At 46.8% G+C, this 122,230-nt stretch overlaps 3 protein-coding genes and 1 pseudogene across 3 annotated transcripts; 2 read left to right on the forward strand and 2 right to left on the reverse strand.

Annotated features, from left to right (window-relative positions):
• Positions 1-23,233: 23,233 nt before the first annotated feature.
• On the forward strand, positions 23,234-58,638 carry LOC124023344 (nocturnin-like). Its single transcript, XM_046337856.1, has 5 exons — positions 23,234-23,587; positions 56,960-57,262; positions 57,413-57,744; positions 58,017-58,163; positions 58,195-58,638. The coding sequence occupies exons 1-5, from the start codon at positions 23,254-23,256 to the stop codon at positions 58,543-58,545; spliced, it is 1,467 nt and encodes a 488-aa protein (XP_046193812.1). The 5' UTR covers positions 23,234-23,253; the 3' UTR covers positions 58,546-58,638.
• A 6,394-nt stretch (positions 58,639-65,032) lies between these two features.
• On the forward strand, positions 65,033-67,140 carry LOC124023342. Its single transcript, XM_046337855.1, has 2 exons — positions 65,033-66,900; positions 67,036-67,140. The coding sequence occupies exons 1-2, from the start codon at positions 66,133-66,135 to the stop codon at positions 67,054-67,056; spliced, it is 789 nt and encodes a 262-aa protein (XP_046193811.1). The 5' UTR covers positions 65,033-66,132; the 3' UTR covers positions 67,057-67,140.
• A 685-nt stretch (positions 67,141-67,825) lies between these two features.
• On the reverse strand, positions 67,826-104,730 carry LOC124023341 (annotated as a pseudogene).
• Positions 104,731-107,044: 2,314 nt separating this feature from the next.
• LOC124023345 (fibrous sheath CABYR-binding protein-like) lies at positions 107,045-121,569 on the reverse strand. The gene is made up of 5 exons (XM_046337857.1): positions 121,173-121,569; positions 112,985-113,577; positions 112,287-112,850; positions 111,943-112,135; positions 107,045-107,805 (listed from the first exon to the last, which is right to left on the reverse strand). Exons 2-5 carry the CDS (start codon positions 113,546-113,548, stop codon positions 107,762-107,764), a joined length of 1,365 nt encoding a protein of 454 aa, XP_046193813.1. The 5' UTR covers positions 113,549-113,577; positions 121,173-121,569; the 3' UTR covers positions 107,045-107,761.
• Positions 121,570-122,230: the final 661 nt, after the last annotated feature.

Here is a 122,230-nt window from a genome sequence, read left to right on the forward strand (position 1 = left end):
CAAAACCCGATAAAGGCTCGTTCGTCCTCCAATAAGGAGCGTCAACTAAGAGTGACGACCCGCCACATCTCCCAAGACAACAAGAGCTCTGCTCTTGAAACACCTTCCCACTAACGAGATGGCAACCAGCACAGGTGAAACACCTTCCCACTAACGAGATGGCAACCAGCACAGGTGAAACACCTTCCCACTAACGAGGTGACACGAATCAGTGCGCCCTACGTGCTAACGAGCTCGACGTGGGGAAAGTCCAAACCGAAGGCTGGAACATCCAGGGTCTTAACAGCATCATTACTGACCCCAGTGGACTAATGCTCTCCTCTGATGACCACTGGCATGCTGGACGAGACCGCTCTTCAGGCGGGTACTGGGGGGCCATAGAGATAGTCAGCTGCTCAAAAGACCAGGCGGGTACTGGGGGGCCATAGAGATACCGTCAGCATGCATTGTGCATTTCATCGACGGCACTTTGAATGAGACGCCATGAGAACATCCTGAGGCCCGTTGTCGCGCCGTTCATCACTTTACCTTTAATTCACCAGCAGTTCACAACAAATTCCTATTTACAATGACGGCTTAGGAACAGAGGGTTAACTGCCTTGTTCAGGGGCAGAACGACAGATGTTTACCTTGTCAACTCAGGGATTCGATCTAGCAACAGGGACACACACACACACAGAGAGACACACAAACACACACAGAGACACAGACACACACACACACACACACACAGAGAGACACACACACACACACAGAGAGACACACAAACACACACAGAGACACACACAAACACACACAGAGACACAGACACACACACACACACACACAGAGACACACAAACACACATAGAGACACAGACACACACACACACAGAGAGACACACAAACACACACAGAGACACAGACACACACACACACACAGAGAGAGACACACAAACACACATAGAGACACAGACACAGACACACACACACAGAGAGACACACAAACACACATAGAGACACAGACACACACACACACACACACAGAGAGAGACACAGACACACACACAGAGACACACAAACACACATAGAGACACAGACACACACACAGAGAGACACACAAACACACATAGAGACACAGACACAGACACACACACACAGAGAGACACACAAACACACATAGAGACACAGACACACACACACACAGAGAGACACACAAACACACATAGAGACACAGACACAGACACACACACAGAGACACACACACTGGATAACACACAGACACACACACACACACACACACACAGACACACACCCACACACACACAGACACAGACACAGACACGGACAGACACACACACATAGGCAGCATGCAGACGCACACACACATACACAGTGTGAAGGCCCTCTTCACCTTGAGAAATCAGATTACAATGAAACTGGTTGTATGAGCTGCACAGAGGCTCAGAGGGAGAGACAGCAACACACAGACACGAATCCAGACACACATATGTCACACACACTGGATAACACACAGACAACAGCAAGATTGACCACCAACGCACTTTCCTGCCAGCATGAATTTACCAACTGTTGCGGGTTCAGAACCTCCCTCTCTCTCTCTCTCTCTCCACCCTCCTCTCTCTCTCTCCCTCTCTCTCTCTCTCTCTTTCTCTCTCTCTCCACCCTCCCACTCTCTCTCTCTCTACCCTCCCCTCTCTCTCTCTCTCTCTCTCTCTCTCTCTCTCTCTCTCTCTCTCTCTCTCTCTCTCTCTCTCTCTCTCTCTCTCTCTCTCTCTCTCTCTCTCTCTCTCTCTCTCTCTCTCCCCATCCCCCTCTCTCTCCCTCTCTACCCTCCCCTCGCTCTCTCTTTCTCTCCACCCCCTCTCTCGTTCCCTCTCCACCCTCCCTCTCTCTCTCTCTCCTCCTTCTCCCTCCATCCCCCTTTCCCTTTAAAACAAACAGGTAAAGAGTGCCCCTATGTGGCCAACTAAGGAACTAGCACTATTCTCATCTTAGCCCTAGCTGCCTCTTGTTTGGGGGGGGGATACCTAGTCAGGTGTACAACTGAATGCCTTCAACTGAAATGTGTCTTCCGTATTTAACCCAACCCCCCTCTGAATCAGAGAGGTACGGGGGGCTGCCTTAATCAACATCCACGTCTTCAGTGCCCAGGGGAAGAGTGGGTTAACTGCCTTGTTCAGGGGAACAGTGGGTTAACTGCCTTGTTCAGGGGAACAGTGGGTTAACTGCCTTGTTCAGGGGAACAGTGGGTTAACTGCCTTGTTCAGGGGAACAGTGGGTTAACTGCCTTGTTCAGGGGAACAGTGGGTTAACTGCCTTGTTCAGGGGAAGAGTGGGTTAACTGCCTTGTTCAGGGGAAGAGTGGGTTAACTGCCTTGTTCAGGGGAACAGTGGGTTAACTGCCTTGTTCAGGGGAACAGTGGGTTAACTGCCTTGTTCAGGGGAACAGTGGGTTAACTGCCTTGTTCAGGGGAACAGTGGGTTAACTGCCTTGTTCAGGTGTGGAATGACAGATTTGTACCTTGTCAGCTGAGGGCTTTTGATCCAGAAACCTTTCGGTCACTTGCACAACGCTCTCACCACTAGTCTTACCTGTCTCACTAACCACTAGGCTACCTGTCTCACTAACCACTAGTCTTACCTGTCTCTCTAACCACAAGACTACCTGTCTCTCTAACCACTAGTCTTACCTGTCTCTCTAACCACTAGGCTACCTGCCTCTCTAACCACTAGTCTTACCTGTCTCTCTAACCACAAGACTACCTGTCTCTCTAACCACTAGGTTACCTACCTCTCTAACCACTAGGCTACCTGCCTCTCTAACCACCAGGCTACCTGCCTCTCTAACCACTAGTCTTACCTGCCTCTCTAACCACTAGTCTTACCTGCCTCTCTAACCACTAGTCTTACCTGCCTCTCTAACCACTAGGTTACCTGCCCCTCTAACCACTAGGCTACCTGCCCCTCTAACCACTAGGCTACCTGCCCCTCTAACCACTAGGCTACCTGCCTCTCTAACCACTAGGCTGCCTGCCTCTCTAACCACTAGGCTACCTGCCTCTCTAACCACTAGGCTACCTGCCTCTCTAACCACTAGGCTACCTGCCTCTCTAACCACTAGAATACCTGCCTCTCTAACCACCAGGCTACCTGTCTCTCTAACCACCAGGCTACCTGTCTCTCTAACCACTAGGCTTACCTGTCTCTCTAACCACTAGGCTACCTGTCTCTCTAACCACTAGGCTACCTGCCTCTCTAACCACTAGGCTACCTGTCTCTCTAACCACTGGCCTACCTGCCTCTCTAACCACTAGGCTACCTGCCTCATTAACCACTAGGCTACCTGTCTCTCTAACCACTAGGCTACCTGCCTCTCTAACCACTAGGCTACCTGTCTCTCTAACCACTAGGCTACCTGTCTCTCTAATCACTAGGCTACCTGTCTCTCTAACCACTAGGCTACCTGTCTCTCTAATCACTAGGCTACCTGCCTCTCTAATCACTAGGCTACCTGTCTCTCTAACCACTAGGCTACCTGTCTCTCTAACCACTAGGCTACCTGTCTCTCTAATCACTAGGCTACCTGTCTCTCTAACCACTAGGCTACCTGTCTCTCTAATCACTAGGCTACCTGCCTCTCTAACCACTAGGCTACCTGCCTCTCTAACCACTAGGCTACCTGTCTCTCTAACCACTAGGCTACCTGTCTCTCTAACCACTAGGCTACCTGCCTCTCTAACCACTAGGCTACCTGCCTCTCTAACCACTAGGCTACCTGCCTCTCTAACCACTAGGCTACCTGCCTCTCTAACCACTAGGCTACCTGTCTCTCTAACCACTAGACTACCTGTCTCTCTAACCACTAGGCTACCTGTCTCTTTAACCACTAGGCTACCTGCCTCTCTAACCACTAGGCTACCTGCCTCTCTAACCACTAGGCTACCTGTCTCTCTAACCACTAGGCTACCTGTCTCTTTAACCACTAGGCTACCTGTCTCTCTAACCACTAGGCTACCTGTCTCTCTAACCACTAGGCTACCTGTCTCTCTAACCACTAGGCTACCTGTCTCTCTAACCACTAGGTTACCTGCCTCTCTAACCACTAGGCTACCTGTCTCTCTAACCACTAGGCTACCTGCCTCTCTAACCACTAGGCTACCTGTCTCTCTAACCACTAGGCTACCTGTCTCTCTAACCACTAGGCTACCTGCCTCTCTAACCACTAGGCTACCTGCCTCTCTAACCACTAGGCTACCTGCCTCTCTAACCACTAGAATACCTGCCTCTCTAACCACTAGGCTACCTGCCATTCTAACCACTAGGCTACCTGCCTCTCTAACCACTAGGCTACCTGCCTCTCTAACCACTAGGCTACCTGCCTCTCTAACCACTAGGCTACCTGCCATTCTAACCACTAGGCTACCTGCCTCTCTAACCACTAGGCTACCTGCCTCTCTAACCACTAGGTTACCTGCCCCTCTAACCACTAGGCTACCTGCCCCTCTAACCACTAGTCTTACCTGCCCCTCTAACCACTAGGTTACCTGCCCCTCTAACCACTAGGCTACCTGCCCCTCTAACCACTAGGCTACCTGCCCTAGGCTTACCTGTCTCTCTAACCACTAGGCTACCTGTCTCTCTAACCACCAGGCTACCTGTCTCTCTAACCACCAGGCTTACCTGTCTCTCTAACCACTAGGCTTACCTGTCTCTCTAACCACTAGGCTACCTGTCTCTCTAACCACTAGGCTACCTGCCTCTCTAACCACTAGGCTACCTGTCTCTCTAACCACTGGGCTACCTGCCTCTCTAACCACTAGGCTACCTGCCTCTCTAACCACTAGGCTACCTGCCTCATTAACCACTAGGCTACCTGTCTCTCTAACCACTAGGCTGCCTGCCTCTCTAACCACTAGGCTACCTGCCTCTCTAACCACTAGGCTACCTGCCTCTCTAACCACTAGGCTACCTGCCTCTCTAACCACTAGAATACCTGCCTCTCTAACCACTAGAATACCTGCCTCTCTAACCACCAGGCTACCTGTCTCTCTAACCACCAGGCTACCTGTCTCTCTAACCACTAGGCTTACCTGTCTCTCTAACCACTAGGCTACCTGTCTCTCTAACCACTAGGCTACCTGCCTCTCTAACCACTAGGCTACCTGTCTCTCTAACCACTAGGCTACCTGCCTCTCTAACCACTAGGCTACCTGCCTCACTAACCACTAGGCTACCTGCCTCCTCTCTAACCACTAGGCTACCTGTCTCTCTAACCACTAGGCTACCTGTCTCTAACCACTAGGCTACCTGTCTCTCTAACCACTAGGCTACCTGTCTCTCTAACCACTAGGCTACCTGCCTCTCTAACCACTAGGCTACCTGTCTCTCTAACCACTAGGCTACCTGTCTCTCTAACCACTAGGCTACCTGTCTCTCTAATCACTAGGCTACCTGTCTCTCTAACCACTAGGCTACCTGTCTCTCTAATCACTAGGCTACCTGTCTCTCTAACCACCAGGCTTACCTGTCTCTCTAACCACTAGGCTACCTGCCCCTCTAACCACTAGGCTACCTGCCCTAGGCTTACCTGTCTCTCTAACCACTAGGCTACCTGTCTCTCTAACCACCAGGCTACCTGTCTCTCTAACCACTAGGCTTACCTGTCTCTCTAACCACTAGGCTACCTGTCTCTCTAACCACTAGGCTACCTGCCTCTCTAACCACTAGGCTACCTGTCTCTCTAACCACTGGGCTACCTGCCTCTCTAACCACTAGGCTACCTGCCTCTCTAACCACTAGGCTACCTGCCTCATCTAACCACTAGGCTACCTGTCTCTCTAACCACTAGGCTACCTGCCTCTCTAACCACTAGGCTACCTGCCTCTCTAACCACTAGGCTACCTGCCTCTCTAACCACTAGGCTACCTGCTACCTGCCTCTCTAACCACTAGACCCTGCCTCTCTAACCACCAGGCTACCTGCTAACCACCAGGCTACCTGTCTCTCTAACCACTAGGCTACCTGTCTCTCTAACCACTAGGCTACCTGTCTCTAACCACTCTACCTGCTAACCACTAGGCTACCTGTCTCTCTAACCACTAGGCTACCTGCCTCTCTAACCACTAGGCTACCTGCCTCTCTAACCACTAGGCTACCTGTCTCTCTAACCACTAGGCTACCTGCCTCTCTAACCACTAGGCTACCTGTCTCTCTAACCACTAGGCTACCTGTCTCTCTAACCACTAGGCTACCTGTCTCTCTAACCACTAGGCTACCTGTCTCTCTAATCACTAGGCTACCTGCCTCTCTAACCACTAGGCTACCTGTCTCTCTAACCACTAGGCTACCTGTCTCTCTAACCACTAGGCTACCTGTCTCTCTAACCACTAGGCTACCTGTCTCTCTAACCACTAGGCTACCTGTCTCTCTAACCACTAGGCTACCTGCCTCTCTAACCACTAGGCTACCTGCCTCTCTAACCACTAGGCTACCTGTCTCTCTAACCACTAGGCTACCTGTCTCTCTAACCACTAGGCTACCTGCCTCTCTAACCACTAGGCTACCTGCCTCTCTAACCACTAACCTGCCACTAACCACTAGGCTACCTGCCTCTCTAACCACTAGGCTACCTGTCTCTCTAACCACTAGGCTACCTGTCTCTCTAACCACTAGGCTACCTGTCTCTCTAACCACTAGGCTACCTGCCTCTCTAACCACTAGGCTACCTGCTAACCACTAGGCTACCTGTCTCTCTAACCACTAGGCTACCTGTCTCTCTAACCACTAGGCTACCTGTCTCTCTAACCACTAGGCTACCTGCCTCTAACCACTAACCACTAGGCTACCTGTCTCTCTAACCACTAGGCTACCTGCCTCTCTAACCACTAGGCTACCTGCTCTCTAACCACTAGGCTACCTGCCTCTCTAACCACTAGGCTACCTGCCTCTCTAACCACTAGGCTACCTGTCTCTCTAACCACTAGGCTACCTGCCTCTCTAACCACTAGGCTACCTGCCTCTCTAACCACTAGGCTACCTGCCTCTAACCACTAGGCTACCACTGGCTACCTGCCATCTAACCACTAGGCTACCTGCCTCTCTAACCACTAGGCTACCTGCCTCTCTAGGCTAACCACTAGGCTACCTGCCTCTCTAACCACTAGGCTACCTGCCTCTCTAACCACTAGGCTACCTGCCTCTCTAACCACTAGGTTACCTGCCCCTCTAACCACTAGGCTACCTGCCCCTCTAACCACTAGTCTTACCTGCCCCTCTAACCACTAGGTTACCTGCCCCTCTAACCACTAGGCTACCTGCCCCTCTAACCACTAGGCTACCTGCCCTAGGCTTACCTGTCTCTCTAACCACTAGGCTACCTGTCTCTCTAACCACTAGGCTACCTGTCTCTCTAACCACCAGGTCTCTCTAACCACTAGGCTTACCTGTCTCTCTAACCACTAGGCTACCTGTCTCTCTAACCACTAGGCTACCTGCCTCTCTAACCACTAGGCTACCTGTCTCTCTAACCACTAGGCTACCTGCCTCTCTAACCACTAGGCTACCTGCCTCTCTAACCACTAGGCTACCTGCCTCTCTAACCACTAGGCTACCTGCCTCTCTAACCACTAGGCTACCTGCCTCTCTAACCACTAGGCTACCTGTCTCTCTAACCACTAGGCTACCTGTCTCTCTAACCACTAGGCTACCTGTCTCTCTAACCACTAGGCTACCTGTCTCTAACCACTAGGCTACTAGGCTACCTAACCACTAGGCTACCTGTCCTCTCTAACCACTAGGCTACCTGCCTCTCTAACCACTAGGCTACCTGCCTCTCTAACCACTAGGCTACCTGCCTCTCTAACCACTAGGCTACCTGCCTCTCTAACCACTAGGCTACCTGCCTCTCTAACCACTAGGCTACCTGCCTCTCTAACCACTAGGCTACCTGCCTCTCTAACCACTAGGCTACCTGTCTCTCTAACCACTAGACTACCTGTCTCTCTAACCACTAGGCTACCTGTCTCTCTAACCACTAGGCTACCTGCTCTCTAACCACTAGGCTACCTGCCTCTCTAACTAACCACTAGGCTACCTGTCTCTCTAACCACTAGGCTACCTGTCTCTCTAACCACTAGGCTACCTGTCTCTCTAACCACTAGGCTACCTGTCTCTCTAACCACTAGGCTACCTGCCTCTCTAACCACTAGGCTACCTGCCTCTCTAACCACTAGGCTACCTGCCTCTCTAACCACTAGGCTACCTGTCTCTCTAACCACTAGGCTACCTGTCTCTCTAACCACTAGGCTACCTGTCTCTCTAACCACTAGGCTACCTGTCTCTCTAACCACTAAAACCACTAGGCTAACCACTGTGTCTCTGACCACTAGGCTACCTGCTAACCACTAGGCTACCTGTCTCTCTAACCACTAGAGCCTGTCTCTCTAACCACTAGGCTACCTGTCTCTCTAACCACTAGGCTACCTGCTCTCTAACCACTAGGCTACCTGCCTCTCTAACCACTAGGCTACCTGTCTCTCTAACCACTAGACCTGTCTCTCTAACCACTAGATCTCTAACCACTAGGCTACCTGCCTCTCTAACCACTAGGCTACCTGCCTCTCTAACCACTAGGCTACCTGTCTCTCTAACCACTAGGCTACCTGCTCTCTAACCACTAGACTACCTGTCTCTCTAACCACTAGGCTACCTGTCTCTCTAACCACTAGAATGCCTCTCTAACCACTAGGCTACCTGCCTCTCTAACCACTAGGCTACCTGTCTCTCTAACCACTAGGCTACCTGTCTCTCTAACCACTACCTGTCTCTCTAACCACTAGATACCTGTCTCTCTAACCACTAGACTACCTGTCTCTCTAACCACTAGACTACCTGTCTAACCACTGGCTACCTGTCTCTCTAACCACTAGGCTACCTGCCTCTCTAACCACTAGGCTACCTGCTGCTCTAACCACTAGGCTACCTGTCTCTCTAACCACTAGACTACCTGTCTCTCTAACCACTAGGCTACCTGTCTCTCTAACCACTAGACTACCTGTCTCTCTAACCACTAGACTACCTGTCTCTCTAACCACTAGACTACCTGTCTCTCTAACCACTAGACTACCTGTCTCTCTAACCACTAGACTACCTGTCTCTCTAACCACTAGACTACCTGCTCTAACCACTAGACTACCTGCCTCTCTAACCACTAGGCTACCTGTCTCTCTAACCACTAGGCTACCTGTCTCTCTAACCACTAGGCTACCTGTCTCTCTAACCACTGCGGCTACCTGTCTCTCTAACCACTAGGCTACCTGCCTCTCTAGGCTACCTGTCTCTCTAACCACTAGGCTACCTGTCTCTCTAACCACTAGGCTACCTGTCCTCTCTAACCACTAGGCTACCTGTCTCTCTAACCACTAGACTACCTGTCTCTCTAACCACTAGACTACCTGTCTCTCTAACCACTAGGCTACCTGTCTCTCTAACCACTAGGCTACCTGCTGCTCTAACCACTAGGCTACCTGTCTCTCTAACCACTAGGCTACCTGTCTCTCTAACCACTAGGCTACCTGTCTCTCTAACCACTAGGCTACCTGTCTCTCTAACCACTAGGCTACCTGTCTCTCTAACCACTAGGCTACCTGTCTCTCTAACCACTAGACTACCTCTCTAACCACTAGACTACCTGTCTCTCTAACCACTAGGCTACCTGTCTCTAACCACTAGACTACCTGTCTCTCTAACCACTAGACTACCTGTCTCTCTAACCACTAGACTACCTGTCTCTCTAACCACTAGCACCTGTCTCTCTAACCACTAGGCTACCTGTCTCTCTAACCACTAGACTACCTGTCTCTAGACTACTGTACCTGCTCTCTAACCACTAGACTACCTGTCTCTCTAACCACTAGACTACCTGTCTCTCTAACCACTAGACTGTCTCTCTAACCTAGTACTCTCTAACCACTAGGCTACCTGTCTCTCTAACCACTAGACTACCTGCTCTCTAACCACTAACCACTGGCTACCTGTCTCTCTAACCACTAGACTACCTGTCTCTCTAACCACTAGGCTACCTGTCTCTCTAACCACTAGAGCTACCTGTCTCTCTAACCACTAGGCTACCTGTCTCTCTAACCACTAGACTACCTGCCTCTCTAACCTGCCTGTCTCTAACCACTAGTCTACCTGTCTCTCTAACCACTAGGCTACCTGTCTCTCTAACCACTAGGCTACCTGTCTCTCTAACCACTAGGCTACCTGCCTCTCTAACCACTAGGCTACCTGTCTCTCTAACCACTAGGCTACCTGTCTCTCTAACCACTAGGCTACCTGTCTCTCTAACCACTAGGCTACCTGTCTCTCTAACCACTAGACTACCTACCTCTCTAACCACTAGGCTACCTGCCTCTCTAACCACTAGACTACCTGTCTCTCTAACCACTAGGCTACCTGCCTCTCTAACCACTAGACTACCTGTCTCTCTAACCACTAGGTTACATGCCGCTTCAAGCTATTTCATCAAAACGGCTGGATTTTTTTTTTACATAAAACCGATACAATTCCATTGTTATTCTGACACCGTTAATAAAGCATCTCAGAGCTGATCTGGCATCAGGTCCCAACTGTCCATATAGTCTCATTCTGATCCTAGATCAACACTCCTACTCGGAGCCATCTCATGGTCTATCCACACATTAATAATGTGGAATGAGAATGAGATAGAGGGATATCCTGGTGTGTAAAAATGCAGTCTAGACAGCCGGCTATAAGATATTTCATTACTGAACGGGTAGAGCCTTTAAAGCTGTAGTATGTCCCTTTATGAGGCAACCCGACCAAACCCACGTAGAAATGTGAGTTATAGATCTGTCCGTCTCATTGAAAAACAAGTATAAGAAGTGGTAGATATGTTCTATGCGCGCTATTTCTATGCTTTCCTTCTTGCGCGTTTTCCTTTGGGTTTTGTACACCAGCTTCAAACAGCTGAAAATACAATATTTTGGGGGTTATTGAAATGATATCTCACGGTGGTTTAGCTGGTACGATGATCTCCACACTCTGGCTGCTTGTTTGATCAGATGTGAAATTTTGACGAACTGTTAGAATTTCAGCATCCAGGGAATGAGGGAATAATTTCTGCATATTGCACCTTTAACTCTCACTGGACGGTCAGCACCTTTAATGAGCAATAAGGTGAGAGACAGCAGAAGATATTATTGAAATGTTCTGGAGACTATGGAGATTAGTTCTTCTAGTTATATTAATCTGCTTCCTCTTTCTCCCTCTACCTCACCTGTTCTCCCTCTCTCCCTCACCTGTTCTCCCTCACCTGTTCTCCCTCTCTCTCCTCACCTCACCTGTTCTCCCTCTCTCTACCTCACCTGTTCTCCCTCTCTCTACCTCACCTGTTCTCCCTCTCTCTACCTCACCTGTTCTCCCTCTCTCTCTACTCTACCTTTTCTCTCTCTCTACCTCACCTGTTCTCCTTCTCTCTACCTCACCTGTTCTCCCTCTCTCTCCTCACCTCACCTGTTCTCCTCTCTCTCTACCTCACCTGTTCTCCTTCTCTCTACCTCACCTGTTCTCCTCTCTCTACCTCACCTGTTCTCCCTCTCTCTACCTCACATTTTCTCACCTGTTCTCCTCTCTCTACCTCACCTTTTCTCCCTCTCTCTCCTCACCTTTTTCTCCCTTCTCTCTACCTCACCTTTTCTCCTTCTCTCTACCTCACCTTTCTCCTCTACCTCTGTTCTCCATCTCCTCCACCTCACCTTTCTCCCTCTCTCTACCTCACCTTTCTCTCTCTCTACTCTCTCCCTCTCTCTCTACCTCACCTTTTCTCCCTCTCTCTACCTCACCTTTTCTCCCTCTCTCTACCTCACCTGTTCTCCCTCTCTCTACCTCACCTTTTCTCCCTCTCTCTACCTCACCTGTTCTCCCTCTCTCTACCTCACCTTTTCTCCCTCTCTCTACCCCACCTTTTCTCCTCACTCTCTCTACCTCACCTTTTCTGTTCTCCCACCTTTTCTCCCCTCACCTGTTCTCCATCTCTCTCCACCTCACCTGTTCTCCCTCTCTCTCCACCTCACCCTTTTCTCCCCTTTCTCCCTTTTCTCTCTACCTCACCTTTTCTCCCTCTCTCTCTCTACCTTTTTCTCCCTCTATCTACCTCACCTTTTCTCCCTCTCTCTACCTCACCTTTTCTCCCTCTCTCTACCTCACCTTTTCTCCCTCTTCTCCTCCTCCTCTCTCTACCTACCTTTTCTCCCTCACTACCTTTTCTCCCTCGCTACCTTTTCTCCCTCGCTACCTTTTCTCCCTCGCTACCTTTTCTCCCTTGCTCTACCCCACCTGTTCTCCCTCGCTCTACCCCACCTTTTCTCCCTCACTCTACCCCACCTTTTCTCCCTCACTCTACCCCACCTTTTCTCCCTCTCTCTACCTCACCTGTTCTCCCTCGCTCTACCCCACCTTTTCTCCCCTGCTCTACCCCACCTTTTCTCCCTCACTCTACCCCACCTTTTCTTCCTCTCTCTACCCCACCTTTTCTCCCTCTCTCTACCCCACCTTTTCTCCCTCTCTCTACCTCACCTTTTCTCCCTTACTCTACCCCACATTTTCTCCCTTGCTCTACCCCACCTTTTCTCCCTCTCTCTACCCCACCTTTTCTCCCTCAACGTTTCTCCCTTTCTCTACCTCACATTTTCTCCCTCTCTCTACCTCACCTTTTCTCCCTCAATACCCCACCTTTTCTCCCCTCTCTCTCTCTCTCCCTCCCTCTCTTTCCATCTCTCTCTCTCTCTCCCTATCCCCTTCTCTCCCCCTCCCTCTCCCTTTCTCCCTTTCCCTCTCTCTCCTTCTCTCCCGATCTCTTCTCTCTCCCTTTCCCTCTCTCTCCTTCTCTCTCTCTCTCTCCCTCCCTCCCTCTCTCTCGCCTTCTCTCCCGATCTCTTCTCTCTCTCTCTCTCTCTCTCTCTCTCTCTCTCTCTCTCTCTCTCTCAATCTCTTCTCTCACTCTCTCCCTCTTCTCTCACTCTCTCCCCCTCTTCTCTCACAATCTCTTTCTTCTCTCTCTCTCTCGATCTCTTCTCTCTCCTTCTCTCCCGATCTCTTCTCTTTCTCTTCCTCCCCCTCTCTCTCCCTCCCTCCCTCCTTCTCCCTTCTCTCTCTCTCCTTCTCTCCAAATCTCTTCTCCCTCCCTCTATCTTTCTCTCCCTCTCTCTTCTCTCTCTCTCTCCCCCTCTCCCTCTCTCTCCTTCTCTCCCAATCTCTTCTCTCCCTCCCTCTCCCTCCCTCTCTCTCCCAATCACTTCTCCCTCTCTCTCTCCCCTCTCTCTCTCTCCTTCTCTCCCCCTCTCCTTCTCTCCCCCTCTCCTTCTCTCTCCTCTCTCTCTCCTGATCTCTTCTCTCCCTCTCTCTCCCGATCTCTTCTCTCTGTCTCCATGCATTTCTTTGACTTTTAGATTTGTTTGTTTTTGGTTCAAACAGACAAATGATGGAGGTAAAGTTAGAAAACCCAACTAGATAAAAGAGTTGCCGGTAGACCAGATGACAAGAAGTTCCTTGAGAGGGAGAAAGGGGGGGGAGGGAGGGGGAGGGAGGAGGGAGGGAGGGAGGGAGGGAGGGAGGAGGAGGAGGGAGGAGGGAGGGAGGGAGGGAGGGAGGGAGGGAGGGAGGGAGGGAGGGAGAAAGTGAACATGGGTTGGAGAGATGGGGAGGTGAGACAGACAAATGTGAGAGTGTTTTGGAAAGTGGGAAAGGACAAAGAGAACAAGGAATGAGATTTGGTGGCAGTGATGGCAGAGGAGAGAAAGAGCTGTTGACTAGAAAACACTGGCTGACTGGCTGACTGACTGGCTGACTGGCTGACTGGCTTATTGACTGACTGACTGATTGACTGACTGACTGACTGACTGACTGACTGACTGACTGGCTGACTGACTGGCTGACTGGCTGATTGACTGGCTGATTGACTGACTGGCTGACTGGCTGACTGGCTGATTGACTGGCTTATTGACTGATTGACTGACTGACTGACTGACTGGCTGACTGGCTGATTGACTGGCTGATTGACTGACTGGCTGACTGGCTTATTGACTGACTGATTGACTGACTGACTGACTGACTGGCTGACTGGCTGATTGACTGGCTGATTGACTGACTGGCTGACTGGCTGATTGACTGGCTGACTGGCTGATTGACTGGCTGATTGACTGGCTGATTGACTGGCTGACTGGCTGACTGGCTGATTGACTGGCTGACTGGCTGACTGGCTGACTGATTGACTGGCTGACTGGCTGACTGGCTGACTGGCTGACTGACTGGCTGACTGGCTGATTGACTGGCTGACTGGTGATTGACTGGCTGACTGGCTGATTGACTGGCTGACTGATTGACTGGCTGACTGGCTGATTGACTGGCTGATTGACTGGCTGATTGACTGGCTGACTGGCTGATTGACTGGCTGACTGGCTGACTGACTGGCTGATTGACTGGCTGACTGGCTGATTGACTGGCTGACTGGCTGATTGACTGGCTGGTTGATTGACTGGCTGACTGGCTGATTGACTGGCTGACTGGTTGATTGACTGGCTGACTGGTTGATTGACTGGCTGACTGACTGGTTGATTGACTGGCTGACTGACTGGCTGACTGGCTGACTGACTGGCTGATGACTGGCTGACTGGCTGGCTGACTGACTGGCTGACTGACTGACTGGCTGACTGGGCTGACTGGTTGATTGACTGACTGGCTGACTGGCTTGATTGACTGACTGACTGGTTGATTGACTGGCTGACTGGCTGATTGACTGGCTGACTGACTGACTGGTTGATTGACTGGCTGACTGGCTGACTGGCTGACTGACTGGCTGACTGGCTGGCTGACTGACTGGCTGACTGGCTGATTGACTGGCTGACTGGCTGACTGACTGGCTGATTGACTGGCTGACTGGCTGACTGGCTGACTGATTGACTGGCTGACTGACTGGCTGACTGGCTGACTGGCTGGCTGACTGGCTGACTGACTGACTGGCTGATTGACTGGCTGACTGGTTGATTGACTGGCTGACTGGCTGATTGACTGGCTGGTTGATTGACTGGCTGACTGGCTGATTGACTGGCTGACTGGCTGATTGACTGGCTGATTGACTGGCTGACTGGCTGACTGGCTGACTGGCTGACTGGCTGATTGACTGGCTGACTGGTTGATTGACTGGCTGACTGGTTGATTGACTGGCTGACTGGCTGATTGACTGGCTGACTGGCTGACTGGCTGACTGACTGACTGGCTGATTGACTGGCTGACTGGTTGATTGACTGGCTGACTGGTTGATTGACTGGCTGACTGGTTGATTGACTGGCTGACTGGCTGATTGACTGGCTGACTGACTGATTGACTGGCTGACTGGCTGGCTGACTGGCTGACTGACTGGCTGACTGACTGGCTGACTGGCTGACTGGTTGATTGACTGGCTGACTGGTTGATTGACTGGCCAACTGGTTGATTGACTGGCTGACTGGCTGACTGGCTGATTGACTGGCTGACTGGCTGACTGGCTGACTGACTGGCTGACTGACTGGCTGACTGGCTGGCTGACTGGCTGACTGGCTGACTGACTGGCTGACTGGCTGACTGGCTGGCTGACTGACTGGCTGGCTGGCTGACTGACTGGCTGACTGACTGACTGGCTGACTGACTGGCTGACTGGCTGACTGGTTGATTGACTGGCTGACTGGTTGATTGACTGGCCAACTGGTTGATTGACTGGCTGACTGGCTGATTGACTGGCTGACTGGCTGACTGACTGGCTGACTGACTGGCTGACTGGCTGGCTGACTGACTGACTGGCTGACTGGCTGACTGACTGGCTGACTGGCTGGCTGACTGGCTGGCTGGCTGACTGACTGACTGGCTGACTGACTGGCTGACTGGCTGACTGACTGGCTGACTGGCTGATTGACTGGCTGACTGGCTGATTGACTGGCTGACTGGTTGATTGACTGGCCAACTGGTTGATTTACTGGCTGACTGGCTGATTGACTGGCTGACTGGCTGATTGACTGGCTGACTGGCTGATTGACTGGCTGACTGGCTGATTGACTGGCTGACTGGACTGGCTGACTGGCTGACTGACTTGTAACTGGCTGATTGACTGGCTTAGAAAAAACTGGCTGAATGTTATCTGGTCTGATTGACTGGCTGACTGGTTGATTGACTGGCTGACTGGCTGATTGACTGGCTGACTGGTTGATTGATCCTGACTGGCTGATTGACTGGCAGACTGGTTGATTGACTGGCATTCAACTGGTTGATTTACTGGCTGACTGGTTGATTGACTGGCTGACTGGCTGATTGACTGGCTGACTGGTTGATTGACTGGCTGACTGGTTGATTGACTGGCTGACTGGACGGATGGTGTGTCATGGTAGAAGTAGTTGTGAATACAGCTCACATTCTAGTTTCTAGAAAGGATAGGGTCAAAATGCAGTATCTGTCTCCCAGGATACAGGTCACACTATTCTGTCTAGAGGATACAGGTCAACATGCAGTGTGTCTGTCAGAGGATACAGGTTATTGCATAGTCTGTCTAGAGTGCAGTGATACATGCAGTAGTCTGTCTAGAGGATTCATTCATTCATTTACTATTTTCTACATTGTCAGAATGATAGTCTGAAGACATCAAAACTATGAAATAACTGGATACAGGTCAACATGCAGTAGTCTGTCTAGAGGATACAGGTCAACATGCAGTAGTCTGTCTAGAGGATACAGGTCAACATGCAGTAGTCTGTCTAGAGGATACAGGTCAACATGCAGTAGTCTGTCTAGAGGATACAGGTCAACATGCAGTAGTCTGTCTGGAGTAACCAAAAACAAAATATATTTTATATATTTCAAAGTAGCCACCCTTTTCCTTGATGATAGCTTTTCACACTCTTGGCATTCTCTCAGAATCATGAGAAATGCTTTTTCAATCTGTTTTGAAGGAGTTCCCACATATGCTGAGCGCTTGTTGGCTGCTTTCCTTCACTCTGCGGTCCAACTCATCCAAAACCATCTCAATTGGGTTAAGTTGGGTGATTGTGGAGGTCAGGTCATCTGATGCAGCACTCCATCACTCTCCTTCTTGGTCAAATAGCCCTTACGCAGCCTGGAGGTGTGTTGGGTCATTGTCCTGATGATGATAGTCCCACTAAGCACAAACCAGATGGGATGGCGTATCATTGCACAACGCTGTGGTAGCCATACTGGTTAAGTGTCCATTAAAATCTAAATAAATCACCCCCACAAAATCACACCTCCTCCTCCATGCTTCACGTTGGGAACCACACATGCGGAGATCATCCGTTCACCTACTCTGTGTCTCACAAAGACACGTCGGTTGGAACCCAAAATCTCAAATTTGGACTCATCAGACCAAAGGACAGATTTTTTACCAGTCTAATGTCCATTGTTCATATTTCTTGGCCCAAGCAAAACTCTTCTTATTGGTGTCTTTTAGTAGTGGTTTCTTGGGCATCCTCTTTTCCTCCTCCGCTTACGCTCTTCCTCCTCTGCCTCCTCTCTTCCTCCTCCTCCTCCTCCACTTCCTCTCCTTATCTCTGCCCCCTCTCTTCCTCTCCTCTCGACCTCTGCCTCCTCCTCTCCTCTCCTCTCCTCCTCTCTTCCTCCTCCACCTCCCCTTCCTCTCCTCCACCTCCTCTGCCTCCTCTCGGCCACCTCTGCCTCCTCTCTTCCTCCTCCTCCACTTCCTCTCCTCCGTCTCCTCTCTTCCTCCTCCACCTCCCCTTCCTCTCTGCCTCCACCTCCTCTGCCTCCTCTCCTCTCCACCTCTGCCGCTTTCTCTCTTCCTCCTCCTCCACTCTTCCTCTCCTCCTCTCCTCTCTTCCTCCTCCGCTTCCTCTCCTCTTCCTCTCTCCTCTCTGCCTCCTCTCTTCCTCTCCTCCTCCACCGCTTTCTCTCTTCCTCTCTGCCTCCTCTCTTCCTCTGCCTCCTCTCCTCTGCCTCCACCTCCGCCCCCTCTATTCCTCCTCCACTTCTTCTCCTCCTCACAGTAAACAAACACACAGTAGCTTGATAGAGAACCCTGGGTCAAGCCCTGTCAGAGGCTGGGTCAGGGAGAATGAGGACCCTGGGTCAAGCCCAGTCAGAGCCTTGGTCAGGGAGAATGAGGACCCTGGGTCAAGCCCAGTCAGAGGCTGGGTCAGGGAGAATGAGGACCCTGGGTCAAGCCCAGTCAGAGGCTGGATCAGGGAGATGGGGAGGACCCTGGGTCAAGCCCAGTCAGAGGCTGGGTCAGGGAGATGGAGGACCATGGGCCAAGCCAAGTCAGAGGCTGGATCAGGGAGATGGGGAGGACCATGGGTCAAGCCCAGTCAGAGGCTGGGTCAGGGAGATGGAGGACCATGGGCCAAGCCCAGTCAGAGGCTGGGTCAGGGAGATGGGGAGGACCCTGGGTTAAGCCCAGTCAGAGGCTGGATCAGGGAGATGGGGAGGCCCCTGGGTCAAGCCCGGTCAGAAGCTGGGTCAGGGAGATGGAGGACCATGGGCCAAGCCCAGTCAGAGGCTAGGTCAGGGAGATGGGGAGGACCCTGGGTCAAACCCAGTCAGAGGCTGGGTCAGGGAGATGGGGAGGACCCTGGGTCAAGCCCAGTCAAAGGCTGGGTCAGGGAGATGGGGAGGACCTGGGTCAAGCCCAGTCAGAGGCTGGATCAGGGAGATGGGGAGGACCCTGGGTCAAACCCAGTCAGAGGCTGGGTCAGGGAGATGGAGGACCATGGGCCAAGCCCAGTCAGAGGCTGGATCAGGGAGATGGACACTGGGTCAAGCCCAGTCAGAGGCTGGATCAGGGAGATGGAGGACCCTGGGTCAAACCCAGTCAGAGGCTGGATCAGGGAGATGGAGGACCCTGGGTCAAACCCAGTCAGAGGCTGGGTCAGGGAGATGGGGAGGATCCTGGGTTAAGCCCAGTCAGAGGCTGGATCAGGGAGATGGGGAGGACCCTGGGTCAAGCCCAGTCAGAGGCTGGATCAGGGAGATGGAGGACCCTGGGGCAAGCCCAGTCAGAGGCTGGGTCAAGCAGATGGAGGACCCTGGGGCAAGCCCAGTCAGAGGCTGGGTCAGGGAGATGGAGGACCCTGGGTCAGGGAGATGGAGGACCCTGGATCAGGGAGATGGAGGACCCTGGATCAGGGAGATGGAGGACCCTGGGTCAAGCCCAGTCAGAGGCTGGGTCAGGGAGATGGAGGACCCTGGGTCAAGCCCAGTCAGAGGCTGGATCAGGGAGATGGAGGACCCTGGGTCAAACCCAGTCAGAGGCTGGATCAGGGAGATGGAGGACCCTGGGTCAAACCCAGTCAGAGGCTGGGTCAGGGAGATGGGGAGGATCCTGGGTTAAGCCCAGTCAGAGGCTGGATCAGGGAGATGGGGAGGACCCTGGGTCAAGCCCAGTCAGAGGCTGGATCAGGGAGATGGAGGACCCTGGGGCAAGCCCAGTCAGAGGCTGGGTCAAGCAGATGGAGGACCCTGGGGCAAGCCCAGTCAGAGGCTGGGTCAGGGAGATGGAGGACCCTGGGTCAGGGAGATGGAGGACCCTGGATCAGGGAGATGGAGGACCCTGGATCAGGGAGATGGAGGACCCTGGGTCAAGCCCAGTCAGAGGCTGGGTCAGGGAGATGGAGGACCCTGGGTCAAGCCCAGTCAGAGGCTGGGTCAGGGAGATGGAGGACCCTGGGGCAAGCCCAGTCAGAGGCTGGGTCAGGGAGATGAAGGACCCTGGGTCAAGCCCAGTCAGAGGCTGGGTCAAGGAGATGGAGGACCCTGGGGATACCAGGTCAGATGCAGTAGTCTGTCTAGAGGATCTAGGTCTACATGCAGTTGTCTGTCTGGAGGATATCCTCTAGACTCTAGAGGATACAGGTCAACATGCAGTAGTCTGTCTAGAGGATACAGGTCAACATGCAGTAGTCTGTCTAGAGGATACAGGTCAACATGCAGTAGTCTGTCTAGAGGATACAGGTCAACATGCAGTAGTCTGTCTAGAGGATACAGGTCAACATGCAGTTGTCTGTCTGGAGGATACAGGTCAACATGCAGTAGTCTGTCTAGAGGACACAGGTCAACATGCAGTAGTCTGTCTAGAGGATACACAGGTCAACATGCAGTAGTCTGTCTAGAGGACACAAGTCAACATGCAGTAGTCTGTCTAGAGGACACAGGTCAACATGCAGTAGTCTGTCTGGAGGAAAGTGGAAAAGAACAGAATGTTCTGAGCTCTAATGTTATCCCCTTCTGCCCCTCCTCTTGCCTCTCTTCCTCCTTCACTTCCACTCTCCTCTTCCTCCTTCTCCTCTTTTCCTCCTCTGCTTCTGCTCTTCCTCCTCTAACTCCTCGCAGTAAACAAACACACAGCAGCTTGACTGTCGGTCCTGGCTGATTGTCCTTGGGTCACGGTTTAATACTGGATCCTGGCCTGTCAGTCCTGGCTGATTGTCCTTGGGTCATGGTTTAATACTGGATCCTGGCCTCAGTTCTGGCTGATTGTCCTTGGGTCATGGTTTAATACTGGATCCTGGCCTGTCAGTCCTGGCTGATTGTCCTTGGGTCATGGTTTAATACTGGATCCTGACCTGTCAGTCCTGGCTGATTACACTTGGGTCATGGTTTAATACTGGATCCTGGCCTGTCAGTCCTGGCTGATTGTCCTTGGGTCATGGTTTAATACTGGATCCTGACCTGTCAGTCCTGGCTGATTACACTTGGGTCATGGTTTAATACTGGATCCTGGCCTGTCAGTCCTGGCTGATTGTCCTTGGGTCATGGTTTAATACTGGATCCTGGCCTGTCAGTCCTGGCTGATTGTCCTTGGGTCATGGTTTAATACTGGATCCTGGCCTGTCAGTCCTGGCTGATTGTCCTTGGGTCATGGTTTAATACTGGATCCTGGCCTGTCAGTCCTGGCTGATTGTCCTTGGGTCATGGTTTAATACTGGATCCTGGCCTGTCAGTCCTGGCTGATTGTCCTTGGGTCATGGTTTAATACTGGATCCTGGCCTGTCAGTCCTGGCTGATTGTCCTTGGGTCATGGTTTAATACTGGATCCTGGCCTGTCAGTCCTGGCTGATTGTCCTTGGGTCATGGTTTAATACTGGATCCTGGCCTGTCAGTCCTGGCTGATTACACTTGGGTCATGGTTTAATACTGGATCCTGGCCTGTCAGTCCTGGCTGATTGTCCTTGGGTCATGGTTTAATACTGGATCCTGGCCTGTCAGTCCTGGCTGATTGTCCTTGGGTCATGGTTTAATACTGGATCCTGGCCTGTCAGTCCTGGCTGATTGTCCTTGGGTCATGGTTTAATACTGGATCCTGGCCTGTCAGTCCTGGCTGATTGTCCTTGGGTCATGGCTTAATACTGGATCCTGGCCCGGGAAAACTGTTCTGTGTGTTTACTTGTGGATCATAGGAGGTCCCAAATGGCACCCTATTGCCTAATACTCTGGTCAGAAGTAAAGTACTATATCAGTGGAGGCTGCTGAGGGGAGGACGGCTCATAATAGTGTCTGGGAGAGAATGGAATGGCATCACACACATAGAAACCATGTGTTTTATAGCATTACCACGAGCCTGTCTTCCCACAACTAAGATGCCACCAACCTCCTGTGCTATAAAGGGAACATGGTGCCATTTGAGATGCTAGGTGCTTTATGAAACACAAGGGTGATGAAACATACAGCTAGAGGTAGTAAACTAGGGAGAGGAGGCTGTGTTGGAGCACAAGGGTGATTTAACACACAGCTAGAGGTAGTAAACTAGGGAAAGGAGGCTGTGTTGGAGCACAAGGGTGATGAAACACACAGGTAGAGGAAGTAAACTAGGAAGAGGAGGCTGTGTTGGAGCACAAGGGTGATGAAACACACAGCTAGAGGTAGTTAACCAGGGGAGAGGAGGCTGTGTTGGAGCACAAGGGTGATGAAACACCCAGGTAGAGGTAGTAAACTAGGGAGAGGAGGCTGTGTTGGAGCACAAGGGTGATTAAACACACAGGTAGAGGTGGTAAACCAGAGGGAGAGGAGGCTGTGTTGGAGCACAAGGGTGATGAAACATACAGCTAGAGGTAGTAAACTAGGGAAAGGAGGCTGTGTTGGAGCACAAGGGTGATGAAACACACAGCTAGAGGTAGTTAAACTAGAGGGAGAGGAGGCTGTGTTGGAGCACAAGGTTGATTAAACACACAGCTAGAGGTAGTAAACTAGGGGAAGGAGGCTGTGTTGGATCACAAGGGTGATGAAACACACAGCTAGAGGTAGTAAACTAGGGAAAGGAGGCTGTGTTGGAGCACAAGGGTGATGAAACACACAGCTAGAGGTAGTAAACTAGGGAGAGGAGGCTGTGTTGGAGCACAAGGGTGATGAAACACACAGCTAGAGGTAGTAAACTAGGGAGAGGAGGCTGTGTACCCAATAGAGTAGGGTTTCCCCACTGGGTGCACGTTTAGTTTTTTTCCCAGCACTACACAGCTTATTCAAATCATTAAAGCTTGATGTGAGTTGGTTATTTGAATCAGTTGTGTATTGCTGGGGAAAACCCCCAAAACGAGCACCAAGGAGGGGACCCAAGGACCGAGTTCAGAAACCCTGTGATAGAGGACTAATGCCTTGATCACACTGAGCGCATATTAGTACGAAGCATCATCTGGATATGTGTGCAACAAAAGTTCAACATTCACCTTCTGCTACCATTTCTGTCAAGCCGTCAACGCCTACGTCACCGTGCGCGCAACAAAGAACGCACTGCAAGGCAAACGCAACGTTCCATTGGACACGAGGGTACTTACAGTGTACTAAAACATGCCTAACACTGTCGGTGTGATCAAGGCGGAAGCAAATTCAACTAAAACCCATGCAGTATTTATTTTTAGGGATTTTAAAATGTAATTGTATTCCTTGACTTTTCACAAGTACCACGATAAGCGTTTTATATGGTTGCCAGTGTAAAGAGAGTAATGTTACTTTCAGAATCAGAAGTGGTTACAGAACCTCTGTACTAAGTGACACCCAAACCTGCTTGGCAGCTCTTTCTGTTATTATGAAAGGAGAAGCGGAGTCCCTAGTTACGAAAGAGTCCTTTTTCTGAAGCTGGAGACATTAGGTGTCGCCTTTTGCCCAATCTCATACGGCTCAAGACTACCAAAGAGAAATTAACATCGTTTTTGAATATCTTTTAACTGGTAATTTGATTTGCGACATGTACGTACACAGGGAGATGAACAGTGATTACCCCACAGGTGGGCAAAGCCCCGGTGAAAAAGAGACGGAACCACCACCTGCAAACGCTGCAATCGCCATGTATCATCAAAGTCCTGCGGCGTCACGACTGTCAAGTAGTTTACTGACGCTGCCTAAAGAGTTACCGGCTTTCTGTGCGTCCAACCACGGCATGCTCGTGATGAACCCGGAGTTGCTGAATTCACGTGCCGGTTCTCCTTATTATTCGGAGACACACATCGATAATCTTAACAATAAACGGAAGAAACCTGCGATCAAAACAAGGCAGGAACGCTTCGCAGGTTCCGGAACCGGTGAGTTGGTTTTGTAACAATGTTACAGCACAATCACTCAACGAGTCAGAAAAATGGTGTCTCTACTTTTATCGATCCAAGACTTAAGGCTAAAGTTTGAAATGTTCTCTTACTGATTTAAAGATGGGCATCTTGTAAAGATGTAACTTAGATATCGTAGCAAATTCGGGGGTGGCCCCGATTGGGACTCGAAATCTGGTCAAATCAAACGTAACGTAAACGTTACGTAAAGAGGTCCAAACCTCTTGACGAGGTCGTTAAGTGTTGGGTTCATGTCACTACAATGTAGTTAATTGCGCTGTTGAGAGAAGCGAAGCTGGTAACATTTCTTTGGTCTGACACTACTCTAAAAGCATCATTAGAAAATGCAACAAAGTTATGATTCATGTCCAGTGGTATTGTATCAGGGGTAATCTCGTTTAAACTATAAGAGTATTATATATACATAAATGCCTCCATGTATGCAAGCATGTTTGTTCCACAAATTCCAAACGTCATTCCAATCATTTAACCCCCAAAGCGCTTGCATCACTTCAAAGGCTCTCCTCCGCCTTTCACACGGCAACTGCAGGCTTTTGCTCCAGCCCTACTCTAACACCAGGAGCTGGGTTCATAAATATGGGTCAGGTATGTTAGAGAAGGAGAAACAGCAGACATCCATCCAGCACAGCCTCTGATTTGAAAAGGCTACTCCTGGTTCTCTATCTCACCTTTGCGTGTGGAGGCTTTTGCTCTGGCCCTGCGCCAACATTCCTGAACGGTCATTTACAGAGCTGCTGTTTCTCCCGTTCACCACTAGGTGGCAGTAGAACCCATGTTTTCACACTGACTCATTCCAATGACCTTGTAGTGCAGCTGTTGAAAAGCACAGCGCTACCACGCTTCTCCACACGGTTACACACACATACTGGACACACACAGCACGGTAGGAGTAAGAAACGCACACACAGTGAATCTGCTGAGGATACGATCGCTCCAGTCTGGTAAGTTAACGTTTTCAGCAGTAGCCTGTCTACCAGGATTCTAACCATGTTTTAAAGAACGTTTTCAACAGTAGCCTGTCTACCAGGATTCTAACCATGTTTTAAAGAACGTTTCAACAGTTTCTCAGGACTAACCATGTTTTAAAGAACCAACAGTAGCCTCTACCAGGATTCTAACCATGTTTTAAAGAACGTTTCAACAGTAGCCTGTCTACCAGGATTCTAACCATGTTTTAAAGAACGTTTTCAACAGTAGCCTGTCTACCAGGATTCTAACCATGTTTTAAAAAACGTTTTCAACAGTAGCCTGTCTACCAGGATTCTAACCATGTTTTAAAGTTGAACCTCTTCTACTGTTGGTCCGTTGCTCAACTCTTTCATTTCTCAATCTTTTTCATGGCTCTGGAACAGTTATGTAATAACACCCTACACTCAAGCAAACTGTTTTATTCTCTCTCTCTCTCTCTGGGGATTGTGGGTAAGATTGTTGTATGTTGTTTGATGTACAGTGGTTTGTCAAAGTATTCACCCCCCTTGACATTTTTAATATTTTGTTGCCTTATAACCTGGAATTAAAATAGGTTTTGGGGGAGGGTTGTAAAATCACACAACATGCCTACCACTTTGAAGATGCAAAATATTTTTTTGTGAAAGAAATAAGACAAAAACTGAACTGGAGCGTGCCTCCCCCAAAGTCAATACTCTGTTTAGCCTCCTTTTCCAGCTGACAGTCTCTTAGGGTTTGTCTCTATAAGCTTGGCACATCGAGCCACTGGGGTTTCTGTCCATTCTTCAAGGAAAAACTGCTCCAGCTCCTTCAAGTTGGATGGGTTCCGCTCGTGTACAACAATCTTTAAGTCATACCACAGATTCTCAATTGGATTAACCTCTCTGAACCATCCATCCCGGATCAGGGATCATTGTCATCAGCAACGCTGAATAGCATAGCGCCACAGTCAAATAATATTACTAGAAAATATTCATGAAATCACAAGTGCAATATTGCAAAACACAGCTTAGCCTTTTGTTAATCCACCTGTCGTCTCAGATTTTGAAGTGATGCTTTACAGCGAAAGCAATACAAGCGTTTGTGTAAGTTTATCGATCGCTCAACAAAACAATAAGTACACTTAGCATCAGGTAACTTGGTCACAAATCAGAAAAGCAGAAATTAAATTAATCGTTTTCCTTTGATGCTCTTCGGATGTTTTCACTCACGAGACTCCCAGTTAGAAAACAAATGTTTTGTTCCATAAAGATATTTTTTATATCCAAATACCTCTGTTAGTTTGGTGCGTTATCCCAGGAATCCACCGGAAAGAGCGGTCACGACAACGCAGACGAATTCCAAATTATATCCATAATGTCCTCAAACATGTCAAACTTTTTTATAATCAATCCTCAGGGTGTTTTTCAAATATCTATTCGATAATATATCAACCGGGACAGTTGGCTTTTCACTAGGACCGGGAGTAACAATGGCCGCCTTTCTCTTTTGCGCACAACTCACTCTGAGAGCCCCCACCTATCCACTAACGCAATGTGGTCGTTCACTCTCATTCTTCAAAATAAAAGCCTGAAACTATGTCTACAGGCTGTTGACACCTTAGGGAAGCCATAGAATCTGGTTGATATCCCTTTAAATTGGCAATAGGGATGCATAACAACAGAGGTTTCAAAAACAGGGGCTCTTCCTGGTTTGATTTTCCTCAGGTTTTAGCCTGCAATATCAGTTCTGTTTAACTCACAGACAAAATTTTGACAGTTTTGGAAACTTTAGAGTGTTTTCTATCCTAATCTGTCAATTATATGCATATTCTAACATCTGGTCCTGAGAAATAGGCCGTTTACTTTGGGAACGTTATTTTTCCAAACATTTGCCCCCTAGCCAAACTGCACTGGGCCTTTGACAAACTGCACTGGGCCTTTAACAAACTGCACTGGGCCTTTAAAAATAGTGCCCCAAACTGCACTGGGGCAAACTGCACTGGGGCCTTTAACAAACTGCACTGGGGCCTTCGACAAACTGCACTGGGGCCTTCGACAAACTGCACTGGGGCCTTTGACAAACTGCACTGGGGCCTTTGACAAACTGCACTGGGGCCTTTGACAAACTGCACTGGGGCCTTTGACAAACTGCACTGGGGCCTTTGACAAACTGCACAAACTGCACTGGGGCCTTTGACAAACTGCACTGGGGCCTTTGACAAACTGCACTGGGGCCTTTGACAAACTGCACTGGGGCCTTTGACAAACTGCACTGCCTTTGACAAACTGCACTGGGGCCTTTGACAAACTGCACTGGGGCCTTTGACAAACTGCACTGGGGCCTTTGACAAACTGCACTGGGGCCTTTGACAAACTGCACTGGGGCCTTTGACAAACTGCACTGGGGCCTTTGACAAACTGCACTGGGGCCTTTGACAAACTGCACTGGGGCCTTCGACAAACCGCACTGGGGCCTTTGACAAACTGCACTGGGGCCTTTGACAAACTTGTTGCCCTACACCTTCCTTCAACATGCTCCTACACTTTCCTAAGAAGTGTAGGCCTGCGTGTTGCTACCAGACTCCTGCGTGTTGCTACCAGACTCCTGCGTGTTGCTACCAGACTCCTGCGTGTTGCTACCAGACTCCTGCGTGTTGCTACCAGACTCCTGCGTGTTGCTACCAGACTCCTGCGTGTTGCTACCAGACTCCTGCGTGTTGCTACCAGACTGTTTGCTACCAGACTCCTGCGTGTTGCTACCAGACTCCTGCGTGTTGCTACCAGACTCCTGCTCCTGTGTTGCTACCAGACTCCTGCGTGTTGCTACCAGACTCCTGCGTGTTGCTACCAGACTCCTGCGTGTTGCTACCAGACTCCTGCGTGTTGCTACCAGACTCCTGCGTGTTGCTACCAGACTCCTGCGTGTTGCTACCAGACTCCTGCGTGTTGCTACCAGACTCCTGCGTGTTGCTACCAGACTCCTGCGTGTTGCTACCAGACTCCTGCGTGTTGCTACCAGACTCCTGCGTGTTGCTACCAGACTCTTTCAGACCTGTGTCTGTTCATGGCAGAACTGACATACCCCTTGGGGGTGGTTTCCTGGATAGTGATTAGGCGTTGGATTAAAAAGCAAGCTCATTAGAGAATCCCAATTGAAAGTGCTTTTTAGTCCAGGACTAGGCTTTATCAGTGTCCTGGAAACCGCCACATTTAATTTAGTTTTCTAGAGATGGATAGATGGAACCCATTAGTGGCAACACTGTTGTAGGCTCTGCCCCTTTATGGTGCGGCCGACCTAACTAACTTACTTCATCATTTTAGCCACGAGATTGTAGAATGGTGGTGTGTGTTTGATTTCAGAAGACATTCCCAGCGGGGTTCTATTCTGGAGTTCTACAGACGGAGCCGGAATGTTTTGTAGACAATGGATGGAACAGCTTAGACGTCCTTCTTAAAATGGCATCCCGTTCTCTGTAGGGATGAGACCTGGTGTGAGATGGATGGACCTGCTACGACCTCGAGGTTGTATGATTGTAGAGTGGCTTTGGGAACTGTTGAGTATCTCACATCACGTGTCATTACAAAAAACATTGAGTTCTGTGTGGGCAGTCAAGCAGTATCAGTGTTAACCATCATTTATATAGCCAGCCAATGTGGTCCTAAGGGTCTAGTCTAGCTATATCTAGGGCCTAGTGGAATAGATGGGTCTAGTCTAGCTGTATCTAGGGTCTAGTGGTATAGATGGGTCTAGTCTAGTTATATCTAGGGCCTAGTGGAATAGATGGGTCTAGTCTAGCTGTATCTAGGGTCTAGTGGTATAGATGGGTCTAGTCTAGTTATATCTAGGGCCTAGTGGAATAGATGGGTCTAGTCTAGCTGTATCTAGGGCCTAGTGGAATATATGGGTCTAGTCTAGTGGTATAGATGGGTCTAGTCTAGTGGTATAGATGGGTCTAGTCTAGTGGTATAGATGGGTCTAGTGGTGTAGTCTAGCTATATCTAGGGTCTAGTGGAATAGATGGGTCTAGTCTAGCTATATCTAGGGCCTAGTGGAATAGATGGGTCTAGTCTAGCTGTATCTAGGGCCTAGTGGAATAGATGGGTCTAGTCTAGCTATATCTAGGGTCTAGTGGAATAGATGGGTCTAGTCTAGCTGTATCTAGGGTCTAGTGGTATAGATGGGTCTAGTCTAGCTATATCTAGGGTCTAGTGGAATAGATGGGTCTAGTCTAGCTGTATCTAGGGTCTAGTGGTATAGATGGGTCTAGTCTAGTTATATCTAGGGCCTAGTGGAATAGATGGGTCTAGTCTAGCTGTATCTAGGGCCTAGTGGAATAGATGGGTCTAGTCTAGCTGTATCTAGGGCCTAGTGGAATAGATGGGTCTAGTCTAGCTGTATCTAGGGTCTAGTGGTATAGATGGGTCTAGTCTAGCTATATCTAGGGTCTAGTGGTATAGATGGGTCTAGTCTAGTGGTATAGATGGGTCTAGTCTAGTTATATCTAGGGCCTAGTGGAATAGATGGGTCTAGTCTAGTGGTATAGATGGGTCTAGTCTAGTGGTATAGATGGGTCTAGTCTAGTGGTATAGATGGGTCTAGTGGTGTAGTCTAGCTATATCTAGGGTCTAGTGGAATAGATGGGTCTAGTCTAGCTATATCTAGGGCCTAGTGGAATAGATGGGTCTAGTCTAGTGGTATAGATGGGTCTAGTCTAGTGGTATAGATGGGTCTAGTGGTGTAGTCTAGCTATATCTAGGGTCTAGTGGAATAGATGGGTCTAGTCTAGTGGTATAGATGGGTCTAGTCTAGTGGTATAGATGGGTCTAGTGGTGTAGTCTAGCTATATCTAGGGTCTAGTGGAATAGATGGGTCTAGTCTAGCTATATCTAGGGTCTAGTGGTATAGATGGGTCTAGTCTAGTGGTATAGATGGGTCTAGTGGTGTAGTCTAGCTATATCTAGGGCCTAGTGGAATAGATGGGTCTAGTCTAGCTATATCTAGGGTCTAGTGGTATAGATGGGTCTAGTCTAGTGGTATAGATGGGTCTAGTGGTGTAGTCTAGTTATATCTAGGGCCTAGTGGTATAGATGGGTCTAGTCTAGTGGTATAGATGGGTCTAGTGGTGTAGTCTAGCTATATCTAGGGCCTAGTGGAATAGATGGGTCTAGTCTAGCTATATCTAGGGTCTAGTGGTATAGATGGGTCTAGTCTAGTGGTATAGATGGGTCTAGTGGTGTAGTCTAGTTATATCTAGGGCCTAGTGGTATAGATGGGTCTAGTCTAGTGGTATAGATGGGTCTAGTGGTGTAGTCTAGTTATATCTAGGGCCTAGTGGTATAGATGGGTCTAGTCTAGCTATATCTAGGGTCTAGTGGTATAGATGGGTCTAGTCTAGCTATATCTAGGGTCTAGTGGTATAGATGAGTCTAGTCTAGCTATATCTAGGGTCTAGTGGTATAGATGGGTCTAGTCTAGTGGTATAGATGGGTCTAGTGATGTAGTCTAGCTATATCTAGGTCCTAGTGGTATAGATGGGTCTAGTCTAGTGGTATAGATGGGTCTAGTCTAGTGGTATAGATGGGTCTAGTCTAGTGGTATAGATGGGTCTAGTCTAGTGGTATAGATGGGTCTAGTCTAGTGGTATAGATGGGTCTAGTGATGTAGTCTAGCTATATCTAGGTCCTAGTGGTATAGATGGGTCTAGTCTAGCTATATCTAGGTCTAGTGGTATAGATGGGTCTAGTCTAGCTATATCTAGGGTCTAGTGGTATAGATGAGTCTAGTCTAGCTATATCTAGGGTCTAGTGGTATAGATGGGTCTAGTCTAGCTATATCTAGGGTCTAGTGGTATAGATGGGTCTAGTCTAGCTATATCTAGGGTCTAGTGGTATAGATGGGTGTAGTCTAGCTATATCTAGGTCCTAGTGGCATAGATGGGTCTAGTCTAGTGGTATAGATGGGTCTAGTCTAGCTATATCTAGGTCCTAGTGGTATAGATGGGTCTAGTCTAGCTATATCTAGGTCCTAGTGGTATAGATGGGTCTAGTCTAGCTATATCTAGGTCCTAGTGGCATAGATGGGTCTAGTCTAGCTATATCTAGGGTCTAGTGGTATAGATGGGTCTAGTCTAGTGGTATAGATGGGTCTAGTCTAGTGGTATAGATGGGTGTAGTCTAGTTATATCTAGGTCCTAGTGGTATAGATGGGTGTAGTCTAGCTATATCTAGGGCCTAGTGGTATAGATGGGTCTAGTCTAGCTATATCTAGGGCCTAGTGGTATAGATGGGTGTAGTCTAGTTATATCTAGGGCCTAGTGGTATAGATGGGTGTAGTCTAGTTATATCTAGGGTCTAGTGGTATAGATGGGTGTAGTCTAGTTATATCTAGGGTCTAGTGGTATAGATGGGTGTAGTCTAGTGGTATAGATGGGTCTAGTGGTATAGATGGGTGTAGTCTAGCTGTATCTAGGGCCTAGTGGTATAGATGGGTCTAGTGGTATAGATGGGTGTAGTCTAGTGGTATAGATGGGTCTAGTGGTATAGATGGGTGTAGTCTAGTGGTATAGATGGGTGTAGTCTAGTGGTATAGATGGGTCTAGTGGTATAGATGGGTGTAGTCTAGCTGTATCTAGGGCCTAGTGGTATAGATGGGTGTAGTCTAGTTATATCTAGGGCCTAGTGGTATAGATGGGTGTAGTCTAGTTATATCTAGGGCCTAGTGGTATAGATGGGTGTAGTCTAGTTATATCTAGGGCCTAGTGGTATAGATGGGTGTAGTCTAGTTATATCTAGGGCATAGTGGTATAGATGGGTGTAGTCTAGTTATATCTAGGGCCTAGTGGTATAGATGGGTGTAGTCTAGTTGTATAGCTGGGTGTAGTCTAGTGGTATAGATCGGTGTAGTCTAGTTAGATGGGTCTAGTTATATCTAGAGGAAAAGGGGGGATTCTTGCAAGCTGAAGAAAACCATCCCAACAGTGAAGCACGGGGTGGCAGCATCATGTTGTGGGGGTGGCAGCATCATGTTGTGGGGGTGGCAGCATCATGTTGTGGGGGTGGCAGCATCATGTTGTGGGGGTGGCAGCATCATGTTGTGGGGGTGGCAGCATCATGTTGTGGGGGTGGCAGCATCATGTTGTGGGGGTGGCCAGCATCATGTTGTGGGGGTGGCCAGCATCATGTTGTGGGGGTGGCAGCATCATGTTGTGGGGGTGGCAGCATCATGTTGTGGGGTGGCAGCATCATGTTGCGGGGGTGGCAGCATCATGTTGCGGGGGTGGCAGCATCATGTTGCGGGGGTGCTGCTGCAGGAGGGACTGGTGCACCTCACAAAATAGTTGGCATCAAGAGGTAGGAAAATTATGTGGATATATTGAAGCAACATCTCAAGACATCAGTCAGGAAGTTAAAGCTGGGTCGCAAATGGGTCTCCAAATGGACAATGACCCCAAGCATACTTCCAAAGTTGTGGCAAAATGGCTTAAGGACAACAAAGTCAAGGTATTGGAGTGGCCATCACAAAGTCCTGACCTCAATCCTATAGAAAATATGTGGGCAGAATGGAAAAAGCGTGTGCGAGAAAGGAGGCCTACAAACCTGACTCAGTTACACCAGCTCTGTCAGAAGGGATGGGCCAAAATTCACCCAACTTATTGTGGGAAGCTTGTGGAAGGCTACCCGAAACGTTTGACCCAAGTTAAACAATTTAAAGGCAATGCTACCAAATACTAATTGAGGGTATGTAAACTTCTGACCCACTGGGAATGTGATGAAAGAAATACAAGCTGAAATAAATAATTCTCTCATACTATTATTCTGACATTTCACATTCTTAAAATAAGGTGGTGATCCTAACTGACCTAAAACAGGGAATGTTTACTGGGATTAAATATCAGGAATTGTGAAAAACGTATTTGGCTAAGGTGTATGTAAACCTCCGACTTCAACTGGTTGTGTGTGTGTTATATATATATATGAGTTAATCGGTCTATTAATTTCTACAATTTGGCCCAGTGGTATAGAAATGACATGAGCAGGTAAGCCAGTGGAAAGTTGTCTGGCATTTAAGTGAAGGACACACTGGTATGTACTCTCTCTCACACACACACAGTACACACATAGTACACACACACACACAGTACACACATAGTACACACACACACAGTACACACACACACCGTCTCAGAGAGATGTTCACTCAGACAGTGTCACTTTATCCGTGCGTGACACATTGACATTTCCACCCTGGCAGTGTACTGTGTTCCATCCCCTCTGCTTCTCTGATCTGCCCTTCTCTCTGTCTGTCTACTGCTCTGATCTATCCTTCTCTCTCTCTGTCTGTCTACTGCTCTGATCTATCCTTCTCTCTCTCTGTCTGTCTACTGCTCTGATCTATCCTTCTCTCTCTCTGTCTACTGCTCTGATCTATCCTTCTCTCTCTCTGTCTACTGCTCTGATCTATCCTTCTCTCTGTCTGTCTACTGCTCTGATCTATCCTTCTCTCTCTCTGTCTACTGCTCTGATCTATCCTTCTCTCTGTCTGTCTACTGCTCTGATCTATCCTTCTCTCTGTCTGTCTACTGCTCTGATCTATCCTTCTCTCTCTGTCTGTCTACTGCTCTGATCTATCCTTCTCTCTCTCTGTCTGTCTACTGCTCTGATCTATCCTTCTCTCTCTCTGTCTGTCTACTGCTCTGATCTATCCTTCTCTCTCTCTCTGTCTGTCTACTGCTCTGATCTATCCTTCTCTCTCTCTCTCTCTGTCTACTGCTCTGATCTATCCTTCTCTCTCTCTCTCTCTGTCTACTGCTCTGATCTATCCTTCTCTCTCTCTCTCTGTCTACTGCTCTGATCTATCCTTCTCTCTCTCTCTCTCTGTCTACTGCTCTGATCTATCCTTCTCTCTCTCTGTCTACTGCTCTGATCTATCCTTCTCTCTCTCTCTGTCTCTCTCTCTCTGTCTACTGCTCTGATCTATCCTTCTCTCTGTCTGTCTACTGCTCTGATCTATCCTTCTCTCTCTCTGTCTACTGCTCTGATCTATCCTTCTCTCTCTCTCTGTCTCTCTCTCTCTGTCTACTGCTCTGATCTATCCTTCTCTCTCTCTCTGTCTACTGCTCTGATCTATCCTTCTCTCTGTCTGTCTACTGCTCTGATCTATCCTTCTCTCTCTCTGTCTACTGCTCTGATCTATCCTTCTCTCTCTCTCTGTCTCTCTCTCTCTGTCTACTGCTCTGATCTATCCTTCTCTCTCTCTCTGTCTCTCTCTCTCTGTCTACTGCTCTGATCTATCCTTCTCTCTCTCTCTGTCTACTGCTCTGATCTATCCTTCTCTCTCTCTCTGTCTACTGCTCTGATCTATCCTTCTCTCTCTCTCTGTCTACTGCTCTGATCTATCCTTCTCTCTCTCTGTCTACTGCTCTGATCTATCCTTCTCTCTCTCTCTGTCTACTGCTCTGATCTATCCTTCTCTCTCTCTCTGTCTACTGCTCTGATCTATCCTTCTCTCTCTCTGTCTACTGCTCTGATCTATCCTTCTCTCTCTCTCTGTCTCTCTCTCTCTGTCTACTGCTCTGATCTATCCTTCTCTCTCTCTCTCTGTCTACTGCTCTGATCTATCCTTCTCTCTCTCTCTGTCTACTGCTCTGATCTATCCTTCTCTCTCTGTCTACTGTCTGTCTACTGCTCTGATCTATCCTTCTCTCTCTCTCTGTCTGTCTATCTGCTCTGATCTATCCTTCTCTCTGTCTCTGCTCTGTCTACTGCTCTGATCTATCCTTCTCTCTCTCTCTGTCTACTGCTCTGATCTATCCTTCTCTCTCTCTCTGTCTACTGCTCTGATCTATCCTTCTCTCTCTCTCTGTCTACTGCTCTGATCTATCCTTCTGTCTCTCTCTCTCTGTCTACTGCTCTGATCTATCCTTCTCTCTCTCTCTGTCTACTGCTCTGATCTATCCTTCTCTCTCTCTGTCTACTGCTCTGATCTATCCTTCTCTCTCTCTCTGTCTCTCTCTCTCTGTCTACTGCTCTGATCTATCCTTCTCTCTCTGTCTACTGCTCTGATCTATCCTTCTCTCTCTGTCTACTGCTCTGATCTATCCTTCTCTCTCTGTCTACTGCTCTGATCTATCCTTCTCTCTCTGTCTACTGCTCTGATCTATCCTTCTCTCTCTCTGTCTACTGCTCTGATCTATCCTTCTCTCTCTCTCTGTCTGTCTACTGCTCTGATCTATCCTTCTCTCTCTCTCTGTCTCTCTCTCTCTGTCTACTGCTCTGATCTATCCTTCTCTCTCTCTGTCTGTCTACTGCTCTGATCTATCCTTCTCTCTCTCTCTGTCTACTGCTCTGATCTATCCTTCTCTCTGTCTGTCTCTCTCTGTCTACTGCTCTGATCTATCCTTCTCTCTCTCTGCTCTGTCTATCCTGCTCTGATCTACTGCTCTGATCTATCCTTCTCTCTGTCTACTGCTCTGATCTATCCTTCTCTCTCTCTGTCTACTACTGCTCTGATCTATCCTTCTCTCTCTCTCTGTCTACTGCTCTGATCTATCCTTCTCTCTCTCTCTGTCTACTGCTCTGATCTATCCTTCTCTCTCTCTCTGTCTACTGCTCTGATCTATCCTTCTCTCTCTCTCTGTCTACTGCTCTGATCTATCCTTCTCTCTCTGTCTACTGCTCTGATCTATCCTTCTCTCTCTCTGTCTGTCTGTCTACTGCTCTGATCTATCCTTCTCTCTCTCTCTGTCTGTCTGTCTACTGCTCTGATCTATCCTTCTCTCTCTCTCTCTCTGTCTACTGCTCTGATCTATCCTTCTCTCTCTGTCTGTCTACTGCTCTGATCTATCCTTCTCTCTCTCTCTGTCTACTGCTCTGATCTATCCTTCTCTCTCTCTCTGTCTACTGCTCTGATCTATCCTTCTCTCTCTGTCTGTCTACTGCTCTGATCTATCCTTCTCTCTCTCTGTCTACTGCTCTGATCTATCCTTCTCTCTCTCTGTCTACTGCTCTGATCTATCCTTCTCTCTCTCTGTCTGTCTACTGCTCTGATCTATCCTTCTCTCTCTCTGTCTGTCTACTGCTCTGATCTATCCTTCTCTCTCTCTGTCTACTGCTCTGATCTATCCTTCTCTCTCTCTGTCTACTGCTCTGATCTATCCTTCTCTCTCTCTGTCTACTGCTCTGATCTATCCTTCTCTCTCTCTGTCTACTGCTCTGATCTATCCTTCTCTCTGTCTGTCTGTCTACTGCTCTGATCTATCCTTCTCTCTCTGTCTGTCTGTCTACTGCTCTAATCTATCCTTCTCTCTCTCTCTGTCTACTGCTCTGATCTATCCTTCTCTCTCTCTCTCTCTCTGTCTACTGCTCTAATCTATCCTTCTCTCTCTCTCTCTCTCTGTCTACTGCTCTAATCTATCCTTCTCTCTCTCTCTGTCTACTGCTCTGATCTATCCTTCTCTCTCTCTCTCTCTGTCTACTGCTCTGATCTATCCTTCTCTCTCTCTCTGTCTGTCTACTGCTCTGATCTATCCTTCTCTCTCTCTCTGTCTGTCTACTGCTCTGATCTATCCTTCTCTCTCTCTCTGTCTGTCTACTGCTCTGATCTATCCTTCTCTGTCTGTCTGTCTGTCTGTCTACTGCTCTGATCTATCCTTCTCTCTCTCTCTGTCTCTCTCTCTCTGTCTCTCTCTCTCTGTCTACTGCTCTGATCTATCCTTCTCTCTCTCTGTCTGTCTACTGCTCTGATCTATCCTTCTCTCTCTCTCTGTCTGTCTACTGCTCTGATCTATCCTTCTCTCTCTCTCTCTCTGTCTACTGCTCTGATCTATCCTTCTCTCTCTCTCTCTCTGTCTACTGCTCTGATCTATCCTTCTCTCTCTCTCTCTCTGTCTACTGCTCTGATCTATCCTCTGATCTCTCTCTCTCTCTGTCTACTGCTCTGATCTATCCTTCTCTCTCTCTCTCTCTGTCTACTGCTCTGATCTATCCTTCTCTCTCTCTCTCTCTGTCTACTGCTCTGATCTATCCTTCTCTCTCTCTGTCTACTGCTCTGATCTATCCTTCTCTCTCTCTCTCTCTCTGTCTACTGCTCTGATCTATCCTTCTCTCTCTCTCTCTCTGTCTACTGCTCTGATCCTATCCTTCTCTCTCTCTCTCTCTCTGTCTACTGCTCTGATCTATCCTTCTCTCTCTCTGTCTACTGCTCTGATCTATCCTTCTCTCTCTCTCTCTCTCTCTGTCTACTGCTCTGATCTATCCTTCTCTCTCTCTCTCTCTCTCTGTCTACTGCTCTGATCTATCCTTCTCTCTCTCTCTCTCTCTCTGTCTACTGCTCTGATCTATCCTTCTCTCTCTCTCTCTCTCTGTCTACTGCTCTGATCTATCCTTCTCTCTGTCTACTGCTCTGATCTATCCTTCTCTCTCTCTCTCTCTCTCTGTCTACTGCTCTGATCTATCCTTCTCTCTCTCTCTCTCTCTGTCTACTGCTCTGATCTATCCTTCTCTCTCTCTCTCTCTCTGTCTACTGCTCTGATCTATCCTTCTCTCTCTCTCTCTCTCTGTCTACTGCTCTGATCTATCCTTCTCTCTCTCTCTCTCTGTCTACTGCTCTGATCTATCCTTCTCTCTCTCTCTCTCTGTCTACTGCTCTGATCTATCCTTCTCTCTCTCTGTCTGTCTACTGCTCTGATCTATCCTTCTCTCTCTCTCTCTCTGTCTACTGCTCTGATCTATCCTTCTCTCTCTGTCTACTGCTCTGATCTATCCTTCTCTGTCTGTCTCTCTCTGTCTACTGCTCTGATCTATCCTTCTCTCTCTGTCTCTCTCTGTCTACTGCTCTGATCTATCCTTCTCTCTCTCTCTCTCTCTGTCTACTGCTCTGATCTATCCTTCTCTCTCTCTCTCTCTCTGTCTACTGCTCTGATCTATCCTTCTCTCTCTCTGTCTGTCTACTGCTCTGATCTATCCTTCTCTCTCTCTGTCTGTCTACTGCTCTGATCTATCCTTCTCTCTCTCTCTCTCTGTCTACTGCTCTGATCTATCCTTCTCTCTCTCTGTCTACTGCTCTGATCTATCCTTCTCTGTCTGTCTACTGCTCTGATCTATCCTTCTCTGTCTGTCTGTCTCTCTCTCTCTGTCTACTGCTCTGATCTATCCTTCTCTCTCTGTCTACTGCTCTGATCTATCCTTCTCTCTCTCTCTGTCTCTCTCTCTCTGTCTACTGCTCTGATCTATCCTTCTCTCTCTCTCTGTCTCTCTCTCTCTGTCTACTGCTCTGATCTATCCTTCTCTCTCTCTCTGTCTCTCTCTGTCTGTCTACTGCTCTGATCTATCCTTCTGTCGGTCTGTCTGTCTGTCTGTCTACTGCTCTGATCTATCCTTCTCTGTCTACTGCTCTGATCTATCCTTCTCTCTCTCTGTCTGTCTACTGCTCTGATCTATCCTTCTCTCTGTCTGTCTACTGCTCTGATCTATCCTTCTCTGTCTGTCTGTCTGTCTACTGCTCTGATCTATCCTTCTCTGTCTACTGCTCTGATCTATCCTTCTCTGTCTCTGTCTGTCTACTGCTCTGATCTATCCTTCTCTCTCTCTCTGTCTACTGCTCTGATCTATCCTTCTCTCTCTCTCTGTCTACTGCTCTGATCTATCCTTCTCTCTCTGTCTGTCTGTCTACTGCTCTGATCTATCCTTCTCTCTCTCTCTGTCTGTCTACTGCTCTGATCTATCCTTCTCTCTCTCTCTGTCTACTGCTCTGATCTATCCTTCTCTCTCTGTCTGTCTACTGCTCTGATCTATCCTTCTCTCTCTGTCTGTCTACTGCTCTGATCTATCCTTCTCTCTCTCTCTGTCTCTCTCTCTCTGTCTACTGCTCTGATCTATCCTTCTCTCTCTCTCTGTCTCTCTCTCTCTGTCTACTGCTCTGATCTATCCTTCTCTCTCTCTCTGTCTACTGCTCTGATCTATCCTTCTCTCTCTCTCTGTCTACTGCTCTGATCTATCCTTCTCTCTCTCTCTGTCTACTGCTCTGATCTATCCTTCTCTCTCTCTCTGTCTACTGCTCTGATCTATCCTTCTCTCTCTCTCTGTCTACTGCTCTGATCTATCCTTCTCTCTCTCTCTGTCTACTGCTCTGATCTATCCTTCTCTCTCTCTCTGTCTACTGCTCTGATCTATCCTTCTCTCTCTCTCTGTCTACTGCTCTGATCTATCCTTCTCTCTCTCTCTGTCTACTGCTCTGATCTATCCTTCTCTCTCTGTCTGTCTACTGCTCTGATCTATCCTTCTCTCTCTCTGTCTGTCTACTGCTCTGATCTATCCTTCTCTCTCTCTCTGTCTCTCTCTCTCTGTCTACTGCTCTGATCTATCCTTCTCTCTCTCTCTGTCTCTCTCTCTCTGTCTACTGCTCTGATCTCTCTGTCTCTCTCTCTCTGTCTACTGCTCTGATCTATCCTTCTCTCTCTCTCTCTGTCTACTGCTCTGATCTATCCTTCTCTCTCTCTCTCTGTCTACTGCTCTGATCTATCCTTCTCTCTCTCTCTGTCTACTGCTCTGATCTATCCTTCTCTCTCTGTCTGTCTACTGCTCTGATCTATCCTTCTCTCTCTCTCTGTCTCTCTCTCTCTCTGTCTACTGCTCTGATCTATCCTTCTCTCTCTCTCTGTCTACTGCTCTGATCTATCCTTCTCTCTCTCTCTGTCTACTGCTCTGATCTATCCTTCTCTCTCTCTGTCTGTCTACTGCTCTGATCTATCCTTCTCTCTCTCTCTGTCTCTCTCTCTCTGTCTACTGCTCTGATCTATCCTTCTCTCTCTCTGTCTACTGTCTCTCTCTCTCTGTCTACTGCTCTGATCTCTCTGTCTCTCTCTCTCTGTCTACTGCTCTGATCTATCCTTCTCTCTCTCTGTCTACTGCTCTGATCTATCCTTCTCTCTCTCTGTCTACTGCTCTGATCTATCCTTCTCTCTCTCTGTCTACTGCTCTGATCTATCCTTCTCTCTCTCTGTCTACTGCTCTGATCTATCCTTCTCTCTCTCTGTCTACTGCTCTGATCTATCCTTCTCTCTCTCTGTCTACTGCTCTGATCTATCCTTCTCTCTCTCTGTCTACTGCTCTGATCTATCCTTCTCTCTCTGTCTACTGCTCTGATCTATCCTTCTCTCTCTGTCTACTGCTCTGATCTATCCTTCTCTCTCTGTCTACTGCTCTGATCTATCCTTCTCTCTGTCTACTGCTCTGATCTATCCTTCTCTCTCTCTACTGCTCTGATCTATCCTTCTCTCTCTCTGTCTACTGCTCTGATCTATCCTTCTCTCTCTCTCTGTCTGTCTACTGCTCTGATCTATCCTTCTCTCTCTCTCTGTCTACTGCTCTGATCTATCCTTCTCTCTGTCTGTCTGTCTACTGCTCTGATCTATCCTTCTCTCTGTCTGTCTGTCTACTGCTCTGATCTATCCTTCTCTCTCTCTCTGTCTACTGCTCTGATCTATCCTTCTCTCTGTCTGTCTACTGCTCTGATCTATCCTTCTCTCTCTCTGTCTACTGCTCTGATCTATCCTTCTCTCTCTCTGTCTACTGCTCTGATCTATCCTTCTCTCTGTCTGTCTACTGCTCTGATCTATCCTTCTCTCTGTCTGTCTACTGCTCTGATCTATCCTTCTCTCTGTCTGTCTACTGCTCTGATCTATCCTTCTCTCTGTCTGTCTACTGCTCTGATCTATCCTTCTCTCTCTCTCTGTCTACTGCTCTGATCTATCCTTCTCTCTGTCTGTCTGTCTACTGCTCTGATCTATCCTTCTCTCTGTCTGTCTGTCTACTGCTCTGATCTATCCTTCTCTCTGTCTGTCTGTCTACTGCTCTGATCTATCCTTCTCTCTCTCTCTCTCTGTCTACTGCTCTGATCTATCCTTCTCTCTGTCTGTCTGTCTACTGCTCTGATCTATCCTTCTCTGTCTGTCTGTCTGTCTACTGCTCTGATCTATCCTTCTCTGTCTGTCTGTCTCTGTCTGTCTACTGCTCTGATCTATCCTTCTCTGTCTGTCTGTCTCTCTCTGTCTACTGCTCTGATCTATCCTTCTCTCTCTCTCTGTCTGTCTACTGCTCTGATCTATCCTTCTCTGTCTGTCTGTCTCTCTCTGTCTACTGCTCTGATCTATCCTTCTCTCTCTCTGTCTGTCTACTGCTCTGATCTATCCTTCTCTCTCTCTCTCTCTGTCTACTGCTCTGATCTATCCTTCTCTCTCTCTCTCTCTGTCTACTGCTCTGATCTATCCTTCTCTCTCTCTCTGTCTACTGCTCTGATCTATCCTTCTCTCTGTCTGTCTGTCTACTGCTCTGATCTATCCTTCTCTGTCTGTCTGTCTGTCTGTCTCTCTCTGTCTACTGCTCTGATCTATCCTTCTCTCTCTCTCTGTCTGTCTACTGCTCTGATCTATCCTTCTCTCTCTCTCTGTCTGTCTACTGCTCTGATCTATCCTTCTCTGTCTGTCTGTCTCTGTCTGTCTACTGCTCTGATCTATCCTTCTCTGTCTGTCTGTCTCTCTCTGTCTACTGCTCTGATCTATCCTTCTCTCTCTCTCTCTGTCTACTGCTCTGATCTATCCTTCTCTGTCTGTCTGTCTCTCTCTGTCTACTGCTCTGATCTATCCTTCTCTCTCTCTCTCTGTCTACTGCTCTGATCTATCCTTCTCTCTCTCTCTCTGTCTACTGCTCTGATCTATCCTTCTCTCTCTCTGTCTGTCTACTGCTCTGATCTATCCTTCTCTCTCTCTCTCTCTCTGTCTACTGCTCTGATCTATCCTTCTCTCTCTCTCTGTCTGTCTACTGCTCTGATCTATCCTTCTCTCTCTCTCTGTCTGTCTACTGCTCTGATCTATCCTTCTCTCTCTCTCTGTCTGTCTCTCTCTGTCTACTGCTCTGATCTATCCTTCTCTCTCTCTCTGTCTGTCTACTGCTCTGATCTATCCTTCTCTCTCTCTCTGTCTGTCTACTGCTCTGATCTATCCTTCTCTCTCTGTCTGTCTACTGCTCTGATCTATCCTTCTCTCTCTCTCTGTCTCTCTCTCTCTGTCTACTGCTCTGATCTATCCTTCTCTCTCTCTCTGTCTCTCTCTCTCTGTCTACTGCTCTGATCTATCCTTCTCTCTCTGTCTGTCTCTCTCTGTCTGTCTACTGCTCTGATCTATCCTTCTCTCTCTCTCTGTCTGTCTACTGCTCTGATCTATCCTTCTCTCTGTCTGTCTACTGCTCTGATCTATCCTCCTCTCTCTCTCTGTCTACTGCTCTGATCTATCCTTCTCTCTGTCTGTCTGTCTGATCTGCTCTGATCTATCCTGTCTCTGCTCTGATCTCTTCTCTCTGTCTGTCTACTGCTCTGATCTATCCTTCTCTCTGTCTGTCTGTCTACTGCTCTGATCTATCCTTCTCTCTGTCTGTCTGTCTACTGCTCTGATCTATCCTTCTCTCTCTGTCTCTCTGTCTACTGCTCTGATCTATCCTTCTCTCTGTCTGTCTGTCTACTGCTCTGATCTATCCTTCTCTGTCTGTCTGTCTGTCTCTCTCTGTCTACTGCTCTGATCTATCCTTCTCTCTCTCTCTCTGTCTACTGCTCTGATCTATCCTTCTCTCTCTCTCTGTCTGTCTACTGCTCTGATCTATCCTTCTCTGTCTGTCTGTCTCTCTCTGTCTACTGCTCTGATCTATCCTTCTCTCTCTCTGTCTGTCTACTGCTCTGATCTATCCTTCTCTCTCTCTCTGTCTACTGCTCTGATCTATCCTTCTCTCTCTCTCTCTCTGTCTACTGCTCTGATCTATCCTTCTCTCTCTCTCTGTCTACTGCTCTGATCTATCCTTCTCTCTGTCTGTCTGTCTACTGCTCTGATCTATCCTTCTCTGTCTGTCTGTCTGTCTGTCTCTCTCTGTCTACTGCTCTGATCTATCCTTCTCTCTCTCTCTGTCTGTCTACTGCTCTGATCTATCCTTCTCTCTCTCTCTGTCTGTCTACTGCTCTGATCTATCCTTCTCTGTCTGTCTGTCTCTGTCTGTCTACTGCTCTGATCTATCCTTCTCTGTCTGTCTGTCTCTCTCTGTCTACTGCTCTGATCTATCCTTCTCTCTCTCTCTCTGTCTACTGCTCTGATCTATCCTTCTCTGTCTGTCTGTCTCTCTCTGTCTACTGCTCTGATCTATCCTTCTCTCTCTCTCTCTGTCTACTGCTCTGATCTATCCTTCTCTCTCTCTCTCTGTCTACTGCTCTGATCTATCCTTCTCTCTCTCTGTCTGTCTACTGCTCTGATCTATCCTTCTCTCTCTCTCTCTCTCTGTCTACTGCTCTGATCTATCCTTCTCTCTCTCTCTGTCTGTCTACTGCTCTGATCTATCCTTCTCTCTCTCTCTGTCTCTCTCTCTCTGTCTACTGCTCTGATCTATCCTTCTCTCTCTCTGTCTACTGCTCTGATCTATCCTTCTCTCTCTCTGTCTACTGCTCTGATCTATCCTTCTCTCTCTCTCTGTCTACTGCTCTGATCTATCCTTCTCTCTCTCTCTGTCTACTGCTCTGATCTATCCTTCTCTCTCTCTCTGTCTACTGCTCTGATCTATCCTTCTCTCTCTCTCTGTCTGTCTACTGCTCTGATCTATCCTTCTCTGTCTGTCTACTGCTCTGATCTATCCTTCTCTGTCTGTCTGTCTGTCTGTCTGTCTGTCTGTCTGTCTGTCTGTCTGTCTGTCTGTCTGTCTGTCTGTCTGTCTCTCTCTGTCTACTGCTCTGATCTATCCTTCTCTCTCTCTCTGTCTGTCTACTGCTCTGATCTATCCTTCTCTGTCTGTCTGTCTCTGTCTGTCTACTGCTCTGATCTATCCTTCTCTGTCTGTCTGTCTCTCTCTGTCTACTGCTCTGATCTATCCTTCTCTCTCTCTCTCTGTCTACTGCTCTGATCTATCCTTCTCTCTCTCTCTCTGTCTACTGCTCTGATCTATCCTTCTCTCTCTCTCTCTGTCTACTGCTCTGATCTATCCTTCTCTCTCTCTCTGTCTCTCTCTCTCTGTCTACTGCTCTGATCTATCCTTCTCTCTCTCTCTGTCTGTCTACTGCTCTGATCTATCCTTCTCTCTCTGTCTACTGCTCTGATCTATCCTTCTCTCTCTCTCTGTCTCTCTCTGTCTGTCTACTGCTCTGATCTATCCTTCTCTCTCTCTCTCTGTCTACTGCTCTGATCTATCCTTCTCTCTCTCTGTCTGTCTATTGCTCTGATCTATACTTCTCTCTGTCTGTCTGTCTACTGCTCTGATCTATCCTTTTGTCTGTCTGTCTGTCTACTGCTCTGATCTGCCCTTCTCTCTCTCTCTGTCTGTCTACTGCTCTGATCTATCCTTCTCTCTCTCTGTCTGTCTACTGCTCTGATCTATCCTTCTCTCTCTCTGTCTGTCTACTGCTCTGATCTATCCTTCTCTCTCTCTCTGTCTGTCTACTGCTCTGATCTATCCTTCTCTCTCTCTCTCTGTCTACTGCTCTGATCTAATCTTCTCTCTGTCTGTCTGTCTACTGCTCGGATCTATCCTTCTCTCTCTCTCTCTGTCTGTCTACTGCTCGGATCTATCCTTCTCTCTCTCTCTCTGTCTGTCTACTGCTCGGATCTATCCTTCTCTCTCTCTCTCTGTCTGTCTACTGCTCGGATCTATCCTTCTCTCTCTCTCTCTGTCTGTCTACTGCTCGGATCTATCCTTCTCTCTCTCCCTCTGTCTACTGCTCTGATCTAATCTTCTCTCTGTCTGTCTGTCTACTGCTCGGATCTATCCTTCTCTCTCTGTCTGTCTGTCTGTCTACTGCTCTGATCTATCCTTCTCTCTCTGTCTGTCTGTCTGTCTACTGCTCTGATCTATCCTTCTCTCTCTCTCTGTCTGTCTGTCTACTGCTCTGATCTATCCTTCTCTCTCTCTCTCTCTGTCTGTCTACTGCTCTGATCTATCCTTCTCTCAGTCTGTCTGTCTACTGCTCTGACAGTTAGACATGAGAGGAGAGGAGAGGACAGTTGGACATGAGAGGACAGTTAGACATGAGAGGAGAGGAGAGGACAGTTGGACATGAGAGGACAGTTGGACATGAGAGGACAGTTGGACATGAGAGGACAGTTGGACATGAGAGGACAGTTGGACATGAGAGGACAGTTGGACATGAGAGGACAGTTAGACATGAGGGGAGAGGACAGTTAGACATGAGGGGAGAGGACAGTTAGACATGAGGGGAGAGGACAGTTAGACATGAGGGGAGAGGACAGTTGGACATGAGGGGAGAGGACAGTTGGACATGATAGGACAGTTAGACATGAGAGGATAGGACAGTTAGGAGAGTTAGACATGAGAGGAGAGGATAGGACAGTTAGACATGATGAGAGAGAATAGGACAGTTAGACATGAGAGGAGAGGACAGTTGGACATGATAGGACAGTTAGACATGATGAGAGAGAATAGGACAGTTAGACATGATGAGAGAGAATAGGACAGTTAGACATGATGAGAGAGAATAGGACAGTTAGACATGATGAGAGAGAATAGGACAGTTAGACATGATGAGAGAGGATAGGACAGTTAGACATGAGAGGAGAGGACAGTTAGACATGAGAGGAGAGGAGAGGACAGTTGGACATGATAGGACAGTTAGACATGAGAGGAGAGGACAGTTAGACATGAGAGGAGAGGACAGTTAGACATGAGAGGAGAGGACAGTTAGACATGAGAGGAGAGGACAGTTAGACATGAGAGGAGAGGACAGTTAGACATGAGAGGAGAGGACAGTTAGACATGAGAGGAGAGGACAGTTAGACATGAGAGGAGAGGACAGTTAGACATGAGAGGAGAGGACAGTTAGACATGAGGGGAGAGGACAGTTAGACATGAGGGGAGAGGACAGTTAGACATGAGGGGAGAGGACAGTTAGACATGAGGGGAGAGGACAGTTAGACATGAGGGGAGAGGACAGTTAGACATGAGGGGAGAGGACAGTTAGACATGAGGGGAGAGGACAGTTAGACATGAGGGGAGAGGACAGTTAGACATGAGGGGAGAGGACAGTTAGACATGAGGGGAGAGGACAGTTAGACATGAGGGGAGAGGACAGTTGGACATGAGGGGAGAGGACAGTTGGACATGATAGGACAGTTAGACATGAGAGGATAGGACAGTTAGGAGAGTTAGACATGAGAGGAGAGGATAGGACAGTTAGACATGATGAGAGAGAATAGGACAGTTAGACATGAGAGGAGAGGACAGTTGGACATGATAGGACAGTTAGACATGAGAGGATAGGACAGTTAGACATGATGAGAGAGAATAGGACAGTTAGGAGAGGATAGGACAGTTAGACATGAGAGGAGAGGATAGGACAGTTGGAGAGGATAGGACAGTTAGACATGAGAGGATAGGACAGTTAGACATGAGTGGAGAGGACAGTTAGACATGAAGGGAGAGGACAGTTAGACATGATGAGAGAGAATAGGACAGTTAGGAGAGGATAGGACAGTTAGACATGAGAGGAGAGGATAGGACAGTTAGACATGAGAGGAGAGGATAGGACAGTTAGACATGAGAGGAGAGGACAGTTGGACATGATAGGACAGTTAGACATGAGAGGAGAGGACAGTTAGACATGATGAGAGAGAATAGGACAGTTAGGAGAGGATAGGACAGTTAGACATGAGAGGAGAGGACAGTTAGACATGAGAGGAGAGGAGAGGACAGTTGGACAAGATAGGACAGTTGGACATGATAGGAGAGGACAGTTAGACATGAGAGGAGAGGACAGTTAGACATGAGAGGAGAGGACAGTTAGACATGAGAGGAGAGGACAGTTAGACATGAGAGGAGAGGACAGTTAGACATGAGAGGAGAGGACAGTTAGACATGAGAGGAGAGGACAGTTAGACATGAGAGGAGAGGACAGTTAGACATGAGGGGAGAGGACAGTTAGACATGAGGGGAGAGGACAGTTAGACATGAGGGGAGAGGACAGTTAGACATGAGGGGAGAGGACAGTTAGACATGAGAGGAGAGGACAGTTAGACATGATGAGAGAGAATAGGACAGTTAGGAGAGGATAGGACAGTTAGACATGAGAGGAGAGGATAGGACAGTTGGACATGATAGGACAGTTGGACATGATAGGACAGTTGGACATGATAGGACAGTTGGACATGATAGGACAGTTGGACATGATAGGACAGTTGGACATGATAGGACAGTTGGACATGATGGGACAGTTGGACATGAGAGGACAGTTGGACATGAGAGGATAGGACAGTTAGACATGATGAGAGAGTGGTCGCATCTGCACGTCGCTCCAACGGGTAGTATAACTTTTTCATTATATTTCATTATATCACAACGGTTTGATTTGTCTTATCTTAGCAATTTCTTCTCAACTAGCTACATAGCCGTCTTTGTATCAAAGATAATTGCGTAATTATCGTATTTCGCCGTCCTAACGTAGTCTTCACTAGCCAGCTAGCTAGCCAGCTAGCTAGCTAGCTAACGTCCACTGATTAGCTGCACTGGAGAAACTATTACACTCAACTGAACGACTTGATTAGTTTAGTGTTAGCTAGCTACATAGCTGTCTTTGCTGTCTTCGTATCATCGTATCCAAGATAATTGTGTTGTTTAGGTTTAGAGTGTGTAGTCTTAGAGTGATTATCTTAATTTACCGAGGTTAGCTAGCCAGCTATTTGTCGTCCTTAACGTAGGTGACTCTGCTAGCTAGCCAACAGCTAGCCAACGCTAGCCAACGTCTTCTGTATAGAACTCAACTACCCGGTCGCACTCACAGGTAGTATCACATTTTCACTTCATTTCATTACATTTCATTACAGTACAACGGTTTGATTTGTTTGATCGTAGCTAGCTACTTAGCTAGCTACATAGCCGTCTTTGTATCAAAGATAATTGTGTAGTCTAGAGCGATTTTCTAGGTTCGCTAGCCATCTATTGTCGTTCTTTTAACGCAACGTAACGTAAACAACACTGCTAGCTAGCCTGCTAGCCCCCGAATAGCAACACTGCAGAAACTATTACACTCAACGGAACGACTTGATTAGTGTAGTGTCAACAACGCACCCACTGCCAGCTGGCCTACTTCAGCAGTACTGTATCATTTTAATCATTTTAGTCAATAAGATTCTTGCTACGTAGCTTAACTTTCTGAACATTCGAGACGTGTAGTCCACTTGTCATTCCAATCTCCTTTGCATTAGCGTAGCCTCTTCTGTAGCCTGTCAACTATGTGTCTGTTTATCCCTGTTCTCTCCTCTCTGCACAGACCATACAAACGCTCCTCACCGCGTGGCCGCGCCACCCTACTCTGGTGGTCCCAGCGCGCACGACCCACGTGGAGTTCCAGGTCTCCGGTAGCCTCTGGAACTGCCAATCTGCGGTCAACAAGGCAGAGTTCATCTCAGCCTATGCCTCCCTCCAGTCCCTCGACTTCTTGGCACTGACGGAAACATGGATCACCACAGACAACACTGCTACTCCTACTGCTCTCTCTTCGTCCGCCCACGTGTTCTCGCACACCCCGAGAGCGTCTGGTCAGCGGGGTGGTGGCACCGGGATCCTCATCTCTCCCAAGTGGTCATTCTCTCTTTCTCCCCTTACCCATCTGTCTATCGCCTCCTTTGAATTCCATGCTGTCACAGTTACTAGCCCTTTCAAGCTTAACATCCTTATCATTTATCGCCCTCCAGGTTCCCTCGGAGAGTTCATCAATGAGCTTGATGCCTTGATAAGCTCCTTTCCTGAGGACGGCTCACCTCTCACAGTTCTGGGCGACTTTAACCTCCCCACGTCTACCTTTGACTCTTTCCTCTCTGCCTCCTTCTTTCCACTCCTCTCCTCTTTTGACCTCACCCTCTCACCTTCCCCCTACTCACAAGGCAGGCAATACGCTCAACCTCATCTTTACTAGATGCTGTTCTTCCACTAACCTCATTGCAACTCCCCTCCAAGTCTCCGACCACTGCCTTGTATCCTTTTCCCTCTCGCTCTCATCCAACACCTCCCACACTGCCCCTACTCGGATGGTATCGCGCCGTCCCAACCTTCGCTCTCTCTCCCCCGCTACTCTCTCCTCTTCCATCCTATCATCTCTTCCCTCCGCTCAAACCTTCTCCCACCTATCTCCTGATTCTGCCTCCTCAACCCTCCTCTCCTCCCTCTCTGCATCCCTTGACTCTCTATGTCCCCTATCCTCCAGGCCGGCTCGGTCCTCCCCTCCCGCTCCGTGGCTCGATGACTCATTGCGAGCTCACAGAACAGGGCTCCGGGCAGCCGAGCGGAAATGGAGGAAAACTCGCCTCCCTGCGGACCTGGCATCCTTTCACTCCCTCCTCTCTACATTTTCCTCCTCTGTCTCTGCTGCTAAAGCCACTTTCTACCACGCTAAATTCCAAGCATCTGCCTCTAACCCTAGGAAGCTCTTTGCTACCTTCTCCTCCCTCCTGAATCCTCCGCCCCCTCCCCCTCCTCCCTCTCTGCAGATGACTTCGTCAACCATTTTGAAAAGAAGGTCGACGACATCCGATCCTCGTTTGCTAAGTCAAACGACACCGCTGGTTCTGCTCACACTGCCCTACCCTGTGCTCTGACCTCTTTCTCCCTCTCTCTCCAGATGAAATCTCGCGTCTTGTGACGGCCGGCCGCCCAACAACCTGCCCGCTTGACCCTATCCCCTCCTCTCTTCTCCAGACCATTTCCGGAGACCTTCTCCCTTACCTCACCTCGCTCATCAACTCATCCCTGACCGTTGGCTACGTCCCTTCCGTCTTCAAGAGAGCGAGAGTTGCACCCCTTCTGAAAAAACCTACACTCGATCCCTCCGATGTCAACAATTACAGACCAGTATCCCTTTCTTTTCTCTCCAAAACTCTTGAACGTGCCGTCCTTGGCCAGCTCTCCCGCTATCTCTCTCTGAATGACCTTCTTGATCCAAATCAGTCAGGTTTCAAGACTAGTCATTCAACTGAGACTGCTCTCCTCTGTATCACGGAGGCGCTCCGCACTGCTAAAGCTAACTCTCTCTCCTCTGCTCTCATCCTTCTAGATCTATCGGCTGCCTTCGATACTGTGAACCATCAGATCCTCCTCTCCACCCTCTCCGAGTTGGGCATCTCCGGCGCGGCCCACGCTTGGATTGCGTCCTACCTGACAGGTCGCTCCTACCAGGTGGCGTGGCGAGAATCTGTCTCCTCACCACGCGCTCTCACCACTGGTGTCCCCAGGGCTCTGTTCTTGGCCCTCTCCTATTCTCGCTATACACCAAGTCACTTGGCTCTGTCATAACCTCACATGGTCTCTCTTATCATTGCTATGCAGACGACACACAATTAATCTTCTCCTTTCCCCCTTCTGATGACCAGGTGGCGAATCGCATCTCTGCATGTCTGGCAGACATATCAGTGTGGATGACGGATCACCACCTCAAGCTGAACCTCGGCAAGACGGAGCTGCTCTTCCTCCCGGGGAAGGACTGCCCGTTCCATGATCTCGCCATCACGGTTGACAACTCCATTGTGTCCTCCTCCCAGAGCGCCAAGAACCTTGGCGTGATCCTGGACAACACCCTGTCGTTCTCAACTAACATCAAGGCGGTGGCCCGTTCCTGTAGGTTCATGCTCTACAACATCCGCAGAGTACGACCCTGCCTCACACAGGAAGCGGCGCAGGTCCTAATCCAGGCACTTGTCATCTCCCGTCTGGATTACTGCAACTAGCTGTTGGCTGGGCTCCCTGCCTGTGCCATTAAACCCCTTCAACTCATCCAGAACGCCGCAGCCCGTCTGGTGTTCAACCTTCCCAAGTTCTCTCACGTCACCCCGCTCCTCCGTTCTCTCCACTGGCTTCCAGTTGAAGCTCGCATCCGCTACAAGACCATGGTGCTTGCCTACGGAGCTGTGAGGGGAACAGCACCTCAGTACCTCCAGGCTCTGATCAGGCCCTACACCCAAACAAGGGCACTGCGTTCATCCACCTCTGGCCTGCTCGCCTCCCTACCACTGAGGAAGTACAGCTCCCGCTCAGCCCAGTCAAAACTGTTCGCTGCCCTGGCCCCCCAATGGTGGAACAAACTCCCTCACGACGCCAGGACAGCGGAGTCAATCACCACCTTCCGGAGACACCTGAAACCCCACCTCTTTAAGGAATACCTAGGATAGGTTAAGTAATCCCTCTCACCCCACCCCCCTAAATTTTAGATGCACTATTGTTAAGTGACTGTCCCACTGGATGTCATAAGGTGAATGCACCAATTTGTAAGTCGCTCTGGATAAGAGCGTCTGCTAAATGACTTAAATGTAAATGTAAAAAAGAATAGGACAGTTAGGAGAGGATAGGACAGTTAGACATGAGAGGAGAGGATAGGACAGTTAGACATGAGAGGAGAGGACAGTTGGACATGATAGGACAGTTAGACATGAGAGGATAGGACAGTTAGACATGATGAGAGAGAATAGGACAGTTAGGAGAGGATAGGACAGTTAGACATGAGAGGAGAGGATAGGACAGTTAGGAGAGGATAGGACAGTTAGGAGAGGATAGGACAGTTGGGAGAGGATAGGACAGTTGGGAGAGGATAGGACAGTTGGGAGAGGATAGGACAGTTGGGAGAGGATAGGACAGTTGGGAGAGGATAGGACAGTTGGGAGAGGATAGGACAGTTGGGAGAGGATAGGACAGTTAGACATGAGAGGATAGGACAGTTAGACATGAGAGGATAGGACAGTTAGACATGAGAGGATAGGACAGTTAGACATGAGAGGATAGGACAGTTAGACATGAGAGGATAGGACAGTTAGGACATGATGGGAGAGGAGAAGACATGATGGGAGAGGATAGGACAGTTAGACATGATGGGAGAGGATAGGACAGTTAGACATGATGGGAGAGGAGAAGACAGTTCGGAGAGGATAGGACAGTTAGACATGATGGGAGAGGAGAGTTAGGACATGATGGGAGAGGAGAAGACAGTTCGGAGAGGATAGGACAGTTAGACATGATAGGAGAGGATAGGACAGTTAGGACATGATGGGAGAGGAGAAGCCAGTTCGGAGAGGATAGGACAGTTAGACATGATAGGAGAGGACAGTTAGGACATGATGGGAGAGAAGACAGTTAGGAGAAGATAGGACAGTTAGGAGAGGATAGGACAGTGACACAATATGAAGTGGAACATTTTAATTTCTGAAATGCTTGAATACATGTGTTTTTCCTACGTCATCTGTGGTCAGGAACATGAGCAGATACAACGGGTCTGTGGACATCTCAAGTCACCGTTCTGTCTCAGGACGTATTGAGGAACTGTGTGTGACGCTGAAGTGGCTGTTAGCTAGTGACTGGCATTGATTCCACTAACTCTGTTATCATGAACCAAACCACAAACCCTGTGTGGTGAAATAACCCTCCCTACGTCTGTTTATACAAGAACGCACCCTGTGTGTGTGAATCAGCGGTTGAGATTGTGTAGCTTTATATCCTGTCCCCAAGCACATGATCTGTGGTGACTCCTCATAGGGACTGCTGCCCTCACTTCTTCCTAATCTCTCTCTCTCTCCCTTCCCTCTTTCTGTTCTCCCTCCTGCCCGCCCGCCCGCCTCCTCCCTCCCGCCTGCCCTCACTCCCTCCTAATCTCTCTCTCTCTCCCTTCCCTCTTTCTGTTCTCCCTCCTGCCCGCCTTCTCTCCCGCCTTCTCTCCCGCCTGCCCTCACTCCCTCCTAATCTATCTCTCTCCCTTCCCTCTTTCTGTTCGCCCTCCCTCCCTCCCTCCCTCTGGGTTATAAAGGTGTAGTGAACATTGAGCTCACTCAGAAACACACTGAGTACGTCTCTCACACACTCGACGAGAGACACCAAGTGTTTATCATCCGTTATCAGAAGTTGAGCAACATTTTACTGCCGGTTCTTTCTCAAGACTGTCAGTCAGACGGAAGCAAGAGACGGATGGAAACTATGGGTGAGCATGACTGGGGGGTCTTTATTCAACTCTTGTGTTAGCATATTGGTTTATATTGGTCGCATGACTGTAATGTGGGAACTTGTACTGGGTGAGCATGACTGGGGGTCTTTATTCAACTCTTGTGTTAGCAGGTTTATATTGGTCGTTGTACTGGGGAACTATTGGTGAGCATGACTGGGGGGTCTTTATTCAACTCTTGTGTTAGCAGGTTTATATTGGTCGTTGTACTGGGAAAGGTTCTCTTACGTCTGAGGTGACTTGTTGCAGATGGGGATTATCTGACAGTGAATTAAAAGGGGAGAACCAGTCCGCTGCACAAGGACCACTGGAGTTTATTGAACTCCTGGATGTTGTCATGCAATAGATGAATTCTCCTTCATATTGTTGTGGATATCCTCATGTTTGGGTAGAACGGGTCGTGTGATGTAGTCTGCTCCTTGTTTGGTTGAGAGCGGAGTTGTTGGGGGAGGGGTGTTCTATTTCACCCAATAAGGTCAGACTTTGCGAGGGCCCCTAGTGGGTCAACACAGAGGTTGTTTATGTTGTCTTGGTCACTGTTCAGGTGAACCAAGGGACTGGGATGCTAGCGACATCTCTCTGTATGTAGACTCTGTTGTCTTTCTGTGATGAGTCTTCAGAGCTGCCAATCATTTAGATGGAGGGACTTCGTTCAGAACGAGGTGCAGTAGTGATTCAGATGTGTTTAGGCTGGGGTCGGAGGCTGGGGGTCGGAGGCTGGGGGTCGGAGGCTGGGGGTCGGAGGCTGGGGGTCGGAGACTAGGGGTCAGAGACTAGGGGTCCTGTTGATAAATATCCATATGATGCATGTGGTTAATTTGTCAGAAACTAGGGGTCGGAGACTAGGGGTCGGAGACTAGGGGTCAGAGACTAGGGGTCCTGTTGGAAAATATCCATATGATACATGTGGTTAATTTGTCAGCGACTGACACACACACTGAACATGTAGACCGACGTGCAGTATTTGTTTAAGAGCAAAACCTTTATCCATCACTGTGTCTGACCTGGTTACCATAGCTCTGGTTCAAACCATGCACCTGGTCATCACACCCTGGTAAACAGCCATGTCCTGGTCTCAGAGCAACAGGTAGGGACATGTGGTGTGTCCTCAGGACATATGGGCCAGTATGAGATCCTCAGGACATATGGGCCAGTATGAGATCCTCAGGACATATGGGCCAGTATGAGATCCTCAGGACATATGGGGGTCCTTGTGGTCCTTCTGTAGCTCAGTTGGTAGAGCATGGCGCTTGTAACGCCAGGGTAGTGGGTTCGATCCCCGGGACCACCCATACGTAGAATCTATGCACACATGACTGTAAGTCGCTTTGGATAAAAGCGTCTGCTAAATGGCATATATATATATATATATACATATGGGCCAGTATGAGATCCTCAGGACATATGGGCCAGTATGAGATCCTCAGGACATATGGGCCAGTATGAGATCGTCAGGAATCAGCAATAGAACAAACAGCAGATAGTAAAACTGCTGGCCACTGACTGTTTCTGGACGGCTATTGGTCTTGGCACAGATATTAGGTTTTAGTGGTAATGTCAACAATAGGTCTGTTTGTTGCTTAGTAACCTACCTAATAGTTTTAGGTTTTGATTTACTCATACATTCTTTTTTATTTAACTTTATTTAACTTGGCAAGTCAGTGAACAACTGCTCCTCTTGGGAGCCTAAACCCCAGTTAGGTCAGATTCACCATTCACAGATCTAGGATCAGATCACCCTTCCCCTTTTACATGGGTTGATTCACCATTCACAGATCTAGGATCAGATCACCCTTCCCCTTTTACATGGGTTGATTCACCATTCACAGATCTAGGATCAGATCACCCTTCGCCTGACATAACCTTTTACCTTCATGAGGTTAATAACCATACTCACCCTAGATCAGTATTGAGGTAGAGAGATACTAATGTCAGGGGACTAGATGAGGCTAATCCAGTTCAACTGAAGGCTATCACAGGTTCAACTAGAATTTAGAAACAATGAAGACAGAGCTGACAGCTGGGAGATGTAGTCCAACGACAAGCTGCCATTAGACTGGGAGATGTAGACCTTTATAAACTGAGCCTTACTGGTTCATGTGAGAGCTGGGAGATGTAGTCCTTTATAAACTGAGCCTTACTGGTTCATGTGAGAGCTGGGAGATGTAGTCCTTTATAAACTGAGCCTTACTGGTTCATGTGAGAGCTGGGAGATGTAGTCCTTTATAAACTGAGCCTTACTGGTTCATGTGAGAGCTGGGAGATGTAGTCCTTTATAAACTGAGCCTTACTGGTTCATGTGAGAGCTGGGAGATGTAGTCCTACTAGAAACTGAGCCTTACTGGTTCATGTGAGAGCTGGGAGATGTAGTCCTTTATAAACTGAGCCTTACTGGTTCATGTGAGAGCTGGGAGATGTAGTCCTTTATAAACTGAGCCTTACTGGTTCATGTGAGAGCTGGGAGATGTAGTCCTACTAGAAACTGAGCCTTACTGTTTCATGTGAGAGCTGGGAGATGTAGTCCTTTATAAACTGAGCCTTACTGTTTCATGTGAGAGCTGGGAGATGTAGTCCTTTATAAACTGAGCCTCACTGTTTCATGTGAGAGCTGAGAGATGTAGTCCTTTATAAGCTGAGCCTTACTGGTTCATGTGAGAGCTGGGAGATGTAGTCCTTTATAAACTGAGCCTTACTGGTTCATGTGTCCAGAGAGGGCAAAAAGAGGAACACGCAGTCAGCTGACAGTCATGTTTATCTCACAGCATACTGTTGTCCATGCGCTCACACACACAGTCACTACAAACTGAGCTGTAGGGTCACTGGTGCATGTGACTAGTTGAGAGTAAAGAGGAACTGGCACACAAACTGACAGCAGAGAAATAAATAGTACACACACACACACCACACCACACCACACCACACCACACCACACCACACCACACCACACATTGACCGACTGAAAGTAGAGCAAGACGGAGGCAAGAACACACACTATAAAATAAATAATAATAATAATAATAATAATAATAATAATGGAGGAAGGAGACACTCATCTGTCTGAAACCAGAGAAGAGACACACTATGGAGGAAGGGGAGACACACACTCCTTCATAGCACACAGAGCTACTGTTGTCCCAGGACAAGGTAAGGCACATCAGCCAGCTGTGGCAGTCAGAACCAGCTAACAAGCAGTCTTTCTGTATCCACACATGAACTGAACCACACAATTTTCCTTGCAAACACACACACCGTTTGAAAGTCCACCCATAGATGTCCTATTCAGATAGTTGGGAGTGAGGCCCAGAACCAGGCGCGTGGGGAGTGAGGCCCAGAACCAGGCGCGTGGGGAGTGAGGCCCAGAACCAGGCGCGTGGGGAGTGAGGCCCAGAACCAGGCGCGTGGGGAGTGAGGCCCAGAACCAGGCGCGTGGGGAGTGAGGCCCAGAACCAGGCGCGTGGGGGGGAGTGAGGCCGCGTGGGGAGTGAGGCCCAGAACCAGGCGCGTGGGGAGTGAGGCCCAGAACCAGGCGCGTGGGGAGTGAGGCCCAGAACCAGGCGCGTGGGGAGTGAGGCCCAGAACCAGGCGCGTGGGGAGTGAGGCCCAGAACCAGGCGCGTGGGGAGTGAGGCCCAGAACCAGGCGCGTGGGGAGTGAGGCCCAGGGTTCGCAGGACTTTTCCCTAGAGACTGACACCTATTTCTGGGATGGAATCAACCTCAGGCTACCCTTGTTGGCCCTTTGTGTGGTTCTATGTTGTGGGGATCACTGAGAGTTGTGGTTAAAATAGTTTGGGACTTGGTATTGGATTAAAGTGTCCTGTGAAATATCATGTTATTGTTGTAACTCAACTCCTACAATGTTTCTCCCTACACCCTCTCTCTCTGTCTCTCTCTGTCTCTCTCTGTCTGTCTCTCTCTGTCTGTCTCTCTCTCTGTCTCTCTCTGTCTCTCTCTCTCTCTCTCTCTCTGTCTCTCTCTGTCTCTCGCTCTCTCTGTCTGTCTCGCTCTCTCTGTCTGTCTCGCTCTCTCTGTCTGTCTCGCTCTCTCTGTCTGTCTCGCTCTCTCTGTCTGTCTCGCTCTCTCTGTCTGTCTCGCTCTCTCTGTCTGTCTCGCTCTCTCTGTCTGTCTCGCTCTCTCTGTCTGTCTCGCTCTCTCTGTCTGTCTCGCTCTCTCTGTCTGTCTCGCTCTCTCTGTCTGTCTCGCTCTCTCTGTCTGTCTCGCTCTCTCTGTCTGTCTCGCTCTCTCTGTCTGTCTCGCTCTCTCTGTCTGTCTCGCTCTCTCTGTCTGTCTCGCTCTCTCTGTGTCTCGCTCTCTCTGTGTCTCGCTCTCTCTGTGTCTCGCTCTCTCTCTGTCTCTCTCTCTCTGTCTGTCTCTCTGTCTCTCTCTCTGTCTCTCTCCAGTGTGTCCAATGGGCAGTGGTGCCAGTAGACTCTACAGCTCCCTGGCCCAGACCCTAGTCAACAACAACACCACTACCACGCCCCTGGCCCAGCACCCCTCCCCCTCACAGGGGTGTCATTCTCCCCCGGGGGGGCACCCCCTGGAGCTGCTGAGGGAGTGTGAGGAGGCTCTACGGGACAGGCCTCCTCGCCTCCTCAGAGCCTTCATCTGCCCCGGGGAGGGAGAGGTGGACAGGGAGGAAGTGGACAACGATGCCACCCAGAGGACCATCAGAGTTATGCAGTGGAACATACTGGCTCAAGGTAAATATGGTTCTTAATTGTAGCAAAAATAGTCATGAACATTTAATCTCATTCAGGGTTATTAAATGGTATATTATTGCTCATTTGAATTGGCATCGAGGACAGTGAGACGGACGGACGGACTGACAGATGAATTCTCTCTCCCTCCAGCTCTAGGTGAAGGTATGGACAGTTTCGTCAACTGTCCCCTGGAAGCCCTGAACTGGGCGGAGCGTAAATACCTCATCCTAGAAGAGATCCTCACCTACCGACCTCACATCCTGTGTCTACAGGAAGTCGACCACTACTACGACACCTTCCAGCCAATCCTGGCCAGCCTGGGTTACCGCGGCAACTTCTGCCCCAAGCCCTGGTCTCCGTGTTTGAATGTGGAGGGCAACAACGGTCCGGATGGATGTGCTCTGTTCTACGATGAAGCCCGGTTGGACTTGGTGGATAGTGTGAATGTCCGGCTGTGTGCCCTTTTAACACCCACCAACCAGGTCTGTAAAACTATGCCAGTTGAACGGTCCTTCCTTCCTTGAAGTAAATCACTGGTCTGACAACGTCTGGCCCTAATTGGATGGAAACTCTGATTTCCAAGCACGTCGATTACCTCAGGGAATGAAGGATTCTGACAGGATCCTATTTTATAACAGGCAAGAGAGGTCAGAGGTCAACCCTCCTCCTGGACAGCCACTGTTTGTGTAGATTGTTAAACATACAGACTGGAACGTAAACCCTTAACTGTTTTATGCATTTGTCTTCCCTACAGGTGGCGGTCGTCACGACGCTGCGTTGCAGGGTGACAGGCCGGCGGCTGTGTGTTGCCGTGACGCACCTCAAAGCCCGGAGCGGCTGGGAATGTCTCCGTAGTGCCCAGGGTTCCGACCTTCTCCGGAACCTCGCCACCCTCACCCAATCACCGGGGTCCTTCGGGTCCCATCGGCGTCTCCCCAGACACCCCTCTCCTCGTCTGCGGCGACTTCAACGCTGTGCCTTCAGAGGACGTCTACCAGCGTTTCGCATCGTCACCGTTGATCCTTGACTCCGCCTATAAACGGTTAAGCCGGGACGGGCTTTCGGAACCGGCCTACACCACGTGGAAGATCCGGCCGACGGGAGAGTGCTGCACCACATTGGATTATATCTGGTACTCTAGAGAAGCTTTCAGTGTGGACGCAGTGTTGGATATGCCTACAGAGGAACAGATTGGCCCCAACAGGCTTCCGTCGTACAACTACCCCTCCGATCACCTCTCGCTGGTGTGTGACTTCAGCTTTAAAAAGCAGCAGGAGGAGTGAAGAGGATCATATGGACTCTTGACAATTCGAGGGACGGAGGGAACAGAACGAGGGACGGAGGGAACAGAACGAGGGACGGAGGGAACAGAACGAGGGACGGAGGGAACAGAACGAGGGACGGAGGGAACAGAACGAGGGACGGAGGGAACAGAACGAGGGACGGAGGGAACAGAACGAGGGATGGAGGGACTGAGGGGACAGAACGAGGGACGGAGGGGACAGAACGAGGGACGGAGGGGACAGAACGAGGGACGGAGGGGACAGAACGAGGGACGGAGGGGACAGAACGAGGGACGGAGGGGACAGAACGAGGGACGGAGGGGACAGAAGCGCCACTGTCCCTCTGAGTCCGAACCCATCTCTCTGGGGTATGATGACTGGAGAACAGGAGGAGGGAATAGAAGCGCCACTGTCCCTCTGAGTCCGAACCCATCTCTCTGGGGTATGATGACTGGAGAACAGGAGGAGGGAAATGGGGAGGAGACAACCCGCTTGGTGTGAGCTTTCTTTTCAGAAGTCATGTTATCGATTTAAAACACTGAATGAAGGAGAGACCGAGAGGATTGGACTGGACAGACTGCTGAAACTAGGCTCTATGGTTCCTGTCTACAGTAGAGGTGCTGTTGTCTCTGACACTGTGATGATTGGATTGGACTGGACAGACTGCTGAAACTAGGCTCTATGGTTCCTGTCTACAGTAGAGGTGCTGTTGTCTCTGACACTGTGATGATGGGAATGGACAGACTGCTGAAACTAGGCTCTATGGTTCCTGTCTACAGTAGAGGTGCTGTTGTCTCTGACACTGTGATGATTGGATTGGACTGGACAGACTGCTGAAACTAGGCTCTATGGTTCCTGTCTACAGTAGAGGTGCTGTTGTCTCTGACACTGTGATGATGGGAATGGACAGACTGCTGAAACTAGGCTCTATGGTTCCTGTCTACAGCAGAGGTGCTGTTGTCTCTGACACTGTGATGATGGGACAGACTGCTGAAACTAGGCTCTATGGTTCCTGTCTACAGTAGAGGTGCTGTTGTTGTCTCTGACACTGTGATGATGGGACTGGACAGACTGCTGAAACTAGGCTCTATGGTTCCTGTCTACAGTAGAGGTGCTGTTGTTGTCTCTGACACTGTGATGATTGGACAGACTGCTGAAACTAGGCTCTATGGTTCCTGTCTACAGTAGAGGTGTTGTTGTCTCTGACACTGTGATGATTGGACTGGACAGACTGCTGAAACTAGGCTCTATGGTTCCTGTCTACAGCAGAGGTGCTGTTGTTGTCTCTGACTCTGTGATGATTGCACCCTACCTGCTACTATTCAACTCTACGTGTCCTGGGCTGCTTCAGTTCAAGGGGGGTAATCCTACAGAGCAGGATCAAGGGGTTAGCCGGCGAACTAGGAATGAACTTGCCGAAATATTCTGAAGTATTACAGTGCATTTTGGGAAGTATTCAGACACCTTGACTTTCTTCAAAATGTGGTTACGTTACAGCCTTATTCTAAAATAGATTAAATTAATGTTTTTCATCAATCTTCACAATACCCCACAATGGACAAAGCAAAAACAGGTTTTTAGAAATACTACTCTAACCATGATAACCAAGGTTGAACTCTTTGGCCTGAATGCCAAGTGTCATGTCTGGAGGAAACCTGACACCATCCCTATGGTGAAGCATGGTGGTGGCACCATCCCTATGGTGAAGCATGGTGGTGGCACCATCCCTATGGTGAAGCATGGTGGTGGCACCATCCCTATGGTGAAGCATGGTGGTGGCACCATCCCTATGGTGAAGCATGGTGGTGGCACCATCCCTATGGTGAAGCATGGTGGTGGCACCATCCCTATGGTGAAGCATGGTGGTGGCACCATCCCTATGGTGAAGCATGGTGGTGGCACCATCCCTATGGTGAAGCATGGTGGTGGCACCATCCCTATGGTGAAGCATGGTGGTGGCACCATCCCTATGGTGAAGCATGGTGGTGGCACCATCTCTATGGTGAAGCATGGTGGTGGCACCATCCCTATGGTGAAGCATGGTGGTGGCACCATCCCTATGGTGAAGCATGGTGGTGGCACCATCCCTATGGTGAAGCATGGTGGTGGCACCATCCCTATGGTGAAGCATGGTGGTGGCACCATCCCTATGGTGAAGCATGGTGGTGGCACCATCCCTATGGTGAAGCATGGTGGTGGCACCATCCCTATGGTGAAGCATGGTGGTGGCACCATCCCTATGGTGAAGCATGGTGGTGGCACCATCCCTATGGTGAAGCATGGTGGTGGCACCATCCCTATGGTGAAGCATGGTGGTGGCACCATCCCTATGGTGAAGCATGGTGGTGGCACCATCCCTATGGTGAAGCATGGTGGTGGCACCATCCCTATGGTGAAGCATGGTGGTGGCACCATCCCTATGGTGAAGCATGGTGGTGGCACCATCCCTATGGTGAAGCATGGTGGTGGCACCATCCCTATGGTGAAGCATGGTGGTGGCACCATCCCTATGGTGAAAGACCTGAAAATATCTGTGCAGCGACGCTCCCCAACCAACCTGACAGAGCTTGAGAGGACCTTCCCAAATACAGGTGTGACCAGCTTGTAGAGTCATACTCAAGAACACTTGAGGCTGTAATCGCTTCAACAAAGTACTGAATTTGAATATTTTTCATTTGTAAAAATGTCTTAACCTGTTTTTGCTTTGTCATTACGGGGTATTGTGTGTGTAGATTGATTTAAAAAATATTACATTTTAAAATGAATCTGTAACAAAATGTGGGGAAAGTAAAGGTGTCTGAATACATGTTAAACATGTTCATCAGCATTTCCTCAACTGCAGAGGGTATATATATATGTTTTGTAATGTTCACAGCATTTCCTCAACTGCAGAGGGTATATATATGTTTTGTAATGTTCACAGCATTTCCTCAACTGCAGAGGGTATATATATGTTTTGTAATGTTCACAGCATTTCCTCAACTGCAGAGGGTATATATATGTTTTGTAATGTTCACAGCATTTCCTCAACTGCAGAGGGTATATATATGTTTTGTAATGTTCACAGCATTTCCTCAACTGCAGAGGGTATATATATGTTTTGTAATGTTCACAGCATTTCCTCAACTGCAGAGGGTATATATATGTTTTGTAATGTTCACAGCATTTCCTCAACTGCAGAGGGTATATATATGTTTTGTAATGTTCACAGCATTTCCTCAACTGCAGAGGGTATATATATGTTTTGTAATGTTCACAGCATTTCCTCAACTGCAGAGGGTATATATATGTTTTGTAATGTTCACAGCATTTCCTCAACTGCAGAGGGTATATATATGTTTTGTAATGTTCACAGCATTTCCTCAACTGCAGAGGGTATATATATGTTTTGTAATGTTCACAGCATTTCCTCAACTGCAGAGGGTATATATATGTTTTGTAATGTTCACAGCATTTCCTCAACTGCAGAGGGTATATATATGTTTTGTAATGTTCACAGCATTTCCTCAACTGCAGAGGGTATATATATGTTTTGTAATGTTCACAGCATTTCCTCAACTGCAGAGGGTATATATATGTTTTGTAATGTTCACAGCATTTCCTCAACTGCAGAGGGTATATATATGTTTTGTAATGTTCACAGCATTTCCTCAACTGCAGAGGGTATATATATGTTTTGTAATGTTCACAGCATTTCCTCAACTGCAGAGGGTATATATATGTTTTGTAATGTTCACAGCATTTCCTCAACTGCAGAGGGTATATATATGTTTTGTAATGTTCACAGCATTTCCTCAACTGCAGAGGGTATATATATGTTTTGTAATGTTCAACAGCACAGCATTTCCTCAACTGCAGAGGGTATATATATGTTTTGTAATGTTCACAGCATTTCCTCAACTGCAGAGGGTATATATATGTTTTGTAATGTTCAACAGCACAGCAGTTCCTCAACTGCAGAGGGTATATATATATGTTTTGTAATGTTCAACAGCACAGCATTTCCTCAACTGCAGAGGGTATATATATGTTTTGTAATGTTCACAGCATTTCCTCAACTGCAGAGGGTATATATATGTTTTGTAATGTTCACAGCATTTCCTCAACTGCAGAGGGTATATATATGTTTTGTAATGTTCAACAGCACAGCATTTCCTCAACTGCAGAGGGTATATATATGTTTTGTAATGTTCACAGCATTTCCTCAACTGCAGAGGGTATATATATGTTTTGTAATGTTCAACAGCACAGCAGTTCCTCAACTGCAGAGGGTATATATATATGTTTTGTAATGTTCAACAGCACAGCATTTCCTCAACTGCAGAGGGTATATATATGTTTTGTAATGTTCACAGCATTTCCTCAACTGCAGAGGGTTTGTAATAAACTAGAGGGTATATATATGTTTTGTAATGTTCACAGCATTTCCTCAACTGCAGAGGGTATATATATGTTTTGTAATGTTCACAGCATTTCCTCAACTGCAGAGGGTATATATATGTTTTGTAATGTTCACAGCATTTCCTCAACTGCAGAGGGTATATATATGTTTTGTAATGTTCACAGCATTTCCTCAACTGCAGAGGGTATATATATGTTTTGTAATGTTCACAGCATTTCCTCAACTGCAGAGGGTATATATATGTTTTGTAATGTTCACAGCATTTCCTCAACTGCAGAGGGTATATATATGTTTTGTAATGTTCACAGCATTTCCTCAACTGCAGAGGGTATATATATGTTTTGTAATGTTCACAGCATTTCCTCAACTGCAGAGGGTATATATATGTTTTGTAATGTTCACAGCATTTCCTCAACTGCAGAGGGTATATATATGTTTTGTAATGTTTCCTCAACTGCAGAGGGTATTTTTTGTAATGTTCCTCAACTGCAGAGGGTATATATATGTTTTGTAATGTTCACAGCATTTCCTCAACTGCAGAGGGTATATATATGTTTTGTAATGTTCACAGCATTTCCTCAACTGCAGAGGGTATATATATGTTTTGTAATGTTCACAGCATTTCCTCAACTGCAGAGGGTATATATATGTTTTGTAATGTTCACAGCATTTCCTCAACTGCAGAGGGTATATATATGTTTTGTAATGTTCATTTCCTCAACTGCAGAGGGTATGTTTTGTAATGTTCACAGCATTTCCTCAACTGCAGAGGGTATATATATGTTTTGTAATGTTCACAGCATTTCCTCAACTGCAGAGGGTATATATATGTTTTGTAATGTTCACAGCATTTCCTCAACTGCAGAGGGTATATATATGTTTTGTAATGTTCACAGCATTTCCTCAACTGCAGAGGGTATATATATGTTTTGTAATGTTCACAGCATTTCCTCAACTGCAGAGGGTATATATATGTTTTGTAATGTTCACAGCATTTCCTCAACTGCAGAGGGTATATATATGTTTTGTAATGTTCACAGCATTTCCTCAACTGCAGAGGGTATATATATGTTTTGTAATGTTCACAGCATTTCCTCAACTGCAGAGGGTTTTGTAATGTTCATTTCCTCAACTGCAGAGGGTGTTTTGTAATGTTCACAGCATTTCCTCAACTGCAGAGGGTATATATATGTTTTGTAATGTTCACAGCATTTCCTCAACTGCAGAGGGTATATATATGTTTTGTAATGTTCACAGCATTTCCTCAACTGCAGAGGGTATATATATGTTTTGTAATGTTCACAGCATTTCCTCAACTGCAGAGGGTATATATATGTTTTGTAATGTTCACAGCATTTCCTCAACTGCAGAGGGTATATATATGTTTTGTAATGTTCACAGCATTTCCTCAACTGCAGAGGGTATATATATGTTTTGTAATGTTCACAGCATTTCCTCAACTGCAGAGGGTATATATATGTTTTGTAATGTTCACAGCATTTCCTCAACTGCAGAGGGTATATATATGTTTTGTAATGTTCACAGCATTTCCTCAACTGCAGAGGGTATATATATGTTTTGTAATGTTCACAGCATTTCCTCAACTGCAGAGGGTATATATATGTTTTGTAATGTTCACAGCATTTCCTCAACTGCAGAGGGTATATATATGTTTTGTAATGTTCACAGCATTTCCTCAACTGCAGAGGGTATATATATGTTTTGTAATGTTCACAGCATTTCCTCAACTGCAGAGGGTATATATATGTTTTGTAATGTTCACAGCATTTCCTCAACTGCAGAGGGTATATATATGTTTTGTAATGTTCACAGCATTTCCTCAACTGCAGAGGGTATATATATGTTTTGTAATGTTCACAGCATTTCCTCAACTGCAGAGGGTATATATATGTTTTGTAATGTTCACAGCATTTCCTCAACTGCAGAGGGTATATATATGTTTTGTAATGTTCACAGCATTTCCTCAACTGCAGAGGGTATATATATGTTTTGTAATGTTCACAGCATTTCCTCAACTGCAGAGGGTATATATATGTTTTGTAATGTTCACAGCATTTCCTCAACTGCAGAGGGTATATATATGTTTTGTAATGTTCACAGCATTTCCTCAACTGCAGAGGGTATATATATGTTTTGTAATGTTCACAGCATTTCCTCAACTGCAGAGGGTATATATATGTTTTGTAATGTTCACAGCATTTCCTCAACTGCAGAGGGTATATATGTGTTTTGTAATGTTCATCAGCATTTCCTCTTACTGTGTGTATATATATATATACATGTCCTTTACTGGTCAGGTGTGTCATTAATGCCTAATGATACTTGTTCAGTACAAAAACGTTATTGAAAGTTGCACATAGAAATACCACTAAATAGAGCCAACGTGATTCCTTACTGTATACGTCAGAGGTGAGCGTTTGTTCTAAATAGCATATTTCTATCTGAACGTACCCCTACGGTACATTTAATTTGTAATATAAACAAACTTCCAGTAGTGTGTTTATATGTTGTATGGGTGGAAACTAAACCATATCCCTGGCATGGTGTAGTGGCCCCAGTAGGAAACTAAACCATATCCCTGGCATGGTGTACAGTGGCCCCAGTAGGAAACTAAACCATATCCCTGGCATGGTGTACCGTGGCCCCAGTAGGAAACTAAACCATATCCCTGGCATGGTGTACCGTGGCCCCAGTAGGAAACTAAACCATATCCCTGGCATGGTGTACCGTGGCCCCAGTAGGAAACTAAACCATATCCCTGGCATGGTGTACAGTGGCCCCAGTAGGAAACTAAACCATATCCCTGGCATGGTGTACAGTGGCCCCAGTAGGAAACTAAACCATATCCCTGGCATGGTGTACAGTGGCCCCAGTAGGAAACTAAACCATATCCCTGGCATGGTGTACCGTGGCCCCAGTAGGAAACTAAACCATATCCCTGGCATAGTGTACAGTGGCCCCAGTAGGAAACTAAACCATATCCCTGGCATGGTGTACAGTGGCCCCAGTAGGAAACTAAACCATATCCCTGGCATGGTGTACAGTGGCCCCAGTAGGAAACTAAACCATATCCCTGGCATGGTGTAGTGGCCCCAGTAGGAAACTAAACCATATCCCTGGCATGGTGTAGTGGCCCCAGTAGGAGACTAAGCCATATCCCTGGCATGGTGTACAGTGGCCCCAGTAGGAAACTAAACCATATCCCTGGCATGGTGTACAGTGGCCCCAGTAGGAAACTAAACCATATCCCTGGCATGGTGTACAGTGGCCCCAGTAGGAAACTAAACCATATCCCTGGCATGGTGTACAGTGGCCCCAGTAGGAAACTAAACCATATCCCTGGCATGGTGTACAGTGGCCCCAGTAGGAAACTAAACCATATCCCTGGCATGGTGTACCGTGGCCCCAGTAGGAAACTAAACCATATCCCTGGCATGGTGTACAGTGGCCCCAGTAGGAAACTAAACCATATCCCTGGCATGGTGTACAGTGGCCCCAGTAGGAAACTAAACCATATCCCTGGCATGGTGTACAGTGGCCCCAGTAGGAAACTAAACCATATCCCTGGCATGGTGTACAGTGGCCCCAGTAGGAAACTAAACCATATCCCTGGCATGGTGTACAGTGGCCCCAGTAGGAAACTAAACCATATCCCTGGCATGGTGTACCGTGGCCCCAGTAGGAAACTAAACCATATCCCTGGCATGGTGTACAGTGGCCCCAGTAGGAAACTAAACCATATCCCTGGCATGGTGTACAGTGGCCCCAGTAGGAAACTAAACCATATCCCTGGCATGGTGTACAGTGGCCCCAGTAGGAAACTAAACCATATCCCTGGCATGGTGTACAGTGGCCCCAGTAGGAAACTAAACCATATCCCTGGCATGGTGTACAGTGGCCCCAGTAGGAAACTAAACCATATCCCTGGCATGGTGTACAGTGGCCCCAGTAGGAAACTAAACCATATCCCTGGCATGGTGTACCGTGGCCCCAGTAGGAAACTAAACCATATCCCTGGCATGGTGTACAGTGGCCCCAGTAGGAAACTAAACCATACCCCTGGCATGGTGCCACGTACTACCAACTGACCCAGTTATTTCCAGTCCATCAGTCCCAGGACAATAGTTTATAGTCAAACTGTCAGCCTGTGTGTAATAAAACAATCTGCCCTTCTTTTCTGTCTCTGTGTGGTGTTCTACACATTATAAATCACTTCCTACCTCACCAGTTGAAATGCCATCCAATGTCCCCTGGTGGTAAGCTGTGGAACTACAGTTATCACCAGCATGTGAAATGTGGACATTAACTACGACATACCGTCTTCGGTGTGTTCCTGGTGGGGATGGAACCTAGAACTCTGATTAAATGGTTCCGGAGCTACTAAACTTCTGTACTCAGTCTACACACATGTTCCTGATGGGGATGGAACCTAGAACTCTGATTAAATGGTTCCGGAGCTACTAAACTTCTGTACTCCGTCTACACACATGTTCCTGATGGGGATGGAACCTAGAACTCTGATTAAATGGTTCCGGAGCTACTAAACTTCTGTACTCCGTCTACACACATGTTCCTGATGGGGATGGAACCTAGAACTCTGATTAAATGGTTCCGGAGCTACTAAACTTCTGTACTCCGTCTACACACATGTTCCTGATGGGGATGGAACCTAGAACTCTGATTAAATGGTTCTGGAGCTACTAAACTTCTGTACTCCGTCTACACGGCTGAGCCAACAACAGGTGTGTGGATCACCTCTAACATGTCTGAACCAACAACAGCATTTACCACAAATGCAGAAACATCACCTTTGGAAAAGCATAATTTAATTTAAACAAAAGACAAAACAGAAAGTCGTTTAATTCAAATGTTTTTTTTTTATTTTCAGTAAAATCTACTTGAATACACTTTGAAACAAGAGTACAACAAAATAGAATATACTTCAAATGTTGAATATACAAACTAGTTCAGTTCCGAACAGCTTTCTGCCACTTCATACGACTAAGGAAAGCAGAAACTGCTGAAGGAAAGGGAGGGGGCGGAGCCAAGATGGCTGACGAGCAGTTACCCTAGAGACCGTTACCGTGGGGATGTAGACGTAGTAAGCCTATGGTCAAGGCCTACTAGAACCAACCAGGGGTTGGGAGTCAATTCCATTTCTATTACAGTCGATGCTAATTTTTTTTTTTTTTTTTTTTATCATTGAAGAGAATTGGAATTTCAGTCTACTTCCTGAATTGTAATGGTTTTGACCCCAAACCCTGTAACCGACCCACTGACCTGGGCTTCAGACTATAAGAGAACAAGGTTGTTGTCGTATTGTTCTATAACACTGTGCTTGGTACAAGGTATCCAAAATGGTCAAGAAACCGTAACACACAAAAAAAAAGCTAAATGACCTTATAAACAATGAATGACGAATAAGAACAGATCATTCTAAGGCTGTTTTGTCGTGAATTCAATTCCCCCTAAACTGTATAATAGTTATATACACAAGTCCCCTTGGCTTTATATTTTCCCCTTGTAAGAGCTGATCCTAGAACAGCCCGCAGTCTTTCGTGTGGTTGGTTAACGCACCGGAATCTGCACAGTGATTCGGCAAATCAAATGCTGGTCGTACACAGATACATTTCTATACAAACCCCCCCCTCCTCCATCTCTCTCCTTTTCCAGTTCACATTTTTTTTTTGGTTTTTAATAATTAGCCTTTTGTTTAGTGTTCTCGTTTTGTCTTTTTTAAAGTTTGCATTTGTCCGTTGTAGCTTAGTCAGCTAGTGTCTCGTCTGCCAGAAACAGAACCTGTAGTGATATAAACTTGACTTGGTCCCTTTTTCTGAAGGAGATTCTTCCCTTCTGAGAAGTCATTGCTGGGCTCCTGTGTTGGCTGGGTAACCGACAGTATTGTACAGCTCAGATGACACCCTATTCCCTACAGAAGTAGTGTACTGTATAGGGAATAGGGGGCCATTTGGGATGCGCATGGGGTCTCCATAGAGATGAGGCTGTGGTAGGAAGGTAGACCCCCCCCCCCAGGGTAAATCAGAGCTGGTTGTGGGTCTTTATAGTCTCTCAAACTGTCATGTAGAAAAAGAGGAACAAACTATGTGGGCAAAAACTGTACAAACAATGTTGAGGTGTGTGTGTGTGTGTGTGTGTGTGTGTGTGTGTGTGTGTGTGTGTGTGTGTGTGTGTGTGTGTGTGTGTGTGTCCGTACTTGTGGCCTCAACACTCCGGATCTTCTGACTTGATCTCAGGCGGGACCTCCTCTGATTTAGACGACTACCGTGATGATCTCCGGTGCTTCCGGTAACGTGGTCTGGACGGGGAGGGCCTGTACCGTTCTAACGGTCAGCGTCTTGGCCTGCTGCTGCTGTTCTCTCGTCGCCGTGCCAGATCTCTTGATGATGCCGCTGATGATATGGGATGCCGCCACCGGAGCGCTCTGATTGGCTGTTGTCGTCGTCACGGTGACCACTGCCGTCCCGGTCCCGCCACCTTGCGTCGTCGTGACGATATGATGTGTCTGTTGTTGTTGATGATGATGCAGCGTTGTGGGAACGGCCAGCCTCATCACCTTGGTCACAGGGGATACAATTTGTAATTCCATAAATGAAGACCATGTTTGAATTTGTAACAAAAATAAATACAAATTAATAAACAAAAAAACACATTAAGTCTGTGCCCAAATGCAATACTTTTATACTTGCATGTCAGTATCTTGTGATGTTTTAAAGAATGTGTTTTCAGATTTTTAGCTTAAAATGGCCAATAAAAAAACTATTTTTAAAAACAGACACCTGTGTCCCTGCAGCCATGGTAACATGAGGTGCCAGGGCTCGTACCCCCCAGGAGTTTGTCCCGCCCAGGAGAGATGCTGCCCGTCGGGGAGCCCCCCAGGCCAGGCTTGTTCTGCTGCTGGTACTGGGCCAGCTGGTGGGCCGGGATGGTGATGATCTTAGCCAGTTGGACCGTGATCTTGTCTCCGTTCTCCGCTGTGGCTGGAACCATAGTGGGGATGGTCTGGATCACAACCTGCAGAGGAGAGAGATGGTTAGGAACAGGTCTACACATTCTATATCTATACAGAGTGGGGGGTCTGGATCACAACCTGCAGAGGAGAGAGATGGTTAGGAACAGGTCTACACATTCTAGATCTATACAGAGTGGGGATGGTCTGGATCACAACCTGCAGAGGAGAGAGATGGTTAGGAACAGGTCTACACATTCTATATCTATACAGAGTGGGGGGTCTGGATCACAACCTGCAGAGGAGAGAGATGGTTAGGAACAGGTCTACACATTCTAGATCTATACAGAGTGGGGATGGTCTGGATCACAACCTGCAGAGGAGAGAGATGGTTAGGAACAGGTCTACACATTCTATATCTATACAGAGTGGGGATGGTCTGGATCACAACCTGCAGAGGAGAGAGATGGTTAGGAACAAGTCTACACATTCTATATCTATACAGAGTGAGGGGTCTGGATCACAACCTGCAGAGGAGAGAGATGGTTAGGAACAGGTCTACACATTCTAGATCTATACAGAGTGGGGATGGTCTGGATCACAACCTGCAGAGGAGAGAGATGGTTAGGAACAGGTCTACACATTCTATATCTATACAGAGTGAGGGGTCTGGATCACAACCTGCAGAGGAGAGAGATGGTTAGGAACAGGTCTACACATTCTATATCTATACAGAGTGGGGGGTCTGGATCACAACCTGCAGAGGAGAGAGATGGTTAGGAACAGGTCTACACATTCTAGATCTATACAGAGTGGGGATGGTCTGGATCACAACCTGCAGAGGAGAGAGATGGTTAGGAACAGGTCTACACATTCTATATCTATACAGAGTGGGGGGTCTGGATCACAACCTGCAGAGGAGAGAGATGGTTAGGAACAGGTCTACACATTCTAGATCTATACAGAGTGGGGATGGTCTGGATCACAACCTGCAGAGGAGAGAGATGGTTAGGAACAGGTCTACACATTCTATATCTATACAGAGTGGGGATGGTCTGGATCACAACCTGCAGAGGAGAGAGATGGTTAGGAACAAGTCTACACATTCTATATCTATACAGAGTGAGGGGTCTGGATCACAACCTGCAGAGGAGAGAGATGGTTAGGAACAGGTCTACACATTCTAGATCTATACAGAGTGGGGATGGTCTGGATCACAACCTGCAGAGGAGAGAGATGGTTAGGAACAGGTCTACACATTCTATATCTATACAGAGTGGGGATGGTCTGGATCACAACCTGCAGAGGAGAGAGATGGTTAGGAACAGGTCTACACATTCTATATCTATACAGAGTGAGGGGTCTGGATCACAACCTGCAGAGGAGAGAGATGGTTAGGAACAGGTCTACACATTCTATATCTATACAGAGTGAGGGGTCTGGATCACAACCTGCAGAGGAGAGAGATGGTTAGGAACAGGTCTACACATTCTATATCTATACAGAGTGGGGGGTCTGGATCACAACCTGCAGATGAGAGAGATGGTTAGGAACAGGTCTACACATTCTATATCTATACAGAGTGGGGGGTCTGGATCACAACCTGCAGAGGAGAGAGATGGTTAGGAACAGGTCTACACATTCTATATCTATACAGAGTGGGGGGTCTGGATCACAACCTGCAGAGGAGAGAGATGGTTAGGAACAGGTCTACACATTCTATATCTATACAGAGTGGGGGGTCTGGATCACAACCTGCAGATGAGAGAGATGGTTAGGAACAGGTCTACACATTCTAGATCTATACAGAGTGGGGGGTCTGATTACAACATGCAGAGGAGAGAGATGGTTAGGAACAGGTCTACACATTCTAGATCTATACAGAGTGGGGGGTCTGATTACAACATGCAGAGGAGAGAGATGGTTAGGAACAGGTCTACACATTCTAGATCTATACAGAGTGGGGGTGGTCTGACTCACAACCTGGAGAGAAGAGATATGGTTAGGAACAGGTCTACACATTTTAGAGCTATACAGAGTGTGTGTGTGGGGGGGGGGGGGGGGTGTCTGGATCACAACCTGGAGAGAAGAGATGGTTTGTGTCCCTCAGCCGTCAAACTGTCCAGCCTGTCTGCACTACAGAGTAGCTAGCTGACACACCAACTAGCGTGGTTACCCACCTTCGGTTGGGAGTTTGCGTTGCCCGTTGCCGTGCCGATGGGAGAGGCGTTGGCCAATTGGTACGTCGCTTGGCCTCCCGACGTCCCTGGCGCCTGTTGCACGGCAACCGTTGAGATCTTCTGGCCCAGTGACGTTGTCATGACTACAGGCACTTGCATGGCAACCCTTACAGTCCTGGAGACGGAAACGATAACAAAATGGAGTCCGTGACAACATTTTGTATATACAAATTTACTAGATATCGATAGATAAACTCTTTTACATTCAGCATAAAACCTCCAAAGTGAATTGTGTGTTTCAGGGTCAGTATTAGGGTGAGTCTCTAACCTGGGTCCTGAGGCAGTGGCGATGATGTGTGTTTCAGGGTCAGTATTAGGGTGTGTCTCTAACCTGGGCCCTGAGGCAGTGGGGATGATGTGTGTTTCAGGGTCAGTATTAGGGTGTGTCTCTAACCTGGGCCCTGAGGCAGTGGGGATGATGTGTGTTTCAGGGTCAGTATTAGGGTGTGTCTCTAACCTGGGTCCTGAGGCAGTGGGGATGATGGCCGTGTGAGAATGCTGCGTCTGGGTTCCGTCTGGCGCCGTGGAAATGGTCACTATCCTCGGAACCCCCACCGCCGCCCCGCCCCCTGTCACCACTGCCTTGTTGCCCTTAGCAACCGGAGGATGGACCACGGTTCTAGTCCCACCCCTCAGGATGGTGGGCGTCGTGGCGAGCTCGGCCACATTCAGTATCGTCTCCGACGAGGGCAGGACTCTCTCGTGGTAAGACTTCTCTGAGCCAATAAGATCACCCGATCTCGAGTCGGCCTTGTCGTCCTCGATGACAACGATGTTCTTGGGCATCTCCTTGAACTGGTAGACCAGCCGCTGACCTTCGACCTTGGCCAGTATACCACGTTGGTAGTAGTACCTGGTAGAGAGGGAGGAGAAGGAGGGAGAGAGGAGGGTGAGGGAGGGAGAGGGAGGGAGAGGGAGGGAGAGAGGGGATAGGGAGAGAAGGAGGGAGAGAGAGAGAGGGAGGGGATAGGGAGAGAGGAGGGTGAGAGAAGGAGGGTGAGAGAAGGAGGGAGAGAGGAGGGAGGGAGAGAGGGAGGAGAGGGAGGGAGAGAGGAGGAAGAGAGGAGGAGGAGGGAGGAGGAGGGAGAGGGAGAGAGAAGGAGGGAGAGAGGAGGAAGGAGGGAGAGAGGAGGAAGGAGGGAGAGAGGAGGAAGGAGGGAGAGAGGAGGAAGGAGGGAGAGAGGAGGAAGGAGGGAGAGAGAAGGAGGGAGAGAGAAGGAGGGAGAGAGGGAGGGAGAGAGGGAGGGAGAGAGGGAGGGAGAGAGGGAGGGAGAGAGGGAGGGAGAGAGGGAGGGAGAGAGGGAGGGAGAGAGGGAGGGAGAGGAGGGAGAGAGAGGAGAGAGGAGAGGGAGGGAGAGAGGAGGAGGGAGAGAGGAGGGGAGGGAGAGGAGGGAGGAGAGAGAAGGAGGGAGAGAGAAGGAGGGAGAGAAGGAGGGAGAGAGAAGGAGGGAGAGAGAAGGAGGGAGAGAGAAGGAGGGAGAGAGAAGGAGGGAGAGAGAAGGAGGGAGAGAGAAGGAGGGAGAGAGAAGGAGGGAGAGAGAAGGGAGGAGGGAGAGAGAAGGAGGGAGAGAGAAGGAGGGAGAGAGAAGGAGGGAGAGAGAAGGAGGGAGAGAGGGAGGGAGAGAGGGAGGGAGAGAGGGAGGGAGAGAGGGAGGGAGAGAGGGAGGGAGGGGAGGAGGAGAGAGGGAGAGAGGAGGGTGAGAGAGGGAGGGGATAGGGAGAGAGGAGGGGGAAGACAGAGGGAGGGAAATAGTGGAGGGAGGGGATAGGGAGAGAGGGGTGGGGAGAGAGGGGTGGGGAGACGGAGGGAGGGGATAGGGAGAGAGGAGGGGGAGAGAGAGAGGGAAGACAGAGGGAGGGAAATAGAGGAGGGAGGGGATAGGGAGAGAGGAGAGGGAGAGAGAGAGGGAGGGGATCATGTTCCTCCAAACCAACAACCTACACATTAACTCATGTTCCTCAGAGGAACTCATCCAAACCAACAAGCTACACACCTAACTCAGCTTAAAGCCTCTTCCACAGTCAATGCCATTTCAAGTGCTAGACGGTTGTAGGGTAAACCCTCACCTCAGAGCGCGTCCCATGGTCTCATAGTTCATGTCAGGTTTGTTCTTGTGTTTGCCCCAGAGCTTGGACACGGCCTTGGAGTCCACCAGCTTGAAGATGCCCTTCTCCCTCTGAGTCCACTTGATGTACCTGGGACACGTGTTCTTGTCCTGAAGCAAGTCCAACAGGAACTCCCACAGGTACGTGGTGCTGCCTGGGGGACCAGAGACAGGCGGGTCGGTCGGACAGAGGGACAGGCGGGTCGGTCGGACAGAGAGACAGGCGGGTCGGTCGGACAGAGAGACAGGCGGGTCGGTCGGTCGGACAGAGAGACAGGCGGGTCGGTCGGTCGGACAGAGAGACAGGCGGGTCGGTCGGTCGGACAGAGAGACAGGCGGGTCGGTCGGTCGGACAGAGAGACAGGCGGGTCGGTCGGTCGGACAGAGAGACAGGCGGGTCGGTCGGTCGGACAGAGAGACAGGCGGGTCGACAGAGAGACAGGCGGGTCGGTCGGTCGGACAGAGAGACAGGCGGGTCGGTCGGTCGGACAGAGAGACAGGCGGGTCGGACAGAGAGACAGGCGGGTCGGTCGGTCGGACAGAGAGACAGGCGGGTCGGTCGGTCGGACAGAGAGACAGGCGGGTCGGTCGGACAGAGAGACAGGCGGGTCGGTCGGACAGAGGGACAGGCGGGTCGGTCGGACAGAGGGACAGGCGGGTCGGTCGGACAGAGGGACAGGCGGGTCGGTCGACAGAGGGACAGGCGGGTCGGTCGGACAGAGGGACAGGCGGGTCGGTCGGACAGAGGGACAGGCGGGTCGGTCGGACAGAGGGACAGGCGGGTCGGTCGGACAGAGGGACAGGCGGGTCGGTCGGACAGAGGGACAGGCGGGTCGGTCGGACAGAGGGACAGGCGGGTCGGTCGGACAGAGGGACAGGCGGGTCGGCCGACAGAGGGACAGGCGGGTCGGTCGGACAGAGGGACAGGCGGGTCGGTCGGACAGAGAGACAGGCGGGTCGGTCGACAGAGAGACAGGCGGGTCGGCCGACAGAGAGACAGGCGGGTCGGCCGACAGAGAGACAGGCGGGTCGGCCGACAGAGAGACAGGCGGGTCGGCCGACAGAGAGACAGGCGGGTCGGCCGACAGAGAGACAGGCGGGTCGGTCGGACAGAGACAGGCGGGTCGGTCGGACAGAGAGACAGGCGGGTCGGTCGGACAGAGACAGGCGGGTCGGTCGGACAGAGACCACACTTATCCCTTCCTCTACGTTTAGAGCCTTAAACAACAGGTTAGACTTCACAAAGAATATGGTTGATGAACACTTGGTTGTGGGAAAACTAAGTCCAAGCCCCTAATCAACACATGAAGTCCTAGGGGTTTATGGATGTGTCCTTTCTGTATATTTGGTGTCCCACCTTTCCCTTCTCTGGGTTTTCTCTTGATGCTGAGGTCCGGCGATCCGTTGGACACAGCAGGCAGGTGGGTCTTTGGCTTCCTCCCCGCTACACAGACAAACAGACCAATAAAGTTATTCAAAATCAATCAAATCAAGACATGAGCATTTCACATTGCGTGCAATCTCCCAATATGCCAATAGACGGCGCTCTTTCTGTCTGCAAGATACAGCCAGTCCTATTGAACATCAACATCCTGTTTGCAAGATACAGCCAGTCCTATTGAACATCAACATCCTGTCTACAAGATACAGCCAGTCCTATTGAACATCAACATCCTGTCTGCAAGATACAGCCAGTCCTATTTAACATCAACATCTTGTCTGCAAGATACAGCCAGTCCTATTTAACATCAACATCCTGTCTACAAGATACAGCCAGTCCTATTTAACATCAACATCCTGTCTGCAAGATACAGCCAGTCCTATTTAACATCAACATCCTGTCTACAAGATACAGCCAGTCCTATTGAACATCAACATCCTGTCTACAAGATACAACCAGTCCTATTTAACACCAACATCCTGTCTACAAGATACAGCCAGTCCTATTTAACATCAACATCCTGTCTGCAAGATACAGCCAGTCCTATTTAACATCAACATCCTGTCTACAAGATACAGCCAGTCCTATTTAACATCAACATCCTGTCTGCAAGATACAGCCAGTCATTTAACATCAACATCCTGTCTACAAGATACAGCCAGTCCTATTGAACATCAACATCCTGTCTACAAGATACAACCAGTCCTATTTAACATCAACATCCTGTCTGCAAGATACAGCCAGTCCTATTTAACATCAACATCCTGTCTACAAGATACCGCCAGTCTGACAAGTCAGTCCTATTTAACATCAACATCCTGTCTACAAGATACAGCCAGTCCTATTTAACATCAACATCCTGTCTGCAAGATACAGCCAGTCCTATTTAACATCAACATCCTGTCTACAAGATACAGCCAGTCCTATTGAACATCAACATCCTGTCTACAAGATACAGCCAGTCCTATTTAACATCAACATCCTGTCTACAAGATACAGCCAGTCCTATTTAACATCAACATCCTGTCTACAAGATACAACCAGTCTGATAATTCAGTCCTATTAACCATCATCATCTTTATAGTACCTTTATCATTAAAACCATTTAGGCTCTTTAGCATTACTTTGATGTCTTAATCAACAGCCAGCATCTCCAATCAACAGCCAGCATCTCCAATCAACAGCCAGCATCTCCAATCAACAGCCAGCATCTCCAATCAACAGCCAGCATCTCCAATCAACAGCCAGCATCTCCAATCAACAGCCAGCATCTCCAATCAACAGCCAGCATCTCCAATCAACAGCCAGCATCTCCAATCAACAGCCAGCATCTCCAATCAACAGCCAGCATCTCCAATCAACAGCCAGCATCTCCAATCAACAGCCAGCATCTCCAATCAACAGCCAGCATCTCCAATCAACAGCCAGCATCTCCAATCAACAGCCAGCATCTCCAATCAACAGCCAGCATCTCCAATCAACAGCCAGCATCTCCAATCAACAGCCAGCATCTCCAATCAACAGCCAGCATCTCCAATCAACAGCCAGCATCTCCAATCAACAGCCAGTATCTCCAATCAACAGCCAGTATCTCCAATCAACAGACAGTATCTTCAATCAACAGACAGTATCTTCAATCAACAGACAGTATCTCCAATCAACAGACAGTATCTTTGGGTAGTATTATGGAAAGTTTCTTGATTTCTCAGTGGATAGCCAGTATTCTAGGGTGACCTCCGTGTCCTCATCCCTAACAGGTCGGTGGTCAGGCTCTGGTTCCTCTAGGAGGGTGACCTCCGTGTCCTCATCCCTAACAGGTCGGTGGTCAGGCTCTGGTTCCTCTAGGAGGGTGACCTCCGTGTCCTCATCCCTAACAGGTCGGTGGTCAGGCTCTGGTTCCTCTAGGAGGGTGACCTCCGTGTCCTCATCACTAACCTTTCTTCTTCTTGACAGGATGTTGGTCAGGCTCTGACTTCCTCTGGTTCCTCTATGAGGGTGACCTCCATGTCCTCGTCCATACAGTCTCGGTGGACACCTCCACCACAGTCTCGGTCATCACGTCTGGACGCATCGCCGCGTGGATGAAGTCTGGGGTGGTCCCACACCCTGCCGGGATGAACACATCTAGTGGGACAAGAGGGAAAACGTTGAGAGAGATTCTGATGTTCTGGTGGATGTAACGTTGTGTGAACACCAACATTCGTATGACATCATCGGAGATCTACGACATCAATGATGTCTCTCTGTTCTAGTCTCTCGGCTGCTTATGGGTGGAATATGTCATGGTGAATACCTGCTTATGGATGGAATATGTCATGGTGAATACCTCTGGTTCATGGTGAATACTCTGCTGTTTATGGGTGGAATATGGGTGAATACCTCTTATGGATGGAATATGTCATGGTGAATACCTGCTTATGGATGGAATATGTCATGGTGAATACCTGGGCTGCTGCTTATGGATGGAATATGTCATGGTGAATACCTAGGCTGCTGTTTATGGGTGGAATATGTCATGGTGAATACCTGGTTATGGATGGAATATGTCATGGTGAATACCTGGTTATAGATGGAATATGTCATGGTGAATACCTGCTTATGGGTGGAATATGTCATGGTGAATACCTGGGCTGCTGCTTATGGATGGAATATGTCATGGTGAATACCTAGGCTGCTGTTTATGGGTGGAATATGTCATGGTGAATACCTGGTTATGGATGGAATATGTCATGGTGAATACCTGGTTATAGATGGAATATGTCATGGTGAATACCTGCTTATGGGTGGAATATGTCATGGTGAATACCTGGGCTGCTGCTTATGGATGGAATATGTCATGGTGAATACCTGGTTATAGATGGAATATGTCATGGTGAATACCTGCTTATGGGTGGAATATGTCATGGTGAATACCTGGTTATGGGTGGAATATGTCATGGTGAATACCTGCTTATGGATGGAATATGTCATGGTGAATACCTGGTTATGGGTGGAATATGTCATGGTGAATACCTGGTTATAGATGGAATATGTCATGGTGAATACCTGCTTATGGATGGAATATGTCATGGTGAATACCTGCTTATGGATGGAATATGTCATGGTGAATACCTGCTTATGGATGGAATATGTCATGGTGAATACCTGCTTATGGATGGAATATGTCATGGTGAATACCTGCTTATGGATGGAATATGTCATGGTGAATACCTGCTTATGGATGGAATATGTCATGGTGAATACCTGGGCTGCTGCTTATGGATGGAATATGTCATGGTGAATACCTGGGCTGCTGCTTATGGATGGAATATGTCATGGTGAATACCTGCTTATGGATGGAATATGTCATGGTGAATACCTGGGCTGCTGCTTATGGATGGAATATGTCATGGTGAATACCTAGGCTGCTGCTTATGGATGGAATATGTCATGGTGAATACCTGCTTATGGATGGAATATGTCATGGTGAATACCTGGGCTGCTGCTTATGGATGGAATATGTCATGGTGAATACCTAGGCTGCTGCTTATGGATGGAATATGTCATGGTGAATACCTGGGCTGCTGTTTATGGATGGAATATGTCATGGTGAATACCTGGTTATGGGTGGAATATGTCATGGTGAATACCTGGGCTGCTGCTTATGGATGGAATATGTCATGGTGAATACCTGGTTATGGGTGGAATATGTCATGGTGAATACCTGTTTATGGGTGGAATATGTCATGGTGAATACCTGGTTATGGGTGGAATATGTCATGGTGAATACCTGGGCTGCTGCTTATGGATGGAATATGTCATGGTGAATACCTGGTTATGGATGGAATATGTCATGGTGAATACCTGGGCTGCTGTTTATGGGTGGAATATGTCATGGTGAATACCTGGTTATGGGTGGAATATGTCATGGTGAATACCTGTTTATGGGTGGAATATGTCATGGTGAATACCTGGTTATGGGTGGAATATGTCATGGTGAATACCTGGGCTGCTGTTTATGGATGGAATATGTCATGGTGAATACCTGGTTATGGATGGAATATGTCATGGTGAATACCTGGTTATGGGTGGAATATGTCATGGTGAATACCTGCTTATGGATGGAATATGTCATGGTGAATACCTGGTTATGGATGGAATATGTCATGGTGAATACCTGGCCTGCTGTTTATGGGTGGAATATGTCATGGTGAATACCTGGTTATGGGTGGAATATGTCATGGTGAATACCTGGTTATAGATGGAATATGTCATGGTGAATACCTGGGCTGCTGCTTATGGATGGAATATGTCATGGTGAATACCTGCTTATGGATGGAATATGTCATGGTGAATACCTGGTTATGGGTGGAATATGTCATGGTGAATACCTGGGCTGCTGTTTATGGATGGAATGTGTCATGGTGAATACCTGGGCTGCTGTTTATGGATGGAATATGTCATGGTGAATACCTGGTTATGGATGGAATATGTCATGGTGAATACCTGGGCTGCTGCTTATGGATGGAATATGTCATGGTGAATACCTAGGCTGCTGCTTATGGATGGAATATGTCATGGTGAATACCTGGGCTGCTGTTTATGGATGGAATATGTCATGGTGAATACCTGGTTATAGATGGAATATGTCATGGTGAATACCTGGGCTGCTGCTTATGGATGGAATATGTCATGGTGAATACCTGCTTATGGATGGAATATGTCATGGTGAATACCTGGGCTGCTGCTTATGGATGGAATATGTCATGGTGAATACCTGCTTATGGATGGAATATGTCATGGTGAATACCTGGGCTGCTGCTTATGGATGGAATATGTCATGGTGAATACCTGGGCTGCTGCTTATGGATGGAATATGTCATGGTGAATACCTGGGCTGCTGCTTATGGATGGAATATGTCATGGTGAATACCTGCTTATGGATGGAATATGTCATGGTGAATACCTGGGCTGCTGTTTATGGATGGAATATGTCATGGTGAATACCTGGTTATGGGTGGAATATGTCATGGTGAATACCTGGGCTGCTGCTTATGGATGGAATATGTCATGGTGAATACCTGGTTATGGATGGAATATGTCATGGTGAATACCTGGGCTGCTGTTTATGGGTGGAATATGTCATGGTGAATACCTGGTTATGGGTGGAATATGTCATGGTGAATACCTGTTTATGGGTGGAATATGTCATGGTGAATACCTGGTTATGGGTGGAATATGTCATGGTGAATACCTGGGCTGCTGTTTATGGATGGAATATGTCATGGTGAATACCTGCTTATGGATGGAATATGTCATGGTGAATACCTGGTTATGGGTGGAATATGTCATGGTGAATTATGGATGGAATATGTCATGGTGAATACCTGGGCTGCTGTTTATGGATGGAATATGTCATGGTGAATACCTGGTTATGGGTGGAATATGTCATGGTGAATACCTGGTTATAGATGGAATATGTCATGGTGAATACCTGGGCTGCTGCTTATGGATGGAATATGTCATGGTGAATACCTGCTTATGGATGGAATATGTCATGGTGAATACCTGGTTATGGGTGGAATATGTCATGGTGAATACCTGGGCTGCTGTTTATGGATGGAATGTGTCATGGTGAATACCTGGGCTGCTGTTTATGGATGGAATATGTCATGGTGAATACCTGGGCTGCTGTTTATGGAATATGTCATGAATACCTGTTATGGACAATATGTCATGGTGAATACCTGGGCTGCTGCTTATGGATGGAATATGTCATGGTGAATACCTGGCTTATGGATGGAATATGTCATGGTGAATACCTGGGCTGCTGTTTATGGATGGAATATGTCATGGTGAATACCTGGTTATAGATGGAATATGTCATGGTGAATACCTGGGCTGCTGCTTATGGATGGAATGTCATGGTGAATACCTGGTTATGGATGGAATATGTCATGGTGAATACCTGGGCTGCTGCTTATGGATGGAATATGTCATGGTGAATACCTGGTTATGGGTGGAATATGTCATGGTGAATACCTGGGCTGCTGCTTATGGATGGAATATGTCATGGTGAATACCTGCTTATGGATGGAATATGTCATGGTGAATACCTGGGCTGCTGCTTATGGATGGAATATGTCATGGTGAATACCTGCTTATGGATGGAATATGTCATGGTGAATACCTGGGCTGCTGTTTATGGATGGAATATGTCATGGTGAATACCTGGTTATGGGTGGAATATGTCATGGTGAATACCTGGGCTGCTGCTTATGGATGGAATGTCATCCTGGTTATGGATGGAATATGTCATGGTGAATACCTGGGCTGCTGTTTATGGATGGAATATGTCATGGTGAATACCTGGGCTGCTGTCATTATGGATGGAATATGTCATGGTGAATACCTGGGCTGCTGTTTATGGATGGAATATGTCATGGTGAATACCTGCTTATGGATGGAATATGTCATGGTGAATACCTGGTTATGGGTGGAATATGTCATGGTGAATACCTGCTTATGGATGGAATATGTCATGGTGAATACCTGGTTATGGATGGAATATGTCATGGTGAATACCTGGGCTGCTGTTTATGGATGGAATATGTCATGGTGAATACCTGGTGAATACTGGTTATAGATGGATGGAATATGTCATGGTGAATACCTGCTTATGGATGGAATATGTCATGGTGAATACCTGGTTATGGAATATGTCATGGTGAATACCTGGGCTGCTGTTTATGGATGGAATATGTCATGGTGAATACCTGGGCTGCTGTTTATGGATGGAATATGTCATGGTGATGGAATATGTCATGGTGAATACCTGGGCTGCTGCTTATGGATGGAATATGTCATGGTGAATACCTGGGCTGCTGCTTATGGATGGAATATGTCATGGTGAATACCTGGGCTGCTGTTTATGGATGGAATATGTCATGGTGAATACCTGGTTATAGATGGAATATGTCATGGTGAATACCTGGGCTGCTGCTTATGGATGGAATATGTCATGGTGAATACCTGGTTATGGATGGAATATGTCATGGTGAATACCTGGGCTGCTGCTTATGGATGGAATATGTCATGGTGAATACCTGGGCTGCTGCTTATGGATGGAATATGTCATGGTGAATACCTGCTTATGGATGGAATATGTCATGGTGAATACCTGGTTATGGATGGAATATGTCATGAATATGTCATGGTGAATACCTGCTTATGGATGGAATATGTCATGGTGAATACCTGGACTTGTTTATGGATGGAATATGTCATGGTGAATACCTGGATGGATGGAATATGTCATGGTGAATACCTGCTTATGGATGGAATATGTCATGGTGAATACCTGGGCTGCTGGTTATGGATGGAATATGTCATGGTGAATACCTGCTTATGGATGGAATATGTCATGGTGAATACCTGGGCTGCTGCTTATGGATGGAATATGTCATGGTGAATACCTGGGCTGCTGCTTATGGATGGAATATGTCATGGTGAATACCTGGGCTGCTGCTTATGGATGGAATATGTCATGGTGAATACCTGGGCTGCTGCTTATGGATGGAATATGTCATGGTGAATACCTGGGCTGCGGTCTCCTCTCAGGCTGGTAACAGAGTCCATGTGCAGCAGAGCCTCTGCAGCCTCGATGGTCTTATCAGAACAGTAGATGCTGGTGCCAGACTGTTGGTAATGGACGGACGCCTCCACTGAAACAAAGGAAACACACGTTAGTAGAGGTGAAAAGCACCGTTGCAGGTCTGTACAGCCGCTGTAGACATTTCATCACTTGTACAGTACAGAGGGGTTCTGATGCATCCTACTGGAAATAAAAGTGGTGTTTGGTTACCTCAAGTCTGTTACCACGGTTTGGTTTTTATTGTGAAAACACTGTCGGTGTTCCACCATTAACAGTTTACTACCAAACTAAAAAGGTTGAGACACTTCAAATGGCTTGTTTACTACACTTCACACAGGACTTCTAAAGTCTGTCAAAGCGGACATCCTCTCTCTGGCGCCCCCTAGCAACCGTTCCGTCTCCCGTTACTATGGCATAACTGATGTAGGATCAGCTGCAAATAAAAGTCTCTCTTTACCACCATGACCTACAGTGTCAGACTGACCTTAAAACAGATGTTACAGAGCATCAAGTAACTAACTAACCAAATAACTAACCATCTATAACTAACTAACCATAACTAACTAACCATATAATAAGTATTGGTTAGAAGTCATGGTTTCCTCCTTTCCTTTGGGCCCTGAGGTTTTTCCTTGTAAAATGACCCAATCTGTTTTCCTCATTACGGGCTGTCTACAACAAGGGGTCTAGAGGATTTCCTTGTGCTCATCTGGTCATGGTAAATCATTTGGGCTAGGAATTGTTTCACAAAAAAAAAAGGAGACGAGGAAAAATTATGCAATTTATTAGTATGGGGTATGTAGTCCTTCTGAGGAACTAGGAGACAGACTAAACCTAGGGATTACATTTACAGTACAGAGCAGACCAGAGCGCTCTGGGCCCTGGTCAAAAGTAGTGCACTATAAAGTGGATAGGGTGCCATTTGGGACCAATCCCAGGGCACCTGTTGTTGTCCCTCTCTGGGAAGCACGTATCTGGTTACCATCACCCCTGCCCATGTTTGGCTACGAGGCAGGCACAGGGTAGGGAGAAGGGTTATCTTTAGGAAGACTGACTGCTGCCCCCCCCCAATCCCTCTCATTCAGACCCTGACACACACACTACCCGTCGTCCCAAGCGCAAACAAACTGTAGCCCCCCACACACACACACACAAACAAGCAGAACTACTATAGGCACCTGATAGGCCGAGCTGCCGTTGAAACCAGGCAGGACTACCTAAATAAACCCACCATAGACCATAACATAGACTGGATACTTTGACACCGATACATAGGCTAGAAATAAACACAGACATTTGACATACATACTAAGATGCATTTATCTGTAAGCATATTATACATACGGATTTAACTATAAAAGTGTTAACACTTTAAAAAATATATTTTAAAAAGTTAACTTTTTACTGTAAAAGTTAAATAAAATGTTATGCATTTTCATATTTCTAGGGATTCGTTCAACAGTGAGTGTTTTAGTGTTTGGTTAATAAGAGAGGTTGGTTATCCGAATATTTGGTTGGGTACGGACTCGGGTTGAAATAGTACTGCTGCACTACCTTATTCAGTCATTGTATTTAAGAAAATGAATTAACATCTGTAAAAAGCAATTGAGGCTAAAAGTCAGCATATTTCAAAAGTACAAAATGCGTGTGAATAAATATGATTTTCATCATTACGTCTCGACAAGCAAGAAAGAAAAAAGCTGGTACTATTTGACCGAGCCAATAATAGCAAGTCCGACACAAAGTAGTGCAGTCCCCTATTTGACTTCCGTGTTTACACTCGCGTCGCCTTTCCCTCCAGTTCTCTTCGAAGACGGTCTCCGTCCCCACGTCACTCACTCCCCGCCCCGGACACCATTGGATAAGTCAGTAATCTACGCCCACCCGTCTAGCAGCGCTCATTGGCTGGTGGGAGGATTTCGAACGCCTCACGAGCGCCGTTGGTCAAATGGACCTGTCAATCAAGCCACAACCCGCCTAGACGCATAACAATGCTTCCGCCATCGAAATGATCCAAAAATATTTTTTTTTAAATCATCGTTAAATCAAGGAAGAAAATGCAACACTCTAGACAATGTAAAAAATTGAATAACCTTTGTATGGCGAACTGAACTTAAACGAGACACGATTTGCACTTAAAAATCGCTAGTGAGTAAACGCAAAAGCCAGCATTGAGTGCACCGTTAGCAGCCACACACTTCACGGGATAAACCACTGGGCCCACACTTAGATAACGGTGCGAATCCGACTCAGAAAAACGGTACATGGCTGAAAACAGATGGGGGGAAAAAAGTCACAAAATGACTAGAATACAGCTTTCAACTAAATGTTTACACTCACTTCCGTGTCATTCAATGTTTGAACAAACTGGCTGTATGTGTTATTCAACAAGGAAAAATATATCGATAGACTATATTTCAATACAGGGATAAAAATCACAACATAACTGATTCAATATAGGTAGATCATATAAACAGATTGTGTATTTAAAGCCATGATAAACGCGGAATAAACATAAACCCACATGCCCTTCCGACTCAGACAGCGTGGCAAAGACGTAGGAAAGACAACACATCTACAACACTTCCTGGTTTCAGCGGGGCTCCCTCTCTGCCAGAATAACCAGTTATTATGATACACATGGACGAAGAAACTATAAATCACGATATGCACGCGCTGCTACGTGCAGATTGCGGTCTAATCCTCCAGTGCTCAAATCCAAAACGGTAATTTTAAACATTTTAAGAACGACTGAAGAAAAGCGGACATCGCCATGCAGGTTACTAAGCAAGGTGATCACTTCCTGCTTTGCCCTCCATTATTTCACCAAACTACTTAACGGATATGGGGGGGGGGCGCAAGCGGTCGCTAAAATAAACACACAACGTGTCAACAAACGGTCGCCGGTAGAACGAGTTCTAAAATAAATTCCGTTACCTGCTCTGATGAGCAGATCGAGTTGGTTAGCGGGCCCCTCATGAAGTGAAGTCGCCATGTTCTTCCCGTGTTGCAGATTCGCATTGACTTCACACTGAAATGCAAAAAGGCAGCCAAAAATCACTCCGCCGCCAGAGGAAATCTCATCCAGACCGCTTCACAACCCCCACACCGCGGCAGACGGGTGTCCTTCCGCGCTAAACACAGGAAATCCTCCGCTCTCGCTCTCTTGAGCTCTTGCCAAAGATGGTGGATACATTTAGATGTCCCACTCAGGCCGTTAACCAGGTTTTAAAGTTCCTGTCTGCTTAAGGGGAGGCTCTCCCATAAGGCACCAATAAATTAGCAGCTGGGTCTGATTCGCTTAGTCCATTGACTGTATATGAAGGAGGGGAAAAAAAGGAGCGAGTGAGATGTCTCGCTTTCTTTTCCATCTCTGCTCTGCTCTTGCATCGATCGAACGGCAACCAAAGCAGGAAAACAGGACAATTCATCCATAATAGGCCCGTGCATTCAACATTTTAAAAAGCATAACAGAGCATTTTAAGACACCATTAATATAATGTATGTATTGCATTCCTAACAATGAACATTCAGCGCAAGGAATAAAGATTTTAAGAGCATATAAACGTGTCTTCATTTGCATTATGGCAAAGACCATAGTCTAAGTAGGAAAACCTGATTTAAAAAAAAATCTCTCACTAAAGTAACTAAAAATGAAACAGTCTGCTGAGGTACCGAGTGCAGAAATGTTTATATCGATGCCAGAGCTTGTAGGTCATCATCCACTTTAATGGGTTAGTTTTCTGACTGGAGTCTCACACCAAGTCTACGCCCCAGACAGCACTCAGCAACTCGCACAACAAGTCATCGTGTCAGCAACTAACGACGGAATTTTAAAAAAGGGAAGAAAAACAAGGAGTTAAAAAATAAAAATAATTTTAGGACGTTACAGTAGAGGTCGGGTCCTTTAGAAACGCTGAGGGAAGAAGAACACATCGTTGTCTGTCTGCTTACTTGGCTGGACAACACTCCTTTCCAAAGAGAATACTTCAAAAATCATTAAATCACCTTCCTTTTTACATCTTAAATGCTTTGGTTTGTTGTGTTTTTCACTCCACCGTGTCCAACTAACGAAAGGCTTTAAACTGTTTGCCTAAATCAACCAATCAAATGTATTTATAAAGCCCTTATTACATCAGCTGATATCTCAAAGTGCTGTACGGAAACCCAGCCTAAAACCCCAAACAGCAAGCAATGCAGGTGTAGAAGCACGGTGGCTGGGAAAAACTCCCTAGAAAGGCCAGAACCTAGAGAGGAACCAGGCTATGAGGGGTGGCCAGTCCTCTTCTGGCTGTGCCGGGTGGAGATTATAACAGAACATGGCCAAGATGTTCAAAATGTTCATAGATGACCAGCAGGGTCAAGATGTTCATAGATGACCAGCAGGGTCAAGATGTTCAAATGTTCATAGATGACCAGCAGGGTCCAATAATCATAATCACAGTGGAATCACAACGGCAATCAACGCATGTTTACAACTTCCAAACAGTACACTTGTGGACTTATGTACTACAGTGGACGGCCACAAGAGGGCGATGTCTACTGGCAGACAGGTCTTACATATCCGCTTGATGAGTTTCCCAGCAACCACACCAAAGCTGTGAGTGACTGAAGTACTGTGGATGAAGGTGTGGAAAATAATGTACATCTCCCCAAATGAAAATAGTGCCAAAGCTGAAAGCTGTCCTACTTCTACTCTTATTTTACTGTGTGTGTATTCAGGTTGTATATAAAAAGGTACATGTATGTTATGTTATGTTATGTTATGTTATGTATGTATGTATGCATGTCAAAAGTTTGGACACCTACTCATTCAAGGGTTTTTCTTTATATTTTTACATTGTATAATACTAGTGAAGACATCAACACTATGAAATAACACATTTCAAAGTCATGCAATAACTGAAAAAGTGTTAAACAAATCTAAATATATGAGCTTGTTCAAAGTAGCCACCTTTTGCCTTGATGACAGCTGTGCTACACTCTGTTTAACACTTGTTTGGTTACTACATGATTCCATATGTGTTATTACATAGTTGTGATGTCTTCACTATTATTCTACAATGTAGATGATGGTACAAATAGAGAAACACGAGTAGGTGTGTCCAGACGTTTGACTGGTACTGAATGTATATATCACTAGTGTATTCAGGTTGGGTAGGTATATGGTAGATGGTAGATGGTAGATGGTATATGGTATATGTATATGGTATATGGTAGATGGTATATGGTATATGTATATATCACTAGTGTATTCAGGTTGGGTAGGTATATGGTATATGGTATATGGTAGATGGTATATGGTATATGTAGATGGTAGATGGTAGATGGTATATGGTATATGTAGATGGTAGATGGTATATGGTATATGTATATATCACTAGTGTATTCAGGTTGGGTAGGTATATGGTAGATGGTAGATGGTAGATGGTATATGGTATATGGTATATGGTATATGTAGATGGTAGATGGTAGATGGTAGATGGTATATGGTAGATGGTATATGGTATATGTATATATCACTAGTGTATTCAGGTTGGGTAGGTAGGTATATGGTATATGGTAGATGGTAGATGGTAGATGGTATATGTATATATCACTAGTGTATTCAGGTTGGGTAGGTATATGGTATATGGTAGATGGTAGATGGTATATGGTATATGGTAGATGGTAGATGGTAGATGGTAGTTGGTAGATGGTAGATGGTAGATGGTATATGTATATATCACTAGTGTATTCAGGTTGGGTAGGTATATGGTAGATGGTATATGGTAGATGGTAGATGGTATATGGTATATGTATATGTATTCAGGTTGTATTAGGTGGTAGATGGTATATGGTAGATGGTATATGGTATATGTAGATGGTATATGGTATATGGTATATGGTATATGTATATATCACTAGTGTATTCAGGTTGGGTAGGTATATGGTATATGGTATATGGTATATGGTAGATGGTAGATGGTATATGTATATATCACTAGTGTATTCAGGTTGGGTAGGTATATGGTATATGGTATATGGTATATGGTAGATGATGGTAGATGGTATATGTAGATGGTATATGGTATATGGTAGTGGTAGATGGTAGATGGTATATGTATATGGTATATGTAGATGGTATATGTAGATGGTAGATGGTATATGTAGATGGTATATGGTATATGGAGATGGTATATGGTATATGGTATATGGTAGATGGTATATGTAGATGGTATATGGTAGATGGTATATGGTAGATGCTATATGGTATATGTAGATGGTAGATGGTATATGTAGATGGTAGATGGTATATGTAGATGGTAGATGGTATATGTAGATGGTAGATGGTATATGTAGATGGTATATGTAGATGGTATATGGTAGATGGTATATGGTAGATGGTATATGGTATATGTAGATGGTAGATGGTATATGGTATATGTAGATGGTAGATGGTATATGTATATATCACTAGTGTATTCAGGTTGGGTAGGTATATGGTAGATGGTATATGGTATATGTAGATGGTATATGGTATATGTATATATCACTAGTGTATTCAGGTTGGGTAGGTAATATGGTATATGGTAGATGGTATATGGTATATGTAGATGGTAGATGGTATATGGTATATGGTAGATGGTAGATGGTATATGGTATATATATGTATATATCACTAGTGTATTCAGGTTGGGTAGGTATATGGTAGATGGTATATGGTATATGTAGATGATATATGGTAGATGGTATATGTATATGGTAGATGGTAGATGGTAGATGGTATATGGTATATGGTAGATGGTAGATGGTAGATGGTATATGGTATATGTATATATCACTAGTGTATTCAGGTTGGGTAGGTATATGGTATATGGTATATGGTAGATGGTAGATGGTAGATGGTATATGTATATATCACTAGTGTATTCAGGTTGGGTAGGTATATGGTATATGGTAGATGGTATATGGTAGATGGTAGATGGTATATGGTATATGTATATATCACTAGTGTATTCAGGTTGGGTAGGTATATGGTATATGGTAGATGGTAGATGGTATGGTAGATGGTAGATGGTAGATGGTAGATGGTATATGGTATATGTATATATCACTAGAGTATTCAGGTTGGGTAGGTATATGGTATATGGTATATGGTAGATGGTATATGTAGATGGTATATGGTATATGGTATATGTATATATCACTAGTGTATTCAGGTTGGGTAGGTATATGGTATATGGTATATGGTATATGGTAGATGGTAGATGGTAGATGGTATATGTATATATCACTAGTGTATTCAGGTTGGGTAGGTATATGGTAGATGGTATATGGTAGATGGTATATGGTATATGTAGATGGTATATGGTATATGGTATATGTAGATGGTATATGGTATATGGTATATGTATATATCACTAGTGTATTCAGGTTGGGTAGGTATATGGTATATGGTATATGGTATATGGTAGATGGTAGATGGTATATGGTATATGGTAGATGGTATATGTATATATCACTAGTGTATTCAGGTTGGGTAGGTATATGGTATATGGTATATGGTATATGGTAGATGGTAGATGGTAGATGGTAGATGGTATATGTAGATGGTAGATGGTATATGGCACATATGTCAGAGTCAAGGCCCGCGGGCCACATCCGGCCCGCGAGAAGGTTTTTTACGGCCCCTGGGATGATCTTGATTTATTATTAGAACCGGCCCGCAGACCGCAGCAAGCCGGCAGCCCGCAGATCTTTTACACGCACCAATACTACATTTCCCACAATGCAACGGTGACGCACCGAGCAGTAGGCTGCTTCATTTCAATATTTATTGGCACAGCAGTTGTCAGCATCACAGTAAAATTAACTTTCAGATACCCATCAAAAATGGCAAAACGGAAGGTGGACACTGAGAACCGGGGGTTTCAAACAAGGTGGGAGTCGGAGTATTTGTTCACGGAGGTAGCTGGAAAACCTGTGTGTCTTCTGTGTGGAGAAAGTGTGGCGGTACTGAAAGAGTATAATCTGAGACGACATTATGAAACGAAACACGCGGACAAAAACAAGAATATGGACATGGAACAAAGGCTACAAAAGGCAGAGGAATTAAAACGAGGCCTCAAATCTCGACAGGCTCTGTTCAAAAAAGCCAAATCACAAGGCCAGGCTGCTGTCAAGGCCAGTTTTATTTTGGCAGAAGAGATCGCTAAATCAGCCCGGCCATTTACGGAGGGGGATTTCATCAAAAACTGCATGATTAAAGTTTGTGACGAAGTTTGCCCAGAAAAAGGCAACTCTTTTTAAATGTGAGTCTGAGCAGAAACACCATTGCCGAGAGAGTAGACCAGTTGTCCATCAATCTAAAAGAGCAGCTTGTGAAAAAGGGAAAAGATTTCATTGCATATTCCTTGGCTGTGGATGAGAGCACCGACATTTCTGACATTGCCCAGTTGTCAATTTTCATCCGCGGAGTGGACTCCAGCCTAAGCGTGACAGAGGAGTTTTTGGCTTTACGTCCTATGCATGGCACAACTACGGGGCATGATTTGTATGAAGAGGTGTCAAGATGTGTAAATGAGATGGAGCTGCCTTGGGAAAAACTCGTGGGTTTGACAACCGACGGAGCACCTGCGATGTGAGGACACAGGAGCGGACTGGTGGAGAAGATACGGGAAAAGATGCAAGAGGAAAACGTGACAGGTGAGCTGACAGCTTATCATTGTATCATACACCAGGAAGCGTTGTGCGGTAAAGCCTTGAAAATGGAGCATGTAATGAGCATCATCACGCGCACAGTTAACTTTATCAGAGCCAAAGGTTTGAATCACCGCCAGTTCAAGGCATTTCTGACGGAGTTAGAAACGGAGCATGGTGATTTGCCTTATCACACAGAGGTGCGATGGCTAAGCCAGGGAAAGGTGCTTCAAAGATGTTTCGAGCTTCGTGAGGAGATTTGTCTGTTCTTGGACAGCAAAGGGAAAGACACAACACAACTCCGAGACGAAATGTTTCTGTGTGAAATGGCTTTTCTGTGTGACATTACGACACACAGCCCCAGCTGTGTGACATTTCTGTGTGACATTACGACACAATGCCCCAGCTGCGCATCCAGGCTGCTCAAACGTTGTCTATGTTTGGCAGCACATACCTGTGTGAACAACTGTTTTCTTTGATGAACTTGAACAAAACATCACACAGAAGTCGACTTACTGCTGAACACCTCCACTCAATTCTGAGGATTTCCTCAGCTCAGAGCCTTACCCCGAACATTGATGAACTTGTGGAAAAGATGGGACACCACCAAGTATCACCCTCAACCTCAAACAAGTGAACATTACTGTGCAATCACATAGAGTTTTTACTCAGTTCAAGTTTAAAAGTTAAAGTTTAATATTTGTTTTCACTGCATGTTACTTCTCCTTAAACAAAGTGTTGTTTTTGATTAATAGATTTTTGCACTTTATTTTATTGTATTTCAATCCAATTATATTTTAAAAATATTTCAGTTGAGTGGATGATAGAAAATTGCTATTATTGTTTTTTTCTTTGAAGTAAATTTAGCCCACTTTTGCTAAAATAGAAAATATAGGCTACTGATGGTGCCTTGAATACCGGTTTCTTTCATTTAATGTTCATGTTATGGGGATTTTTATATAAAGGAAATTTGTCTTTTGTGTCTGTTGAAAATTAAAGATTACTGACAGAGCCATAAGAAAATATTGCTTTATTTATCTGATAATATTGGAATATATTTGTTAGGTTTTCAGTAGGTTCAATTAGGTTCACTAGACTATATGCGTCATTTAAAAAATGTTCAATGAACATTCGAACAGTCCGGCCCTCGGCTTGTAGCTAAATTTTTTATTTGGCCCTCCGTCCATTTGACTTTGACACCCCTGGTATATGGTATATGGTAGATGGTATATGGTATATGTAGATGGTATATGGTAGATGGTATATGGTAGATGGTAGATGGTATATGTATATATCACTAGTGTATTCAGGTTGGGTAGGTATATGGTAGATGGTATATGGTATATGGTAGATGGTATATGGTATATGGTATATGTATATATCACTAGTGTATTCAGGTTGGGTAGGTATATGGTAGATGGTATATGGTATATGTATATATCACTAGTGTATTCAGGTTGGGTAGGTATATGGTAGATGGTAGATGGTATATGTATATATCACTAGTGTATTCAGGTTGGGTAGGTATATGGTAGATGGTAGATGGTAGATGGTAGATGGTATATGGTAGATGGTAGATGGTAGATGGTATATGGTATATGGTATATGTATATATCACTAGTGTATTCAGGTTGGGTAGGTATATGGTAGATGGTAGATGGTATATGTAGATGGTATATGGTAGATGGTATATGTATATATCACTAGTGTATTCAGGTTGGGTAGGTAGATGGTAGATGGTAGATGGTAGATGGTAGATGGTAGATGGTAGATGGTAGATGGTAGATGGTAGATGGTAGATGTAGATGGTAGATGGTAGATGGTAGATGGTAGATGGTATATGTAGATGGTATATGGTAGATGGTATATGTATATATCACTAGTGTATTCAGGTTGGGTAGGTAGATGGTAGATGGTAGATGGTAGATGGTAGATGGTAGATGGTAGATGGTAGATGGTAGATGGTAGATGGTAGATGGTAGATGTAGATGGTAGATGTAGATGGTAGATGTAGATGGTAGATGGTAGATGGTAGATGGTAGATGGTATATGTAGATGGTAGATGGTAGATGGTAGATGGTAGATGGTAGATGTAGATGGTAGATGGTAGATGTAGATGGTAGATGGTAGATGGTAGATGGTATATGGTATATGTAGATGGTAGATGGTATATGGTATATGTATATATCACTAGTGTATTCAGGTTGGGTAGGTATATGGTAGATGGTATATGGTATATGTAGATGGTAGATGGTATATGGTATATGGTATATGGTAGATGGTATATGGTATATGTATATATCACTAGTGTATTCAGGTTGGGTAGGTATATGGTAGATGGTAGATGGTATATGTATATATCACTAGTGTATTCAGGTTGGGTAGGTATATGGTAGATGGTAGATGGTAGATGGTATATGGTAGATGGTATATGGTAGATGGTAGATGGTAGATGGTATATGGTATATGGTATATGGTATATGTATATATCACTAGTGTATTCAGGTTGGGTAGGTATATGGTAGATGGTAGATGGTATATGTAGATGGTATATGGTAGATGGTATATGTATATATCACTAGTGTATTCAGGTTGGGTAGGTAGATGGTAGATGGTAGATGGTATATGTAGATGGTATATGGTAGATGGTAGATGGTAGATGGTAGTGTATTCAGGTTGATGGTAGATGGTAGATGGTAGATGGTAGATGTAGATGGTAGATGGTAGATGGTAGATGGTAGATGGTAGATGGTAGATGGTAGATGTAGATGGTAGATGGTAGATGGTAGATGTAGATGGTAGATGGTAGATGTAGATGGTAGATGGTATATGTAGATGGTAGATGGTAGATGGTATATGGTATATGTATATATCACTAGTGTATTCAGGTTGGGTAGGTATATGGTAGATGGTAGATGGTATATGGTATATGTAGATGGTATATGGTATATGGTATATGGTATATGGTAGATGGTATATGGTATATGTATATATCACTAGTGTATTCAGGTTGGGTAGGTATATGGTAGATGGTATATGGTATATGTAGATGGTAGATGGTATATGGTATATGGTAGATGGTATATGTAGATGGTAGATGGTATATGGTATATGGTATATGTAGATGGTAGATGGTATATGGTAGATGGTATATGTATATATCACTAGTGTATTCAGGTTGGGTAGGTATATGGTATATGGTATATGGTAGATGGTATATGGTATATGTAGATGGTATATGGTAGATGGTATATGTATATATCACTAGTGTATTCAGGTTGGGTAGGTATATGGTATATGGTAGATGGTATATGGTAGATGGTATATGGTAGATGGTATATGTATATATCACTAGTGTATTCAGGTTGGGTAGGTATATGGTATATGGTAGATGGTAGATGGTATATGGTATATGTAGATGGTATATGGTATATGGTAGATGGTAGATGGTAGATGGTATATGTATATGGTATATGTAGATGGTATATGTAGATGGTAGATGGTATATGTAGATGGTATATGGTATATGGTATATGGTATATGGTATATGGTATATGGTATATGGTAGATGGTATATGTAGATGGTATATGTAGATGGTATATGGTATATGGTATATGGTAGATGGTATATGGTATATGTAGATGGTAGATGGTATATGTAGATGGTAGATGGTATATGTAGATGGTAGATGGTAGATGGTATATGGTAGATGGTAGATGGTATATGTATATATCACTAGTGTATTCAGGTTGGGTAGGTATATGGTATATGGTATATGGTATATGGTAGATGGTAGATGGTAGATGATATATGTAGACCTAGGCCTGTGTGTACATCCCACCCCGGTCTCTCACCTGTCTCCACCACCTCAGTCTCCACCTCCTGTTCTTCCCCCACGTCCTGTATCAGGTAGGTCCCGTCTTCGTATACCAGAACCTGGGCAGAGAAATACTGCTCCAGCCCCCTGCCTGGGACCTCCTCCACAATCACTGCTGGGTTCTCCTCTTCATCCAGGTCCTCGTCTGTCTCTTCTTCCATCATGTCTCCCTCCACCTCTACCTCCACCTCTACCTCAGCTTCACCGTCTCCCTCCTCACACTCTCCCTCCTGGAGAACAGGGGTGAGGGAGTAGGACAAAGAGGAACAGAGATGGAGGGACGAGGATAGAAAAACAGAAGGGGAGAAGAGGAGCTTGGTTAAGAAGACAGAACATCCCAAACAGAGCACTTTCTCTACTGCTATGCAGTCCTTAAAGGAAAGGAGACGTGTAAAGGAAGCCAGTGTAGGTAACATTATGTACCGCAGCCCTGATCATGTCCTTTCATAAAAGCAAAGAAACAGGGAAAGGAAGCCAGTGAGTGTGAATATTGGAGCGCAGCACCTATCTAGTCCTGTCTTTAAGGAAAGGAGACGTGTAAAGGAATCCAGTGAGTGTGAATATTGGAGCGCAGCACCTATCTAGTCCTGTCTTTAAGGAAAGGAGATGTGTAAAGGAAGCCAGTGAGTGTGAATATTGGAGCGCAGCACCTATCTAGTCCCGTCTTTAAGGAAAGGAGATGTGTAAAGGAAGCCAGTGAGTGTGAATATTGGAGCGCAGCACCTATCTAGTCCTGTCTTTAAGGAAAGGAGACGTGTAAAGGAATCCAGTGAGTGTGAATATTGGAGCGCAGCACCTATCTAGTCCTGTCTTTAAGGAAAGGAGACGTGTAAAGGAATCCAGTGAGTGTGAATATTGGAGCGCAGCACCTATCTAGTCCTGTCTTTAAGGAAAGGAGACGTGTAAAGGAAGCCAGTGAGTGTGAATATTGGAGCGCAGCACCTATCTAGTCCTGTCTTTAAGGAAAGGAGACGTGTAAAGGAAGTCAGTCTAGGTCCTAGGTGATTTCACTGCTCATAATTCAACATTACATTTGAGTCATTTAGCAGATGCTCTTATCCAGAGAGACTTACAGTTAGTGAATTCATCTTCAGATAGCTAGGTGGGACAACCACATCTCAGTCATAGTTAGTGAATTCATCTTCGGATAGCTAGGTGGGACAACACATCTCAGTCATAGTCGGTACATTTTTCCTCATTAAAGTAGTTATCAGCAAAGTCAAGTGCGAGTGTTAGTTCAGTAAAGGTGTTTGTTACTCAGTCCAACCCTCTCACCACTCACCTGATGAGGGTCCTCCACGGCGGTCATATACTCCACCACCGCCCCTCCACTGTCAACGAGCACCACCGAGGTCATGACACATGCCCCTCCAGGCTAGATCCAGCCCCGGCCTACTCACTGCTGCCTCCTGGCCCCACCTCGCTCTGCTGCCCCACGCTGGTGGCCTCTGGTACTGCAGCAAGGCCACAGCTCAGACCACTGAGGAAGAGACAGAAGAAAAGTTATTTAAACTTTATGAAGCCAGTCGTTGAGATCCCGGACAGGCCTACACGATGATAAGAGAGCCCGGACAGGCCTACACGGTGGTAAGAGAGCCCGGACAGGCCTACACGGTGGTAAGAGAGCCTGGACAGGCCTACACGGTGGTAAGAGAGCCCGGACAGGCCTACACGGTGGTAAGAGAGGCCTACACGGTGGACAGGCCTACACGGTGGTAAGAGAGCCTGGACAGGCCTACACGGTGGTAAGAGAGCCTGGACAGGCCTACACGGTGGTAAGAGAGCCTGGACAGGCCTACACGATGGTAAGAGAGCCCGGACAGGCCTACACGATGGGAAGAGAGCCCGGACAGGCCTACACGATGGGAAGAGAGCCCGGACAGGCCTACACGATGGGAAGAGAGCCCGGACAGGCCTACACGATGGGAAGAGAGCCCGGACAGGCCTACACGATGGGAAGAGAGCCCGGACAGGCCTACACGATGGGAAGAGAGCCCGGACAGGCCTACACGATGGGAAGAGAGCCCGGACAGGCCTACACGATGGGAAGAGAGCCCGGACAGGCCTACACGATGGGAAGAGAGCCCGGACAGGCCTACACGATGGGAAGAGAGCCCGGACAGGCCTACACGATGGGAAGAGAGCCCGGACAGGCCTACACGATGGGAAGAGAGCCCGGACAGGCCTACACGATGGGAAGAGAGCCCGGACAGGCCTACACGATGGGAAGAGAGCCCGGACAGGCCTACACGATGGGAAGAGAGCCCGGACAGGCCTACACGATGGGAAGAGAGCCCGGACAGGCCTACACGATGGGAAGAGAGCCCGGACAGGCCTACACGATGGGAAGAGAGCCCGGACAGGCCTACACGGTGGGAAGAGAACCCGGACAGGCCTACACGATGGGAAGAGAGCCCGGACAGGCCTACACGATGGTCTAGAGAAACATCCAGCTGCTGCTCTCTTCCCTTCTGAGCCACTGAGCCAGTACCAGGTTTCATACCTCTAAGGGCCTGTTCCCTCTCCCTTCTTCATATGGCTACGGGCCAATGGTTGCGAAGGGCACAAGGCCCTCATTTCCTGCTCAAAGGAAGAATGATTGGACTTTGAGAGGAGGAAATACAGACTGGACACACACATTTCACTTGCCCTGGTCAATACCAAAACATAACGACTGTTCCCTCCTGTGTTCCCTACTGTAATGTAGAGGACAGGGCTGGTGTTCCCTACTGTAATGTAGAGGACAGGGCTGGTGTTCCCTACTGTAATGTAGAGGACAGGGCTGGTGTTCCCTACTGTAATGTAGAGGACAGGGCTGGTGTTCCCTACTGTAATGTAGAGGACAGGGCTGGTGTTCCCTACTGTAATGTAGTTGTATAGGTAGGAGGACAGGACTGGGATCAGTACTAATGGAAATCCCTCTTCAATTCTTCAACACAGCTGACTGATCCAGGACCTGCAGACCTTATTAACAACTTGATTCATATAGTTAAGTTCACCTAACCTGTAGGGGACTAAAACAGACTCAGGACTTGTCGTGCAGAGAAGACCTTGGGCATTTGCCTCACCTTATTCCAATAGCCTGGTCTTTAAACATATTGTTCACTAACTAAAGCTGGCCTTTTATACACTTGTCAGTCACTGTGCATTGTGTGGCTGCATGTTGTAGACATTTCACAGCCTTCTTCAGTCTTTCTGTCTCTGGCATGGGATATAGCCTACACACCCTGGAGTGACTGGCTGAGTGAGTGAGTGAGTGAGTGAGTGAGTGAGTGAGTGAGTGAGTTGAGTGAGTGAGTGAGTGAGTGGTGAGTGAGTGAGTGAGTGAGTGAGTGAGTGAGTGAGTGAGTGAGTGAGTGAGTGAGTGAGTGAGTGAGTGAGTGAGTGAGTGAGTGAGTGAGTGAGTGAGTGAGTGAGTGAGTGGCTGACTGGCTGGCTGGCTGGCTGGCTGGCTGGCTGGCTGGCTGGCTGGCTGGCTGGCTGGCTGGCTGGCTGACTGGCTGGCTGGCTGGCTGGCTGGCTGGCTGGCTGGCTGGCTGGCTGACTGGCTGACTGGCTGGCTGGCTGGCTGGCTGGCTGGCTGACTGGCTGACTGGCTGGCTGACTGGCTGGCTGACTGGCTGACTGAGTACAACTGTGCATGTGGGCAGTGCAGTGGACGTTGCCTGGTCACACAGTGAAACGTCAAGACCTTGGAATGTGCAGCCCATCATCCAAGCAACACAGTGTGTGATTGTTAAAGTACACAGGTCTGCATCCTTCAGGGCTGCAACATCCACACGTTTCTTTCCACTCTGGTGGAAACCGTTGACACGAAGATAACAGTCAAGGAAAGGATGACATCAGCAAATCACAAACCAGCTGAAGGATGATCTCTGCGCCTCCCACTCCCTCATTGCCTCCCCCTCTCTCTCCCATTGCCTCCCACTCCCTCATTGCCTCCCCCTCTCTCCCCCACTGCCTCCCACTCACACTCTCCCACTGCCTCCCTCCCTCCCACTGCCTGCCTCCCTCCCTCCCTCCCTCCCACTGCCTGCCTGCCTCCCTCCCACTGCCTCCCACTGCCTCCCTCCCTCTCTCCCACTGCCTCCCACTGCCTCCCTCCCTCTCTCCCACTGCCTCCCTCCCTCTCCCCACTGCCTCCTCCCTCTCTCCCACTGCCTCCCTCCCTCTCTCCCACTGCCTCCCTCCCTCTCTCCCACTGCCTCCCTCCCTCTCCCCCACTGCCTCCCTCCCACCCCCCACTGCCTCCCACTCCCCCACTGCCTCCCACTCCCCCACTGCCTCCCACTCCCCCCACCGCCTCCCTCCCCCACTGCCTCCCTCCCTCCCTCCCTCCCCCCACTGCCTCCCTCCCTCTCCCCCACTGCCTCCCTCCCTCTCCCCCACTGCCTCCCTCCCTCTCCCCCACTGCCTCCCTCCCTCTCCCCCACTGCCTCCCTCCCTCCCTCCCACTGCCTCCCTCTCTCCCATTGCCTCCCTCTCCCAGGAACATAGGAAATGCAGTGGCGCCAGCTGTAGTTGTTTCATAAACATGATATCAAAGTCCACAAACACAAACATTCCCTGACAGCTGCTGTACCCGATGTTCCTTTGTTCAAAGCAATACTGGAACGGAGTAGCATATTCTGTGTAGCTAGTTAATGTGGGACAAACACAGGTATGACGGCCTCTCACACTAACACACACACAGCAGACTAAACAAGTCTCAAACAAGACCTTCAACATTGAAACCAGAATTACAGGCTGGTCAAGAAAGGCTGCCATGTCACCACAGAAGTACACAACAGTTCCAAACCCTAAAAGTCAACAAAAGACAGGCAAAAAAAATAACCCACCAAACTGTAGTTGTTAGTTTCCAAAGCTAGCGAGATTAGTTTGGACTACTGGCATATAAACAACCCACCAAACTGTAGTTGTTAGTTTCCAAAGCTAGCGAGATTAGTTTGGACTACTGGCATATAAACAACCCACCAAACTGTAGTTGTTAGTTTCCAAAGCTAGCGAGATTAGTTTGGACTACTGCGAGATTAGTTTGGACTATATAAACAACCCACCAAACTGTAGTTGTTAGTTTCCAAAGCTACTGGCGAGATTAGTTTGGACTACTGGCATATAAACAACCCACCAAACTGTAGTTGTTAGTTTCCAAAGCTAGCGAGATTAGTTTGGACTACTGGCATATAAACAACCCACCAAACTGTAGTTGTTAGTTTCCAAAGCTAGCGAGATTAGTTTGGACTACTGGCATAACAACACTAGCGAACGCCTATCCATATACATTACATAAAGAGAATGTAGGTTATCACACACTCCAAAGTCCTGTCATTCCAAAGTCTAACGAAAGCCAACATCTTCACCATACAAGATACAGAGGAGCCACACAACCACTGCAAACGTTCCTCAGACATGCTACTTACCAAGGGACACCATGGAACAGAGAGAGCAGGGTTAGATAGAGTCACAGAGTCTCATGACCTGCTCCACATGCTCAATCTGAACCCTGCACATTCATCCCCAGACTGGATCCAATATGGGAAGGATTCCAACATTCCACACAAGTATCCAACATTCCGAGGAATCCCACAACATTCCACACAAGTATCCAACATTCCACACAAGTATCCAACATTCCACACAAGTATCCAACATTCCACACAAGTATCCAACATTCCACACAAGTATCCAACATTCCACACAAGTATCCAACATTCCGAGGAATCCCACAACATTCCAACTCACTCCTGCTGTTGATTCATCCACACATCTAGAAAAAGGTAGGAGATTTGTTTGACTGTCTTTCAACAAGCTAAATAAACAACTGATACAAAGAGGAGAAAGATTCCGAGAGAATGTGGCCTTGCATTTGCAGAACCATTCTCCTTGCCTTCTATTTCCACACAAGTCTGTAACCTCTCTTCCTTCCATCTCCCACTCTTTCCATCCCTCTCTCCTCTCATCAGTCTTCTCCATGCGGTGGAAAGAGAGAGAATGTGGCCTTGCTGCATTGCAGAACCATTCTCCTTGCCTCTATTTCCTGTAACCTCTCTTCCTTCCATCTCTCTCTCCCATCCCTCTATCCTCCTCTCTTTCCATCCCTCTCTCCTCTCATCCGTCTTCTCCATGCGGTGGAAAGAGAGTGAGCCTCAGAGAGACTCAGCACTTTGAGAGTGTGAGCCCTGCCCCCAGATCACATTTAGATTAGATGACCTAAAGTGCTAACACACAAGCCAACATCAGAGTCACATGATACTCAGATGAGCAACAACAGAGTCATTTTGTTAACATCTCCCACAGCAACTCAACAGTTACAGACAGACTAGCAGTTTCTCAACTGATAACATCTCCCTGCCTTGTTACAGACAGACACTAGCAGTCATTCCCATCAACTCTCATCTCCCACAGCAACATCAACAGTTACAGACAGACACTAGCAGTCTTCACCATGAACATCTCCCAAGTGCACAGACAGACACAGCAGTCATTCACCATCAACTGTCAGATTGATCCACAGTGAGAGAGGTCATTTATTGATACCAGTCAGACAGACACTAGCAGTCATTCACCATCAACTGTCATATTATTGATACCAGTCAGTCAGTGAGAGGTCATATTATTGATACCAGTCAGTCAGTGAGAGGTCATATTATTGATACCAGTCAGTCAGTGAGAGGTCATATTATTGATACCAGTCAGTCAGTGAGAGGTCATATTATTGATACCAGTCAGTCAGTGAGAGGTCATATTATTGATACCAGTCAGTCAGTCATATTATTGTACAGTGAGAGGTCATATTATTGATACCAGTCAGTCAGTGAGAGGTCATATTATTGATACCAGTCAGTCAGTGAGAGGTCATATTATTGATACCAGTCAGTCAGTGAGAGGTCATATTATTGATACCAGTCAGTCAGTGAGAGGTCATATTATTGATACCAGTCAGTCAGTGAGAGGTCATATTATTGATACCAGTCAGTCAGTGAGAGGTCATATTATTGATACCAGTCAGTCAGTGAGAGGTCATATTATTGATACCAGTCAGTCAGTGAGAGGTCATATTATTGATACCAGTCAGTCAGTGAGAGGTCATATTATTGATACCAGTCAGTCAGTGAGAGGTCATATTATTGATACCAGTCAGTCAGTGAGAGGTCATATTATTGATACCAGTCAGTCAGTGAGAGATACCAGTCATATTATTGATACCAGTCAGTCAGTGAGAGGTCATATTATTGATACCAGTCAGTCAGTGAGAGGTCATATTATTGATACCAGTCAGTCAGTGAGAGGTCATATTATTGATACCAGTCAGTCAGTGAGAGGTCATATTATTGATACCAGTCAGTCAGTGAGAGGTCATATTATTGATACCAGTCAGTCAGTGAGAGGTCATATTATTGATACCAGTCAGTCAGTGAGAGGTCATATTATTGATACCAGTCAGTCAGTGAGAGGTCATATTATTTATACCAGTCCGTGTCTGAGAGAATGGATGTAGACTAGACTGTGTGCTCAGCACGGCTCCAAGATGAAGTAGCCTATCAGGAGGAGATACACACAGTGGTATGCTACTCTACAAGGACAGTCTCCTATCAGTGCCAGAGTTTGACCTGGAAACCCAACCCTCACCGTGACCATTTATTCATCCCCTGCCACCCCACTACCCCTTCTCATATCACTATGGTAACCCTGGGGTCCATCCCACCACCAGACCTTGGTTTCCCACCCCCCTCTTGGGAACCAACCAAACATTCACCCAATATGTAATATTCAAGTTAAAGGTAAGCTTTCTGTTCAACAGTCGGGACACTGCAAGTTTCACTGTGTTAAATGTGTCTGTTGTACTCTAGTTACTGGTTGCCCAACAAGGACATGAGTGCCAGGCTGAAACCGTTGTTCACTTGTGAGATAACTATCCTTCAGGGCCTAGCTCGCTGGGTCAAAGGTTATTCTAGGCCAGCGCTTCTCATTTAGTTAGTTATCAGTTTGTTTGCATTAGCAGCTCGTCACAAATTCCTTGCGAGGGAAGCAGTTATTACAGGCCAAATGTCAAGTACCCGCCATCGTCTTATCTAGGGCAAGATAACGCTGCTGTCAGACAGAGACAGAGCAACGTCTGTTTTTATCTCATCTGATTAACTTATTAATCAAATGTACGAAAATGAAATGTGAAAATGTGTCCACTAACTACTTACTGTAAGTCGCTCTGGAAAATAGTGTCTGATAAACGACACAAAAAGTGATTGACAAAACCCACCGACGCCTGTGCAGCTATTGCCGACACTACTGTGGTCTGTAGTCCTGCTCTTGGGTGATAGTATATTGTGGTTGTAGGGGGTTAAATGGTGATTACCAGGGGCATTGCCCGTGTAAATGTATGGTATTAAAACACAACCGAGGGCGACATGTACAACACTGGGATACTAAGTTAACTAGAGGGACATTTCACTGTGACTTCCTGGAGCCCTCTCTCTCTCGCTCTCAAACATGAACATTGATTAAATACTTGATTTATTTAATAACCACAACAACTAAGCTAACTAGTTACCATGATTAACTAACGCTGGCTAAATTGTGACACCCTCTCCTCTCTCTAGTTAGTTAGTTAACATGCATATGTTCCGGTACTCACCATTATCAGCTCGTTGTTAGATAGTGTTGCAGAATTTAGCATACGGATAGTTTACAAGACTCTCCTTTACCTTGAAATGCCTCCTCTGCCCAGTCCAAGAAGGGGGTTGCTGATGCCAGGCCGAGGCAACAACAGACAATGGTAACGCTGGCTGCTGCCTGTGCCACTCGGTAACCTCCTCCCGAACAGAGCCAGCCAGCTAGCGGTGCTAAACGTTAAAGGCTCGCTGACGGTAACTAAAAGCAGCCCGTTTGTTGTGAGCGAACCAGATCACTATGCCGCATAGTGTAAAACTAGATACATTTGGGTTTGTTTCTGGTCGTGGTGAAAGCACGTTTCTATGTTATTCTGAACGATATATAAAACGGTGGAGGGGGTTTTCCAAGGGGCTGGACTCGTTGTTGCTGGGAGGAGAGATTCGGGTCAAAGGAGCGACACACCGGCCGTGACGTCACGCAGAACGGCAACTGCCTTCCCCATAAATAGCATCATTTATGTTTTTGCGACATTTTCCAAAATTCTTATACTACTGATGTTATGTTTCGTAGCATTGAAATATAATAACTTCATTTCTCTGTTGTGTATCAAATTATTTTCTGAAGGATATGTCCGTTCTCTGTGCGTTTCTTTACATATAATTTGCACTACAGCCAGTCACTACTGCCAGTCACTACTGCCAGTCACTACTGCCAGTCACTACTGCTAGTCACTACTGCTAGTCACTACTGCCAGTCACTACTGCCAGTCACTACTGCTAGTCACTACTGCTAGTCACTACTGCTAGTCACTACTGCTAGTCACTACTGCTAGTCACTACTGCCAGTCACTACTGCCAGTCACTACTGCCAGTCACTACTGCTAGTCACTACTGCTAGTCACTACTGCTAGTCACTACTGCCAGTCACTACTGCTAGTCACTACTGCCAGTCACTACTGTAGTCACTACTGCTAGTCACTACTGCACACTACTGCTAGTCACTACTGCCAGTCACTACTGCCAGTCACTACTGCCAGTCACTACTGCTAGTCACTACTGCCAGTCACTACTGCCAGTCACTACTGCTCACTACTGCCAGTCACTACTGCTAGTCACTACTGCTAGTCACTACTGCTCACTACTGCTAGTCACTACTGCTAGTCACTACTGCCACTACTGTCACTACTGCCAGTCACTACTGCCACTAGAGTCACTACTGCCAGTCACTACTGCCAGTCACTACTGCCAGTCACTACTGCCAGTCACTACTGCCAGTCACTACTGCCAGTCACTACTGCTAGTCACTACTGCAGTCACTACTGCCAGTCACTACTGCCAGTCACTACTGCCAGTCACTACTGCCAGTCACTATTGCCAGTCACTACTGCCAGTCACTACTGCCAGTCACTACTGCCAGTCACTACTGCCAGTCACTACTGCCACACTACTGCCAGTCACTACTGCTAGTCACTACTGCTAGTCACTACTGCCAGTCACTACTGCCAGTCACTACTGCCAGTCACTACTGCCAGTCACTACTGCCAGTCACTACTGCCAGTCACTACTGCCAGTCACTACTGCGAGTCACTACTGCGAGTCACTACTGCGAGTCACTACTGCGAGTCACTACTGCTAGTCACTACTGCTAGTCACTACTGCTAGTCATGTAGCCATCCAGTCACTAATGAATACATGTCAATAAACATTGGCTGAATGAGACTGTTACCCATTCAAACGGATTGAATGGAAGTATTAGGGCTCCATCTACTGTCCCAAATGTTGTCGTTTTATCCTGTAGTATACAAAAACATCACAATAATTACATTGCCAACCAAACAGTTTAAATCTCCTTTATTTATTTACAAAGAATTTGTCTTCACAATAACAGATACTATACATAATAAAACAATTATTGAATTGATCATTTCATCCATTAAAAAAAGGGCTCTCCAAATTGAATCTCATAATTAGATATGGAATCATGTCAATTAAGTTCAAAGTCAAAAGTGGACAGTCCACTTGTCCATTATGAATAAGCGTACAGCTCCATTTAATCTAGAAATACAACATATGACACGTTTCTGAGTATGACATCAGAGTAACTTTTTTTAGTACTTACATTAATGACTTAAATAAGTGACAGGATAGTGTTAGTTTGGATCTTCAAACTAGTCTTTCTATACAAAATATACACATGGCTATGGTGACAGGATAGTGTTAGTTTGGATATTAAAACTAGTCTTTCTATACAAAGTATACACATGGCTATAGTGACAGGATAGTGTTAGTTTGGATCTTCAAACTAGTCTTTCTATACAAAATATACACATGGCTATAGTGACAGGATAGTGTTAGTTTGGATATTAAAACTAGTCTTTCCATACTGTGTCACACACAACCAACCCACAACCACCCCACAACCACCCCACAACCACCCCACAACCACCCCACAACCACCCCACAACCACCCCACCTGCAAAGCTATTACATAAATTATTATTGGACTGAAAAAAAAAAAAAAAAAAACATTTTATTTTTTACATCACATGGGTACAACACTGTCTACCAACAGTCTACTGGCTTGAGAACTAAACTTAATCTAGATGTTCCCTGATTGGATAAAAAAACTCCATGCAGAACTTACTCAACAGTCTCTGAAGAACACAATCATCTATATGTTGTCTAATGGCCTACTGTTTAATACAGCAATTCAGATCTTATTTCATTGAATCAAAAAAAAATAGTCAGATTTCATTAGGCAATGTCAAGTACACAATAATTTATCAAGTAACTTCAAATACATTCAAGTGGTCTTTGTCAGCTTGGTAACAGTGACACTGTGGGGAACAGGGTGGTACTGAGAAATAGTTGCTATCCATCCCAAATGGCACCCTATTCCCCCGGACCCTGGTCAAAAGTAGTGCACTATATTGGGTATAAGGTGTCATTTGGGTCTGAGCCTAGGAATAAAGTCAGACTTCAAACCCTTACAGAAGTGTCACCTCACCATGGGTAGGGAAAATACAAGACCAAGAAACTGAGTGAGAACCGGGAATGTAGTTACCGGGTAGACAACGGTTGTCATTAGACAACAGTTAAATATATAATGAGTTAAATAGAATTATAGAATTCAATTCAAACCAGTTCTAATTCTGTGTGTGTTTTATGTTGATCGTCCTGTTTGATTGACAGCTGTGGGTGTTGACTGTTCCAGAAGGCACATCTTGCTGGTCTCCAGTCAGGACTGGGCTGTCAGCAACATCAGGCTCATACTCTGTGCACCTGGGAAGGAAAAAGAATAACAGTATTTAGTGAAAATCCATGTATCCTTCCTAGCAGCTAAGCCAATGTGTAATGCAACATGCAAGCATTAGCAACTACTAGCTAGCTGGGGCCAATGCGTAATGCAACATGCAAGCATTAGCAACTACTAGCTAGCTGGGGCCAATGCGTAATGCAACATGCAAGCATTAGCAACTACTAGCTAGCTGGGGCCAATGCGTAATGCAACATGCAAGCATTAGCAACTACTAGCTAGCTGGGGCCAATGTGTAATGCAACATGCAAGCATTAGCAACTACTAGCTAGCTGGGGCCAATGTGTAATGCAACATGCAAGCATTAGCAACTACTAGCTAGCTGGGGCCAATGTGTAATGCAACATGCAAGCATTAGCAACTACTAGCTAGCTGGGGCCAATGTGTAATGCAACATGCAAGCATTAGCAACTACTAGCTAGCTGGGGCCAATGCTGCAAGCATTAGCAACTACTAGCTAGCTGGGGCCAATGTGTAATGCAACATGCAAGCATTAGCAACTACTAGCTAGCTGGGGCCAATGTGTAATGCAACATGCAAGCATTAGCAACTACTAGCTAGCTGGGGCCAATGCGTAATGCAACATGCAAGCATTAGCAACTACTAGCTAGCTGGGGCCAATGCGTAATGCAACATACAAGCATTAGCAACTACTAGCTAGCTGGGGCCAATGTGTAATGCAACATGCAAGCATTAGCAACTACTAGCTAGCTGGGGCCAATGTGTAATGCAACATGCAAGCATTAGCAACTACTAGCTAGCTGGGGCCAATGTAATGCAACATGCAAGCATTAGCAACTACTAGCTAGCTGGGGCCAATGTGTAATGCAACATGCAAGCATTAGCAACTACTAGCTAGCTGGGGCCAATGTGTAATGCAACATGCAAGCATTAGCAACTACTAGCTAGCTGGGGCCAATGTGTAATGCAACATGCAAGCATTAGCAACTACTAGCTAGCTGGGGCCAATGTGTAATGCAACATGCAAGCATTAGCAACTACTAGCTAGCTGGGGCCAATGTGTAATGCAACATGCAAGCATTAGCAACTACTAGCTAGCTGGGGTCTATGTGTTCCGTCCATAGAATTAGAATATATTGAGCAGACATACAGTAGCTGTGAAAATAATGTAATTTTGCTTGTGTGAAAGATTCGGAATGTGTGGAATTATGAAGGGCACAGAATTCTAATGACATGATCAAACTGCATGATCGGAATTCTAATGGAATGTTGTTTAGAATGGGAACGTCTGTGGTCCTCGTTCTAATTCTGTCTGTGGTCCTCGTTCTAATTCTGTGTGTGGTCCTCGTTCTAATTCTGTGTGTGGTCCTCGTTCTAATTCTGTGTGTGGTCCTCGTTCTAATTCTGTGTGTGGTCCTCGTTCTAATTCTGTGTGTGGTCCTCGTTCTAATTCTGTGTGTGGTCCTCGTTCTAATTCTGTCTGTGGTCCTCGTTCTAATTCTGTCTGTGGTCCTCGTTCTAATTCTGTCTGTGGTCCTCGTTCTAATTCTGTCTGTGGTCCTCGTTCTAATTCTGTCTGTGGTCCTCGTTCTAATTCTGTCTGTGGTCCTCGTTCTAATCTGTCTGTGGTCCTCGTTCCTTCTGTCTCCTAATTCTGTCTGTGGTCCTCGTTCTAATTCTGTCTGTGGTCCTCGTTCTAATTCTGTCTGTGGTCCTCGTTCTAATTCTGTCTGTGGTCCTCGTTCTAATTCTGTCTGTGGTCCTCGTTCTAATTCTGTCTGTGGTCCTCGTTCTAATTCTGTCTGTGGTCCTCGTTCTAATTCTGTCTGTGGTCCTGTTCTAATTCTGTCTGTGGTCCTCGTTCTAATTCTGTCTGTGGTCCTCGTTCTAATTCTGTCTGTGGTCCTCGTTCTAATTCTGTCTGTGGTCCTCGTTCTAATTCTGTGTGTGGTCCTCGTTCTAATTCTGTCTGTGGTCCTCGTTCTAATTCTGTCTGTGGTCCTCGTTCTAATTCTGTGTGTGGTCCTCGTTCTAATTCTGTCTGTGGTCCTCGTTCTAATTCTGTCTGTGGTCCTCGTTCTAATTCTGTCTGTGGTCCTCGTTCTAATTCTGTCTGTGGTCCTCGTTCTAATTCTGTCTGTGGTCCTCGTTCTAATTCTGTCTGTGGTCCTCGTTCTAATTCTGTCTGTGGTCCTCGTTCTAATTCTGTCTGTGGTCCTCGTTCTAATTCTGTCTGTGGTCCTCGTTCTAATTCTGTCTGTGGTCCTCGTTCTAATTCTGTCTGTGGTCCTCGTCTGTGGTAATTCTGTCTGTGGTCCTCGTTCTAATTCTGTCTGTGGTCCTCGTTCTAATTCTGTCTGTGGTCCTCGTTCTAATTCTGTCTGTGGTCCTCGTTCTAATTCTGTCTGTGGTCCTCGTTCTAATTCTGTCTGTGGTCCTCGTTCTAATTCTGTCTGTGGTCCTCGTTCTAATTCTGTCTGTGGTCCTCGTTCTAATTCTGTCTGTGGTCCTCGTTCTAATTCTGTCTGTGGTCCTCGTTCTAATTCTGTCTGTGGTCCTAGTTCTAATTCTGTCTGTGGTCCTCGTTCTAATTCTGTCTGTGGTCCTCGTTCTAATTCTGTCTGTGGTCCTCGTTCTAATTCTGTCTGTGGTCCTCGTTCTAATTCTGTCTGTGGTCCTCGTTCTAATTCTGTCTGTGGTCCTCGTTCTAATTCTGTCTGTGGTCCTCGTTCTAATTCTGTCTGTGGTCCTCGTTCTAATTCTGTCTGTGGTCCTCGTTCTAATTCTGTCTGTGGTCCTCGTTCTAATTCTGTCTGTGGTCCTCGTTCTAATTCTGTCTGTGGTCCTCGTTCTAATTCTGTCTGTGGTCCTCGTTCTAATTCTGTCTGTGGTCCTCGTTCTAATTCTGTGTGTGGTCCTCGTTCTAATTCTGTGTGTGGTCCTCGTTCTAATTCTGTGTGTGGTCCTCGTTCTAATTCTGTGTGTGGTCCTCGTTCTAATTCTGTGTGTGGTCCTCGTTCTAATTCTGTGTGTGGTCCTCGTTCTAATTCTGTCTGTGGTCCTCGTTCTAATTCTGTCTGTGGTCCTCGTTCTAATTCTGTCTGTGGTCCTCGTTCTAATTCTGTCTGTGGTCCTCGTTCTAATTCTGTCTGTGGTCCTCGTTCTAATTCTGTCTGTGGTCCTCGTTCTAATTCTGTCTGTGGTCCTCGTTCTAATTCTGTCTGTGGTCCTCGTTCTAATTCTGTCTGTGGTCCTCGTTCTAATTCTGTCTGTGGTCCTCGTTCTAATTCTGTGTGTGGTCCTCGTTCTAATTCTGTCTGTGGTCCTCGTTCTAATTCTGTCTGTGGTCCTCGTTCTAATTCTGTCTGTGGTCCTAGTTCTAATTCTGTCTGTGGTCCTCGTTCTAATTCTGTCTGTGGTCCTAGTTCTAATTCTGTCTGTGGTCCTCGTTCTAATTCTGTGTGTGGTCCTCGTTCTAATTCTGTCTGTGGTCCTCGTTCTAATTCTGTGTGTGGTCCTCGTTCTAATTCTGTGTGTGGTCCTAGTTCTAATTCTGTCTGTGGTCCTAGTTCTAATTCTGTCTGTGGTCCTAGTTCTAATTCTGTCTGTGGTCCTAATTCTGTCTGTGGTCCTCGTTCTAATTCTGTCTGTGGTCCTCGGTCTGTGGTCCTCGTTCTAATTCTGTCTGTGGTCCTCGTTCTAATTCTGTCTGTGGTCCTCGTTCTAATTCTGTCTGTGGTCCTCGTTCTAATTCTGTCTGTGGTCCTCGTTCTAATTCTGTGTGTCATTCTATTTACCTTCTGTACTATCACATCACTGAGCAGGACCTCTTTACTGGCCTGGCAGTCTCTCCTGTTGGCATAGTAAAGGTGGGACAGAAACGGGCCACAGTAGGTATTGTATTATATGTGGTATTGGACAGGGTCTTACATTTGTTTTTTTATCCTAATTAATAACATTATAAAAATTAAACATGTCTTCTGTTGTTAGTGACCAAAGGGCCCTTAACTCAAAGAATACAAGCAATATTATTAATCTAAATCGTCTGCCTTTTCCTAACTCTAAATGTATGTAAATAATAATAATTATAAACCTACACTAAAAATCTCACATGAGAAATAGAGTGTAGAGATCTGACTTACCTTCCACCTTGGCTTCCTCCACTGCCTCTGCGGTCACCTCAGCAGGCCAATCGGTGGCGTGCTCCTCTGCGGTCACCTCAGCAGGCCAATCGGTGGCGTGCTCCTCTGCGGTCACCTCAGCAGGCCAATCGGTGGCGTGCTCCTCTGCGGTCACCTCAGCAGGCCAATCGGTGGCGTGCTCCTCTGCGGTCACCTCACAGGCCACCCGGTGGCGTGCTCCTCTGTGGTCACCTCAGCAGGCCAATCGGTGGCGTGCTCCTCTGCAGTCACCTCAGCAGGCCAATCCATGGGGGACTGCTCCTCTGCCACCTCAGCAGGCCAATGGTGGCTTCCTCTGCGGTCACCTCAGCAGGCCAATCGGTGGCGCGCTCCTCTGCGGTCACCTCCACTGCCTCACCCTCGACGACTGCCTCCTCCACACCAGCAGGGGGAGCCTCTACTTCCCCCACAGATGCAGCCTCTACAACCTCCATGGGGGTGACTGCCACATCAGCCTCAGAAGCTGGGGCTTCACATTGGTGGCATGAAGTGAAGAGGGCCTCCTTGACTTCCTCAGCCGGGGCAGCCTCTGCCTCCACTGCCTCGACATCCAGGGCTGAGGCTGCTGCCAGCATCGCCGCCTCCACGACGAGCGCCTCATCCTCAGACACTTGGGCTGTCTCCACAGCCTCAACGACGAGCGCCTCATCCTCAGACACTTGGGCTGTCTCCACAGCCTCAACGACGAGCGCCTCATCCTCAGACACTTGGGCTGTCTCCACAGCCTCCACGACGAGCGCCTCATCCTCAGACACTTGGGCTGTCTCCACAGCCTCCACGACGAGCGCCTCATCCTCAGACACTTGGGCTGTCTCCACAGCCTCCACGACGAGCGCCTCAACCTCAGACACTTGGGCTGTCTCCACAGCCTCCACGAAGCGCTCAACCTCAGACACTTGGGCTGTCCCACAGCGGCAGAAGCCTCAGCCTCAGGTGCTTCCACAGCGGCAGAAGCCTCAGCCTCAGGTGCTTCCACAGCCTCAGCCTCAGGTGCTTCCACAGCGGCAGAAGCCTCAGCCTCAGGTGCTTCCACAGCGGCAGAAGCCTCAGCCTCAGGTGCTTCCACAGCGGCAGAAGCCTCAGCCTCAGGTGCTTCCACAGCGGCAGAAGCCTCAGCCTCAGGTGCTTCCACAGTGGCAGGGGTCTCTGTGGCCTCTAGGGGAGCCGCAGCCATCTCCTCCTCTGCAACAGCAGCTGGAGCTTCCTCTACGACGACCGGAACTACTTCCTCTGGCTCAGGGGTCTCTTCAGCAACCACTTCCTCCGGCTCAGGGGTCTCTTCAGCAACCACTTCCTCTGTGACATTAGGGGTGGCAACAGCCTCCTCTTCTGGTTTGGGCTCTTCAGTTTCCAAGATTTCTGCAGCTGGTGCTTCTGCCACTTCCCCCTCCACAGATAACACTTCCTCCTCTACCTTAGCTTCAGGAACCGCCAGGGAATCTAGAATGTCCTCGGCGGGAGCGAGTGAGGATTCTTCAGTCCGGTCTTCTAGGTATTGGACGGCGTGCATGAGCCTCCTCTCAGCTACCGAGGCAGCAGCGATCTCAGAACTGGCCAGGAGCTTCATGGAGGCAGACGTGATGTCAGACACAGCATCTAAAAAGAGAAGCAAGTCATGTCAGTCATACAAGAAAGACAAAAGGCTGCCTGTATAACTGCAGAAACGCACAGCTTTTCAGAATAGTATTTACAAAAATATTGTATATACAAAAGATGGAGCAGATCAGCAGATACCATACTAAAATCAGTCACTGCCTTCACAGAGTAACCATGTTAGATGTGGGTGATAGTGTTATTGTTACAACCTTCACAGAGTAACCATGTTAGATGTGGGTGAGTGTTATTGTTACAACAGAGTAACCATGTTAGATGTGGGTCAGTGTTATTTGTTACAACAGATAACCATACTAAAATCAGTTACAACCTTCACAGAGTAACCATGTTAGATGTGGGTGATAGTGTTATTGTTACAACCTTCACTGAGTAACCATGTTAGATGTGTGTGATAGTGTTATTGTTACAACCTTCACAGAGTAACCATGTTAGATGTGGGTGATAGTGTTATTGTTACAACCTTCACAGAGTAACCATGTTAGATGTGGGTGATAGTGTTATTGTTACAACCTTCACAGAGTAACCATGTTAGATGTGGGTGATAGTGTTATTGTTACAACCTTCACAGAGTAACCATGTTAGATGTGGGTGAGTGTTATTGTTACAACAGATACCATACTAAAATCAGTCACAACCTTCACAGAGTAGCCATGTTAGATGTGGGTGATAGTGTTATTGTTACAACCTTCACAGAGTAACCATGTTAGATGTGGGTGATAGTGTTATTGTTACAACCTTCACAGAGTAACCATGTTAGATGTGGGTGATAGTGTTATTGTTACAACCTTCACAGAGTAACCATGTTAGATGTGGGTGATAGTGTTATTGTTACAACCTTCACAGAGTAGCCATGTTAGATGTGGGTGAGTGTTATTGTTACAACCTTCACAGAGTAACCATTACAGATATCAAATCACGTGTGAATAAGTAACAACATTCTGGGAAGATCCAGTCTTTATAAAAAAAATAATTAAAACATTGTTTACCATCTACTGGACTTACCTTCCATTCACCTCAGGGCTCAGGATGACATCATTCTGCCATGGGGGGGGGGGGGGGGGGGGCGTGACCATCTGGGGGAGTCTAAACACATGGGACTAGTCCAGCAGCCGTGTCATGCCCCTCGTCTGTGTAGTGAGGATATAAACCTGGAGGTTTGTTGATAAAGACCCTACTACAGGCTGGTGTGTGATGATTGATTAACACTCAACTTCGGGAGTATCCAACCGTGTACAGATCCATTTTGTTCTCTGAACTGCTCATTCAATCCAGTTCCTGGTCGTGTTTGGATGTGCACAGGGCCTAAGGCCATTGGACAGTGTTGATCAACTGCTGGTAGTCTGACTGCCTGGTATGTGTGCACTACTTTAAACAGCCTACAAATTAAAAACTAGAAAACAATTCATGCCAAGTACCATTATACTAAACACAAAGACAAAGCATTAAAAAGGTGAATGTTATTTAATAACTAATCATGGTTTAGTGTTTTTACATGTGCTTTGATGTTGTAAAACCCGTAGAGCCAGACCTGTCAAATCAATCTGTTGCTGCGGCTACAGACCAGTTTGGACCAGTTCTGGGTTGGAAGCCTGACAGGCACAGAGACTAGACAGTTCTGAAATCTGGTACAAGAGGTCTATGCTGAAGTAAAAGATCACACACAGCTACATAAAACCCTTCAATACACATGGGAGCATGAACATGGCATTGAGGCACCTGATATAGATGATCATAAAAGGAATATCCAACTGCTACCAAAACCCTAAACTCAAAGCAATGTACGGTCATGGGTATGTCTAGACTAGAGGAGTTCTAGGTTATGGATGGGTGGGTGTGGGAACTATTAGGTTCTACATAACTGGTAAATATTTAACAAAACCTGCCTTTTGATAAAATAATGTATATGTTGAATGATGATAAAATAATCCCACTCTGAAACCTTATAATTGTATGAAATTGATTAGAATCAAAATTACAATCTGATGATGTGTGTGGTTTTAGTCTGAATTAGGTTAAACAATGTATCTGTATAGTGGAAAAACACACGGAGCAAGGCGTAGCTTAGGATTTGAACTTGTATGTGTGTGCCGAAGAAAAAAACAGAGAACAGTTCAACTGCGTTTGGACCGACCTGGCTAGGTCTCTGAGGAACCTATGAGAGCATAGGGAGGACTTCTCAAGGTTCCCCGAATCTCGGGGGGAATGGACCTGTCGGCTGGGTAGTGATACACAGTGGTGAGAACTACGGAGATAAAACTCACCTACTGTTTGTGTGGAAGTATGTGCGTAGGATACCTACTGTTTGTGTGGAAGTATGTGTAGGATACCTACTGTTTGTGTGGAAGTATGTGTGTAGGATACCTACTGTTTGTGTGGAAGTATGTGTAGGATACCTACTGTTTGTGTGGGAAGGTTGTGTGGAAGCATGTAGGATACCTACTGTTTGTGTGGAAGTATGTGTGTAGGATACCTACTGTTTGTGTGGAAGCATGTGTAGGATACCTACTGTTTGTGTGGAAGTATGTGTGTAGGATACCTACTGTTTGTGTGGAAGTATGTGTGTAGGATACCTACTGTTTGTGTGGAAGTATGTGTGTAGGATACCTACTGTTTGTGTGGAAGTATGTGCGTAGGATACCTACTGTTTGTGTGGAAGTATGTGAGTAGGATATCTACTGTTTGTGTGGAAGTATGTGCGTAGGATATCTACTGTTTGTGTGGAAGTATGTGTGTAGGATATCTACTGTTTGTGTGGAAGTATGTGAGTAGGATACCTACTGTTTGTGTGGAAGTATGTGCGTAGGATATCTACTGTTTGTGTGGAAGTATGTGCGTAGGATACCTACTGTTTGTGTGGAAGTATGTGCGTAGGATACCTACTGTTTGTGTGGAAGTATGTGCGTAGGATACCTACTGTTTGTGTGGAAGTACGTGAGTAGGATACCTACTGTTTGTGTGGAAGGATACGTGAGTAGGATACCTACTGTTTGTGTGGAAGTACGTGAGTAGGATACCTACTGTTTGTGTGGAAGTTGAGTAGGATACCTACTGTTTGTGTGGAAGTACGTGAGTAGGATACCTACTGTTTGTGTGGAAGTACGTGAGTAGGATACCTACTGTTTGTGTGGAAGTATGTGAGTAGGATACCTACTGTTTGTGTGGAAGTACGTGAGTAGGATACCTACTGTTTGTGTGGAAGTACGTGAGTAGGATACCTACTGTTTGTGTGGAAGTACGTGAGTAGGATACCTACTGTTTGTGTGGAAGTATGTGCGTAGGATACCTACTGTTTGTGTGGAAGTATGTGCGTAGGATATCTACTGTTTGTGTGGAAGTATGTGAGTAGGATATCTACTGTTTGTGTGGAAGTATGTGAGTAGGATATCTACTGTTTGTGTGGAAGTATGTGAGTAGGATATCTACTGTTTGTGTGGAAGTATGTGCGTAGGATACCTACTGTTTGTGTGGAAGTATGTGTGTAGGATACCTACTGTTTGTGTGGAAGTATGTGAGTAGGATACCTACTGTTTGTGTGGAAGTATGTGAGTAGGATACCTACTGTTTGTGTGGAAGTATGTGTGTAGGATACCTACTGTTTGTGTGGAAGTATGTGAGTAGGATACCTACTGTTTGTGTGGAAGTATGTGCGTAGGATATCTACTGTTTGTGTGGAAGTATGTGCGTAGGATACCTACTGGTTGTGTGGAAGTATGTGCGTAGGATATCCTACTGTTTGTGTGGAAGTATGTGAGCAGGATACCTACTGTTTGTGTGGAAGTATGTGTGTAGGATACCTACTGTTTGTGTGGAAGTATGTGAGTAGGATACCTACTGTTTGTGTGGGAAGCATGTGTGTAGGATACCTACTGTTTGTGTGGAAGTATGTGAGTAGGATACCTACTGTTTGTGTGGAAGTATGTGTGTAGGATACCTACTGTTTGTGTGGAAGTATGTGAGTAGGATACCTACTGTTTGTGTGGAAGTATGTGTGTAGGATACCTACTGTTTGTGTGGAAGTATGTGAGTAGGATATCTACTGGTTGTGTGGAAGTATGTGAGTAGGATACCTACTGTTTGTGTGGAAGTATGTGTAGGATACCTACTGTTTGTGTGGAAGTATGTGAGCAGGATACCTACTGTTTGTGTGGAAGTATGTGCACAGCTATAAAATGGATGTCTTTGTATAATGGACTTCAGAGCGTTCGGAATAAACTGTACTATCTTTTGCAATGCTGAGTCTAATTATTATTAAATCCATGGTCTTACAGATCGCAGTAATCGGTGAGAGCTATTGATTGTCAGTTATCATTGGGATTGAAAATTCTCTCCACACCTTTCTAATGTGTAGGTGAGGCTTCGATATTGATTTTAAAACATTTTTTTCCTGGAAAACTGTTTAATCATTTGTTCTGTTCAGGAACTCTGACCTAATATGCAAATGTTTTGTTTTGTTAAAAAAAAAAATGTAAAATCTGAAATGGTCATTTCTATTTGGATAAAAACGTTAGACAAAACGCAGTGTTTATTACACACGTGAGGGTAAGACAATAGAAGACATGGACGCAATAGAAGTAACTGACAACGTCTTTATTGAAGGACTTCAGCTTCCTGAATCTCTTCTTCACTGATACTTTAGAAAACATTTCCTTAAAGTTGTCAGGGTGCATTATTAGTTGGCCCATGGCGACCATCTCCAGACAGAACAACATTTCCAATGTCGATGAGTTGGAGATGAATAGAACAGTAGTGTTGAAGTGAGATCGTTGGGTTTATTATAAAAATGTTCCTTAATGTTTACCTTTCACAGTTAGGAAATAAAAAGACAGACTCGTAACAGCATCGACGCAAATAAACTAAACGAACAAAACAAAGCTTGGACCTTTTGACAGATGGTGGTGGTGAATGATTGGTTGGCTGAAGGAAGGGAAAAAACAGTGTGACAGTATTAGTAGAATGTGTGTCTGCATCACAAATGGATCCCTATAAAGTGCACTAGTTTTAAACCAGGGCCCATAGGCCACAAACATAGTTCTCTGGTGAAACGTAGCGCACAATAGGGCCCGGCATCGTCCGGTTAGGGGAGGGTTTGGCCGGGTAGGGCCGTCATCGCAAATAAGAATTTGTTCTTAACTGACTTGCCTAGTTAAATGAAGGTAAAATAATTAAATGAAATGTGTAGTTAGTGTGTGCATGATCAAGTGATGTGTAGTGTGGGGTAGGAGGGCAAGTGAAATGTGGGATGCAGCCTGGGAGCATCGTCTGGACAGCTCCATGACATCATGTAAGTCCTGGCTGGTTTGTGTCAGTCACCGTGGTTACAATGCAGTGTTGGTTGATTAAACTAGTAGTGGACTCCTCTAGATAAAACGTTCCACTAGGAGGTAAGGCAGGTAAAGGAGAAATGCACTACTACAGTTTGTTACGTGAGGTTTGAAGTTGAAGGTAAAGGTTTAAGGTTCTGTAAACAACAAGGTATTTAACATTTTTAAAAAGGTGCATTTTAGTGGTTGTCACTTCCCACCAAGCACTTATCCAAGACCCCGCTTTTAATTCAACACTTCCTAGGGCTGCAACGGGCCGCGCCCCTCTTCCCACAGTTACGGTTCCAGGAACTGACAGGGCCACAAATCCTTTGTATAAACACTTGTTTATAATACATGCTGCTTATCATGGTTTCAAATGATGAATAGCTACACAAATCTCCTGGATGAACCAATAATTGAAAAGATTAGAAATGGCTTTAAAATGTTTGTTTTTTAATAAAAGTGTAGCGGGGGGGCTGTGTCATCCAATCACAGAGCAGAATACAAGTCATGTGGTTTGTTAGCGAACACATGATGGTACGCGATAGGCGATAGCTGTAGGATCTTCCAACCACAGAGCAGATCCAAGTCACGTGATCTGTTCGACGCCACATCATGTGGTGCTAACAGATCACGTGACTTGTATCTGCTCTGTGATTGGACAATACAGACCGCGAGGCTCCATGGTGAGTGGAGGCTTTGGTGCTCTTTGAAACAGACTGACAATACAAACGTGGTTTAAACGTTCATAACCGATGTGCACTACATCAACAATAAGAAATTGTTTTGCAATCTCAGGGTGAAAATAGAACATCTACGTTGCACAGTAATATTGCTAATATTTGATACCACTACGGGTTTTGAGGGTTGAGAATCCACTTCCGAACCACTGGTTGCAGCCCTATTTGCTCAGCATTGGGGGCAGGGGGGAGTGATCCCTTCTGTGCTTGGTGGGGGCAGACTTCTCCCTGGCACAGTGTCTAGGACGTGATAAGGAGGATCAGACAGAAATGATGTCATAAAGAAATCAGTGAGGACACAGACCCAACTGATCCCCAAAGTTCCAATCACTGGGAGTTCCATTTGGGCACTGGAACACGGAGCTTTATGACATCACCGACTAATCCTTCTAGAGCTTATCCTAGGGAGAGGTGAGCAGCACTCAGAGGAGGAGGAGGAGAGAGCAGGGAGGAGGAAGGAGCTAGCAGTTTTTTGGTCACATTTCACAATAAGATGCAGTTCACAAAGCAATTAAAATGCTTCTCTGACTGGTATATTTATTACTTGCATAATAACCATTTAACCTGCTTGAAGTGCTTATCGTCTCGAGGTTCATAACTTGACCTTCCTTTCAATCTGAATTTGGAGCATGTTGGAGTGGAAACTGTAACAAAGACGGCAGACTGACATGATGTAGAACTCCGCCATCCATCTGGAATCTTAAGGGACAAAGTCATTCAGACAAAAGTGAAGGAAAAGAAGTTGACATTTTCTGTCCTGAATTCTAAGGGCCACTTGGGAAAACTTTACATTAGAAGTGTCCAAGAAAGGCAACCGATTCCCTATATAGTGACAATGTACTACTTTTGACCAGAGCCTATGGGCCCTATATAGGGAATAGGGTGCCATTTCAGAGGCACATAGGTTTGTGGGTCAGGACAACATGTACCATCATGAATCCAATATCTCCTTGACTTCCCCTTTAACACCTAGGAACTCCTCAGAAAAACAGCGCCAGGAGTTTTCCCCAACAACCACGATCCGACCAGAAAAAAAAAACACTCCTGTCCCCACTGATAAATAGGACCATATCGCTTGACAAATAGAGCGGGAATGATTTTAAAACCTGAAACGCCTATGTATTTAGCTGTGGTGTAAAGGAGTCAGAAAGGAGAAGAGACAGCTGTCCCCGTTACCATGACATCATACCTAACTAAAGTGTTCTTCAACAGAACATAGTCCACCTCCTGCTTCCTATTGTAACATGTGCTAGTAGATAGGGGGCTGTGATCCAGAACGGTACCCTAATCCGTACGTAGGGTGCTACTTTAAACCATGTAGTGCACTACATAGGGAATAGGGTATAGAGGGGCTAGTGAGAGGGGGGGGGTCAGGTATAGGGTTGGGGGTAGTAGTAAGAGGGACACACCACAGCTAAACACACCCCTCTAGGTTGACCTTTGACCCCTCATGCTGCCACCTCGGCAGGCGCTGCTTCTGCCTCAGGGGCGGTGGGAGCCGTCTCGGCCACTACTTCGGCCACTACTTCCTCACCGGCGGCCTCCACGGCAACGACCTCTTCCACGACGCCAGGAGCCGCATCTGCGACGTCCTCGATGACGGCCTCTGCGTCAGCCTCCGGTGGAGCTTCTTCCGTAACCACGGCAACTTCCACTGCGGGCGCCTCCTCAACTGCAACGACCTCTGGTTCCACAGCAACCTCTGCAACCGCCTCTAGGACAGCGACGGATTTGGTTGCGACCTCTGCCAGGACTTCCTCTGCTGCTGCAGGCGCCTCCTCGACTGCGGCCGTCTCAGCGACCACCTCGGCTAACACCTCTGCTTCTACTGGTGCCGGTTCTTCTGGGGATTCTACTTCCTCTGCTGCTGGTGCTGCTTCATCTGCTGCTTCATCTGCTGCTGGTGCTGCTTCCTCTGCTGCTGGTGCTGCTTCTGGAAGGAGATAGAGCGAGAGAGAGAAGTGGAATAGAGAGAAAGATGAGGACACGGTCTTATCCCTCCTACAGGGTTTTGTCCAATTCTAACATCGATCCCCTAAAGACAGATTCTAAATTGTACCATGTGGTCTGGTCCCTGTGTAGAAAGTATCCTGATCAGGAACAAAAGGATACTAAATTAAGTTTAAACTGCTTTCAATTATTAGTCCTCTGCTAAGCAGTTAACTACCTTTTAATGTGTGACGAGTTTGACCTTTGAACCCTCCGGAAACCCCTGAGGTGTATACTACAAACGTAGCTAGATATACTCATGCTTTTCTATAGTGAGCTAGCTTCACATTCCAGCTCAGGCTTTTCTGAAATGAGCTAGCTTCACATTCCAGCTCAGGCTTTTCTGAAATGAGCTAGCTTCATGTAGCTTCACATTCCAGCTCAGGCTTTTCTGAAATGAGCTAGCTTCATGTAGCTTCACATTCCAGCTCAGGCTTTTCTGAAATGAGCTAGCTTCATGTAGCTTCACATTCCAGCTCAGGCTTTTCTGAAATGAGCTAGCTTCATGTAGCTTCACATTCCAGCTCAGGCTTTTCCCATTAAGTAGACATTGATTGTGCACCTGTCACTTCCTTGAGCCTGCTCAAGCAAGGCTGGTAACTA

The sequence above is a fragment of the Oncorhynchus gorbuscha genome, unplaced genomic scaffold (assembly GCF_021184085.1).
Source record: "Oncorhynchus gorbuscha isolate QuinsamMale2020 ecotype Even-year unplaced genomic scaffold, OgorEven_v1.0 Un_scaffold_1600, whole genome shotgun sequence".
Taxonomy (NCBI): Eukaryota; Metazoa; Chordata; class Actinopteri; order Salmoniformes; family Salmonidae; genus Oncorhynchus; species Oncorhynchus gorbuscha.

Bases quoted from the DNA above. Each gene is read 5' to 3' on its own strand.
- LOC124023344 (XM_046337856.1), top strand. From the start codon at position 23,254: ATGTACGTACACAGGGAGATGAACAGTGATTACCCCACAGGTGGGCAA. The intron at 23,588-56,959 runs GTGAGTTGGTTT...GTCTCTCTCCAG, and splicing joins CTTCGCAGGTTCCGGAACCG to TGTGTCCAATGGGCAGTGGT. The intron at 57,745-58,016 runs GTCTGTAAAACT...TCTTCCCTACAG, and splicing joins TTTTAACACCCACCAACCAG to GTGGCGGTCGTCACGACGCT.
- LOC124023342 (XM_046337855.1), top strand. From the start codon at position 66,133: ATGGTGTACAGTGGCCCCAGTAGGAAACTAAACCATATCCCTGGCATG. The intron at 66,901-67,035 runs GTGTACAGTGGC...ACCCCTGGCATG, and splicing joins TAAACCATATCCCTGGCATG to GTGCCACGTACTACCAACTG.
- LOC124023345 (XM_046337857.1), bottom strand. From the start codon at position 113,548: ATGAAGCTCCTGGCCAGTTCTGAGATCGCTGCTGCCTCGGTAGCTGAG. The intron at 112,136-112,286 runs GTGACCGCAGAG...GTGGCCTGTGAG, and splicing joins CCACCGATTGGCCTGCTGAG to GTGACCGCAGAGGAGCACGC. The intron at 107,806-111,942 runs GTAAGTCAGATC...TTTCCTTCCCAG, and splicing joins GGAGGAAGCCAAGGTGGAAG to GTGCACAGAGTATGAGCCTG.